Genomic DNA, 144,179 nt, shown 5'->3' with positions numbered 1-144,179 from the left:
ATTGTATTTTGAGACTGACTGGGAGAGTACTTGACTTGCAGGGGCAAATCTTAGCTTTGGCCCATCCTCAGCCACAAGAGTCCACTATTGAGGTCACAGACCTTACTGCGGAGGCTGGCAGGCTCAGAGGTGCATTGGAGGGTGGTTATGAGTTCTTGAAGAGAGAAATCAGAGGCTCTAGTGAGCATGCTTCTACACAGTTCACTGCACTGCTTCAGTCTGTTTCGAGAGCTCTGAATGTTCTTGATTCCATCAGGCTCTCTCTTGCAGTCCAGTCTTTGACCTCTGAACGTTCTCAGCCTCCAGGATCATCTCGCCCACCTACTCATGCCAGCACCTCTACTCGTGGCAGAGGCAGACGGGGTAGAGGACGAGTCTCTGGTCGTGATCCATCATCTCCCCACCCCATCTCTGATACATCTGATTCTGATCCATAGAGTCATGTGTTCTACTAGATCCTTGTTGTTAGTCATGTCTGTTGTTCTTTCTAGGATCTGTCATTTGGGCCATGTAATGATGTTAACTAGTTGACTTTTATATTATGAAATATGTATTGAAACAACTATGGTTTTAATCATCTTTTAATTATATATCTACTCTTTGTAATGGTATCAATCATCTCTCGATTATATATCTTCTCTTTGGTATCATTAATGTTGCTAATTCATATCTATGGTACTCAATGGCATATTTTGTTTTATGATTGCTGTATTCAGGGGGAGTAAACATTGATGATTAGCACAAAAAGTTTGAAGAAGCACTAAAGAGAGAATGTATTCAAAAAAAGAGGGAGAGTTATCAAATATTTGATGATGTCAAAAAGGAGGAGAAATTAAAGAAAAGTATCAAAAGCAAGATTATTAAATGACTTAAAAATATAATGAGTGAATTGCTAAGCAAAAGTATCAAAAGAGAGATAAATAAGAGAGATAAATACAAAACTTAATAATAAAATGAGTGAGTTGGGAGAAATTAACAAGATTGCTAACAAAATGAATGAATTGCTCTGATACCAATTGCTAAGCAAAGCAAATGAGCAACCTTTAAAATTACTTCTTAGACATGCTCTGATATGCTTTAAAATTTGACATGCTCTCATATACTTTATAATTAATTCTTAAACATACAATAATACAATTAGTTGTTAAACTTGCTCTGATACTAAAACTAAATAATCAAATGAGAATAAGCAAATTTTCAAGATGCAACTTGCTCTGATATCAAAATCACATAATCAAATGAGCAAATTTTCAAATCATTAAGCAATAGGCAAATTATTTATGCAAATGGGCACATGTATCACATGCCAAAAGAATCAATCTTCTTTTCAAGCAAATGCACTTATAAGTTGGTAGTAAATCTCCTATTTATCTTCAAACTGCCTAAAATGCATTTCATTCCTTTGAAATTCATGTTCATTGATTCATATAAATGCTTTTGTTCAAATATTTTGTCATCATCAAAAAGGAAGAGATTGTTGCTCCTTAGATTGATTTTGATGATTATAAAGCAGTTGAAGGGGTACCAATATTTTCTCACTTGAATAAGCATTATTGCTCTTCAGGGGCAAAATTGTATTTTTACCAAAACCCTGATTTGATAGTATCAAATGATAGAACAAAATATTTGTGATCCAATGGTGAAAATTTTATTATTTTTGGACTTGTATGTTGAAAGATATGCATGATTGAAATTCATGAGTCGACCTATGAGTCGACTCATAGCACATGAGATGACTGGCACGTTGAAAATCCTGACCGGCACTGTCTTGGCACTCCCTGTGAGTCGACTCAATGAGTCGACCCCCAAGGCATGAGTCGACTCATGAGTCGACCTCTGCGGGTCTTTTTGCCAGTTTTACAGAACCTCGGATCCTGCTCGATTTTGTGATGTTTTCCACAGAGGTCAACCCATGAGTCGACCCCCAGGCATGAGTTGACTCATGAGTCGACCCCTGTGATAGAATTTTTTGGCAAGGCTAGTTTTTAACCCATTTTAAATGCTTTTAATGCTCATTTAATGCAGTCTAACGGCTCTTTTTCAGTCTAGAATGATTTCCTCTATTTCCTAAAGCTATAAAAGGAACAAAAAGGTGGGAATCAAAGAGTGTATCCAAGTAGAGAGATTTTGAAAAAGAGATTTCAAGCCAACGTTTCAGCCCTAAGCAAGAGCTTATTCAAATCTTTCAAGAAGCCTTTACTCCAAGCTCACCAACTCCTCAAGTGCACTTTGAAGTCTCCATCCACCTTGAGAAAATTCAAAAAGGGTCTTCTTCTTTTAAGTAAAGTATATTTAAAGTTATATTTGCTCATTGAAGGAGTTTTTCTTTGTGCTTAATTGTGCTATAAATTGTTATACTCAGTTTGAGTGATTGGTTTTATTTTGGAAGGGTTCCAAAATAAGAAAAGGTTGATCCGAACCTTGAATCGGAGTATATAGGGTTGGCTTGTACCCGAAAAATAAGTGAACTAGCTTGGGATAGCTAGAGTTGGAGTTTTCGACATTTGTATTCAGGTTGAATACAAGATTAGTGGATTGAAATTCCCAAGTAAGAGCTTGGGGAGTGGATGTAGGTGCAAGGTTGGCACCGAACCACTATAAATCCTTTTGTTTGGTGTGTGTCTAATTGCTCTTCTTTATCTCTTCATTATTTTCTTGCATTCTTGCTCTTGCTATTAGCCTTGAATTAATTCTACTCACTCTATCTATTTAGCTTTATCAAATATTTCTCATAAGTCATTAGTTAAGCTTAAAATTTTTAGAAACCCAATTCACCCCCCCCCCTCTTGGGTTGCATAGCTGGGCAACAGGCTCCGAGTTTGATCTAATCAAATTCGGTTCTGTAGGTTTACTAGATTATGTCGGTTCATTTTCTATTGGTCAAACTTTCAAGTTCAACTTTATAGGCATCAGTTCCTTCTCTAAGGAACTCTTTCCAAAAGGAATGCCCTACTGCTGATCAGTATCTTATGTTCTTCAGCATGATAGAATTAATAACCCTTAAACACCTATTGGACCATGAACCAAGTTTATCTGTGTGCAAACCTTTGACATAGGTCGATCAACTCCAAACCCAAAGGTGAGAGAGTCTAGGTCTATGCCCGATCCATATCTCATATAGAATCTACATAACAGACTTACTCAGTATATTTTCAGAGTAAAATAAATAATCATACAAGAGCACAATCCTGAAATAGGCAGATTAGTGAACCCTATCGTGGATTGAATTATGTCAAACAAAGTTCAACTTCTCGTTTCAGATACACTATATTCTGAAAAAGAATCCACTGAGAGAGAATCCAATTCTCTCCTAGATATGTCATCTTTTTCATCGTTTGAATCATTTGAACATTTCAAATGATTTGGTCAGACGCACCCATGCCTAGATAGGTCATCTGTAATGAAATATTAATATCTTCCTCTGGCACTTAAGTTCACAGGTCTACATACATCACTATGTATGAGACTTAGAACTTTATCAGCTCCTTCACCTTTTCCATTAAAAGATGACTTTGTCATCTTTCCAAGAAGATAAGACTCACAGGCTATCAATGATTTATAATCATTGATGTCGAGGTTTTCCTCTCAAGCTAACCCGTTTATCCTGTTCTTGTCAAGATGACTAAGCCTATAATGCCAAAGATAGACATTCATGACATTATCTAACTTGGGTGCATACATTACACTTAACAGGCTGTGTAAATGTCATTTCCTTATTGTCCATGTATTATTGTAACATTATTCATAATAATACCATAATAATCTTCCTTTATGAATGATGATCATCTTTAACCAAAAGGCCAACAAAGATTATAAACAATGGACAATAGTAATAATTACTTTAAATGATAATATTTGAAAATAAGCTCTATAATTTCTAAAGTTAGGATTGGAATAAGACTTCCATCCCTAACATTCAAGAATTTTTTACCATTTTCAAATATTTCACTTACTTGTAGTCCTAGCAATAAATTGCATAAAACCATCGGTATCTAATATCTAGGTAGTGAAATTACATAGAGAAACTTTAAGGTGTTATCATATAACATTCTTGATGAGAAACCCTTGCTTCTTTCTCTTGTTCAACCTATTATGGTCAAGGAAAGCAAGACAATTCTTCTTCCTATGACCCTATGTTTTTGTCTGATTTGGATCAATTTTGGACTAATTATTTTGACTGGACTAAGAAGCCCCAATACGAATCCATTCATACTGCTAGACCAAATTTGACTTTCGATACTAATTAATGAAGTTGGGTCCCATAAGTCATCACTGTCTAACAGCGATTGGAGCAATTAAGGTTTAACCTTATTTTGAGAAAAGAGAACAATGACCTAATGTATATGAATTATTTTAAGCCTAGAGACTTAGACTTTAGTCTCAAGGTTCTCCCACTATTTTATTCAAATTGATAGCCTCTGCCTCCAATTCAAAAAATTACTTTAATTTCCTAGTAGGTACTAGAATCTACATAGATTACACACAAGCTCGACTTTGGTCGGCCAACCCATGTGCATCTACAGGTAGGTTCATTAACCAATTATTTCTCCAAACAACTTCTAGTAATTTAATTTTGCCCCAAAAATCTAATCAGTAGGCTTTGGCCTCCACTATAAGAATCCGGTTAGGTCCAACCATTAACATGACCATACTTGGTGCATCTAACCAACAAATGATTAAGCTCAATTTTGGTTGGCTAACCTAACCACCATTAGAGAGACACATCCAAGTCATCATATGATGAGTGATAATTCCATTAGTCAACAAGCACCAGGTCTTTGGATCTGCAATGATTATTGAGTTAATGGACTCATTATCAAACACCTTAATGAGAGGCTATGACTCAGTTATCTCCATAACTTTATCATTTTAAGGACCTAATAATTTTAGAGAATTTAAAATTATTAGTGATTTAAGGATAGAAAAGACATAGACCAATTCGCTCCCACTGACTTCATCAAGTCAAGTCCTCACTGACTTCTCAAGTCATTAACAAGGACTAAGATCAAATTTGGTCCATGGGCACCTAGATCAGTCTCACTGAATGAAATCAGACTCCCTGATTTTCTATGTGACATGGGTTAGTACGAATCAATGAGCAACCTAATCAAGACCTGATTAACCACATTGGCCAGGTAAGTATGATCGATGGGAGAGTCTGCCAATGCTTGCCTTAGACATCATAAAAATGTTGGGAAATGTATCCCAAAAAGCCAATCGTCAAGCTGTTGACGGTTGAGCAACCAAGTATTGTAATTGATTTGTTAATAAATAAAATATATTTGGCATTTTCATCATAAGCTTTCATCTTCTAGTGAACTCCATTGTTATGATGAAGTCCTTAGGACTATTTAGATTCGATAAAGAGAAGATTTATCGATTAGTCCTTAAAACTGTTCACGACCAAATGATAAGCTGTTAATAAGGACGACAACTTCTATCGAGCATAGGTCGCTGTAGGCCATATGGGTTGGTTGTCCTCTTAACCAAGGAGTGTGGAGACACTGGTATGGCATATAGGTGAGATGTAAGGGTACATCATCATTGAACGTGACCAACTCTAGAGTATTCTACTATCGAGAATGTCTCTGATGGGATATAGGTATAAGTGTCCCTTAGACTTGAGATCGCCTCAGTGACTTGCAAGCAACTCACTGTGCTTTGGTACTGGACTAACTGAATTTCTAATTTAGGGACGGAAGGCTTCTGGGCACAGTCAAGTACTTGCGAAGTCAGAGTGTGATCGAGATGAGATTGACCACTCCAAGAGTTGGAGAAGAATGAGTCACTGTATTTCAATTTAGCAAAACCTTGGCCAGGGTAATCCATCAGATGGATTTGATATTTTGAAATACAATGTGGACAACATGATCAGAGTTGATAGTTGAACTCTGGGGTGTCCTATGATCATTTTGGTCAAGGGGATGAATTATATGAAAACTATATCCGCATGAGTTCTAAGGATGTTGTTCTACACATTTGACCTATCCAGTCGTCGGGTACCATTACTAGATGGTCACTTCGATTGGTACAAAATTTATTCCTGTGCTATCAGCTTAGGTTCGGACCTATGAGGTCACACACATTAGAGTTCATGATCCGATCGGATGGTTGATCAACGATTAAGAATCGTTCTAGGGTTAAATGATCAATACGATTGACATTTAACCCAGTGCAAGTATTGCAGGAGGATCGATTAGCAATTCGATTGCTAATTGGCTTAATTTGATTAAGCCAATGGGCTGAGATTAAGTCTAATTAAATATAATTTAATTAAATTTATTTTGGGCTTGATTGGATCAAGTCCAATTGGTTTATTGGATAAGTCAAGTGCAAGAAAAAACTAGTCCTAGTTCAACTAGGACTTGGGTCAATCTAATTTCTAATTTGATTAGAAATTAGATCAGATTTAAATCTAATTTAATCTAATTAAATTATATTCTTAATTGAGTTAAAATCTATTTTAATTAGATTGATCTAATTTTGGTTTGATTTGGTTTGGAAAACCAAATTAAAACAAGTCATAAGATAGAATCCTAGTAAGACTAGGATTCCACCTTGCGCCACATAAGCCTTCCCACGCCCTCTCTCTTATTCAACGCCAATCTCACTTATTTGTGTGATAAAAGCCCTCTCCCAGGTCTCTCCCACGTTCACAAAAGGTTTCCTCTCTTCTTTCTTACATGGAAGGTGGTTTGGATCAAATCAAAAAGGAATAAGTTTGGATTTCGAATTCTATGAGATAGAGTTTTAGAAATCCAAAACTCTTTCAATTTTGCATCGAATTTATCCAAATTTTTTTTAGAATTTTCATGGATTTTAGGGTACATATTGTGCACTCTTTTCTGGTGATCCATACATGAAAATATGGAGGAGGTGCTCAAGAGTTGGGCGCCCCTTAACTTGCCATGTTTGGATAAGCCTTGACTAGGTATTTGACCTAGACAAGGACTCTATCATATCTCTCTGTATAAAATGAGTTTCTTCATAAAATTTTGGAAAAAGATAGAGATTTGAGAGACCTTTGTTCCATCCAAAAATTAGAGAGAAAGACTTTTAGGTCATGGAGATATAAAAGATGCAAGTTAGGGTGTCTAGAGAAAAAAACGTGAAGAAGAAGAGGGTCTTCTTCTAGGGTTTTTTGTTTTCATATCTTTCCTCCCTCCATCTTGAGTTTCCTGAGAGTGTTACAGATCTGAAACTCCTTCTTCTACTTTTCATCTTTAGAAGAGTCCAAATCAAGAAGAAGGAGGCACCTGATCAACCATCAAAGAAGGATCAGCGCAGTACTAGCATACTGTGCTGATTTCCTGAAGCAGGACTTCTGATCAAGATTCATGGGCTCGTGTGGACGACTCCTAGAGGCTGGACATGTGTGTGGCTTGCAACATCATCCTTAAGCTTGGATCAGTGAGGTTAGAGCATCTAACTTGCAAGGTAATAGATCTGATCTATTGTTTAATACATATATTAGATGTGGTATAGAAACATGTTGATATGATCAACATGTAGTTCATGCTATATTTATATATTTTAATTTTTGATTTAATGCTATGTAATAATCATGTAATAGGATCTTAGATCTAGAAATTCTCTGATTTTAGAAAATAAATTTTGATTTATTTTAGTCTTCCGCTGTATGATCTTGAAAAAGTTTCAAGATCTAACCTTGAAACCCTAGATCTGGTTCCTTCAATTGGTATCAGAGCCTAGGTTCTTTATTACATGATTATTTATACAGGTTTAGATTATTTCTTAGATTAGATCTAATTTATAATCTGATTATTAAATCTAAAATTAAAATTTTAGATCAATCACAAACTGTAAGGTTGTCCTGCTGTAAGGTTTATCCCTTACAGTGCAAAGGTTGTCCTAGTTTGTGTAGATCTATCTTTAATCATAAATTTGTTAGATATGATCTAGATTAAATTTATGATTTATTAGATTTAAAAGATATTTAAATCTAAAATAAAATCTCTTTGTTAATAATTTTTGTGCAAAGAAATTGTTTAAAGTTGAAACTGTTTCAATTACATGAACCTGTTTAGATTAGATCTAAAGTAGTTTCATGTTTATTTCACTTGTATCTTGATTATGAATCAAACATGCAATATGGTTGGTAGAATCATATTGTAAAATTATTTTACAAATATAAAAATTATTTTTTGAAAAGCCGAACCCAACCCTCAACCCAAAACTTAATTAAGAATTAAGAAGTTGTTTGATTAGGTTCTAGGATTGTGAATTGAAGAACCTAAGACACAAATCATAACACATTGGGTTAATGGGTTAGTGGGAATTAGGTCCATTAATTGGGTTAGACCTATGGTTAGATTAAAGATAGACTTAATTAGAGAATTGACTAAATCTAATCAATTATTGTCTTAGATTAGGTCAAAGATTCTCTAGATCAATTACAATAGTTGTAGTTGGTCAAGTCCATGTCTTTAACGAGAACCAAATGGACTTGATTCTTGGTAAGCGGTCTAGCACGAACTGTTAGGTTGATCTAATCGAAACTAATTAAACCAGTTGGTGTCTAAGGTAAACCAGACCGGTGGTTTTTAATTGGGAGCCCGCTTACCTGGCCATTTCTGATGGTGTCTAAGGCAAGCTTTGGCAGACCCTCCCACTGATCGAACTTACCTGGCCTCTTGGTGAAATTATATTTTGATCGGATCACTTGACTATTCGAGCTGACCCATGTCAGCTAGGTAAATCAGTGTGACTGATTTAGGTGCTCCTAGACCAGCCCTTTTAATGGTCTCCCTTAAGCTGACTTGGTGAAGCTAGTGGGAGAATCATGATAAGCTGGTTCATCTGACCTCATCTTCTAAATTATTTAAATCCTCTAAAATTATTAGGTCCTTAAAATGATAAAGTTATGGAGATAACTGAGTCATAGCCTCCCATTAAAGTATTTGATAATGAGTCCATTAACTCAATAATCATTGCAGACCCAAAGGCCTGGTGCTTGTTGACTAATGGAATTATCACTCATCATATGATGACTTGAAAGTGTCTCTCTAATGGTGGTTAGGTGAGCCAACCAAAGTTGGACTTAATCATTCGTTGGTTAGATACACCAAGTATGATCATGTTAATGGTTGGACCTAACCGGATCCTTACAGTGGAGGCCAAAGCCTACTGATTAGGTTTCTGGGGCAAAATTAAAATTACTAGAAATTATTTAGAGAAATAATTGGTTATGAACCTACCCTTAGATGTACATGGGTTGGCAAACCAAAGTTGGGCTTGTGTGCAGTCTAAGTGGATTCTAGTACCCACTAAGGAATTAGGGTAATTCCTCGAATTAGAGGTAGAGGCTACCAATTCGAATAAAATAGTGGGAGAAACCTTTTGATTAAAGTCCAAATCTTTAGGTTTAATGAATCAATTACTAATTTGGTTATAGTTCTCCTTTGTGCAAATATCGCCACATCCCTATCGCTCCGATCATTGTTGGACAATGATAAGTTGGTGGGACCCAACTTCGGTAGCTGGTACCGAAAGTTGAAGATAGTCCTGGAGCATGAACGGATCCTATATGTAATAATGGATCCTACACCAGAGGAGCCAGCTGCCAATGCATGTGGAACAGTCAGAGACACTTACCAGAAGTGGCTTAGTGATTGGACCATGATGCGCTGTATCATGCTGGCTGCCATGAGCGATGAGTTCAGTCGCAGATTCGAGATGGCTCAGCCAAAGGACATGCTTCAAGTGTTGGAGGATGCCTTTGGCACACCCGATGATGTGGAGAGGCATAAGACTAGTTGTGCCATCTTCAACGCCAAAATACGGGATGGTGCCTCTGTCACTAATCATGTATTGTACATGATCGAGCTGATGGAACGATTGAGCAAGCTCGGCTTTCCTTTGCATGAGCAGCTTGGGAAAGATGCAATACTGAACTCACTGCCCAAGTCTTATCTCCCATTCCTCACTCATTATAGAATGACAAAGCCTGAAGAGAACTACCATGGGTTACTGGGGTTACTTCAGAACTTTGAGAAGGATCACCAACTCTCAAGGAGTCAGTGAACTCAGTGGGAGGTTCATCTTCTGATTCTCGATCCTTTAAGAAAGGGAAGAAGAACAAGAAGAAGAAAGTGAAGAAGGTGCAAGTTCAGGCTGGGACATCAGTGCAGAGCCAGACCAAAAAGATCAAGCCTGATAAGAGTCTATTCTACTGGCAAGCATCCTAGATTAGATAGTGTGTCAGATATCTACTTATGGCATTAGAGGCTAGGTCATATAAACAAGAACAGAATAAACAGGTTGACTCAAGAGGAAATCCTCAAAGTCAGTGATTGTGAATCACTTCTAACCTGTGAGTCCTGTCTTCTTGGTAAAATGACCAAGTCACCTTTTACTGGAAAAGGTGAGAGAGCTACTGAGCTCTTGGGCCTAGTACATACTAATGTTTGCAGGCCCATGAGTACCAGTGCTAAAGGTGGATATTTCTACTTCATAACTTTCACGGATGACCTATCCCGATATGGATATATCTATCTGATGAAACATAAGTCAGATTCATTTGAAATGTTCAAACGATTCCGAAGTGAAGTAGAAAAATAAACTGAGAAGAGTATTAAAACTCTTCGATCTGATCAAGGAGGAGAATACCTTTCTAGTGAGTTTCTCACATATCTAGGAGAGAATGGGATTCTCTCCCAATGGACTCTTCCAGGAACACTATAGCATAATGGTGTGTCTGAAAGGAGGAATCGAACTCTGTTAGACATGGTCCGATCCATAATGGGTTTTACTAGCTTGCCGATATCCTTCTGGGGATATGCACTCGAATCGGCCTGTTATCTGTTAAATAGGATTCCAAGTTAGTCTTTAATTAAGACTCCATATGAGATATGAACGGGACATAAGCCAGCACTTTCACACCTTAGGGTTTGGGGGTGCCCGGTCTATGTCAAACAATTAGTCACAGACAAACTTGGATCTAGGTCTGACAAATGCTCATTCATAGGGTATCCCAAAGAGACAAAAGGATATTTTTTCTACCATGCTGATGAACAAAAGGTGTTCGTTAGCCTTAAGGCAATCTTTTTAGAAAAGGAGTTCCTTGGTGAAGGAACCGTTGCCTCTAAGGTTGAGCTTGATGAAGCTCAACAGGTAGAAGGACTGACACCAATAGCTGAACCTGAGTCAGATATGATTAGATCAGATCCGAAGCCCAATGTACCTGCATCATTAAGGCGATCCAGTAGAGTACCGCATCAGCCAGACAGATACTATGATTTCTTGGTCCGGGACGGTGATCCCATCGAACTTGATGAGAATAATGAGGATCCGATCACCTATATAGATGCAATGCAGAGATCTGATTTTGAGAAATGGCTTGAAGCCATGAAATTCGAAATAGAATCCATGAAGGTCAACAATGTATGGACATTGGTTGACCTACCTGAAGGGATTAAACCCATTGGGTGTAAATTGATCTTCAAAAGGAAGAGGGGCGCAGACGGAAAGGTGGAGACCTATAAAGCCCGTCTGGTTGCCAAGGGGTATCGTCAACGTTATGGTATTGACTATGACAAGACGTTTTCTCCTGTGGCAATGCTCAAATCCATTCGGATAATGCTTGCAATAGCTGCCCATCTGGATTATGAGATCTGGCAGATGGATGTAAAGACAGCTTTCCTGAATGGAGAGCTGACCGAAGAGGTGTATATGATACAACCTGAGGGGTTTACATTCACAGATGAGTCCAAGGTGTGCAAGCTTCAGAGATCCATTTATGGATTGAAGCTAGCTTCTCGGAGTTGGAACATGCGTTTTGATAAGGTGATCAAAACGTATGGCTTCATTAAGAATGGAGAAGAGCCCTGCATCTATAAATGGGCAAATGGTCCAGTTGTGGTATTCCTTATCTTGTACGTGGATAACATTCTCTTAATCGGGAATAACATCCCCGCACTACAGGGAATAAAAGTTTGGCTGTCATCACAGTTCTCCATGAAAGACTTGGGTGAAGCATCCTACATCCTAGGGATGAAGATCTATAAGGATAGATCTAAAAAGATGCTTGGATTATCCCAGTCCATGTACATAGACACTGTGCTAAAGAGGTTCAGCATGGAGAATTCAAAAAAGGGCTATCTACCGATAGGCCAAAGAATTTCTCTCTCTAAGAAGGATTGTCCGACAACTCCTGAAGAGAGAGAGCATATGAGTAGAGTCCCATATGCTTCAGCCGTGGGATCTATCATGTATGCTATGACATGTATAAGACCAGATGTGGCATACTCACAAGGAGTAGTGAGTAGATACCAATCTGATCCTGGAGAGAATCACTAGAAAGTGCTTAAAGCCATCCTTAAGTATTTGAGAAATACTAAGGACCAATGGTTGGTTTATGGTAAGTCAGATCTGAAACTTGTGGGGTTCACAGACTCCAGCTTCCAATCTGACCATGATGACAGCAAGAGCGTGTCGGGTTATATCTTTACTCTGAATGGTGGAGCCATCTGCTGGAAGAGTTCCAAGCAGCATACTGTGGCAGACTCTATTTGTGAAGCAGAGTACATCGCAGCATCGAATATCGCGAAGGAAGCTGTGTGGCTGAAGAAATTCATCAACGAGCTCGGAGTAGCACCCTCCCTCGATGGTCCAGTCCTGCTCTACTACGATAGCACTGGTGCCATAGCTCAGGTGAAAAAACCCAAAGCACATCAGCGGATGAAGCACATCTTGCATCGCTTCCACCTGGTCCGAGAGATCGTGGATCGAGATGACGTCGACCTTCAGAAGATCGACGGAAAGGAGAACCTGGCCGACCCCTTCACTAAAGCCCTGGCGATAAAGGAGTTCGACAACCACAAGTCGAAGATGGGTATTAGATACTGTGCCGAGTGGCTTTAGGACAAGTGGGAGTTGTTGGGAAATGTGTCCAAAAAGCCAATCGTCGAGCTGTTGATGGTTGAGCAACCAAGTATTGTAATTGATTTGTTAATAAATAAAATATATTTGGCATTTTCATCATAAGCTTTCATCTTCTAATGAACATGAACTCCGTTGTTATGATGAAGTCCTTAGGACTATTTAGATTCGATAAAGAGAGGATTTATCGATTAGTCCTTAAAACTGTTCACGACCAAATGATAAGCTGTTAATAAGGACGACAGCTTCTATCGAGCATAGGTCACTGTAGGCCATATGGGTTGGTTGTCCTCTTAACCAAGGAGTGTGGAGACACTAGTATGGCATACAGGTGAGATGTAAGGGTACATCATCATTGAACGTGACCAACTCCAGAGTATTCTACTGTCGAGAATGTCTCTGATGGGATATAGGTATAAGTGTCCCTTAGACTTGAGATCGCCTCAGTGACTTGCAAGCAACTCACTGTGCTTTGGTACTGGACTAACTGAATTTCTAATTCAGGGATGGAAGGCTTCTGGGCACAGTCAAGTACTTGCGAAGTCAGAGTGTGATCGAGATGGGATTGACCACTCCAAGAGTTGGAGAAGAATGAGTCGCTGTATTTTAATTTAGCAAAACCTTGGCCAGGGTAATCCATCAGATGGATTTGATATTTTGAAATACAATGTGGACAACCTGATCAGAGTTGACAGTTGAACTCTGGGGTGTCCTATGATCATTTTGGTCAAGGGGATGAATTATATGAAAACTATATCCGCTTGGGTTCTAAGGATGTTGTTCTACACATTCGACCTATCCGGTCGTCGGGTACCATTGCTAGATGGTCACTTCGATTGGTACAAGAATTTATTCCTGTGCTACCGGCATAGGTTCGGACCTATGAGGTCACACACATTAGAGTTCATGATTCGATTGGATGGTTGATCAACGATTAAGAATCGTTCTAGGGTTAAATGATCAATACGATTGACATTTAACCCAGTGCAAGTATTACAGGAGGATCGATTAGCAATTCGATTGCTAATTGGCTTAATTTGATTAAGTCAATGGGCTGAGATTAAGTCTAATTAAATATAATTTAATTAGATTTATTTTGGGTTTGATTGGATCAAGTCCAATTGGTTTATTGGATAAGCCAAGTGCAAGAAAAAACTAGTCCTAGTTCAACTAGGACTTGGGTCAATCTAATTTCTAATTTGATTAGAAATTAGATCAGATTTAAATCCAATTTAATCTGATTAAATTAGGATCTTAATTGGGTTAAGACCTATTTTAATTAGGTTGATCTAATTTTGGTTTGACTTGGTTTGGAAAACCAAATTAAAACAAGTCATAAGATAGAATCCTAGTAAGACTAGAATTCCACCTTGCACCACGTAAGCCTTCCCCACGCCCTCTCTCTTATTCAATGCCAATCTCCACTTATTTTGTGTGAAAAAACCCTCTCCCAGGTCTCTCCCACATTCACAAAAAGTTTCCTCTCTTCTTTCTTACATGGAAGGTGGTTTGGATCAAATCAAAAAGGAATAAGTTTGGATTTCGAATTCTATGAGATAGAGTTTTAGAAATCCAAAACTCTTTCAATTTTGCACCGAATTTATCCAAATTTTTTTTTAGAATTTTTATGGCTTTTAGGGTATACATTGTGCACCCTTTGTCGGTAATCCATACATGAAAATATGGAGGAGGTGCTCAAGAGTTGCGCGCCCCTTAACTTACCATGTTTGGATAAGCCTTGACTAGGTATTTGACCTAGACAAGGACTCTATCATATCTCTCTGTATAAAATGAGTTTCTTTGTAAAATTTTAAGAAAAGATAGAGATTTGAGAGACCTTTGTGCCATCCAAAAATTAGAGAGAAAGACCTTTAGGTCATGGAGATATAAAAGACGCAAGTTAGGGTGTCTAGAGAGAAAAACATGAAGAAGAAGAGGGTCTTCTTCTAGGGTTTTTTGTTTTCATATCTTTCCTCCTTCCATCTTGAGTTTTCTGAGAGTGTCTCAGATCTGAAACTCCTCCTTCTACTTTCCATCTTTGGAAGAGTCCAAATCAAGAAGAAGGAGGACCTGATCAACCATCAAAGAAGGATCAGCGCAGTACTGCATACTGTGCTGATTTCCTGAAGCAGGACTTCTGATCGAGATTCGTGGGCTCGTGTGGATAACTCCTAGAGGCCGGACGTGTGTGTGGCTTGCAACATCATCCTTAAGCCCGGATCAGTGAGGTTAGAGCATCTAACTTGCAAGGTAATAGATCTGATCTATTGTTTAATACATACATTAGATGTGGTATAGAAACATGTTGATATGATCAACATGTAGTTCATGCTATATTTATATATTTTAATTTCTAATTTAATGCTATGTAATAATCATGTAATAGGATCTTAGATCTAGGAATTCTCTAGTTTTAGAAAATAAATTTTGATTTATTTTAGTCTTCCGCTATATGATCTGGAAAAAGTTTCAAGATCTAACCCTGAAACCCTAGATCTGGTTCCTTCAAAAAAATGGCCAAGTAAGCATGCTGCCAATTAAAAACCACTGATCAAGTTTACCTTAGACACCAACTGGTTTATCAGTTTTGATTTGGTCTGTCTAAAGACTCATGCTCAGCCGCTGAGCCACGATCAGTGTCCATTTATTAGATATATGGACTTTGATCAACTACAACTATTGAAGTGATCTATAGAAATGACCTAATCCTAATTAACTTTTAATTAGGTTTGATCAATTTCTTAACTTAGTCCATATTTAATTTAACCCTAGGTCTAACCCAGTTAATGATCTGATCAAAGCTAACCCATTATCCTTTAACCCATGTTTTATGAAATTATCTTTGGATCTTGAAATCACAAACTTAGATCCTAAACAATCACTTAATTCTTTTAATTAAGTTCATGGCTGAGGGTAGGGGTTCGGCATTTTGAAAAATATTTTCAACTTTTGAAAGGTTTAATACAATCTAGTGTTGTTTCACTAAATAGGTCGACTCATTTCAAAAATGGGTCGGCTTATCTCACTAACAAACACTAACAATTAAAATCAGTCAGAAAGATAATTCAGCCAACTTTTCAGTCGAGCTGGCATGCTGGTCGAGCTGGCTTGCTGGTCGAGCCGGCCCGATTAGCAATTAGAACCTTCGCAAGATCCTATTCTAGGCTGATTTTAATCTATGTACATTACATAAAAATTTATGAAATGAAATAGACTTAATGTTATAGCCCAAAACCCTTTTCAGCCCACAAAAGCCCAAACAGAAAAAAAAAAAAAAAAAAAAAAATAGAGGAATTCTAAACCGAGAAGAAGACTCCCGATAGGAGTCTCCTTCTCCGGCGAAATCCGAGCAAAGATCGAACTCCTAAGACCCCTCGGAGTCCTAGAAATTCCTATAAGAAGACCCCCTCTCTTTAGAATCGATTCATCGGTCTTTTCTTCCCCTCTTTCTCTCCGATTTTCCCGAAGAAGAGCCGCGGGCGCAGTTGGTTCCTCGCCGTGTTTTCTCTCCGACGAAGTCCCAGGAGGTCGTGGTAAGTCCTTCACTTTTTCCTCCCTTCCTTCCTCTTTCCCCCGTGCGTTTGTGCGCGGTGGCCGGCGACGAGCGTCGCCGATTTTTGGTCGGGAACAGACTCTATTTTTTGGCTTATTTTCCTTGAAATCTCCGACGCCGGCGATCGGAAATTGATCGCCGGCCACCCTCCTCCGTGACCGGGGGAGTGATTCCCGTCGGCCGCCGGCCTCCGCCGCGGCGGTCGTGGCCCGAACGGTCGGTCAAGGCCGAGGGGACGCCGGTCCCCTGTTCCGGTGCAGGAAGAACCGAGAAGAAGAAGAAAAAGAAAAAGAAAAGAAAAGAAAAGAAGAAAAAGAAGAAAAAGGAAAGAAAAAAAGAAAAAAGAAGAAAAAAGAAGAAAAAGAAAAAGAAAAAAAAGAAAAGAGAAAAAAACAAAAAAGAAAAGAAAAGAAAAGAAAAGAAAATAATAATAATAATAATAAAATATATATATATGAACAAATAAGTAAGTAAATAAATAAATAAATAAATAAAAAAGAAAAAAATTGAAATTGATGAGAGAGAGAGTTTCTCTCTCTTCTCTCTCTTCTTTTAGTCTGAACCCTGATTTTCTCTCTCTGAAATTGGACTTTCTCTCTCTACTTTCTCTCTCTAGAATTTTCTCTCTCTAGTTTGTTTCTCTCTCTGGATGGATTTCTCTCTCTCTAAAGTTACCCTTCTAAGATTAGCGTAGGGGAAGGCTTCATCTGATGATTCTGATCGAGTTTAGAGACGAGTCTGATTTTAAGCGAGATTTTAAATTTTGGGATTTGTTAGATTTAATTTTGAATTAAAATTAATGTAAAAATATAATTTTGGATAATAGGCACGGAAGAATCTCCTAGAAGTTAGTCGATCCGTTCATTCAGTGCTCCGTGAAAGGTAAGTAATGAATCATCTTCTCGAGATATTCCATATTTATTCTGAAAATAAATAATTATTCTCTGAAATTATGCATGATTTATGAAATTATGTTTTGGAAGAAAAGTGCTTTTGAAATGTTATGGTATATCGATTTATGCACATGTTTAGTGAAAGATTATGATATATATTGTGGTACTAAGTGTTTTGATATAGATCGGATTTATGCTCTCAGCCTAACTATGTTTCAGTGGGCCCCGCCAATGGAGATTATACGTTGGTACTTTGTGGACCCTGCCAGTGGGGGTTGTGCGCTGGTATTTGTGGACCCTGCCAGTGGGGATTGTGCGCTGGTATTTCTGGACCCTGCCAGTGGGGGTTGTGCGCTGGTATTCTGTGGACCCCGCCAATAGGGGTTAAACATTGGTCATAGTCAAGGCTGTTGAGTTATGAGTGTTTTGAATCGAATCGGATTTATGATTATATTATATGTGAATATTTGAAAATATTTGATCAGCATGAAATATACTCTTATGTTTATTTGCAGCATTATTCTTGAAAATTAGATAATATCTGAAATATCTGGTAGAGATATTTGTTACTTACTGGGCTGTCTAGCTCATTACCTTTCTTTCTATTTTTCAAATTCAGATAATTAATTTCAAGCGTGGGAAGAAATATTGGGACAGAGCTTTTAGAAGCGAGATTAGCATTTTCAACTTCATTGAATTTAGATCTATTGTTTTATTGTTTTAGAAAAATTTTATTGGATGTAAGACATTTGATTTAATTACTTGAATTACAGTTGAATAATAATTATTTAAATTTATTCCGCTGCGATGCATTGATATCGTGATGAGATGCCTTGCATGCTTATGGAGAGAGTTCTTCATGAGTATGCGGCGGTTGCCGCGACCCTCGATTCAATAATCTCGGGTCGGGGGCGTGACAATTAATATGGTATCAGAGCATAAGTGGATAAATTATGACACAGAATTTGACACAGTATAAGTGTAGGCGGGTAAACATTAGGAATATTGGGACGTTAGAATATGAGCATCATAATAAACCCATCCTAACAAATAGATAAATGAATCTAATAAGGTTTTACTACTACAAGGTTACCATGCCTCCCCGTAGAATGACAAGAACTACTTAAGGAATTTGCAAGAGAGACATCACAACCACGGGATGGTAGCACTCCCCATCTGACCAGTGGCACCCCTCAGGAGGAGGGAGTCGTAGATCCTAATGGGAGTGCTTCGAGAGCACGTCAAGAACCAGATATGGCTCAGTTAATGCAGACCCTAATCATGATGGTACAAGCGCAACAACAAATGCAGCAGCAAATGTTTGAACAACAGCAGATACAACGAGATACACAACAACATCAGCATCCACCACCACAACATGGAGAGCAACCAGTACAACGGAACAACATTTCAGAATTTAAAAAGCTTGCTCCTCCAGCTTTCAAGGGGACTACTGAACCTTTGGAGGCTGACAACTGGATAATGGAGATGGAGAAGGCTTTCGCTGTCCAAGAGTGTCTTGATGAAGAAAAAATTGATATGCAGCTTATTTACTACAAGGAGAAGCATACAACTGGTGTCAGCGACTACAGCGCAAGCATGAACAAGACGGCGAAATACTTACCTGGGAAAGGTTTCGGATTGCATTCTATGATCAGTATTTTCCTCGGAGTATAAGGATCCAGAAAGAGCAAGAGTTTATTTATTTGAAGCAAAAGGGTATGAGTGTGACTGAATATGAAGCAAAATTTACAGAGTTAGCAAAATTTGCTCCGAGATTAGTGGATGGTGAGCAAGAACGTGTTCACAAGTTTGAGATGGGACTGAGAACTGAGATTCGAAAACAAGTGGTTCCATATGAATTGACAACTTATGCAGATGTGGTAAACAAAGCACTGATAATTGAAAGGGAAGTCAATGAAGAACGCATGGAAAAGAAAAGAAGGCAAAGAAAGAGAACACAATCAAATGATACCCAAGGGCAGAATAATAAAAATATCAAAAGATCAGCTAAGGGAGCAGTAGACAATAAGACTCAACAGGTTGATGGTGAGCCGTGCTCCAGATGTGGTAAAAATCATGAAGACAAGGATTGCTATTGGAATACCGGTGCTTGTTTCAAATGTGGACAGAAGGATCATAAAATTGCTAGCTGCCCGCTAAATGCTGAAAATCAAGCTGGCAAAAGAACTCATGAAGGACAACATAAGGGTGGTGGACAGATTTCTAAAACCCAGGGAAGAGTTTATGCGCTCACTCAACAGAATCCACAGGCTTCCAATACTATGGTGACAGGTATGAAAAATTTCGAGGACGAAATTTCTTTTTAGGGGTGAAGAATGTTATAGCCCAAAACCTTTTTCAGCCCACAAAAGCCCAAACAGAAAAAAAAAAAAAAAAAAAAAAATAGAGGAATTCTAAACCGGGAAGAAGACTCCCGATAGGAGTCTCCTTCTCCAGCGAAATCCGAGCAAAGATCGAACTCCTAAGACCCCTCGGAGTCCTAGGAATTCCTATAAGAAGACCCCCTCTCTTTAGAATCGATTCATCGGTCTTTTCTTCCCCTCTTTCTCTTCGATTTTCCCGAAGAAGAGCCGCGGGCGCAGTTGGTTCCTCGCCGTGTTTTCTCTCCGACGAGGTCCCAGGAGGTCGTGGTAAGTCCTTCACTTTTTCCTCCCTTCCTTCCTCTTTCCCCCGTGCGTTTGTGCGCGGTGGCCGGCGACGAGCGTCGCCGATTTTTGGTCGGAAACAGACTCTATTTTTTGGCTTATTTTCCTTGAAATCTCCGGCGCCGGCGATCGGAAATTGATCGCCGGCCACCCTCCTCCATGACCGGGGGAGTGATTCCTGTCGGCCGCCGGCCTCCGCCGCGGCGGCCGTGGCCCGAACGGTCGGTCAAGGCCGAGGGGACGCCGGTCCCCTGTTCCGGTGCGGGAAGAACCGAGAAGAAGAAGAAAAAGAAAAAGAAAAGAAAAGAAAAGAAAAGAAAAGAAGAAAAAGAAGAAAAAGGAAAGAAAAAGAAGAAAAAAGAAGAAAAAGAAAAAGAAAAAAAAGAAAAGAGAAAAAAAAAAGAAAAGAAAAGAAAAGAAAAGAAAATAATAATAATAATAATAAAATATATATATGTGAACAAATAAGTAAGTAAGTAAATAAATAAATAAATAAATAAATAAATAAAGAAAAAAAATTGAAATTGATGAGAGAGAGAGTTTCTCTCTCTTCTCTCTCTTCTTTTAGTCTGAACCCTGATTTTTTCTCTCTGGAATTGGACTTTCTCTCTCTACTTTCTCTCTCTAGAATTTTCTCTCTCTAGTTTGTTTCTCTCTCTGGATGGATTTCTCTCTCTCTAAAGTTACCCTTCTAAGATTAGCGTAGGGGAAGGCTTCATCTGATGATTCTGATCGAGTTTAGAGACGAGTCTGATTTTAAGCGAGATTTTAAATTTTGGGATTTGTTAGATTTAATTTTGAATTAAAATTAATATAAAAATATAATTTTGGATAATAGGCACGGAAGAATCTCCTAGAAGTTAGTCGATCCGTTCATTCAGTGCTCCGTGAAAGGTAAGTAATGAATCATCTTCTCGAGATATTCCATATTTATTCTGAAAATAAATAATTATTCTCTGAAATTATGCATGATTTATGAAATTATGTTTTGAAAGAAAAGTACTTTTGAAATGTTATGGTATATCGATTTATCACATGTTTAGTGAAAGATTATGATATATATTGTGGTACTAAGTGTTTTGATATAGATCGGATTTATGCTCTCAGCCTAACTATGTTTCAGTGGGCCCCGCCAATGGGGATTATACGTTGGTACTTTATGGACCCTGCCAGTGGGGGTTGTGCGCTGGTATTTGTGGACCCTGCTAGTGGGATTGTGCGCTGGTATTTCTGGACCCTGCCAGTGGGGGTTGTGCGCTGGTATTCTGTGGACCCCGCCAATGGGGGTTAAACGTTGGTCATAGTCAAGGCTGTTGAGTTACGAGTGTTTTGAATCGAATCGAATTTATGATTATATTATATGTGAATATTTGAAAATATTTGATCAGCATGAAATATACTCTTATGTTTATTTGCAGCATTATTCTTGAAAATTAGATAATATCTGAAATATCTGGTAGAGATATTTGTTACTTACTGGGCTGTCTAGCTCATTACCTTTCTTTCTATTTTTCAGATTCAGATAATTAATTTCAAGAGTGGGAAGAAATATTGGGACAGAGCTTTTAGAAGCGAGATTAGCATTTTCAACTTCATTGAATTTAGATCTATTGTTTTATTGTTTTAGAAAAATTTTATTGGATGTAAGACATTTGATTTAATTACTTGAATTACAGTTGAATAATAATTATTTGAATTTATTCCGCTGCGATGCATTGATATCGTGATGAGATGCCTTGCATGCTTATGGAGAGAGTTCTTCATGAGTATGCGGCGGTTGCCGCGACCCTCGATTCAATAATCTCGGATCGGGGGCGTGACACTTAATCTAAAATATTCATGATAAGATTTATTTAAACTCTTTTAAATTTTCTAGATCGTAACATACCAGGACAACCTTTGCACTGTAAGGGGTAAATCTTACAGTAAGACAATTTACAGTCCGTGCGATCATTATTTTATTTTTTAAATTTATTTTAATATAATTATAAACATGTTATAAAAGAACCAAGCTCTGATACCACTTTTGGAAAAGGTGCAGGATTTCATGCATAAATTTCAAAACTTTTTTTAAATATAACACAGTGGAACATATAAATTAAATAATTTAATCTATAAATGTATGTAATCAAATTATTAAATTCTATAATTAAGATCTATAACATGTCATATTGTATTTATAAATCAAAAAATAAAAAATTTTGGTATTGATCAAATCAATACCATAGATCTGAAACAGTTTCAGATTTAAAATCTAGATCATATCTAGATAAAAGAAGAGATCAGATCTCTTACCTTCATGCGGGTCGAAAACTCTATGGTTGATTTTTTTTGTTGCCTTTGGAGCCGCACACACGTCTGGCCTCTACAGGTGATCTACACGAGGCTGCAACAAAATCGAAGGTTCATCAAACGAAGATCCGCTCGAAGTGCTAGCTTTTTGCAGATCCCTCCAGATGGTTAATCTAAAAAATATTCTTTGGATCTCTTGGATATTTTAAGAGATGAAGAATATGAGGATAAATAAGAGAGAAGTCAAACTTTTTGATCTTTCTAAAATTAAAATTAATATTTAATAGAAAAAGATCCTAAGAGAAGACAGATCTTCTCCTTCAGTACATCAACAATTGATATCCTGAAAATATCTCTATGCTAGGACATGAGAAGATCTTCTTCTCTTGATATTTTTTAGTTTTCAGATCTTATGATATCTGATTTTTTTCATAGAAAAACTTCATGATTTATGAAAAAGAAGGGTTCTAAAAGAAACCATAAGAAAAGACCTTCTTTTCTTCTTCTTCTTCCATCAGAACATGATCATATCATGTCCAAAAAAAGATCACCATGCTCCAACTCTTTGGAGCATGAATTCACCATGCCATCTCTCTTTCTATTTTATATTTTTTATCATATAAAAAATATAAAATAAAGAGATATTAATATGAAGAAAAAAATAATAAGAGAAGATAATCTTCTCTCTTACCTTTCTCTCTGCAAGACATCAACCTTTGATCTCTAGATTGAAGAATTTCCTTCAAGAATTTTGGTACCTCAAATCATCCATGTAATCCTTCTTTCTCTCTCATATTTTTATTACATAAAAACACAAAAATAAAGAGAGAAAAAAATATGAAAGAAAATCAATAAGAGAAGACAATCTTCTCTCTTACCTTTCTTCTCTACAAGACATCAACTTTTAATCTCTTGTTAGAGGACTCTCCTCCATGGATTTTGGTGCCTAAAATCTCTCAGTCTTCCTCATTCTCCTCTAGTAATTTTCTCAATTTTTCATAAATTTTTGACTCCTATATCATGACATATGGGGCGGCCTCCTTTTATATGGCAGACTAGGTCATAAGACCTAGTCTAACAAGGAGTCCTTGGGTGTCCAACTCTTGGACGCCCCCTATCTCATTTATTTCATGGATAGCATGAAAATAACCATAAAAAGGGCAATAAAAAGGAGGATAAATATGGGGGAAGTTGGTACAAGAGAGGGAGGGAAGAGTCCTTGTGAAGAGGGACTCCTTCAAAAAAAGAGAAATAGGCTGAACCACTTTCCACAATGAACCAAATTAATTTTTATATTGAACCAGATCAAATCTGATTTAAATCTCTAAAATAAGTGGTATGAGATTACTTCTCTTAGATGTAGAAATCATAGAAAAATTATCTGAAATTAATTAGTGGGCGTGGGCTTTGATTTTCTTAGGTGGCGCAAGAGAAGATGGAATCCTAGTCTAACTAAGATTCTTATTTAGATTAGGTCAAATACTTTGAACCCAATTTAAATTAATTATAACCTAATTAATGGTGATCCTAGTCCAACTAAAAGTTCAATCAAATTAAATCATATTTAATTTAAATCCTAGCTTAATTAAGAATTAGGTGCATACAAGTCTTAGTCAAATAGGGACTTGTTCTCCCTTGCAACTGACTTATCCAATAAACCAATTAGACTTAATCTAATTAAATCTAAACTAATTTTAATTAAATCATATTCTATTAGACTTGATCTCAGCTTAATTATTCAATCAGATTGAGCCAATTAGCAATTCAATTGCTAATGATCCTCCTGTAATACTTGCATTAGGTCAAACATCAATCACATTGATTGTTTAACCTTAAAATGATTCTTAATCATTGATTAACCATCTGATTAGGTTACAACCTCTTATGTGTGTGACCCTATAGGTTCAAACCTAAGCTGATAGCATAGAAGTCAATTTCTGTACCGGTCGAAGTAACCATCTTGCAATGATTTCTGACGTCCAGATAGGTCGAATGTATGCAAAGCAATATTCTAAGAATCCTGACCCATGGTTACTGTATAATTCATCCTTTTGACCAATAATGCTCAAGACAACTTTGAGTATGCTGTCAATCACTCATACAAGTCATCTCTATTGTATCTCAAAATTTTGCAAATCTCGTGATTCCTCACGAGGATTACCCAGGCCTAAGTTTTGCTAAATTAAAACACAGCGAGACATTCTCTTCCTGAAGTTAATCAGGAGTTGTCAATCCCATCTTGATTCATACACTGACTTTACAAGTACTTGACTGTATCTAAAAATTTTTCAAACTTATATTAAAAATACAGGCAGTCCAGCACCAAAGCACAGTGAGTTGTTTGCAAGTTACCGTGGTGATCTCAGATCGGAGGGATACTTATACCCATTGATCTTAGCTAACTACTCTTGACAGTAGAGTGTTACATCATCATTGAACGTGACTAACTCTAGAGTATTCTGCTGTCGAGAATGACTCTGATGGGATATAGGTATAAGTATCTCTTAGACCTGAGATCACCTCAGTGACTTGCAAGCAACTCACTGTGCTTTGGTACTGGACTAACTAAATTTTTAATTCAGTGATGAAAGGCTTCTGGGCATAGTCAAGTACTTGCGAAGTCAAAGTATGATCGAGATGGGATTGACCACTCCAAGAGTTGGAGAAGAATGACTCACTGTATTTCAATTTAGCAAAACTTTGGCCAGGGTGATCCATCAGATGGATTTGATATTTTGAAATACAATATGGACAACCTGATCAGAGTTGACAGTTGAACTCTGAGGTGTCCTATGATCATTTTGGTCAAGGGGATGAATTATATGCAAACTATATCCGCATGGGTTCTAAGGATGTTGTTCTACACATTCGACCTATCCGATCGTCGGGTATCATTGCTAGATGGTCACTTCGATTGATACAGAAATTTATTTCTATGCTACCGATTTAGATTTGAACCTATGAGGTTACACACATTAGAGTTCATGATCTGATCGGATGGTTGATCAATGATTAAGAATTGTTCTAAGATTAAATGATCAATACAATTGACATTTAACCTAGTGCAGTATTACAGGAGGATCGATTAGTAATTCGATTGCTAATTGGCTTAATTTGATTAAGCCAATGGACTGAGATTAAGTCTAATTGAATATGATTTAATTAGATTTAGTTTGGGCTTAATTGGATCAAGTCCAATTGGTTTATTAGATAAGCCAAGTGCAAGGAAAAAACTAGTCCTAGTTTAATTAGGACTTGGGTCAACCTAATTTCTAATTTGATTAAAAAATTAAATCAGATTTAAATCTAATTTAATCTGATTAAATTATATTTTTAAGTAGGTTAAGATCTATTTTAATTGGGTTGATCTAATTTTGGTTTGATTTGATTTGAGAAATCAAATTAAAATAAGTCATAAAATAGAATCTTAGTAAGACTAAGATTCCACCTTGCGCCACATAAGCCCCCCCCACTCCCTCTCTCTTATTCCATGCCAATCCCCTCTTATTTTGTGTGACAAAAACCCTCTCCCAGGTCTTTCCTATGTCCAAAAGGTTTCTTCTCTTCTTTCATACATGAAAAGTGGTTGTGGATCAAATCAAAGTAGGAATAGGTTTGGATTTCAAATTCTATGAGATAGAGTTTTAGAAATCCAAAACTCTTTCTTTTTTACACCAAATTTATCCAGATTTTTTTTGGAATTTTCATGACTTTTAGGGCACACATTGTGCACCCTTTACTAGTAGTCCATGTATGAAAATAAGGAGAAAGCGCCCAAGAGTTGGGCGCCCCTTATCTTGCCATGTTTGGATAAGCCTTGATTAGGTATTTGATTTAGACAAGGACTCTATCATATCTCTCTCTATAAAATGAGTTTCTTCATGAAATTTTTAAAGAACATAGAGATTTGAGAGACCTTTGGGGCATCCAAAAATCAGAGAGAAAGACCTTTGGGTCGTGAAGATATAATAGACACAAGACAGAGTGTCTAGAAGAGAGTAAAGAGAAGAAGAAGAGGGTCTTCTTCTAGGGTTGTTAGTTTCATCTCTTCCCTTCCTCCATCTTGAGTTTTCTAAGAGCATCTCAGATCTAAAACTCCTCCTACTTCTCATCTTTAGAAGAGCCCAAATCAAGAAGAAGGAGGTACCTGATCAACCATCAAAGAAGGATCAACGCAGTACTAGCATACTGTGCTGATTACCTGAAGCAGGACTTCTGATCAAGATTCGTGGGCTCGTATGGATGACTCCTAGAGACCGGATGCATGTGCGATTTGCAACATCATCCTCAAGCCTGGATCAGCAAGGTTAGAACGTCTAACTTGCATGGTAATAGATCTGATCTATTGTTTAATACATACATTAGATGTAGTATAGAAACATGTTGATATGATCAACATGTAGTTCATGCTCTATATATTTTAATTTTTGATTTAATATTATGTAATAATCATGTAATAGGATCTTAGATCTAAAATTTTTTAATTTTAAAAAATAAATTTTGATTTATTTTAATCTTCCACTGCCTGATCTTGAAAAAGTTTCAAGATCTAACCTTGAAATCCTAGATCTGGTTCCTTCAAGAACAAGTACCTCTAAAGTCGAGCTTGATGAAGTTCGACAGGTAGAAGAACCGACAACAGTGACTGAATCTGAACTGAATTGATAAGATCAAATTTGGAGCCCGATATACAAACATCCTTAAGGCGATCCGATAGAGTACCTCATCAGTCGGACAGATATCTAGATTTTTTGATTCGGGATGGAGATCCTGTTGAGCTCGATGAGAACAATGAGGATCCAGTCACCTATATGGATGTAATGCAGAGGTCCAACTCTAAAAAATGGCTTGAAATCATGAAATCCAAAATAGAGTCCATGAAGATTAATAATGTGTGGATATTGGTTGATCCACCTGAAGGGGTAAAACTCATAGGGTGTAAGTGGGTCTTCAAAAGGAAAGGGGCGTAGACGGAAAGGTTTTCACCTATAAAACTCATCTGGTTGTCAAAAGGTATCATCAACATTATGGTATTGACTATGATGAGATATTCTATCCTATGATAATGCTCAAGTCCATTCGGATCATGCTTGCAATAGCGGCATACCTGAACTATGAAGTCTAGCAAATGGATGTGAAGATAACTTTTCTAAATGGAGAGCTAAATGAAGAGATGTATATGATGCAATCTGAAGGGTTCACATCTACAGATGAATCCAAAATGTGCAAGCTTCAAAGATCCATTTATGGATTGACGCAAGTATCTCGGAGTTGGAACATACATTTTGATAAGGTGATCAGAACGTATGGCTTCATTAAGAATGAAAAGAAACTTTGTATATATAAGTAGGCTAATGATTTAGTAATTATATTTCTTATTTGTATGTGAACGATATTCTTTTAATTGAGAATGATGTCCCTATATTACAGAGAATAAAAGTGTAACTATCGTCACAATTCTTCATGAAAGATTTGGGAGAAGCAGCCTACATCCTAGGAATGAAGATCTATAGGGATAGATCTAAGAGGCTGCTCAGACTCTCTCAATCAACGTACATAGATACCATGTTGAAACGATTTAGCATGGAGAATTTCAAAAAAAGGCTATCTTCCGATAGGCCATGGAATTTCTCCCTTGAAGAAAGATTGTCCAATAACCCCTCAAGAGAGAGAGCATATGAATAGAATTTTATATGCCTCGGCAGTAGGTTCTATAATGTACGCTATGACATGTACAAGATCGGATGTGGCATACTCACTAAGAGTAGTGAGTAGATACCAATTAGATCCAAATAAGAACCATTGAAAGGTTGCAAAAATTATCCTTAAGTATTTGAGAAATACTAAGGATCAGTGGCTCGTTTATTGAGAATCTGACTTGAAACTTATGGGATACACTGATTTCAATTTTCAGTCAGATCGTGATGATAGCAAAAGCATGTCGAGATACATCTTTATCCTAAATAGTAGAGCTGTCTATTGGAAAAATTTCAAGTAGCACACCGTAGCTGATTCTGTTTGCGAGGTGGAGTACATCGCGGCATCCGATACTGCAAAAGAAGCTGTATGGCTGAGAAAGTTCATCAACGAGCTTGAAGTGGCACCCTCCATCGATGGTCCAATTCTGCTTTATTGTGATAGTATTAGAGCCATAGCTTAGGCAAAAGAGCCGAAGGCACATCAGCGGACAAAGCATATTCTGCATCACTATCACTTTATCCGAGATATCATGGATCGAGGTGACGTCGATCTTCTGAAAGTCGGCAGAAAGAATAACCTGACCGACCCATTAACTAAAGCCCTTGCGGTAAAGGAGTTCGAAGATCACAAAATGAAGATGGGTATACGATACTGTACTGATAGGCTTTAGTGTAAGTGAAAGTTGTTGAAAAATGTCTCAAAGTCAATCGTCAGTCTGTTGATGATTATGCTATTTGATGTAATTATATATAAATTAATTAATAAAATATTTATTTGATAATTTTTATCATAAACTTCTACATCTTCTACATCGAACTTCTGTATTATGATAAAAATCCTTAGGACTATTTTAAATCGATAAAAGAAGATTTATCGTTTAGTTCTTAAATGAGTTCGTGATTAAATGATATGCTATTACTTAGATGATAGACATATCAAGTGTAGATCATTGTGTACCATATAGGTTGGTTATCCTCTTAATCAAGGAGCATGGAGATGTTGGTATAGCATGCAAGTGAAATTAAGAGTACATTTCACTGAACGTGACCAACTTCAGAGCCCTCTACCATCAAGAGTCACTCCGAAGGGATATGGGGATAAATATTTCTTCGATCTGAGATCACCATAGTGACTTGCAAACAACTCACTGTACTTTGGTACCGGACTACCTGAATTTTTAATTCAAGATCGAAAGATTTTTGGATATAGTCAAGTACTTATAAAATTGGTGTGTGAGTTGAGATGGAATTGACCACTCTAAGAGATTAGAGAGAATGCTTTGTGTTTCAATTTAGTAAGATCTTGGCCAGGGCAATCCTTGTGATGAGTCACAGGATTTATCAAGTTAAGACACATAATGGATATACTGTTAAGAGTTGACAGTTTAAACTCTAAATCATCCTAGCATCAAAGGTCAAAGAGATGAATTATATGGTAACTATATTCAAATAAGTTTTTAAGTGTTGCTTTGCATACATTCGACCTATCCGAATATCGGGTACCATTGCTAGATGGTTACTTCGATTGGTACAAGAATCAATTTCTGTGCTATCAGTTTAGGTTCGAACCTATGAGGTCACATATATTAGAAGTTTCTCTCTGATCATATGGCTAATCTGAAGAGTCCCAGTAGATGGAGACTCTGGTGAAGAGTTTCACTAAATGGAGACTCTGCTGAAGAGTCTCACTGGACAGGGACTCTAGAGAAGAGTCCCACTAGACTTAGACTCTATCATTAATGGAGGATTAATTAGTAATTAGATCACTAATTAGCTCAATTTGATTGAGAATTAAAGTCTAGACCAAGTTTGATTAAATTAGATTCAATCATGTCAGGTCTGATTAGGTTATGAGATGACCTAATCGGTAAGAAGAAATGATCCTAATTTGATCGGATTTATGGCTCAATTAATTTATTGATTTGATCAAATTTAATTGAGATTGTAAGAATTAATTAGATTAGATTCATCATATTTTATTTGGGTCTAATTAGATTGGGTTTGAAAGAAATCCAATTGGTTAAACCCTAGAGTCCCAAATGAGTGGGATTCTCTCCCTTGCGCCACCCAAATTATCTCACACCTTTTCTCACCGTACAAAATCAATTTGTATGTGAGAAAATAAAAAAATAATCTTTCTTTTGTCACCCATTAAGGATAGGATTTGGTTGGTTTTGATTTGAATTCAAATTGATTTGAATTTCGACTTAAAATCTTATCTATATCCTTTCACACGTCGGTAGTTTTTGAAGGTGCCCATTGTGTATGAGAAAAAAAAATCTTTTCAATTAATTTTTGTGCTCAATTTTTTTTGATAAGTCCCTCTTTAAGCTAGATAAGGGTGAGAAAAAGTTAGAGTTAAATTAAAATTCAAAATGATTTGAATTGCAACAAACTCCAGTCCTTATCCTGTCTTATCTGGTTTATGTAATAATCATAAAAAAGCCACATTTTTATGCACCAAACTAAGAGAGCTTTTCACCATGAGATACCAGAGAGAAAGAGGGTTGAAAATCTTTTTTTGAGATGTGAGGTTTGGGTGGGTTTCCTTCTTCTTTGGTGTGAACAAAAGAGGAGACCGATCTCCTCTCGGGTGAGCGACCTAGAACTATTCTAAGATTAATGGGTGAGGGAAAAACAAAAGAGAAGAGAGTCTTCATATATTTTTCTCTACCATCCAGCATCTTCTCTTATCTATCTTGGACATCAAAAAGATCCGAGATAATCGAAGAAAGAGATCAAATCAGATCTGCTATCAGAAGCCGACTATGCGAGCTAGCACTCCCGTAGAGGACTGATCGATCCGAGGACTTCATGTAGACCATCCGTAGAGGTCGGATGCTTGTGTGGCTGCGAACAATCGGAGAGGATTTTCATATCTATGTTCTCGATTGTGGAGTTCGACTATCCACGCTCAGGTATTGAGTTCGGAACCCTAGAAGTAGTAGATTAGATCTATTATTAAATACTATTTTTGGTTCACATGCTTGTCATTTTAGATTCAAATTTTTTTATGTATATAAATTCATGTCATCGATCCATTTGTAGGAGTTTTAAGATCAGATCTTATATATGTATTTATAGATTAAATAGTATAATCTAATGTTCTTTCGCTAAAAAAATTTTTGAAATGCATGCATAAAATCCCTACGCATCCCAACACATGATCATAATGGAACCGATAGTACTTACAATCACATGCTGTTGGTATCTTGAACTGAGGTGGGATTAATTCTTCTATAATTCTTCTAGAGAATGGAGGATAGATGTTGAATCTGAGGCCATATGCCGACCTCTATTGTCCTTCTGCAATTCAATAAGTCATCAGTCAAACTCTTGAAGCTTTCGATTCTTATCATCCAGTTGGTGGGAATCACTATGGTGTTGGGAATATCTCGAGGTCGAGTCCTTATCGAACGATTCAGATGGAAAATGGCATCACTTCTCTAGCCTTAAGCTTTGGTGGCAAGGGGGAGTTTGCTGAGCCTAGGAATCTGGATGGTGAGACTGTCAAGTAGGCTGGGATCATTGGTTGTACCAAGAAGCAACATGTGGACCTTCCTCCTTGAGCTATTGTGTTGCCTCTCCACCGTCTGCGAAAGACTCTAGATGGTGGTCGTAAAAGTTTGCACTTTATTGTAGTAGGGTAGCGAGCTACTACTGGTCCACTACTAGGGCAGGATGGGACAAACCTGGTTCAACTTGTGGAGTTGATCATTTGTTCATAAAAAATTTCAATCGAAACTAGCTGAAACATTCTGTGCTCTCATCCTCGCCATTCTTTCTTCAAGATTGATTTCTTTCCCCTACCTAGCATGCCAATCTGTTACCACTATATCCTGAAGATGTCATATCAGGAGCTTCGATAGGCGCTAGCTGCTCTCAATGGCCAATGGACCTACAAAGAAAGCCCTCTCGTCTGAGTGTATCCAGCAAGCAACCCTTAGATGCTTCAGTTAACCGGAGTTCAGGAAGTAGATGAAGGAGGATGGAGGATTGGAGTGGAGTATTAACTCTGGGGTCGAGCATTACTTAAGGATCCCCTTATTTTCTCTTTTATATAGGGATAGAGTCATGGACTGTTACGTTGGAATCTGGTAGGGCATTAATACCTATGAGGCCATGATTCGACCGGCCATTAGGATTCACCCACTAACCTATAATTAGGATTGTTAGTTATAGATGTCAACCATTAGTCGAGCCTGCAGATCAGATTTGTTAGCCGTTGGTATCAGTCATAGATCGTGCCCATGTTTTAAAGGTTGTTGGGAGATTTTCGAAATTATCCATGTGACCAAATAAGCCTATGACTTGAGGTCAAGGCAAAATCAAGATCCCACCCCGGATGCACTAGTGCTCATGTGAGCAATTGAATGTCATCTCTTATTGTCAGCTAGATCCCAACCTCAGGATCGATAACTGACCGAGTTGAAGATCAGGTGAAGGCCAATATCGTAGTGCTGCCTTATCATGGGTGCCTAGGTCTCACTCTAATATTCAAGGTGGTCCCACTCAGCCAGGTCATCAATGGGTGCTCGGCTGCGATTCGAGGAGGAGAGGTTGGGTTTGGTAGCAGGTAATTCCCGTGGCACCATGATATGAAGAGCATTAAAGCATCTATCTATGGTCATGTGGTAGAAAAATGAAGAATGAACATTTGGCATACCTATTTGAATATAGTGGTGGACTACACTCTATGGTCCCTCTCCTAGTTTCTATATCCCAATTTCTTCTTCCTGTCGTGCTTGAATACCTATTATTCCAGCATCAGTTATTATCTGAGCATTTGTTTGATCTGTCACCTTTCTTCTAGAAGACATTTCCTTTTTTAAAATAATTGTTTGCACCAAAAATAAATATGACGAACCTTCTTCAGTACCATGACAAAATACTCGAACTATATGAAGAATGCTTGGCTCAAATGGAACGGGAAATGAAGGCTTCAAAGAACAACCAGATCATTTTGAGTAACTTCAAGCCACATTTTCAACTATAACAAGTGGAACTTCCCCAGTTGATCAACTATTAGCAGGTGTGTTGCAAATTGAAGATCAATGGGAAGGCAAGGAAATAATCATCAAGATTGATGAAGTTGGAATTTCTCCCCAAGCCTCCTAACATGGTAATACTTCATCTTGCTAGTTCTCCTAAAGATTTGGTTCCTCTCTCATACTAGCATTCCTCTCAACACTTTGCCCTTACATAATTTTCAAGGTTGAACTATGGCCGTCAAAATGAGTCCCAATTATCAACAAATGACTGCACTGGAACAACCATAAGATTGTCACTAATTACACACTCTGAGAATCTACGAGGCACCAAATAACAACATACAGTTACAACAAAATCAACCTTACAGAAGGTAGTCTTTCATGGCTTGCTAAGCTAACAACTTAACTAATGTGAAACAACAAGCAAGTTCTGAGTCAATAATCATGATAGATGATTGCACACCATTTTCAATGCTACCGTATCTGAATATATTAGCCTCAATATAGAACAGAATTTCACTACAAACTTGACAAATAAATCTTTAGTAAAAGATTTAACCTTTTCAAATCAATGATGGAACCAGTATATTGAAGATATATTTAATTTAGTAAAAGATTCGACGATTTAAAAGCAAAGGTGGAATCTATATCTTGAAGATCCAAATACTGATCTAACCATAGAAAATGTCTGGAAAGCAAAAAATCTTTATTTTGGAGATCTTTCACCTAAGCATCAAATGGATGAAAAAATAATGGACAATCTGGCAGCACAATATTAAACGCAAGTATCTCTCTCTCTCTCTCTCTCTCTCTCTCTCTATATATATATATATATATATAATTTCACCCATTTTTAAAGGTGTAGATCAACCTCAATAGTATGGCTCTTCAATATGAATGACCGATCATTGCTTTTGGAATTGTTAGATCTTTTGTCCAGTGCTTAATGTGTAGTTTAACTTTTAGAATATTCCCCATATATCTACTTGCTCAAATAATTTAGTAAAGAAAAGTAAGAATTTATTATATCATTTAAAAGTGTACAACCATGATAGAACATGTAATAATACATGCAAAGGTGAATGACAATGCTTATGCTGCATTTGGCATCATCATCAATTTTCTTTCAAAAAAAATTTAAAAACAAGATTTCTATTTCATTTATTTCCCAACAACAGAAGCCTCTTTGATAGTTGCTATTGTTTTCATTTCTCACAACAAAATATAAAAAATATGTCGCAGGCAAAAGTAAAAACCATTTCAGTCCCTAATAAGGGACAATCCATCACTATATGTTTTCCCCCTTTCCCATCTCTTCACAACCACATTATCTATCAGTCCACTTTCTCACTTCCCTACCATTTCTTTCTTCTAAACTAATTCCATCCACCCACGCTTTCCCCAATCCTCCTTGGCACCAAAAGATCAAACTTGTGTCCTTTATTCATATCCTTTCTTCTTCCTCCCCTCTTCTCGGGCTTTGATTTAAGCATGTGCTCCACTCTCAGTCTCCAAAACCTATCAAAATCCCTTTTATCTATGGTCTTTCCTCATAGCATTTTTGCCTTATTTTGCAAATGTTCTTGTGAAGCAAAAACAGAGATGCCTTTCCGTGTAAGAGAAAGGAGATGGAACAACAGCAGCAGGCAATAAGGCAATAGCTACGGCCTAAAGTAGCTGTATACAACAAAAAAATATTTATTGTGAAGTGATAGCTTATCACTTTAACTAAAGCTGAAATCAGATAGGATATAGATCAGATACCAAGATACCCATATTCATATTTATTTTATCTGATAAATATAAATATAAATATAAATATTATTTCGATACAAAAATTGATATCAAATACGAATACGAATACAATTTAAATTTATCTAATAACTATAAATATAGGTTGGATATTCAAAATTTATGATTATGAAATCAAAGATATTACTAATTAGATTTTAAATCAAATTAATAGCATGTTTAAATGATTGGATATTGCTCCTACAAGATATTCAATACGAATCAAATAGTTATTTATCCACACACATATTCAATTTTCTTTGATAGATATGACTACAAATATAAATATTAATCCAATCCTCAAATTTCTTTACATATCCTGATTAATTCAGATAAAAAAAATAGATCCAAATGAATATTATCCATACTACTTTCATCCCTATCTACAATGGCCATCGACCACCGATGTTGGTGGCCATGACCCTAAATAGATAAGTTCCTTTGCCCATGCACCACCCAATCACTAGACCTCTTGCCACCGTCAGACTCAAACTAAGTTCCCAGGCTTTTTGAGGGTGAGATGAATCTCCTCTTCCAGAGCCTTGAGTTGATGGGCCAAATTAGGGCCCGCCACCTCTTCATGATCCCATATTTGCACCGAATTCTGCTCTAATATTTTTAATTGCAGCAGAAGAAACAATTCTCACTTCCAATTTGTACATAAATTATAAAAGTTATTTTTAAAATAAAAAATATAAATAAAAGAATGAAATAGGCTTTTTATAACAGATTTCATGCTTTCACCTTTCAAACTAGAAGAACAAAAAAATTGATATCCAACGAATCCTTAACAGTAGCAATCGACTGCCTCCAAAAGGCGAGGTCCAACTAAGGTCACAAAACAAAAAACAAATTCTGATCTGATAGTGACTGGAAACAAATATTTGTCGACAAGCTGCATTATTCTTCTACCATAGGATTTGGAAAATATATAACTGCAGTTGCAATCTCACCTTTGCAAATAATATAAAATAAATAACCTAGCCAGAATGTACAACAGCGCACAGACCTGATACAAGATTACATTTGATGAAATACATGATGTCCTATGTTACAAAACAAAGTCCACCATGCACCCTGTTTGACACTAACACAAGGCATATACTCCTTATACTCGCTAAAGCTTAATCCAAAATTGGAAACATATAGCTCAGAGGGCGAAGAAAGTAAAGACCGACTTTACAGTGCTGGAAAAGACACGAGAGCATTGATATCAGAAAACCCAGCACCAAAGGTGGAAATAATAAACAATCCACACCTTTCCTTGAAAAATATTTGATTATCATACGATGAGTCAATGTTGATAAGAATGGAGTCATAAAGTCCCTATTGGGAGACAAATGTCTTATTTCTTTCGTTGCTTGTCTCGTCTTACTTTCACAAATTTTCGGCCAGACTTGTCCCCACCACCACTACCCAAAGAAAAGCTTCCTCCCGGAGGAAGCTCTAGATTACCAGCTGCCTGAAATGGGGATGGATTTTGAGGGATAGAAGAATTCAGATGGCTACCAAATTGGAAAATGGGTGATCCACCTGACAAATTTGCTGGAGCACCAAAGACTGGTGCCGCAAGTGAACTGCTTGGTTGAGCAAATGCCGAAACCATAGAAACCTCTGCTTGGTTAGTGTCATCAGCCATGCTGTCCTCGACATTCATCTGATCAGTTCCAGTAGATCCTGAGCTAAAACCAGCAGCTGCAGTGGACATTCCAAATACAGGTTGCGCAGAAAAAAGTGGCGTTGGAGTAGAACCAGCTGAAGTGAATGAGAATGCTGAGCCTGATGATGAACCAAATGTAGATGAACTCCCTAAAGCAGATGTAGACAGTCCAAATGAAAATCCAGTAGATGGGGACACACTAGATCCAAAACCGGTACCGAAGACAGATGATGTGGATGGTAGGGAACTTGAACTGAACAAACTAGTGGTAGCTGCAGAAGAGCTGGTCCCAGGGCTGGAAGAGTTGGCACCAGCTGAAACAGAGAATCCAGAACTTGAACTAAAAGATTTAGTACCAGATGCATGCCCAAATGGTGAACTGCCAAAACCAGATGAGGAAGTAGCACTGAGTCCAAATGTCGGAGCTGACAGAGAAGGACCAAATGGACTCGCAGAGCTTTGAGAAATGTGTGAGACCCAACTTCCAGTTTGGGTTGACTGTATGCCAAAAGATGCAGTTGTAGCACCAAAACTAGCAGCAAAGTTCTGAGAATTGCTAGCTGCAACAGATGGACTCAAACTACCGGACTGCCCTGAAGAACTGAACCCAGAAATGCTGGTTGTATCTGAAAATGCTGATGATGGTCCAAGGACAGATTGGCTGGCACTCATACTTGGGGCAGGAGCAGTGGAACTGCTGCCCATGCTTGAACTTGCACATAATGTTGCCGCAACAGATAAGTCACTGCCGGTGTTAGAAAATGCAGATGGTACTGTCAGAGCAGACGAATTGCTGCTGCCTGTGCTTGAAAATGAGAATGTGCCCTGAGCAGAACTATTTAAGCTGAATGGTGATGCCTTGGTAGGCTTTGCCCCCATATCCATGTTATCTGATTTATACTGGGAAGAAACTGATATCAGAAACCCTTTTGAGGTACTGGACCCAAACTGAAGTACGGGAACCATGGAAAATATAGGTGCTGCAGGTGATACGGATAAACCATTGCAACCAGTTGCACTGGAAGGGCTGGTAGAGAAAATCGAGCTTGCAGTACCAGCAGAAAATGTCACAGCTGGAGAAGTGGAAAATGAGAAGTTAGAGGATGAGCGCAGTGAGCCATTGCTTAAGCTTGGAGCAGTCGAAGCACCAAAAGCAAAGACACGAGGTGTTGTTGATGTTGATATGACTGAGGAAACTTCTGTTCCAACTGATTTGATCAAATCTCCAGCCTGCTGCATTTCACCACATAGATTCAACTTTGAGTTGTTATCTACAATTGATGAACTGTCATTGCTGCAGCATGAACCAAAAACAAAAGAAAAAGGTTATTCTACTCAAGAAATGCATCTAAAACTTGACACTACAAGGAAAAAATCAGACTAATGTCTCAATGTCAGAAAGATGCTAAAATTTCATTACATATTTGTTATTTATTAATGCTAATAAAATCAAAGATACAATGTGCTAACAAGGAGATGCTGCTAGCTGTGTTTAGCTTTCTACAGGTAACACTGAAAACATACATTTCAAGTTTTTATAAGCAATGAAAAGCAATACAATGGCTCTAAATGTACAATAACTGAGACCAACATGGATGAAAAGCAGAGCAATCATAGTCATGAAGCATTTTGCAAACTAATTGGGTTGGGGTACGAAAGTCTATTCATTGATTATCCCTATTAAAGGAAATATCTGGCATTATTTTGTCCTTCCTATATCCCTTCCAACAACTCCCATCCTAGCCCTAGTTTCCCTCTGTTTTCTACGCCTTTCACTACATGATAGAGAACCTGTTCTAATTGGATCTCTTCATATCATTGTCGCACATGTTGCTACCATCTCAAGAAGTTTTTTATCACTTTGTCCGGAACCATTGCCCCTTTGCAGACTAGTTTCCCATCCTTTCTTCTTTTTCCATGCACCCTAAAATTCTCATTTCCAATATAATCACTTAACATTTTGAGGCCCGACGCTCTAAATTATACAATATTTCATGCTCTATTGCTATCTTATAAATTAGCCCTTAAATCTCCACAACAGACAGCAATCAGATAACACCTGACAAATACCCTCCCACTTATTCACTCAGCTCTAATACTATTAGCTATGCCAGCATCACTCTCTCAGTTCTGTTGTAAGATCAAAACTGACAAAGTGGGGAAACACCTTGAGCAGAGAGTATCACCTTTCCACTAAACAAAATAAAATGGTTACGTACAACTTTATGACTATGCTAGCATCAAGCACATGCAATGCATGTGATTAATGCAAGTAACATTTGATGGACATTGTGATACAACCATCATGACTAAAGTAAATTTCTAAACAAATGAATATGAATGGACATAATAAAAAAATATTCTGTATAAAAATTAAGGTCTTAACTTTTGGGATAAGACTAAAGCTTACCTAGCATCAAGTATGAAATAATGCATGTGATTTTTTCAAGGGAAGTGGCAATTGATGGTTATTTATGTTCCCACCCACCGCTAGAGCAGTTTGCTAAATAAATTATGAAGGAATATGCTTAATAGTACAAAATACATTCTATAAAAAAAATTAAGGTTTAGATTTTTGGGGGAGATATATCAAAGATGGAAATAGCTTCTTTGGCGACATTAAGTTTATATGCATTTTTATTCTGAAGGAAATTCCATGGCAGTCTAATTTTTCTTCTCAAAATAACAATAAAGGAAGAAAAGGGAGCTTCTATGCACGAAATATTTGATTTGTTGGGTCCTAAGCAAGACTCAATTTTCACATGTCAATAACTCTAAATAGTAAAGAGTAAAGGCACCTCATGTTTAATTATAATTAAAAGTCCCATTCTATTTTTATATCTAAATTAATAAAAAAAGAAAAGAAAGCTTCCAAGCAACATTCATCATACCGATGCATACCACCCATGCCAAGCATACCAAACCATGACAGTAGTAAACCCATACTTGGTATGGGAGGCATACCAAGTGCTGGTGTACTAAATCAACTCATATCAATACTATACCAACCAAGATTTGCCATACCATACCGGTTCAATACTGGTAAGCGGTATAGAGGGTGTACCAATACTCAGTATGCTGAACCGGCTCCCTACCAATATAGTAACAAGGTGGCACCAATATAAGGCCCACTAAAGAGATAGCACGCTAGACACCAACATGTTATTGATCTAGGTACCAAATCCGGTATAGCAAACCTTGCTTTCAGGGATACTTGCCACTAATCGGATAGATGCACCCGTATGGCCCACGTAATTGATGACGAATTTTAACATCTATTCCATCATGATTGGGATTCCCAAAGTCTATCAACAGTATATAAACATAACATAAAATTTTTCACTACTACTATGATGGGAGAAATATATTGTGTGGTCTGGTTACAAAAGGTCAATCAGCCACAAAAAAACAGAACATCAAACATGGTCGGCTTCTCACACTAAAATGTCTAATTGGGCATAAAATGGGGTGGACCATAGAAGAAGATAGCATAGCTTTTAGATAACATCTCCTCATCTAATTCTAATTTCATGTATGTGACAATCTTGGCCAATTAGTCCATTTTGTTCTTAGAAGTCCATACGGTTACAAGTTTATATAAGTTAACCTCTCTTTTTAATGGGCTATAATAATAAAGTTATTTTTTTATAACTTCCAAAAATTATCTTGAATCAAAATATCATAAATACATATAACCCAAACTGCAAGATGAAACTTTTGGCATTCTTGTAACAACTAATCATGAGTTACAAAAACAGAAGAATTACAACTGACATTAAATGCTGATGCATTCTCTCCTGGAAAAACTTGTCTATATAACTAAAACTTCAAGCAGGTGTAATTAAGAAATGATCAATGTCCTACAAAGAATAATTGTATGACTAAGTCTATTCGTTAAAGGAAGCTTCTTCACATAAGTTAAAGAAACAAGGAAATACAATGACAATTAAACAGCTGTAAATTTTTAAAAGTAAAAGAAAACCCAGTTCATTCAGTTTTTGACCCTGACCTCACACCAATTTTCAGGCCATCAGTCTCACTGAAACCTGTCGTACTCACAGTTGATGAAAATGTAAAGGTCGGTTCATCCTTGGAGCCAAAACTAAAAGGAGCAGCTGTTTGTTCCTTCTGAGAAGCTGGTCTGTCAACCAGAGGGCTTGGCATGGCAGGTTTTGGAGGTGGCTGAGAATGAATGCTGGGAGCAGGTGCGACAGGAAATGTAAAGCCAGTGCTTTTCTCAGAAATCACAGGTCCAACAGAACCCTTCATATCAGCTTCTCCAGCAGATATGGAACTCGGAAAAGGTGTGTACTTGGATGAAGCTATCAGAAATCTCTTTGCTGTTACTGGCTCAGAAGTAACATCTTCATGCTTTAATATCTTCAGCTCAACGTTATCCACTATAGTGCTTACTGGACCAGAAGTGTCCTTGTTGTTATTATCATCATCCAGATCCAGTGAATCCTTCAAAAAATGATGAATATCAGTCCATGTAATAAGATAAGTAAAACAACATAAAATCAGGATGATAATGTTCATATATCCAACTTAAATTTTACTATCATATCACAAGAATGCAAATAGAGTTTCAGACCTCCGGTGCAATCATTTTAAAAGCTGGATTCTTTTGTGAGGGAAAAGCAGCAGAATCTGAGATCCCAACATGTGCAGAACTGTTACCAGGCATGAAATCTGCGACACGTACAAGAGCATCATCCGCGCTATTGCTTTCAGATGCCGATTTAACTCCTGAAACAGAAGATTTTATTGGGCCATTTTCTTCTACCTTGACTGGATTTTGAGGAGGTGTATTTCTGATATCTAGCAGAAGGGAATCATCGACAGCATCCAAATTATCATTGCCTTCCTTATCTAGAGGCTTAGATGAATTTATATCCTTCATGTTTTCAAAAACCTGTCCACGTAAAGAAATATGCATTAACTTTGAAGGTGATTCATCTCTAGAAAAAGTGTTTGGTTCAGATGACCTTTCTTTTGGTGAAGGCACTAATTTATCAAGCTGTTGCAATATTTTCTTGGCAGTCTCTCTTGACTGCAGTGGACTGGAAACAATATTTTCATAAGATTTTCTATTATTTCCCTTTTCTGAACTCTGTAAGTCTATGCTATCATGCTTCTGGTCATCCAGCCCAACAGTCTCTTGCATTGACGCAGAACCTTGGATAAAACCTTTGTCAAGTGGGGTCGAGGGACTAGGAGGAAGATTTCCAGGAAATTTCAAGCGTATATCTTTTGTAGGAGATATCATATTGGACTTCTGGCGAATTCTACGTATAGGACCAACAGATCCAAAATCACCATCTAAAGCTGAACTACCTTGGTTCAAGACCTGCTCAGAAATATCAATAGCACATTTGGTGATCAGATCATGAAAATCTGATAGATCTAAAGAAACAATATCATGCTTTGCTCATATGCCTTGTCCCAGAATTAATAATATGCCATTATCTTCAATCTTAAATAAGACAGTAACACATAATTACATCAATGTAACCAATAATAAATTGTAGGAAGGGAGGTTGAATACACTAACAAGGTTTTGAAAGCAGGGTGAGGAGCAAAACTTAGAAAACATGAATAGAAGTAACAAGGTCGGAGGTAAAATATGTAACTACGTAACCTGAATCAAAAATAAATAGACATGAAGTTTTCATAAACTGACCCATCTTGATAAGTCTAGTACATAGTTATCATGGTCCTTCATTCACAAAAGAAAACATAAGAAAGCATTATCTTGAAACACTTCAATATATAAACTCAAGTATGCAATAATCCCAAACAACTTGAGGTGGGCCACAAGAATCCTTTTCCTCAATTCCACTCGATTTAGGGTCATACTTTCTAAAAGATGTTGATAAGTCTTTCCTTACTACATCCTATGCAATTTTTGGTCAGCCTCTACTTTTCCTTCTACATATGTCAAGTCAATCCATACTAGTGCATCTCTTGGCTTACATTGTACATATCCAAACCATCCAAGTCATCCTTCTCTCAATTGGTCTCTAATTGGTGCTACCTCCCATCTTTTTATAAATGACTTTATTTCTTATTCTATTTTTTCTTGTATTACCCCACATCGATCTTAACATTCTCATTTCAGCCACACTCATCTTGTGCATATGTTATTTTCTAATTGCCCAACATTCTGCATCACAAAGCATAGCTACTTGAATGGCTATCCTATAAAATTTTCTATTCAATTTGGCAAGTATCAATCACATAATATCCCAGTTGCACTTCTCCATTTTATCTAACCTACTTTAATTCTATGGATAACATCCTCTTCAATATCCTTTTTCTTAGGAACAATCAATTCAAAATACGGAAAATAATCACTCTTAGAAGCTTTATGATCCTTAATTTCCACACAACCTTCATCACTATTTCTAATTTTTCCGAAAATGCATTCCATGTATTCTGTCTTGGTCCTACTCAACCTAAAATCCTTGGATTCTAATGCACTTTCAATAACTCCAAATAATGATTAACCCCAACTTTAGTTTCATCTACTCAAACTATATCATCTGCAAATAGTATGCGGATATACACTTTGACAAAAGATTGGGAACTCACTAACATGAAAATCATTATGGTTATGGATATTGGTTCACAAGTAAGTCAAGCATAAATGCCTCATATGAGATCATTTCAAACTTTCAAAGATGAGGCTACTTTATTTTCACATCAAATTATCAAAGGCATTCCCAAATATCAAATTCACTCTAGCAGCAAAAGTCATCTGTATCTGTTCTATCAACGATTCACAATTTAGAATCTATTATTGACCATTCCTATCCACTTATTTTTATCTAGGAATGTTGTTCAACATGTGCATTAACCAGCTAGGCTAAAATAGCCCCTCAAACAATAAATGTTAATCTACAAATATAACATTATCAAACTAATTCTGGATACTGTCACTCCATGAATGAGAGGATGTTAACTAGTAAACCAGGTCCAATAGTGGTCAGCTAGAAAAGTCCAAGAGGCTGCTCTACTAAAGATGCTATCTCAGTGCCTCAGTGCCCCTTACTCAAGGCAGGCGACTTCCATGGGGCACCTAAAAAGCATACCTTATGCACACCTGGCTGAGACATTGAAGAACAAAAACACATGCTTTTATGATGAAGCATGTATTTTGTTCATGCATGTGACAGTGTGTGGTCCCAAGTATATTGTGCATGTTGCATGCCACTATGACTCTTTGATGTGAACATGCACGTCTGCACTGTGATTTGTCTTCATAATTTTCGGTGAACATATTGAGCACCATGAAGTCATTACAGATATATATGTAATGTATGCAGATATAGATGTGAAGTATGTTCACACATATCTATGAATGTATTATGCAGGTACATAAGCAGACTTGCATGCACACAGATATTTGTGTGAATTGCGCCTTTCTAAGCCACAAATCTTGCTTTGCTCCTTGCACCTGGGCTCCAAGAGATCTTGGAGCCTTGATTCACCTTAAGCCTTACTAACTAGTAATTTGGACAATTAGATACACCACTATTAGCACCTTATCATTTGCCAGGCAATGCAATTGCAGTAATTTATGCTGGGCCTCCCTGGATTACTCCAAATCATGGTTAAGTACTCCAATTTATGTGTAAAATTTGACATAAATGGGACCAACCAGTTTGATATTCCGGCCTAGGGAGGGCCAAAGTCCATTTTTCTCAGGGCTATTTATCCCAGTTGAGCCCTAAGCTTAAATTTATCAAGTGCCTAGCTAGCATTATATGGCAAAAATAGCATGTGGGTATACACCTTGACAAAAGAAAAGGTACTACAGCACTAGAAAGAATGGGCTACCTGCCTGCCACCAGAATGCATGGTGCTTGCTAGAGTCTGGTGAGATGATGACGGGCCATGAGAGACATTGTTGGAAGGTCCTGCACCCTGAAATGACAGAACAGAAGTTTGAAGTAGGAGAGAAAAATTACACATACAATGAAGTGATGAAAATCTATGAGTTCCATATCAGTTATATAAAAATGAGAGGGAACAATCAGTTTCCATCACATCAAATAATACCTTCACGTTTGTTGTAGGATGGGCCTTAAAATATGGAGAACGGGACATTCTGTATATGGCTGATCTGCCTCTTGGTGCCATGTAACCATTTTCAGGGAGATCAGGGGTTTCAGAAAATCGAACAACAGATTTTGGTACGACGGATGGGTCAAATGGTTTTGATATACACGGTGCATTTCTTGGCATTGTCTTATCTCCACGAAAAACTTGGCTCCGCAAACTTAGAGCAGAAAAGGGCACTTTTGAAGATCTAGACCCCATATATGCTTTGGCAAGTTCTGCTGGTGAAGCAGCTTCAACCTCAGGAATCTGCAAAACATCATTAGATAAATACATGTAGGGGGAAAAAACAGCAGAAGAACAGGAACTACATCACAAGACAACTAGCTGAAATTTAACATCATTTTGAGGGGAAGAAAATGGTTTCGTGAACAAGCTTATCCATTGGAAGAATTATCCAAAGAGGGTTAAAAAAATGAAAATTGTGAACATTACGATTTACCACCATATATAAACTCTGGCTTTCAAAGAACGGATCACAGTTTTTTAGAAAGCATTCAGCAGATGAAAGCTAAAAAAGAAGAAAAACAGAGGTGTTATTAACCATGCTCTTTACTAAATTCATAACACATAACCATCCTTTTAGAACTGTTTGAAGTTTATCAAAAGGATAAAGCTGTTGGTTCTCCAGGCCAAGCAAATACAAGACAAAGCTTGATGAAATTTTTATGATATGAGACATAATACTGCTTTTTCAAGATATGTCATATTTTTAGGCAAGTGTTTGCTACACAATAGAATCCTCATAGCAATGGAGGATTATTAAGAGGATGAGCCTTGGTGCAACGGTGAGGTTGCTCCATTGTGACCTGAAGGTCATGGGTTCAAAACAAAAAAATAGCCTCTCTGCATGTGGAGATAAGGTTGTATATATATGACCCTCCCCAGACCCCACAATGGCCAAGCATCGTGCACTAGATCACCCTTTAATGTAGGGATAGTAAATCATAGTTAAAAGAACTTGAAAAGCAATTGAGACATACAAGTTTTCTTACCATTAAACTTTTGGAAGGAGTTGAGAAATCCTGAAATGATTTGGAACATCCTACTCCATTATCTTGTGCTGAAACAACTGTCTCTTCCTTTTCTTCCTTATTGGTTGTAGGTTTTGACCTGTCTGGCTCAAAAGTTCTTGAGCGCAGTAATTGTGTCAAATAATCAAACTCAACCCTGTTTAACATAGAATGCTTTTAGAGATAGAATCCTATGGTAATAGAAAAAATAGTCTGCAAAATATCCATAATGAATATCAGATGACTAGAAAAATTATTTAAAAGTAAGAATTGCCAAATAAGCAAGAAAGAAACAGAAGTTCTAAGATGTTCTCAACAAGTTCTGGTGACCCATGATAAGATTTATAGGTTGTAACCAAGGATTGAAAATTCAGTTCTGATATTGGTTTTACTTGGGCTTATGGAGTATCAGTTTTGGAAATTTTACTAGTTCTGCTCCAACATTTGGAGCTTTTCAAAAAAGATAAAAAACTTCAGAAAAAAATCAAAGAAAAATAAAAGAAGCCAGAGAAAGTTATTGAAAAACACTTGACATTTTGTGTAGTTTCAGCAGCTTTCGTCCGAAGTTAATAATGTAGGTTCATCGAGTATACTTATTTTTTGTACCATAAACAACGTATATTATTTTACTTATTGAGAATTCATTTGTTAGAAAATTTATTATATTTAACAAATGCACAGCTTCTTAATGCCTGATGTATTCAAATTTTTTTTTTACGTCATTTTTTTTAGCAAATGGAGTGGTGCTTTTTTTTCCTAATTTTTTGGTAGAATCTGCAATTCTTTCTCATATTTTTAATATAATGGTTACCTAACTAAATGAATGTAAATATAGACTATCATATCCTATATAGAAAAGATGTCATTGCTAGAATGAAAGTTTATTGTATTTAGCTGTTCACACTAGTCTCTGTTAAGTGCTATAATAGAGACTTGTCTGGATAGTTCGACCCACCTGGATTATATTTATCAATCATGAGTAAAAATCCTCCTCTTTCAACTCAAGTAAAATGACCCAAAACTAAAACGACATACCTTACCTGAAGAAATGACCCCAGTATGATAATAAATACAAAAATATGCTGAAAAACAGCATATATGCCTAGTTTTGATAAGTTTCAGCCAAAACCAAAAACACCAAACAGATCTCTGTTTTTCACCCTTTTTTATATGTATAAATGTGCAAGCATGAGCAAAGAAACAAATGGCATGAAAAAAAACATGAGTATGTTGGAAGATGGATAACCCTATCTACCTGACAAAATCTTAAATTGGTTTTAGAAAATAAAAGGAATTCCTGAACAAGGTGTAGGCAATGAAGAGGAAGGCTCTTGATCCACCAATTCCAAGATTTTTGTGGTATAATACAATTGAAACATGACTCCCGCAGTATCATGAAAATCTTGGACTTGCAGAATCTACAACCTCTCCCATTGCCTTGTTTCTTCCTTTCTTTCCTTCCTTTCTCAGCTTGAATGGGAGGTTTCGTGTTTATATTTGTCAACCACAATCACATAGACAAGGAAGCCAGGCATCAATACATCAGTAGATAACCACTAGCTAAACAAAGCAACACTTGAATCAGTTCTTGAATATCACAAGGTATGTACTTTCCTCGTGAATGTTTTCTGCTTCAGTAGTTCTTCAAGTTCTGAAATACCACTGGTATCAGGATTATTCGTTTGCTCAGCCCCATTTCTTTCATTTTCTAGCAATTTGGATGATGGATACAGCAGCTGGTAATTCCAAGCAGCAAAAAATATTAACAATAATTAATTTCTAGTCAAAAGATAATACCATCATGGATTTTGTGTTCCAAAGAAATAATGGATAATGGAAAGCAGAGACATGATGACATTAAATGCGAAATTGCAACAGCAAGAAAAAGTATCATAAGCAAGTAGCAATCATGCACAGGAAAGGCCTTAACATAATTTGAACAATAAACAAGATAACCAATATATGGATAATGGAACAAAAGAGGGCAAGTTCAGAGAGACACACACCCCTAATGGATATCAACTTCTTGGTAGCCTGAAGCATAAAACTAAAGAATCTACATAAAATATAGTAAATACTTAATTTAATGAAATCAAACTACTTGATGTTTTTGTTTACATCATGTCTTATGGATAGTGGTTGTCACATGTATGTTAAACTATAAATCATACAAGCAATGCTATTTGGATACTTAGGACTCATTTGGTTTACGAAAAGAACTTTACTTTCCAAAGTTACTTCCTAAGAAGTTACTTCTTAGAAAATTCTTTTCTGAAAATAAGAATTTGGTATGTTTGGTTGACCATGGAAAAGTGACTTATTGAAGAGTGGCTTATGTTTGGTTGACCATCTATTTTTCAAGAAATACTGTGTAGCAAGGTTTGCCATCTCGGTACCGACAGCCGTTTCGGCCAACTAACGGTATGGTTCGATATGATTCCGTACCATACCGAACAGCAACGAACCGACAAAGGCACCGGACCCAAATCAAGAGAAGAAAAAGAGAGAGAGAAAGAGAGAGAGGAAGAAAAAAAGGGAGGAAGGGAAAGGAGGGGGCAGGGCCGTCGGACGGCCTTCGGCTGACCGCCGGACGGCGCAGTCCACACGCGCGGCGCCGCAGGCGTGAAACAGGGACGTCAGGGGGCGGAGCCGTCGAACGGCCTCTAGTTGGCCGTCATGGCCGTCAAATGGCACAGTCCACGCGCGGCGCCGCTGGAGTGAAACAGGACGTCGCCCCTATTTCATTATTTTTTTAAAAAAATCAAAACTTAAGTGAAGCCGACAAATGATTTGCCGGCTCATTGATTTTAATTTTTTTTAAAAAACTTTTTAAACAATGAAGCCGGCAAATGGTTTGCCGGCTACACTGTTGATCTTCATTTTTAAAATGATTTACCGACTTCACTGTTGATCTTCGTTTTTTAAAAAAGGTGGTCGTCTGAACAGGAGCGACAGCCCCTGTTCTGCAACCGCGCCGCTTTCACCACCCCCCTCCCCCGGCCTCGATGAAGCCCGCATCTACGACCACGATGCCGCCCGCTCCCATCTCCGATAATCTTCTCCCTTCTTTTTCTTTTTCGCTCATTTCAAAGCCCTATCGGGTGAACCAACGAGCTGCGGATGCTTTCATGGCCCTCCGGTGGCCGCAGCGGGCCATCGCTGGCCTCCAGCGGCTCCCACCTCCCTCCCTCTCCTCTTTCTTTCTCACTTTCCCTCTCTTTCACTCCATCGGTATACCATTTGAATCGGCCAAACCGTGCCGATTCCCTGCCAGTCCAACTCGGTACGGTGTACCGACCGGTTCGACATAGTACAGCATTCCATGCTGTGTAGAATATTTATTATATCCTTAATAGACATAAAACCATACATTTTTCTTCTAAACTATATATATAAATAATATTATTATATTTATATTAATATAAAAATAATATTAGATCATAATAATTTATTGTATTAATATAATATTAATATATATTATATTATGTTAATACAATATTAATATTTTAATATAATAAATTTATTAATATTTTAATAAATATAATATTATATTAATATTAATATTAATATATTAATATAAATACTATATTAATATTCATAAAAATATTATATTAATATAAATATTAAAATATAATAAATAATATTATATTATATTATCACTATTCAGTATTTTATCTAACCATCCATAATATTTTATAAAATCTTAGCCATAAATCTTAAAAGGATATTTTGGGCAAAAAAAAAATACCCTACCACTTTCCATCCCATTGTAAGTACCAAAACCTACCTCCTCCATAGATTTTCACTTTCCATGAAATATAAGAAGCGACTTCTTATAGGAAGAGCTTTTTTCATTCTCTCTCCTCTTAAAATCCAACCAAACAAGAGCCCCCCTCTCCACTTTCCAAGAATTGCCTCTTCCCCCCACCACTTCCCGCGAACCAAACAAGTCCTTAGTAGAGGTACTACACATTTATGCATTGCCAAGTGTTACAAATGGAAGCCTCCAAATATCTAAACATAGGAAAGTGGGATATGTATGGTCACTATTTTGATGCTTATCCAAAGAAGAAAAATTGAGAGAGCAGTCTAGACAAGTTAATAGACAACCATGAGTTTGCAACATTTGAGAATGTTATCTTAGGGAAAGATACTTAAAACCAATCCTTATAAAGAACCAAAACCTCCCAAAGCTATAAATCATCAACCAAAACCTAGTGCACCTATATAAAAGACAGTGATGTAGAGGGGAGGTTCAATCAGGATGTTTCCATTTTAGGAGAGATGAAAATGTGTGGAATGGGAGAAGAGCATTCTAGACAAGCTTTTAAATCTCATAGGATAAGGCTATCCCGATGTTTCCATGGAAGGGGACGTGCCACCGTCCCACCTCGTCCCGACTCTTGGGATAGAAGATGTCCCAAGACGTCCCCATCGAGACGCTGGGATGCTAGTGAGACAACCATGTCCCAACATATGGAATGGTACCCCATCCTAATGTCCTGGGGGACATCCCGCTGGGACCTAAATTCTTGATTCTACGACATCTCCACAAACAATTAGTTTTCCCTTGCCCAAATAAAATCATGTGGGGTGAAACTACAAAAGATTACATTAGAAAGAGCATTAATGAAGCCTAGGAGTTGCAACAAAAGAGGATATAATAATCAGAGACTGCTGAAAATAGTACAGGCATGTGCAATTTAAACATGGTAAAGGAAATAGGTACACAAAATAAAGATGATTTGCACTGACAACAGATGAAGACCTTGATAGGAATAATTTATATGACGTAATACATTAACAACAATGATAAAGATCACTGATTTTAATATAGTTATTATAAAAAAGGGCATAATTAACCACACTCTGGAAATGCATCTTGACTTCAACTATGTTGATCTGTTAAACAATATAAACATTGTTCCGACAAAAAAAGGAACAATATGAGTAACCCTTTCATTTTTTTAACAGGAAGCTGAGGTATGGAAATTCTGAAAGGCATCTTGACATTCACTCCGTACTTCCCAAAATTTGCATCAAGAAACTCAAAAAACTTCAAGCAGCATCATGTCACAGCAAAATAATATACAAAAAACATCATGACATGTATTAGCTGTATTTCATTATGTTAACAGAAAAAATACAACAGTTAAACTAAACATATTACATAGTCAGACCACAAGCAGACTTAGAAGGTTTCTCGCAATTGGTTGCCAAGTAAGCTCTTCACGTTTTTCAGGATAGTTCCAAAGGCATTCAAGAGACTATTGCTTATCAGTGAGAAAGAAACATAATCAAGAAACATAGAGCAATAAACCAAAAGTTGAAAAATACATAGGTTATTAAACAACTATAACAACAAAGAAAAATTGGAAAGTTTAAACAAACAAGGCTGCAGTTATACAACCTCAAAGTTGGACCTAATGAAGAACTCTGAGAAGAACACCAACGTCCAGTATCAACTTGTAAACAATAAGCACATTAACTTAGCTTGCATTGCAACAGTATAAACTAATCCAATGTCACTGTATTATCAAAAGCTCTTCTTTGGATACCTTTACTCCTAGAAACACTAGCATCATTTTAACGCCATGCTCTTATTCCTATAGTATTTTGGACATGCCATAAGTGGAGTTTCATGCATAGATATCCTCGATAATAGATTAGCAATCAATAGTCTCCTTTTAGCCCAATTTACCATGCTGTATGAAACTTGAAAAATGTTAAATCCTTCATTCATCTGAGCATATAAGGAGATTTAGCTTCCTAGAACATAATTACTGTTTGCTCCATATACTAATTATGTATGCTAGAAGTACCAAATAATAACTCCACTTGTGAAATTTAGAATACCAAATTAAATATCATATTAATTTAGAGTCATCAAACCCAGTTGTTATGTTTATTTTCAGAAGACACCAAATGCATTTGACATACACACTATCTCAATTTCTATGAAGATCATCATATATCACACATGATAAATGGAGTTTATATATAAATTCTTCTTATATTTAGAAATGCAACCCCCAAAAAACACTCGCCCTCTACCCAACTAACCTTTCCGATTCTTCTGCAGTTTCACATATGCCGCTTACAATAATATCAAGATTGGGAAACAAATGTTATTCTGAAATATAAAAGGAAGTGCAATTTAACCGAAATGCTCTCAAACCAGCAAAGAATTATAAAGAGAACTTAGATTGATTTTGTGTCATTAAACTTATCAACAATGGAGTTAAATAATATTAATTGCAATTTAAGAATTATTTGCATTGGACAGTTTTACCAATGCTTGCAATCTCGATAATAGGGGCCATATCTGTCAGGTACCAGCATGGTATGGTACCAGAGCAGACCATACTTACACTCGGTACATAGAAGCATACTGGTTCAGTACCAGCTTACTTTCCTTGCCATGTTTTTACTTTTTTATTTTCAAGGTTATTTCAGGGTTTATTGATCTTTAAATTATGATTTTAAGAATATTTTTATTTTATTTTATTTTACATTGATATGAGAAGATCGTATGATTGCTTAATGAATGCAATTGTAATAATTAAACATGGATTCATAATAATTAAACAGCCAACACATATTGTTGAGTTTGAAAACACATATGTCGAATTGATTTGAATTACGAAGTACAGACCATTTAGTCCCATGTGGTGTGTCTATGCCACTCATACATATCAGATCTTGTTATAGTTAAAATTTTAGAAGACTTTTATAGTTTAATTTCACCTGATACATGTGATAATTGATAAAATTATGTAAAATTTATGCATGTTGTCCTAGAAAATATATCCTAATTACCAAAACAAAGTGCCAAATTTTTCATGATGTTTAGTCGAATTAATAATTATTGAACTTATTAAATATTAAAAAATAGATATCTTATACATTATTGAAAAAATGACTGAATTACTTCAGAAAATACTTCCACATTATCTATATAGAACACTAATACATATTATCATGATTTTTTAATCTAAAAAAATTATATGACAAACAACAATCATGATATCTTTCTTCAATGCATAGATCACCCTTAGAGCCATAGCATAGCATAAAATCATGCCAAAAATATAAACTTTGGCACGATTTCATTTTTGACCCTATTTTAGGCATAAAAATGAAAAAAAAAAAAAAAAGAACGATGAAAAGGAGGGAGGGAATTATACCTAACTTGGCTTGAATTTGAACTCAAAACAAACAAAACTCTTTCTTTCCTTGATTTTTTCTCACAAAACCCATCCTCCCTTCATGATTTTTTAAGAAAAGAGAGAAGAATGGCATCCCACGGCCTTCTCTCTTTTTGATCATGAGATGACTTAAAACAACTTGAACCGCTTCATAGCAAGCAGAACTGGGCTGTTCCACTTAGTTCACTGCGGATTGGGCTCATTTGCACCAAGTCCCAAACTGATAGCCCAATTAACCAGGTTCCACACTGGTTCAATTCAGTAGGCACAAAGGAGGTGATTCAGTTCAGTTTGGCAGGCCTAATTTTACCTAATACATTAAAATAGTGAAACTTATGCAATTTACTAAGGAATGCAAAGTTATATAGATTCAGATGAGAAAAACTAACACTTTGTCAAAACTTCCCTCTTGTTAAGAAAACTATTCACTAGTAGCACAATATGTTAGAGAGAGGAAAATTTCTTTTGGAACGATGACTCGTTAAACAAGCCAATCAAATGTTAGATGTATGTCCTAGAAGCTAATATGGCTGACACATTGTAATAAATCTAAAACACAATTTTGTTCTTAAAACATTGATTTGATCAATAAAAGAACAAATTTAATTTTCATTCAAGAATGATGTATCCTTCAATCGTCCATGAAATTAATACTTTGATACATATTCTTAAAGTATTGAGAATTAGAGGCACGTACAAAATTTCTAAATGCACTCGGTCATAGTATCATGAGGACGGTGATCGAACCGGATAGACCGACGCACAGATCACTTCCTTTGAGATAGATAAGTCTCTGATCTACAGTGTAGAAACACTGAGCGACAAGTGTGGATAGTTGTTAGAGAATAACTAGTACTGAGTATAATCATATGAGAGATACTTGAATTTCTACTCAATCGTCAGTAATCATCTCGATGCTGTAGTTGTGTGAATGATCCTTTGACCTGCGATGGCACGATTGCTCACAGTGAGACTACTAAAATTTGACTAACACAAACATGATCTCGATGAGACTTTGTAGTGAATGTTGACGATAATTGATCCACTATAGGAGTAAGATGTGCATCTAGATTGAATCTATCGACCTTGATAGAGAGTCTGTGGCCACAGCAGTGTAATTGATGAAAAAGAATTTTCATGAAGATCACAATTGGACTTCAGCTAACCGAACCTATCATATAACTGATGATGAGGTTTAACAATTTATCCACGACCTACCATCTAATCGGGACACGATAGAGGGACTGAATCACATGTAAACTACACCTTGAGATTCTATTTCGATTCTACTGGGTTGTCCTACATTCTGTTAGGTGTCACTAGTGGATTGTGAGAGCTCACTAAGCTTACTCAGGATCGACAATTCTTGATGAGTTAGAGTGGAAGCGTTTCAACCTATTGAAAAAAATTTCAATAATACTATGATAGAAATCATGGTATATCTCACTACTAGATAGAATTGAACCTATGGGAATCACACAACAAAATGATTAAACCTGAAATAAATAATTGAACTTATGAAGTCTCAATTGGATTTAGAAAAATCCTATTGAATTCAGGATAATCTTGCTAGCACATGGTAGAACCCAATTTTCTCTTTATACTTGAATTTTTTATTTGATAAGATCAATTAAAGTTAATTACCTGCTAATAACCTAAATAGATTAAATTCATTGAGATCCAATTGTTGAATACCTAGGGTTTTGGATCATATGCATTAAGGATTCAAATCCTTAATCAAATTTCTTGATTGTTTACATTCGGGCACCACATGATTTGATCAAATTGGGAATGCCCACATGATAGAGGACGTGTTGTGGCATGTGAAAAAGTGAGTAAAAAAGCTCCAATAATTGGTGCCTCATGGATCTCCTAAACGAGATCAAATATCTAAGACTACAAGTATTTCTAATGCAAATAAGACTTGTATTAAGGGGCTATTTGATTTTGAATACGATTCAAACCTTTTGTCTATTTAAAGGAGCCTCTTCTAAAGCTCTAAACATAAGATTTCTAGCAGCCTCACGCCTCCCAAAAAGTCCCCACGTCTCTCCCTTTCTTCTCCCTTCTAGTTCCAATGCCCAAGAGGTTGGGCGTCCTCCATCTCCACGTCCAAAAGGAGTTTGGACGTCCTCCTTCCTTACTGATTTTTCGGACCTTGGTTGCTTCATAATCAAGGAAAGAAGAGCAAGAAAAGAATAGAAAAAAAAATCAAAAAATTGATCATGATTTAGACTTCGTTCAGATTCGTAGGGTGATTGACCTTGGAGAAGAAAGATCAATACCAAAAAGAGCTGTTCCAGACTGATCCTAAGTGGATACCAATAGAGGTCGGATACTTACGCGGCTAAGAAAAAACCTATTCTCTTTCAGATCCAGATTCGAAGAAAAAAATTGTAAAACAGATATGTGATTCGATTACATATTTAATTTCAACATAAAATTCAGCATGTGTTCAATTTCAGCATATGAAGTAGATCCTTATGTTCTATGTTTTATGAATGCATGATTTAGATTAAAATATATTTTAATCTTCTATTCCACTGCATTGTTTAGAAAAGAAAAATTTTGAAATACACATACATGCCTCTACACGAAATTCCAACAGTGATATCAGAGCCACGGATTTCATATGCATGAAATTGACATACATATTTTTGAAAAGAATTTCAAAATCTGATTTTTCTTGATATATGAGATGTATAGATGATTGCTTTGAATCTAAATTTATTTTATATTTAATTTTCAGTTCATATATTCGATATGCGAAGGCATGCATAAATCTGAAATTTATTCTAAATATGATTCTAGTTCATGTACATGTGATATATAGATGCATGCATAAATCTGAAAATTATTTTGATCTGATTTATGATTCATATATGAGATGTATGATTGCATATTTAGGTCTGAAAATTAGTTTCAATATGATTCATAATTTATATATGAGATATATGATATCATGTTATGATCTGAATTTTTGTTTAGATCTGAATTTACATACATATATAAGATATATACTTGAATGTTAGATCTGAAAATTAATTTCATGATTTAAAACTTACATTTCATATAAAGAATTTAGATCTGAATCTTAGTTTTAGAATTTAAAATTTATGTTTGTGCATGAGGATTTTGATCATCAGTAAATCAAAAATTAGGTCACGTAATTAGATTGCATCTAGGATTTTTGATTTGAACATAATAGATCTAATTCGATTAAGTAATTGATCAAACTGAGTCAAATATTGAGTAAGATTAGATCAATTAAGTTTAAGATCATACAATTGTTGTTGATTAAATCGATTAAATCCCATATGTAGAATTGATTAATCTAAAGACCTAATTCGGCTCGATGTCTTGAGCCTGATTCGCTTAAGCTAACCTATTTGGACCGATGAACCTATTGATGTCTAAGATAAGTATTTAAGAGGTGGTTATTTAATTAGTTTCGTTCGCTTATCTGATCAATTTATTGGTCTCTAAGGAAAGCAATGGGAGGACCCCCACCGATCTCCACTTACCTGATCAATTTGGAAGATTTGAGTCTTGAATAAGATTGCTTGACGGTTTGATTTAGCCCATACCAATTAGATCGATCATATAATGGCTGATTAGACGAGACTTAAATCTAAACCTTTCTATAAATATTAAGTCCATAGGTCTTCTACCGTTGTAGATGTACGGACGTGGTACTGGTGTTGATTGTTCTCGACTGATCACAGTGATTCAATTGCACCAGGAACACGCAACCACTCTATTAGCAAAGAGTTGCTCCAGAATAAAGGATGGGATTAGGCCAAATAACTATTAGGTGCAGGACTCAATGATGGCCTTGCACCTGTTTGTGAACAGTGGATTGGACTTAACTAAGGAGTGTGATCAATAACTATTAGATGAGCCTACATAACTTTGAGACCAAATCACTGCAACATGCTTGAGAAGCATCTGGGCAAAAAATTATCCATGCATCGGTGTGCAAGTTACCAATAACTGTTAGGTGAGATACATAACATCGATAGGACTGCAACATCCACTAGAAACTCAGTTGTCGCATTAGGATTTTCGCTTCCCACCCAGAGAGTAGAGGGATTCAAAAAAATAATGGAGGTCATTATTTGCTTCTTAAAGTCCCTAGAGAAAATATAAATTTAAAGTACAAAAGTCTAACTTAAATATCTACTCTCGCAGTTAAATCATATCAACTTCAAATCCTCTAACCCGCATCTTTGAATCCAACTATTTAACCGGAACCAATTTTAAAAACTGACTTAAAAATCTCAGGATTGTCCTGATTTCTGAAAAATTAGACCATGTACTTGACCAAAAATCCTTTAGTATTACCAAACCATCCTACTACTGAGCAAAAAACAGCATATGAAAAGTAGACAAATGAAAACAATCGAATTAAGTGCTATGTGATGGCTTTCATGTCAAACGAGTTGCAGAGCCAGCATGAGCATATACCCCTACCAGGACTATGATCACTCACCTACAAGAATTGTATGGTGAGCAGAGCCACACAGCATACTTCAAAGTGTCCAAGAGACTTCAATCTGAAGATATGCGAAGGACAATCAATCTATGAGCACTGTATGATAGTGATCAAAGACATTGAGGAGCTTGAGAAGCTCGGACTTGATATGCAAAAGAAATTGTAGATATATTTGATCCTTCAATCCCTTACGAGTTCATATAGTCAATTTATTATAAATTTTCATATGAACAAATTGAATTGCACTATATCTGAACTGATCAACATGATGGTCACTGCTGAGAAAACCTTGAAGAGTTCAAAAAGCACTGTTCTCGCTGTGGAGCAGACTTCTTCATCCAAGAGAAAGTCTGGCTGGAAGAAGAATAAATCCGCGAAGAAGTAGAAGAAAGAGAGCAAGCCAAAGAAGGACGTTCTGAAGAAGGCCGAAACAAAAGAAAAATATTTCCACTGTGATGCTGAAGACCATTAGAGGAATTGTCCATTCTATCTGGAGAGCCTGAAGACCAAAAAGGATGACAAACCTTCAAAAGATATACTCATAATTGAATCTAATCTTATAATTTCTTCTACTTCTAGTTGGATATTGGACTCTGGTTTGAGTGCTCATATATGTACTTCAATACAGGATCTGATAGAAAATAGAAAGTTGAAGAAAGGTGATATAATCTTTCGGATCGACAATGAAGTAAAAATTACTACAGAAGCCGTTGGTACTTATCCTCTTCGATTACTATCAGGATTTAGATTAGATTTGAAAGACTTATTTTGTTCTTGTAGCTGGTCGAAATTTGATTTTCGTGTCTGTGTTAGCACAGGATGGTCTTAATTTTAATTTCAATAAATATTTTTATTTTATTTATTTGCGAAATAAATTGATTGCACGTGATCTTTTAATTAAGAGTCTTTATCACTTGCATATTAATGCGAATGTGAATTTAAACGAGCAAATGGTGAGTGCCGTAGATCAAAAGAGATCTAAAGACAAAATTAATCAAAAATACTTGTGGCATCATAGACTAAGCCATATTGAAGAGAATAGGATAAACAAACTGAAAAAAATGAGATCTTTAGCTCTTTTAATTTAGAGTCGTATCCAGCTTGTGAATCTTGCCTTCGAGAAAAAATAGTCAAGTTACCCTTTGTAGGACATAGAAATAGAGCCACCGAGTTACTTGCTTTGATACACATCGATATGTGTGGGCCATTTAATGTGCAGACCAGAAGTGGTTATAGCTACTTCATCACTTTTACCGATGATTTATCACGGTACAGATATGTGTATCTGATGAAATACAAATCTAAAGCCTTTGAAAAGTTTGAGAAATTTAAAAATGAAATAAAAAAATAAATAGGTAAACCCATTAAGATTTTTCGATCTGATCGAGGAGGTGAATACCTTAATTGTAAATTTCTGAGATATTTTAAAGACAACGGTATAGTCTCTCAATGGACTCCTGTAATACTTCAGCTCAACAGGATATCCGAAAGGAGGAATAAGATCCTATTAGATATGATCAAATCCATGATGAGCTTCACTGATTTATCCTTATATCTTTGGAGATATGCCTTATTAACTGCAATTCATTTATTGAATAAGATTCCATTACAATCTGTTTCTACCACATCATATGAAATATGGCACGATAAGAAGCTGAGTCTAGATTATTTTAAGACTTGAGGATGTCTGACCTATGTAAAATGACCTATGTAAAAAGACAGATGGCTCTGATAAATTAGAGAATAGATCTGTAATAGCTCGTTTTATTGGGTATCTAAAAGAATCAATGGAATACTACTACTTTTCACAAAATCACAATGTGATTGTGAGTCAAAACGTCATATTTCTAGAAAAATAATTTATTCAGGATGGTAGCAGTGGGAGATTAGTTGAGCTTGAAGAGGTCTCTGAACAGCAAAGAGCTATGGATCCTCAGGAACCCATTATTCATGAGCCAGTAGATGTTCTTCCACCACCTCGTAGATCTAGCAGGATCTTTCGTCCTCTTAAAAGGTACATGGGTATGCTTATGAAAGAAAATAAAAAAATATTCCTTATGGGAGATAAGGATCATGGTGATGATCCTAATACTTTCGACGAAGCGATGCCTGACATCGATTTCGAAAAATGATCAGATGCAATGAAGTCATAAAATGACTCAATACACTTGAACCAAGTATAAACCTCAATGAATCCATCCGAGGGTATAGTATCCATTGTGTAAATAGATCTACAAAAAAAAATAGGTGCAGATGATAAGATAAAGGCCTATAAAGCTAGAATCGTGGCAAAAGATCATAGTCAGCGTGAAGGCATTGACTATCAAAAAATCTTCTCGTCCGTAGCCATGTTGAAATCCATCCACACACTGCTTGCTGTTGCAGCTTATTATAATTATGAAATCTGACAGATGGATGTGAAAATTGTCTTTCTGAATAGATATTTTGAAGAAAATATCTATATGGAGCAGCCTTTCGATTTTACATCTGGTGATGGTGATCACCGAATCTGCAAGCTGCAAAGATCCATATATGGATTAAAACAAGCTTCTCGAAGTTAGAATCTTCATTTTGATGATGCGATCAAATCATTTGGTTTCATCAAGAACGAAGAAGAATCTTGTGCATACAAGAGGATCAGTGAGAGTGCAATAAATTTTCTCATATTGTACGTGGATGATATTCTCCTCATTGGGATTAATATTCTCATGCTGACATCGGTCAAAAAATGATTGTTTAAGAAATTCTCCATGAAAGATCTAGAAAAAACATCCTATATTCTTGGAATAAAGGTCTATAGGGATAAATCTAAAAGGATGCTAGGCCTGTCACAAAAGCTGTACATAGAGAAAGTACTGAAGAGATTCAACATAAAAAACTTTAAAAGAAGACTCTTACCTCTTAGATATGGTATTCATCTTTATAAGACGATATATCCCACCACATCTGAGGAAGTTCAACGCATGAGTAGAATTCCTTATGTCTCAGCCATAGGGAGCCTCATGTATGCCATAATATATACACAACCTGATATTGCCCTTATTGTGAGTGTCACGAGCAGGTATCAATTGAATCCAGATGAGGAGTACTAGATAGCTATGAAGAACATCCTTAAGTACTTGAAAAGAACTAAAGATTTGTTCCTGATCTTTGGAGGAGGTTCTGAATAGCGAGACGAAGGGTAGACTGATTCTGACCATATCTGATCCTGATGATAAAAAATCTACGTCAGGATATGTGTTCATATGTAATGCTGGCACAGTCAACTGAAAGAGTTCCAAACAACCCATCAAAACGGATTCGACCACCAAAGCTAAACATGTCGCTACTTCGAATGCTGCAAAAGAAGATTTCTGATTCAAAAAGTTCGTCGCAAAGCTTGAAGTTATGATATCGGATGTCATATCACTTTATTGTGACAACAATGGAGCCATAGTATTGCTAAGGAGCAAGATCTCATCAGAAATCAAAACACATCGAACGACGGTTTTATATCAGATGCGACTATCTTGAAAAGAAATATATCGAGATGCGAAGAGTAGACTCCACGGACACCGTGGCAGATCTGCTGATAAAGCAATTGAGCCAACCAAAGATGAAAATCCATCTTGAAAAAATGGGACTTAGATTAGTGATCAATTAGCTTTGGTCCAAGTGAAAGATTGTTAGATGTATGTTCTAGAAGCCAATATAGCTGACACATTGCAATAAATCTAAGACAATTTTGTATTTAAAATATTAATTTGATCAGTAAAAGGATAAGTTTAATTTTCATTCAAGAGTGATGTGTCCTTGAATCGTTCATAAAATTAATATTTTGATACATTTTCTTAAAATATTGAGAATTAGAAGCATGTATAAAATTCCTAAATACTTTCACTCATAGTATCATCATGAGAACGATGATCGATCCGGATGGACCGACGCACAGATCGTTCCATCGGGATAGATGAGTCTCTAATCTACACTGTAGAGACACTGAGCGACGAGTGCGGATAGTTGTTAAAGAACAACAAGTACTGAATGTGACAATACAAGAGATCACTTGAATTTCTACTCAATCGTTAATGATTGTCTCGATGCTGTAGTTGTGTGAATCGTCCTTTGATCTGCGATGGTACAATTATTCATAGTGAGATTGCTGAAGTTTGACTGACACATAAATATGATCTCTATAAGACCATGTAGTGGATGTTGGCGACAGTTGATCTACTGTAGTAGGATGCGCATCTATATAGGATCTATCGATCTTAATAGAGAATAGTCCTATGAAATTTGAGAGGATTAGTCCGAGAGGCTGGCACAGCAGTGTAATTGATGGAAAAGAATTTTCATAAAGATCACAATTGGACTTGAGCTAATCAAATCGATCATATAACTAATGATGAGATTTGATAATTTATCCATGATCTACCATCTAATCGAAACTCACGATAGAGGGACTGAATCACATGTGAACTACATCTTGAGGCTCTATTTCGGTTCTACTAGATTGTCACTACATACTGCTAGATATCACTGATGGATTGTGAGAGTTCACTATATTGCTCAAGATCGACAATCATTGATGAGTTAGAGTGAAATTGTTCTGATCCATTGAAAAATTTCAATGATACTATGATAAAGATTATGGTATATCTCACTACCAAATAGAATTGAACCTATGAGATCACATAATAAAAGAATTAGACTTGAAATAAGCAATTGGACTTATGAAATCTCAAATGGATTTAGAAAAATCCTATTAGATTCAGGATAACCTTGCTAGCACATGGTTGAATCCAATTTTCTCTTTGCACTTGAATTTCTTATTTAATAAAATTAATTCAAGTAAATTATCTATTAACAATCTAAATGAATTAGATTCATTGAACTCCAATTATTGGATGCCTAGAGTTTTGAATCATATGTATTAAAGATTCAAACCCTTAATCAAATTCCTTGATTGTTTACATTAGGATGCCACTTGATTTGATCAAGTTGGGTGTGCTTACATGATAGAGGGCGTGTGGGACCAGCATGGGATGTCCCCTATGAAGGAACCAGATCTAGGATTTCAGGGTTAGATCTTGAAACTTTTTCAAGATCATACAGCGAAAGACTAAAATAAATCAAAATTTATTTTCTAAAACTAGAGAATCCCTAGATCTAAGATCCTATTACATGATTATTACATAGCATTAAATCAGAAATTAAAATATATAAATATAGCATGAACTACATGTTGATCATATCAACATGTTTCTATACCACATCTAATGTATGTATTAAACAATAGATCAGATCTATTACCTTGCAAGTTAGACGCACTAACCTCGCTGATCCGGGCTTAAGGATGATGTTGCAAGCCGCACACGCGTCCGGCCTCTAGGAGTCATCCACACGAGCCCACGAATCTCGATCAGAAATCTTGCTTCAGGAAATCAGCACAGTATGCTAGTACTACGCTGATCCTTCTTTGATGGTTGATCAGGTGCCTCCTTCTTGATTTGAACTCTTCCAAAGATGGAAAGTAAAAGGAGGAGTTTCAGATCTGAGACGCTCTCAGGAAACTCAAGATGGAGGGAGGAAAGATATGAAGACAAAAAACTTAGAAGAAGACCCTCTTCTTCTTCACGTTTTTCTCTCTAGACACCCTAACTTGCGTCTTTTATATCTCCACGACCCAAAGGTCTTTCTCTCTGATTTTTGGATGGCACAAAGGTCTCTCAAATCTCTGTCTTCTCCTAAAATTTCACGAAGAAACTCGTTTTATACAGAGAGATCTGATAGAGTCCTTGTCTAGGTCAAATACCTAGTCAAGGCTTATCCAAACATAGCAAGTTAAGGGACGCCCAACTCTTGAGCACCTCCTCCATATTTTCGTGCATGGATCACCAGCAAAGGGTGCACAATGTGGACCCTAAAAGCCATGAAAATTTCAAAAAAAATTTGGATAAATTCGGTGCAAAATTGAAAGAGTTTTGGATTTCTAAAACTCTATCTCATAGAATTTGAAATCCAAACTTATTTTTTTTTGATTTGATCCAAACCACCTTCCATGTAAGAAAAAAGAGAGGAAACCTTTTGTGAACGTGGGAGAGACCTGGGAGAGGACTTTTGTCGCACAAAATAAGTGGAGATTGGCTTTGAATAAGAGAGAGGGCGTGGGGAAGGCTTATGTGGCGCTAGGTGGAATCCTAGTCTTACTAGGATTCTATCTTATGTCTTGTTTTAATTTGGTTTCCCAAACCAAATCAAACCAAAATTAGATCAACCTAATTAAAATAGGTCTTAACCCAATTAAGAATCTAATTTAATCAGATTAAATTAGATTTAAATCTGATTTAATTTTCTAATCAAATTAGAAATTAGATTGACCCAAGTCCTAGTTGAACTAGGACTAGTTTTTCCTTGCACTTGGCTTATCCAATAAACCAATTGGACTTGATCTAATCAAGTCCAAACTAAATCTAATTAAATCATATTTAATTAGACTTAATCTCAGCCCATTGACTTAATCAAATTAAGCCAATTAGCAATCGAATTGCTAATCGATCCTCCTGCAACACTTGCACTGGGTTAAATGCCAATCGTATTGATCATTTAACCCTAGAATGATTCTTAATCGTTGATCAACCATCCGATCGGATCATGAACTCTAATGTGTATGACCTCATAAGTCCGAACCTAAGCCAGTAGCACAGGAACAAATTCCTGTACCAATCGAAGTGACCATCTAGCAATGGTACCCGACGACCGGATAGGTCGAATGTATAGAACAACATCCTTAGAACCCATGCGGATATAGTTTTCATATAATTCATCCCCTTGACCAAAATGATCATAGGACACCCCAGAGTTCAACTGTCAACTCTGATCAGGTTGTCCACATTGTATTTCAAAATATCAAATCCATCTGATGGATTACCCTGGCCAAGGTTTTGCTAAATTAAAATACAGCGACTCATTCTTCTCCAACTCTTGGAGTGGTCAATCCCATCTCGATCACACTCTGACTTCGCAAGTACTTGACTGTGCCCAGAAGCCTTCCGTCCCTGAATTAGAAATTCAGTTAGTCCAGTACCAAAGCACAGTGAGTTGCTTGCAAGTCACTGAGGCGATCTCAAGTCTAAGGGACACTTATACCTATATCCCATCAGAGACATTCTCGACAGCAGAATACTCTGGAGTTGGTCACGTTCAATGACGATGTACCCTTACATCTCACCTGTATGCCATATCAGTGTCTCCACACTCCTTGGTTAAGAGGACAACCAACCCATATGGCCTACAGCGACCTATGCTCGATAGAAGCTGTCGTCCTTATTAACAGCTTATCATTTGGTCGTGAACAGTTTTAAGGACTAATCGATAAATCCTCTCTTTATCGAACTTAAATAGTCCTAAGGACTTCATCATAACAACGGAGTTCATTAGAAGATGAAAGCTTATGATGAAGATGCCAAATATATTTTATTTATTAACAAATCAATTACAATACTTGGTTGCTCAACCGTCAACAGCTTGACGATTGATTTTTTGGGACACATTTCCCAACACCCTAAGCCCCTTGTGGCGTGTAAAAAAGTAGATGAAAAGGCTCCAATAGTTGGCACCTCATGGATCTCCTAAAGGAGATCAAATATCTAAGGCTACAAAGATTCCTAATGCAAGTAGAATTTATATTAAGAGACTACTTGATTTTGAATAGGATTCAAACCTTTTGCCTATTTAAAAGGACTTTCTCTAAGACTCTAAACATAAGATTTCCAGTAGCCCCATGCCTCCCAAAAAGTCCCCACACCTCTCCCTCTCCTCCCTTTTCGTTCCAACGCCCAAGAGGTTGGGCATCCTCCATCTCCACGTCCAAAAAGAGTTTGGGCGTCCCCCTTGTTTGCTGATTTTTCAAACGTTGGTTGCTTCATAATCAAAGAAAGAAGAGCAAGAAAAAAAAAGAAGAAAAAGATCAAGAAATGGATCAAAGAGTTGATCACGATCCAGGCTTCGTTCAAATTCACACAGTGATTGTTCTTGAAAAAAAAAATCAACACCAAAGAGAACTGTTCCAAACTGATTCTGAGTGGATACCTGTAGAGGCCAGATACTTACGCGACTAAGGAAAAACCTACTCTCTTCCATATCCAGATTCAAAAAAAAAAATTACGAAATAGATATGTAATTCAATCACATATTTAATTTCAACATAAAATTTAACATATATTCAATTTCGGCATATGAAGTAGATCCTTGTGTTTTATGTTTTATGCATGCATAATTTAGATTAAAAAGTATTTTAATCTTCTATTTCACTATATTATTTAGAAAAAAAAAATTTGAAACACACATGTATGCCCCTATACGAAATTCCAATATCAAAATCATTCAAAGGATGCAAGTCGTATGAAGATCCCACACTTGAAGTGACTAAAAGAAATCCTAATCTATAGCGCAAATCTGATCCATGCATATGGCACAAGAGTGATCCAAAAGCTCCATAAGAACAACTTTCTTAACACCTTGTAGTTCTTTAAATTCACAATCAAGAACATGCAACTACGATCACAAAAATGAACCATAGCCAAATAATTACTTAGAACAACTAGAGTGACCATTTACTGTGCATGAACGTGAGAATTATTTACATATAAGAAGTGCTCCAATTATATTATTCCAATTTCCAAAAGGCCTGGTACTAAAAATATCAAAACAAGCATGGAAGGGAAGCCATAAGGCTGCTATTGAAATGTTCAAAAAGAGATCGAGACTGATTAGAGAAGCCGTATATAGTTATATGTGCTCACATAATTATACGACACAATGTCAAAATGCATAATCAAGAAAACTAAAAAAAAAAAATCTTGATTTTCCTCCCAATCACACTTAAATTTCAGAATATTAGAATGCCTTTGCATATCCCTTCGAGGACTCGGAGGAGCTTTTTTCTTCTATATCTTGTGGTTATATTGCATCCTACGGAAACAAATTGTTAGCAAACCATCATTATGGGGTTTTTGTTGGGGTGGGGGGTTTCGTGCATGATCTCATATTTTGTGATACAATATATAATAACCTCAACCGCCTAAGGATTGCTCAATATAGATCAAAAGGAGAAAACATGAGTGGAAGTACCTACCCTTAAGATGTCCACATTGATGGCATGAGAAATGAGAAGCTCAAGTTTTGAAACCAGTAAGACAAAAATACATTTCGGCCCATATCCAACTAATGGACACATCCATACAGCAAATTGGATCATTTAACATGAGGCACAGTTCAGAGTTCAGATGACATGCAAACAGGATAATTTGGCGCCAAAATAAGAGGAAGAATTCAGTCAAATTAAGAGAATATTGGGATACAACCAATCAAATACTTACTCAGTTTTATGAATAAATCCTATTTATGGTAATCCAGGGGGTGGCTTTCATGAAATTGTTGTGGTTTGTCAGCCAGATTTTGAGTGTTTTTCAGAACAAGGATCTAATGTGCCTTTTTGTGGAGTCCCAAAAGGACTCCAGCAGGAAAGATCGACCAGCCAGACAGATAAAAAAGGGGACATTTGGACAGCGTAAAACAACAAGAGTATTTGGAGTTGAACTTGATGAAAGAGAAAAGAGAGAGAGAGAAATAAAAACAACCAGGATCCTACCATCATCTTCCCTATCTTTTGATAAATAAAAACAACCAGGATCCTACCACCCTCTTCCCAATCTTTCTCTCCATTCTTCTGTTTTCCTATCAAAATTTCTCAAATGCTACTACTCATTTTCTACTTCGAGTATTTTGTCCTTTCCTTCTTTAAATTTTGCTATATGTTAGTTTAATCAATGCATAACATCTCAATTTAATTTGATCCTCAGTCCTAAGAATTTTTTTTAGCCCTTTATGAACTCTTGCAAACCTTCTAACCTGGTCTCAAGCCTTTATTTTTATAAGGCATTCTAGTCAGCAGATAAGCAATATAATATTTTACAATTACCAGCACAGTGCATCCCGAGATCTCATTTCAAGTCGACACAAGAGCCCTTCTTCTCAATCGAAAACATTAAAAAATCCTTCTCCTATGTTAGAGACCTTATGAAAAAGGCGTATCATTAGTTAGTGGGCTGGGCTTGTATTGTACTAGTCATACTACACTGTACTGCAGGGTTTGTATTGTACTAGTACTACAGTATACTACAAAACTTGTATTGTACTAGTCGTACTACACTGTACTATAGGACTTGGATGGCACTAGTCATAGAATACTGTACCACACCTAGTTCTCTAGTATAAATACACACACGGGGAGCCTAACCAAATCAAGTTAGTGCATCCCACATACAGCCGCTCTCTCTCTCTCTCTCTTTTTCTCCTTCTCTATTGTTCATTACATGGTATCAGAGCCTAGGATTCTGAACTAACCCACAATCCCTAATTCCCTTTTTTTTTTTTTTTTGAAATTTCCAATCAATCCCTAAATTAAAAAAAACTACCTCTGCTGATCGACTTTTAAGATCCCCTTTCCTCCTCCTGTAGTGCGTGACTAGGTGGTGAAATCTTGTGCGACCAAGTGACTCACGAATGCTTGACAACGCAATCCAAGTGAGTTGCGACCTGATCTGAAGCTCGCAGCCTAGGAGAGCTGGAGCCTGTGACAGGATCGAGCCCAAAGCTGCAATCACATTGGAAGAGTTGAGCCCAAGTGCCGCTGGTGTTAGAGGAAGGTGCCGCTGGTACTAGAAAGTGCGAAATTGGATGAAGGATAGTCTGGGAGAGATGCTGCTATCTGGGTATTCTTTGCTGGCTATTGTCTTCGTTGTGAAGCTGCCATCAAAAGGGGGAGTTTGCTGTTTCTATTGGCTATAAACAGGAGGTAAATCATTTGGAACTTAGTTTATGATACAGAGGTTGCTGATTCGACTTTCGTTTTCTCTTGCTCATTCGATTTTTATTTTGATTTTATTCCTCCTGGTTCAATCTTTCTATTCTGAATATCATTTGTTGTCTGTGGTATAACAAACCAAAGAGCAGAGAAAATTCAAACTGAAAAATCAAAGGCGAATTCAGGAGTGTCAGAGAAATCAACTACAGTTGCTCCTGAAGTTATCTCGACATCTGTCAAAATTATAGATGAATAGTTCGATGGAAAGCATTATGTTGAATGGTGTAAAGCCATCAAGATGTTTCTTATGGATGCAGAGAAGGAAGATCACCGGACAGCGGATCCAAACTAAGGAGTCTGTTGTGCGAGACAAGTGGCTGTGGGAGGACAACCAGCTTTATGGTATGATTGAGAAAACTCTAGATAAATCAGTAAAATATGTTCTTTCTCATTGTGAAACTGTCAAAGATCTATGGGAATATATGAAATTTATTTATTCTGAAAAAGAAAACTTGTCTTACATCTGTAAGGTGTCTCAGGAATTTCATCATTCAAAGCAGAAGGATAACTCTACAAGAATATTTTACTGAATTCAAACAAGTGTACGAGGAGATGAATGCCCTGCATCCTATATCTGCTGATGTGAGACAGATGCTACTCAACGTGAACAACTGGTAGTTGTCAGTTTCTTGTCTGGGTTGAGACCTGAGTATAGTGCTGCAAAAGATCACATGCTCACCAGCTCAGAACCAATCACACTTCAGGATGTGTATGTTCATCTTCGACGTGCTCATCTAGAAATTTCCAAGAGGTCATCATCCAATGAAGCTTCTGCCTTGGTAAGCTATGGTGGAAGTTGTGGCGGCTCTGGAGACGGTAAAGGAGGTTGGATGGGTACTAGAGGTGGTAGAGGAGGCCAAGATAATGGTGGGGGCTGTGGTAATGGTGGTCCACGTACTTGTTATTATTGTGGCAAAGGACATATCAAACAGATCTGCTGGAAATTAAATAGTAAGCCCATGCAGTCTCAGGGTAAGGGTCAAAAATTTGCTAATGAAGCACACAAGATGGGATATTGCCTACTCCTACTTCAGTAGACTCAGGGGTCAAAACAGTCACTATGACAGCTAATGAGTTTGCCTAGATACCCAATTCCAAGCTTCTCAGGGCTTCGGGTCCTCTTCTGCTGCTACCTTTGTTTAGTCAGATAAACCTACTGTTTGTCTCACCTCTTCCTCACGCATCGAGGTCATTGATTCAAGTGTTACAGATCATATGACAAGAAACATGGGTATTCTCTCTTCTGACACGAATTCGGTGTCCAAGTAGGAAAAGGAATAGCAACTGAAACTTGGAGGAAAAGCAAGCAATTCGGCTAGGCATTTTGGTCCAATTTTCCTAGTGCTATTTTGTTTAGGTTTAATTACTATTAGGTATTTTATTTTAAGTCTTAATTATTTTAGTTTAAGATTCCTAGTTCTAGTTGGATTATGTCTTAAGTTGAGGCCTCTTATGCTCTTGTTTATTCATTCAGATTTATAATACAAATTTTTCTTTGCAAAGTTCTACTTTGTGTTCCTCTTCCTTTAGATGGATTCCTAAAGCTTAGAGTTGATTTCTATATCCTTAGAGTAGCTTCCCAAGGTGGTGATTTGGCTAATTGATCCATAGTAGGGCTTTCAACCTCGCCACAATTGGATCCCTATCCCTAGGTTTGTTGGTTCATAGTGGGGTTTCTAACCTTGCCAAAATTGAATATAACCTACCCATAGATATTACGGTTCAAATTTGATATCAAAGCTCAAGGTTGCAAACATGCCTCCATGAAGAAATCCTCAGCGTGCTGCCCGCAACCCCCACCCTGCTGAATTGCAACAACAGATTCAATAGTTATAGCAGCAAATTATGCAAGTGCTGCAAATAGTGCAAGGAAATAATCAACGTCCCAAAGTGCAACAACATGATGAACAGAGAGAACGACAACGGGTGTCTAATGACGAGCAAGAAGGAAGCAATGATGAGGAAGAGCACAATCCTTTTTATGATGATTCCTCTAGCAGCGACCGTGAACCCTCTGGACGTAGGCCAGGAGCCAGAAATCGAGATAGAGATCTGAACTTCAAGATCGAGATCACTGAATTTGAAGGAAAGCTCCAACCCGATGACTTCATTGATTGGTTGAACATGGTTGAGTTTTCGAACTCAAAGATGTCCCAGACGAGAAACGAGTAAAACTAATGGCAATAAAATTGAAGAAATACGCCTCAAGAACATCAAGAGGCAGTGGGAAAGAGAGGGCAAAAAAATCTGAACATGAGACAAGATGCGTCATGAGCTTAAACGTAAATTCCTTCCTGACCATTATTGTCAAGATATTTTTATTAAATTTCATAACTTGCGACCAAAATCACTAACCGTGGAAGAATATACCATGGCATTTGAGGAATTTTTCATGAAGTGTGATGTTCACGAGCCTGAGGAGCAGATGATTGCATGCTACTTGGATGGATTAAACTGGGATATTTCGGATACTGTGCAGTTGCAGCCCTATTACAACCTAAGTGATGTTATTCAGCTCGCGATTAAGGTGGAAAAACAACAAGCCAGGAAGCGTACAATGAAGCAAAAAAAACCCGCCACCAATCGCTGGAATCAGGGGTCAAAGGCTGCTGTCCCAAAAGCAAACCCTGTCTTTCCGAAAGCAAGTTCTTCTAAGGCTACCAATAACAAAGATGCGAAGGAAACCAATGCTACCCGAACCGATGACAGCTCCAGAAAGTACTTTAAATGTCAAGGATTTGGACACATTACAGCTGACTGCCCTAACAGAAGAATTATTATACTGGTTAAAGAAGAATCAAATGAAGAAGGCAATGATGATGAGGCCAAATATGACAACAACAATGAGGAAGAAGTTCCTGCCGATGATGGTGAATCTCTTATGATCCGACGTGCTCTTAATGCAGCCATGATGACTGAAGATGAAAGCTGGCCTCGTCACAATATTTTCCACACAAGGTGCACAACCAAGGGCAAGGTATGTAAGGTGATCATCGACGGGGGAAGCTATGAAAACATTATTGCTAATTACATGGTGGAGAAACTGAAACTTCCCACAAAAGCACATCCTCAACCCTATAGATTACAATGGCTGTGAAAAGAGAATGAAGTGAAGGTAACTAAGCAGTGTCTTGTGCAATTCTCTATTGGACATAAATACCGAGATGAGGTTTGGTGTGATGTGATCCCCATGGACGCTTGCCATTTACTCCCACGACGCCCTTGGCAGTATGACCACAGAGCTATGCACAATGGGTATTGAAACACTTATTCTTTTATTAAGGACGGTGTGAACATTAAGTTGACTCCTTTGGAACCCGACGAAAGATCTAAGAGACAGGAGGATCGCAGTGCATTGATCGCTAATTTTGGACTTGGGAAGGCCTATCGAGAGTCAAACATAGCATGCCTTCTTTTAATCTGTCAAGAGAATGAAGTTGCTAGTCTACCCGAAGAGGTTAGACCATTACTTGCTGAATATTCTGATGTGGATCCGGAAAAAATACCCCATGGTTTGCCTCCGATAAGAGACATTCAGCATGCCATCGATTTTTTTCCCAGGGCTATTATTCCAAACAAGCCATCCTGTGGCATGAGTCCTAAGGAACATAAAGAGCTTGAACGCCAAGTTAATGAATTTTTGGAAAAAGGCTTGATCAGAGAGAGTGTTAGCCCTTATGCGGTTCCTGCTTTATTAGTTCCTAAGAAAGATGGGACATGGAGCATGTGCATTGATAGCCGAGCAATTAATAAGATCACCATCAAGAATCAATTTTCTATTTCGCGGCTTGATGACTTACTAGATCAATTACATAGTGCAAAGGTCTTTTCGAAGATCAATTTGAGAAGCAGATACCATCAAATCAGAATACGACCGAATGATGAATGGAAGACCACCTTCAAAACCCGAGATGGTCCCTATGAGTGGTTGGTCATTCCGTTTGACCTCTCCAATGCCCCGAGCACTTTTATGCGCCTCATAAATCAAGTATTTCGTTTCTTTATTGGTAAATTTGTGGTGGTTTATTTTGATGACATTTTGATGTACGGTCAAAGTCGAGAAGAGCACTTGAACCACCTTCGACAGATTTTTGAGGTATTATGGGAGCAGAAACTTTTTGCTAATTTGAAGAAGTGCGATTTCCTTTCCAACCGAGTAGTGTTCCTGGGTTATGTCATCTCTAGTCAAAGAATTGAGGTGGATCAAAGCAAGATAAATGCTATTGTCAATTGGCCAATTCCTAAATCTATCCACGACATTCGAAGCTTTCATAGATTGGCCTCATTTTATCGGCGCTTCATCAAGAACTTCAGTACCATTGCTGCCCCCTCACGGAGTGTCTTAAACGAGATCATTTTGAATGGGACACTAAGGCACAAAAATGCTTTGAAGAATTAAAGAGAAGAATCACCAACTCACTGGTACTCGCACTCCCGAATTTTGATTTAGTCTTTGAGGTGGATTGCGATGCTCTGGAGTAGGCATTGGTGCTATCCTTAGCCAAGAAGGAAGACCAATAGCATTTTTCAACGAGAAGTTAAATGATGCAAAGCTGAAATATTCGACTTATGACAAGGAGTTCTATGCGGTCATAAGAGCTTTGGAACATTGAAGCCATTACTTGCAGTCTAAGGAGTTTATTTTGTATTCAGACCATGAGGCCTTGAAGCATTTAAGCTCTCAGCAAAAGCTTAATCAACGCCATGCTGCATAGGTTGAGTTTCTTCAAGCCTATTCATTCCTCCTTAAGCACAAGTCCGAAGTTCAAAATAAGATAGCTGATGCCTTAAGCCGACACCAAGCCCTACTTTCTACCTTACATCTGAAAGTTATTGGGTTTGAAGTCATAAAAAAGTTGTATGAACAAGATCCTGATTTTGGCAAGATCTAGAATCTGACTTCCAGCACTCCTTTTCAGCAGTTTTAGCAAAAGGACGGGTTTCTCTTCAAGGGAAATCAGCTATGTATTCCTCAATGCTCATTACGGGACACTATTATTTGGGAAGCTCATGATGGAGGATTAGCTGGCCATTTTGGACGAGATAAGGTCTTGTCTCTAGTACAAGAAAATTTCTATTGGCCACACTTACTGCGAGATGTTGTCCGTCATATTCAGCTTTGCCGAACATGTCACATAGCTAAAATGTGAGGGCAAAATACTGGTCTATATACATCCCTTCCCATTCTCAAATTTTCTTGGGAAGATATGAGCATGGATTTTGTGGTTGGACTTCCACACACACAAAGGCACAAAGACTCTGTGATGGTAGTTGTGAATCGATTTTCTAAAATGACTCATTTTATTCCATGCAACAAGACCTATGATGCTACACAAGTTGCTGACCTATATTTTAGAGAGATTGTGTGCTTACATGGAGTTCCTAAGACAATTATGTCTGATCGAGACTTAAAGTTTGAGTCATTTTTGGAGGACTTTGTGACAAAAGATGGGTACTCAAGTTCAGTTCAGCTCTATTGCTCATCCTCAAATCGAGGCAATCAATAGAAGCTTGGGAAATCTGTTAAGGAGTTTTATTGGCAAAAATATTCGCCAATAGGATCTGCTACTAGCACAGGTGGAGTTTGCCTACAATCGATCAACAAGTCAAACTACAAAGAAAACTCCTTTTGAGATAGTTTATGGTAGAAATCCAATTACACCTCTTGAGCTTGTACCTAAGGCAACTAAGCAACAATGTAGTGCTGATGCGGATGAGAGAGCTAAGGAGATTAAGAAGCTTCATGAGCAGGTCAGAAAGCAGATTGAGAAGCAAAATGCCAAATATCAGCAGCCAGCAAATAAGTTTCGAAAGCCTGCAGCATTCAAGGAAGGTGATTTAGTTTGGATTCATGTGCGCAAAGAAAGATTTTCCCGAGGAGCTAATGCAAAGCTTAGTCCAAGAGCTGATGGTCCTTTCAAGATGAGCAAGCACATTGATGAAATGCTTATAAGATTGAACTTCCAGGAGACTATGGAGTTTCTGCCACCTTCAATGTTGCTGATTTATTTCCATATTATGAAGAACAAGACAAAGAAGAAGAAGGGCAAGACTCGAGGACAAGTCTTGTCCAACTCGGGGAGCTCGACCCGGATTCCATGTCCAAGTAGGAAAAGAAATAGCGACAAAAACTTGGAGGAAAAGCAAGCAATTCAGCTAGGAATTCTGATCATATTTTCCTAGTCTTATTTTGTTTAGGTTTAATTATTATTAGATATTTTATTTTAAGTCTTAATTATTTTAGTTTAGGATTTCTAGTTCTAGTTGGATTATGTCTTAAGTTGAAGCCTATAAATAGACCTCTTATGCTCTTGTTTATTCATTCAGATTTATAATACAATTTTTTCTTTGCAAAGTTCTACTTTGTGTTCTTCTTCCTTTAGGTGGATTCCTAAAGCTTAAAGTTGATTTCTGTATCCTTGAAGTAGCCTCCCCAGGTGGTGATTCGGCTAATTGACCCATAATGGGATTTTCAACCTCGCCACAATTGGATCCCTATCCCTAGGTTTGTTAGTTCGTAGTGGGGTTTCTAATCTCGTCAAAATTGAACCTAACCTACCCATAGATATTATGGTGCCATCTTCATTTCAGCCTTCCTCTACTTTACCTAGTGTTACACTTGCTAATGGTTCTTCCGCTCCAGTTATTAGGAGTAGTACTACTTGCCCTATACCTTCTCTTTGCTTCAGTTCTATTTATGCTTACCTTAATTTCCTTTCAACTTGTTATCTATTAGTAAGATTACTCATGCTCTCAACTGTAGTGTTCACTTCTTCACTAAATATTATCTATTTCAGGATCTTGGGACGAAGAGGATTATTGGTAGATGTCGTGAGTCCAATGGGCTGTACGTTCTTAAGAACATGTCTGATTTTGTGCCACAATCAGTTGCATGCTTGAGTGCTATTTTTCCTTTTCATCTCCACTATCATTTGGCTCACCCTTCCTTGAATGCTCTGAAGAAGTTATGTCCTAGTTTAAGTTGCGTCTCAACTTTTGAGTGTGAGTCTTGTCAGTTTGCTAAACACCAGAGAGTCCCTCATTTTCTTAGAGCTAATAAACTGACTGCATCCCCTTTTGAAATTGTTCACTCTAATGTCTAGGGACTTTGTCCAATCGAGTCCAAGTCTGGTTTTAGATACTTTGTTACTTTTGTCGATGATTTTTCAAGAGTTACTTGGCTTTATTTAATGAAAAATCGATCTGACTTGTTTTCTTTATTCTATGCCTTTGTGCTGAAATCAAAACTCGGTTCAATGTTACTGTGTGCACTCTACGTAGTGATAATGCCAAAGAGTATTTCTCGAATGCTTTTACCTCATATATGATAGAACATGGTATTATACATCAGTCATCTTGTGTTGCTACACCCCAACAAAATGAGGTTGCTGAAAGGAAAAACAGACACTTATTGGAAGTAGCTCGAGCATTTCTATTTCATATGAAAGTTGCTAAACAATTTTGGGCTGATGCTGTTTCCACAGCCTATTATCCACCTTCTTCTGTTCTCTCTGGTTAAGTCCCTTATTCTATCTTATTTTCTTCTCATCCTTTATTTTCTTTGCATCCTAGAATTTTGATTGTACTTGTTTTGTCTAGGATGTTCGCCCACAAGTTTCCAAGTTAGATTCATGATCACTCAAGTGTATCTTTTTGGGGTACTCTTATCATCAGAAAGGGTATCATTATTATTCTCCTGATTTGGGTCGATATCTTGCTTCTACAGATGTTATCTTCTTTGAATCTAGTCCTTTTTTTCTATTTCATCTCTCTCTTCTAATACTGATGATGAGTTTTTTGTGTATAAAATTCAATCTTCTCCCACTTCTCTTCTTCATCGTTAACTCTTGCAGACACTGAACCTATCCGGTCCCATCCACCTATGATTGCTCCTCTTCCTCACCACTACACTCGTCGGCAAATGACTATGGCACCTATTGAGGCTTCTGACCCTCTGTCACCACCTGACTCCTCTTTGCCTCCAGATCCTGAAGATCCTTCACCAGATCCAGAACCTGAAGGTCCTCCCTTAGACCCTACTCTTCACCTTTCCATAGCTCTTCATAAAAGTAAGCTTAGTTGTACCTACCCATTTCTTCATTTGTCTCTTACAATCACTCGTCTCTGTCAGTTTAGTCTTTTGTGGCTTCTCTTGATTCCCTGACGGCTCCTACTAGTATCACTGAGGCACTATCCCATGCTGGATGGCATACAGTCATGGTTGAGGAGATACTGCACTTCAGCAAAATCAGACTTGGGATCTAGTTTCTTTATCCAGTGGTAAAAAGGCTATTGGATGTAAGTGGGTTTATACTGTGAAAGTTAATCTTGATGATTCTACTGCTCGTTTGAAGGCTTGTCTAGTTGCCAAAGGCTATGCTAAGTGTATGGGGTAGATTATTCTGACATTTTTTCTCTTATTACTAAACTTGCTTCTGTTAGACTATTTATTTCACTTGCAGCTACTCATCAATGGCCACTGTATCAGTTAGATGTCAAGAATGTATTCTTATATGGGGACTTACAAGAGGAAGTTTATATGGAGCAACTGTCAGGCTTTGTTGCTTAAGGATAGAGTGGGAAAGTATGCAAACTCAAAAAGTTATTGTATGGGCTAAAACAATCCCACAAGTATGGTTTGGCCACTTTAGTCAAGCAGTTTTGCAGTTTGGATTACAGCGGAGTAATTTGATCATTCGATCTTTTATCGGCAGTCAAGTGGCGGTTGTATTATGCTTATTGTGATGGATGATATTGTAATTACAGGAAGTGATGGTACTGGCATCAGTGATCTCAAGTCTTTCCTCCAAACATAATTTCAAACAAGAGATCTAAATACTCTAAAGTATTTCTTGGGAATTAAGGTTGCCCGAAGCAAGAAGGGTATCTTCATTTCACAAAGAAAGTATATCCTAGATTTACTTAAGGAGAGCAGTATGTTGGGAGCTAAACCCTATGAAACTCCCAGATACCTAATGTGAAGCTCATGGCAGATGATAGGGAAGTTCTCCAAGACCCAGAGAGATATAGAAAGTTGGTCGATAAGCTTAATTATCTCAGAGTGACTCGTCTTGACATTATCTTTTCTGTGAGCATGGTCAGCTAGTTTATGTCTTCTCCTCGAACCACTCACTGGAGGCAATTCTGCATATATTAAAATATCTAAATGGAGCACCAGGGCATGGTATCTTGAATAGAAATTGTTGGGTAAACAATACCCACGGCCGAAGTTCTCAGCGGGATTAACCCTTGCGGGCTCCGCCCACGATTCAACCGCAAGGAGGACTCCGCCCGGACTCCTACGGGAGCCGGACTCTGCCCACGACTTCAACCGCAAGGACTCCGCCCGGACTCCTACGGAAGCCGCACTCCGTCGCCAACTTCAACTGCCGGTAAGCTCCGTCCGGGCTCCTACGGGAGCCGGACTTCGCACCTGACTTTAATTGCAGGAGGACTCCGCCCGGACTCCTACGGGAGCCGGGCTCCGCCCACGACTTCAATCGCAAGGAGGACTCCGCCCGGACTCCTACGGGAGCCGGGCTCCGTCGCCAACTTCAACTGCCGGTAAGCTCCGTCTGGACTCCTACGGGAGCCGGACTTCACACCTGACTTTAATTGCAGGAGGACTCCGCCCGGACTCCTACGGGAGCCGGGCTCCGCACACGACTTCAACCGCAAAGAGGACTCCGCCCGGACTCCTACGGGAGCCGGGCTCCGTCGCCAACTTCAACTGCCGGTAAGCTCCGTCCGGACTCCTACGGGAGCCGAACTTCACACCTGACTTTAATTGCAGGAGGACTCCACCCGGACTCCTACGGGAGCCGGGCTCCGCCCACGACTTCAACCGCAAGGACTCCGCCCGAACTCCTACAGGAGCCGGGCTCCGTCGCCAACTTCAACTGTCAGTAAGCTCCGTCCGGACTCCTACGGGAGCCGGACTTCGCACCTGACTTTAATTGCAGGAGGACTCCGCCCGGACTCCTACGGGAGCCGGACTCCGCCAACGACTTCAACCGTAAGGAGGACTCCGCCCGGACTCCTACGGGAGCAGGGCTCCGTCGCCAACTTCAACCGTCGGTAAGCTCCGTCCGGACTCCTACGGGAGCCGGACTTCGCACCTGACTTTAATTGCAGGAGGATTCCGCCCGGACTCCTACGGGAGCCGGGCTCCGCCCACGACTTCAACCGCAAGGAGGACTCCGCCCGGACTCCTATGGGAGCCGGGCTCCGTCGCCAACTTCAACTGCCGGTAAGCTCCGTCCGGACTCCTACGGGAGCCGGACTTCACACCTGACTTTAACTGCAGGAGGACTCCATCCGGACTCCTACGGGAGCCGGGCTCCGCCCACGACTTCAACCGCAAGGAGGACTCCGCCCGGACTCCTACGAGAGCCGGGCTCCGTCGCCAACTTCAACTGCCGGTAAGCTCCGTCCGGACTCCTACGGGAGCCGGACTTCACACCTGACTTTAATTGCAGGAGGACTCCGCCCGGACTCCTACGGGAGCCGGGCTCCGCCCACGACTTCAACCGCAAGGAGGACTCCGCCCGGACTCCTACGGGAGCCGGGCTCCGTCGCCAACTTCAACTGTCGGTAAGCTCCGTCCGGACTCCTACGGGAGCCGGACTTCGCACCTAACTTTAATTGCAGGAGAACTCCGCCCGGACTCCTACGGGAGCTGGGCTCCGCCCACGACTTCAACCGCAAGGACTCCGCCCGGACTCCTACGGGAGCCGAGCTCCGTCGCCAACTTCAACTGTCGGTAAGTTCCGTCCGGACTCCTACGGGAGCCGGACTTCGCACCTGACTTTAATTGCAGGAGGACTCCGCCCGGACTCCTACGGGAGCCGGGCTCCGCCCACGACTTCAACCGCAAGGACTCCGCCCGGACTCCTACGGGAGCCACGCTCCGTCGCCAACTTCAACTGCCGGTAAGCTCCGTCCGGGCTCCTACGGGAGCCGAACTTCACACCTGACTTTAATTGCAGGAGGACTCCGCCCGGACTCCTACGGGAGCCGGGCTCCGCCCGCGACTTTAACCGCAAGGAGGACTCCGCCCGAACTCCTACGGGAGCCGGGCTCCGTCGCCAACTTCAACCGTCGGTAAGCTCCGTCCGGACTCCTACGGGAGCCGGACTTCGCACCTGATTTTAATTGCAGGAGGACTCCGCTCGAACTCCTACGGGAGCCGGGCTCCGCCCACGACTTCAACCACAAGGAGGACTCCGCCCGGACTCCTACGGGAGCTGGGCTCCGTCGCCAACTTCAACTGTCGGTAAGCTCCATCCGGACTCCTACATGAGCCGGACTTCGCACCTGACTTTAATTGCAGGACTCCGCCCGGACTCCTACGGGAGCCGGGCTCCGCCCACGACTTCAATCGCAAGAAGGACTCCGTCCGAACTCCTACGGGAGCCGGGCTCCGCCCACGACTTCAACCGCAAGGAGGACTCCGCCCGGACTCCTACAGGAGCCGGGCTCCGCCCACGACTTCAATCGTAAGGACTCCGCCCGGACTCCTACGGGAGCCAGACTCTGTCACCAGCTCCGACCGTTGCCGAACTTCAGCCGACGGATCTGCACTCCCAGGCGCGACACAGCAACCACCACGATCCTGCTCCACCTGCGACGGATCCCGCGCGGCTCCACTATTCCCTGGCAGACCGCTATGATGCCCACGATCCTACTCCATCTTCTGTAACGGATACTGCGCGATTCTTCCATTCTCTGGCAAGTCGCGACAACGGACGCCGCTCCACTCCCTGCAGCAGACTCCACGTGGCGCGCTACAGTGAGGGCCACGGGTCCACTCCACTACTCGCAACAAATTCCTCCTGACTGTGGCGGCCCACTACCAGACGGTTATGAACGTCGCTATCAGTCTGTTGAGCCCTCCCCCTATAAAAAGGGGGACCCCAGATACGTTATTCTATAAGCTCTCATTATTACCTAAAAACTCTGCTAAAATTTTCGTTCGAACACTCCATTCTTGTTGAGGCAGAGAACTGACTTGAGCATCGGAGGGTCTTGCCAGAGCAACCCCACCTCCAGTTTAGACTTCTTTTGCAGGTCCCGGCGGCGACCGCGACTCCCTCGACTCCAGTTTCTCCGGCGCAAGCGGATTTTTGCACCAACAGGATTGGCGCTAGAGGAAGGGCCCTGTGTCTTCGCAGTATCCTTGTTCTTAAAGGAGCGCTCAACGGGACCGCCCCCGGGCATCTCTTCCAGCGTCCCCTCCCCCCTCCTTTCTCCACTTGGTCCTTGCTTGATGCCTCCCCGCAAGGCATCCACGCGACGGTCCACGGCCTCCGCGGCCAGATCTCAGGCTTCGGCCTCCCCTCCTGTTTCTCAACCTCCTCCGACGACGACGACGACGATCGGCGCGGAGCAGTTTGACCTGCTGGCGCAGCAGGTCAGAGGCCTCACAGAAGCTGTGCAGGCTATGCAGCAGCAGCAGCCGCAGGCATCAGTACGCCTGGAAAGGGTGTCCCCGGAACACCAGAATCCGACGGCAGGACGGGCCACCTGGGCCAGCCGCCCCATCCTTCCTGGGAAAACGAACCCGAGGGTGGAGAGCCCTCAATCGGACCACGACTCCACCCTTGGAAGATCCCTGCCCCCATTCTGCCATAGGACCCTCGAGACTCGAAGTCGGGAGGATTTCCTGGACCGGAGACTCCAAGAGATGAACCGGCGGATCGAATGCCTCCGCCATGCTCCCCCGCTTATGGTGAGGATATTTGTACTGACCCTCCCTTCTCTCAAATGATCATGCAGGAACCGATCCCGCCAAACTTCAAGCTCCCCCAGTTCGAAAGCTACGATGGGACTTCGGACCCGGTTGATCATCTGGAAGCCTTCCGGACGATGATGCTGCTTCACGGCGCTCCCGACGCCATTCTATGTCGGGCCTTCCCATCCACCTTGAAGGGAGCGGCGAGAAACTGGTACTCGGCTCTGAAACCGGGTACCATCTTTTCCTTCGATCAAATGAGCCACCAATTTGTGGCCCATTTTGTCAGCAGCCGGCGCCCCCGGAAGGGTTCGGAGTCCCTCATCAATATCAAGCAGAGGGAAGGGGAGTCCATTCGGGCCTACATCAACCGTTTCAACGTCGCGGCGCTGGAGGTCCGGAACTTGGACCAATCAGTCGCAATGGCCGCCCTGAAGGGTGGCCTTCAGAAGAATGACCTTTTGTTCTCTCTGGAGAAGAAGTACCCCAGGGATTTTGCTGATCTGTTGGCTCGGGCTGAAGGATACGCCCGAGCGGAAGAAGCCTTCAAAATGAAGGATGAAGAGACAGCGAGAAAGCGGCAGGCGGGAGACTCGAGTAAACCCGCAATCGAAAAAAGGTCGAGAGAAGCCCGGTCGCGTTCTCGATCCCCTCCTGGGCACAAGCGTGCCCATACTCCACCCCGGGTGCGCAGGCAGAGAAGTCCGGATCGCGGGGTTCGGCGAGGTTCTCCACCGGAAAGGTTCCGCAACTACGCCCCCCTCAATGCCTCGAAGACCCAGGTACTGATGGAGGTCAGGGAGCAGCTCCCTAGGCCGGAGAGGATGCGCACGCACCCCGGGAAGCGCAATCCCAACAAGTTCTGTCTCTACCACCGCGACCACGGCCACGACACGGAGGAATGCATCCAGCTCCGAGACGAGATCGAAGAGCTCATCCGGCGAGGTCGACTCGACAGGTTCATCCGACGCCGGCCTGAGGGTAGAGGAGATCGGCCAAGGGCCCTGCCGCAACCTGAACTGCCAAGAAGGGAGGAGCAGCCCGGAGATCGGCCTCCCATCGGAACCATCGACTCCATCGCTGGAGGGCCTCAAGGAGGAGCAGACCTCCCGCAACCGTGGGACTCGAGAAATCTGTAAATGTATCGCTTGCGATTTCACCTTGAATCTAAATTCCTTTCTACCTGACATGCTCTTCCCATTTGGCATGGATTTGTCACGACTGGGTATAACCCCTTCAAACGCCTAAAACAAAGTTATGTTAGGAACGGGGGAGAACCTCATCCTAACATACCTGAAATGAAAGTCCGATTATCTCGAGATCGGATTGGGGGAGAGGCCTTACAGCGCCCCAATATGCCCCCACAGCCATGTCAGGAACAGAGGAGAATCTCATCCTGACATGAGCAAAGTCGAAGGCCCGTTCCTTTAGACCGGATGGAGGGAGAGGCCTTACAATGCCCTAACGTGCCCCCACAGCCATGTCAGGAACAGGAGGAGAACCTCGTCCTGACATGAGCAAAGTCGAAGGCCCGGTTCCTTTAGACCGGATGGGGGAGAGGCCTTACAACGCCCTAACGTGCCCCCACAGCCATGTCAGGAACAGGAGGAGAACCTCGTCCTGACATGAGCAAAGTCAAAGGCCCGGTTCTTTTAGACCGGATGGGGGGAGAGGCCCTACAGCGCCCTAACGTGCCCCCACAGCCATGAGCAAAGTCGAAGGTCCGGTTCTTTTAGACCGGATTGGGGGGAGAGACCCTGGCGATGGCCCTTACGTGCCCCCGCGGGAACGGGAGGAGAACCTCATCCTGATGGTGAGAAACCCGGCCGCCCGATAAGATCGGGTGAAGGGACAAGGCCCCTCAGCGGCACCCCCACACTCCTGTGCAACCCCGCAAAAGCGAGGGGAGGACCCTCACTCTGGAAAGAGGAGAGAAATTAAAGACGAAGAGCGACGAGCGACGACGGAAACAGATGAAGGACGAACCACACCAAAGACCTAAAGAACCTCGTCTCAACAAAGACGGGGAGTTCCTACCAAACACCCCCGGCCTCTGAGAAGACCCTCGACACAAGTCAAGAAGACAGCGACGTCCCCGAAGTAATGCGGAGTTCGGACCGCCAAGCTCGAGCTTACGGCCACGAACGACGAGGAAGGCAAGCCAACGTATCGACAACTGGGCGCCTCCCAACGACGTCAACATCAGACAAGTCGAACGACAAGAAAAGTTCGACGGACGACAATTTAATACAACGCGCGGACGAGGTAACACAAAATCCCCTTTTCATTCCATTTCCGAAATACACACTACAAAGCCCGGAAGGCCGAGGAAAGAAAAGCAAAACGACAAAAGCGGGACGAAACAACAAAAGAGAAAGTATATATATGAAAAGACAGAAGGACGAAAAGAGCCCTAGGGAAGCTCTGCTCCCTCCGACCTAGAATTATCTGCTCCACCCTTCATCCAGGACTGCCTTAGATTCTCAATTTCTTCTTCTAGCTCTCTCCTTCTCTGCAGCGCATCCTGGAGCGCCCGACGAAGTCGCTGGCTCTCGGTCTCCGCCTCTCGACGCCTCTTTCTCAGGATCTCAGATTCCGCCTCCGCGTCCGTAACGGCCCGCTACTCGTATGCCAGTTGGATCTTCAGTTGTTGCAGCTCAGCTGTCTTTTCCCCGAGGGCGACAGAAATCCCTTCAACGGTTCCCCGTAGGGACTGGAGCTCGTCAGAATCCCGGGCGGAAGCTGAGCCCTGTCAGCCAGCTACCTCTGAAGACGGGCGACTTCGTCGGTCGCCGCCCTGAGTCTCCCTTTATATTCCTCTACCTGCCTGCGCCAGCTGGCCCGATGCACATCGTAGCTCACCTCGGCGTCCTGAAGCTGCTGCTGAAGGTCGCAGACCTTCTTCGACCACCCCTGGTCGCCGTCGGCCCGAGCCAAGAGCCGGGACGAACTTCCTCCCAGCTGGCCGATCTTCTCCATCGCAGCTGACAGTTCCACCTTAAGGGCGCTGATCTTGGCGGCTTGAGCCCAAATTCGGTCGCTGGCGCTCTTCTTGCATTCCGCGAGCTCCTTCGCGAAATCCGCCTTCCTCCGGCTATACTCCATGATCCCCTTCACGTGAAGATTCCGAAAGCGGGTGGCCTCCGCGGTGGCTTCAGAATGACCTCTCAATCTGCGAAGCTCGCCTTCCATCTTCTTTGACTTCTTTGTCAAGTGAAGGACTTCCTTCTTCAGCCGCTGGATCGTCGACTTTAGCGGGATCCCCAGGGGCAGGGGAAGTGCTACTGCAGGACACTGCCATCGGAAGGCAAAAGCGTCAAAACACGACTCATCGCAGGAAGAAAAGCAGAGAGAAGAAGGGGAGGGAGGAGAAGCCATCCACGACAAGAAATTCAACTTTATTGATTGGATGATTCTTGAAGACAAAAAAGAGAAAAAAATTGCGATGAAATAAAAATACAAAGTCGGAGGTCTCAGACCTCAGGGGCGGGAGTTGGAGAACTCGGCGTCCCCGGCAAGGGGGCTGCGATAGCAATGGTAGCAGGCGAGGGACCGGCCTCGTCTTCGGACTCCTCACCTAGGAAGCCGAGGTCGAGCTCCGAAAATTTTCTGGCCACCTTCTCTTGGCAGAGCCATTATGGCGCCGTACCTGGGCCAGTGTACCGGCGGGAATTTCGAAGGGTCCCCTCCTATCGCCCCGATTCGAAAAGACTCCAGCACGCGTACATTTAATGCCAAAATATCTGGGGGCGGTCGTGCGCAGGATTCGAGGGGACAACTTCGGCTATGCCAATCTCTCTGTACTTCCTTCGCTCGAAATTCGAATCGGAAGTAGGGGGACTGGTGTTGGGTATAAAATACCCACGGCCGAAGTTCTCAGCGGGATAAACCCTTGCGGGCTCTGCCCACGACTTCAACCGCAAGGAGGACTCCGCCCGGACTCCTACGGGAGCCGGGCTCCGCCCACGACTTCAACCGCAAGGAGGACTCCGCCCGGACTCCTATGAGAGCCGCGCTCCGTCGCCAACTTCAACTGCAGGTAAGCTCCGTCCGGGCTCCTACGGGAGCCGGACTTCGCACCAGACTTTAATTGCAGGAGGACTCCTCCCGGACTCCTACGGGAGCCGGGCTCCGCCCACGACTTCAACCGCAAGGAGGACTCCGCCCGGACTCCTACGAGAGCCGGACTCCGTCGCCAACTTCAACTGCCGATAAGCTCCGTCCGGACTCCTACGGGAGCCGGACTTCACACCTGAATTTAATTGCAGGGACTCCGCCCGGACTCCTACGGGAGCCGGGCTCCGCCCACGACTTCAACCGCAAGGAGGACTCCGTCCGGACTCCTACGGGAGCCGGGCTCTGTCGCCAACTTCAACTGCCGGTAAGCTCCGTCCGGACTCCTACGGGAGCCGGACTTCACACCTGACTTTAATTGCAGGAGGACTCCGCCCGGACTCCTACGGGAGCCGGGCTCCGTCGCCAACTTCAACTGCCGGTAAGCTCCGTCCGGACTCCTACGGGAGCCGGACTTCACACCTGACTTTAATTGCAGGAAGACTCCGTCCGGACTCCTACGGGAGCCGGGCTCCGCCCACGACTTCAATCGCGAGGACTCCGCCCGGACTCCTACGGGAGCCGGGCTCCGTCGCCAACTTCAACTGTCGGTAAGCTCCGTCCGGACTCCTACGGGAGCCAGACTTCGCACCTGACTTTAATTGTAGGAGGATTCCGCCCGGACTCCTACGAGAGCCGGGCTCCGCCCACAACTTCAACCGCAAGGAGGACTCCGCCCGGACTCCTATGGGAGCCGGGCTCCGTCGCCAACTTCAACCGTCGGTAAGCTCCGTCCGGACTCCTACAGGAGCCGGACTTCGCACCTGACTTTAATTGCAGGAGGACTCCGCCCGGACTCCTACGGGAGCCGGGCTCCGCCCATGACTTCAACCGCAAGGAGGACTCCGCCCGGACTCCTATGGGAGCAGCGCTCCATCGCCAACTTCAACTGCCGGTAAGCTCCGTCCGGGCTCCTACGGGAGCCGAACTTCACACCTGACTTTAATTGCAGGAGGACTCCGCCCGGACTCCTACGGGAGCCGGGCTCTGCCTGCGACTTCAACCGCAAGGAGGACTCCGCCCGGACTCCTACGGGAGCCGGACTCCGTCGCCAACTTCAACCGTCGGTAAGCTCCGTCCGGACTCCTACGGGAGTCGGACTTCGCACCTGACTTTAATTGCAGGAGGACTCCGCCCGGACTCCTACGGGAGCCGGGCTCCGCCCACGACTTCAACCGCAAGGAGGACTCCGCCCGGACTCCTACAGGAGCTAGGCTCCGTCGCCAACTTCAACTATCGGTAAGCTCCGTCCGGACTCCTACGGGAGCCGGACTTCGCACCTGACTTTAATTGCAGGAGGACTCCGCCCGGACTCCTACGGGAGCCGGGCTCCGCCCACGACTTCAATCGCAAGAAGGACTCCGCCCGGACTCCTACGGGAGCCGAGCTCCGCCCACGACTTCAACCGCAAAGAGGACTCCGCCCGGACTCCTACGGGAGCCGGGCTCCGCCCACGACTTCAATCGCAAGGACTCCGCCCGGACTCCTACGGGAGCCAGACTCCGTCACCAGCTCCGACCGTTGCCGAACTTCAGCCGACGGATCTGCACTCCCAGGCGCGACACAGCAAACCACCACGATCCTGCTCCACCTCCTGCGACGGATCCCGCGCGGCTCCACTATTCCCTGACAGACCGCTATGATGCCCACGATCCTGCTCCACCTTCTGTAACGGATACTGCGCGATTCTTCCATCCTCTGGCAAGTCGCGACAACGGACGCCGCTCCACTCCCTGCGGCAGACTCCACGTGGCGCGCTACAGTGAGGGTCACGGGTCCACTCCACTACTCTTCGCAACAAATTCCTCCTGACTGTGGGCGGTCCACTACCAGACGGTTATGAACGTCGCTATCAGTCTGTTGAACCCTCCCCCTATAAAAAGGGGGACCCCAGATACGTTATTCTATAAGCTCTCGTTATTACCTAAAAACTCTGCTAAAATTTCCGTTCGAGCACTCCATTCTTGTTGAGGCAGAGAACTGACTTGAGCGTCGAAGGGTCTTGCCGGAGCAACCCCACCTCCGGTTTAGACTTCTTTTGCAGGTCCCGACGGCGACCGCGACTCCCTCGACTCCAGTTTCTCCGGCGCAAACGGATTTTTGCACCAACAGGAATCATGGCTACTATGAAATAGAGAACTTCTCCAATGCTGATTGGGCAGGTTATACCATAGACCGAAGATCCACTTCGGGTGATCATGTTTTTGCTGGTGATAATCTAATTTCCTGAAGAAGTAAGAAGCAAACTATGGTAGCTCGATCTAGTGCAGAGTTAGAGTATCGAGCTATGACACAACTCACATGTGAGTTGATATGGGTTCATCATTTGCTTGACGAGCTTGGTTGCAAAAGTACTGTGCTTATGAGACTGTGGTGTGACAATCAGGCAGCAATACACATTGCTTCTAACCTTGTGTTTCATGAAAGGACAAAGCATATGGAAGCTGATTGTCACTTTGTACGCGAGATGATCAAGCAAAGCCTTATCTCTACCAAACATGTGAGAACTGGAGAACAACTACCAGATATTTTTACTAAGGCTCTAAACCGAAATAGGATTGACAACATTTTATAACAAGTTGGGCATGATTAACATCTATGCTCCAGCTTGAAGGGGAGTGTTAGAGACCTTATGAAAAACATGTATCATTAGTTAGTGGGCTGGGCTTGTATGGTACTAGTCATACTACACTGTACTATAGGGCTTGTATTGTACTAGTACTATAGTATAGTACAGGGCTTGTATTGTACTAGTCGTACTACACCTAGTTCTCTAGCATAAATACATACATTGGGAGCCTAACCAAATCAAGTCAGTGCACCCACATACAGCCTCTCTCTCTCCCTCTCTCTCTCTCTATCTTTCTCTATTGTTCTTTACATCCCAGGACCTTGCATATCCTATAAACCTTGAAAAATATTTTTAAACACCTTCACAACAGTTGTCAGATTACACATTTTCTAGATCTGGACATCAAGCCTATAACATGAATTATAGGTTCACCAACACTCTAGCCACCCTTTCTCCCTGTATGCTAAATGATATTTACATATGAAAAGCATTGAACGTGAGAAATCCTTATTGTGGACAATAAATTGAATTTTATTAGATAATTTACTGCAACCCTTAAATGTGAGTGGAATGAAAATTTTCTAGTTAACTAGCAAATTTTTTTGGTAAGCCTCTTACAATATAACTTCTGAATTGAAAAGCTGTGTCTATCAGCCTTGCTGTCTATCTATTCAGAAATATTTGGTTAATTGCAGAACTCCACAAATAATATCATTTTAAGTTAAGATAAAGATATCTTTGACCCTGCAACAAGAATCAGAACTTCAAACAAAACTCTAGAAGGGGAAATAATGTACGATTTCTGCCATTAAGCGATGCCGATCAAATGTGGAGAAAGTAGCACAATCCATGATGAGCACAATCTTTCATTGGCTAGAGTTCCAATAACACTTGTTTACGCAAGAGGCAACAATTGACTTTCTATTCTGCAATGTGCAATATCAGTATTACATAACCAACCCAGTTTAGACCATGAAAAGGGGGCATCAAAATCAAAAAATAAACAGATATCATTATGTGAACAAAATTATAAAATTATACCCTCTATAATCCAATATTAAGATGGAAGTTTTCTGCACTTCTTTACGACAACAGATACAAAACCACTCTCCCATAGATACAGTTTAAAATTGGGGTCATGAAGAGATTCTGTTTGGACATGAAGGACAACCAGAGAAAGAGTGAGATTGACAAAGACTTCCATTCCTCATTCACAGATGTAGCATGGACAACTTAACGTTGGAAATTATCTATGTCAAAGTTGCAAATATGTGAACATGCTCCTTGTTACCATAAGCTTGTGAGAGTATTTGCGTTTAACTGCATTGCTACACAGGTCCACGGGCAGCTTAGCCCATGCATGCTAATATGAAAGTACTGTCACTTCTAGATTCTGATAACACAGCAATAAAACTTTCTTTGCAACAAATCAATTTATCCGTGTCATTTGCTTAGCATTCAAATATAAAATGTATTATCTAACATATCAAAACTTAGAATCTTTGTACAAATCTTACATTTCAAAGAAATCATATTGTCAACATAAAACAGACCGATCAATTCTTCACAAGAATGTGAATGAGTATATAAATACTTATGTCTCACCAAGTCCAATAATAAAACTTTGAAATACCACCCAAGCAAGAACAGCACAAACACGATGTCATAAAAACAGTATATAAGGTGGTGATCACTTAAAGATCTCCATAAAAGAAGCTAATTTTTAATACACCAATACATCTCCATGGAAAATGCAGCACAACACTGCTTAGATCAAAGGGTAATAAAAAAATGCATCATTTGCAAAGTCAGAAAATAGAAAAACCAATTGAACAAAGATCTACATCAAGCCTAAAATCTAGAAAAATAATACTTAATGCATTTAATGTACTGCTACTTACAGTGCAAGCTACTTCAGGAGCTTCTTGACTCGACTGATGGTTTCCTTCTGTACAAATAGGTCAACATATGGTTATTTGCAACACAACTTTAATTTCAAGCTGGAAATTTGGAAAAACATTGATTCATTCTATGGATTGCAGTAGAAAATAGACAAACCAGTGCATAAAAAATAAGAGATTCATCCAGATAAAAAGCATACTATGGTTTATGAGTAACTTAGTGAATCAACCAGTAAGTAACCAACATTTCTAGCCTTGAAAAAAGGAGGAATACAGCAACATTGGCATCAAGAAAAGTACAAATCACTTCAAATATCTTTCTTGTATCTGCATAAGCCCATAAGGGTCCAGCAATAAATAAGTAAAAAGTTTATACAACATGCCCTAGTGGTGATGGTTGACATCAAGCCAACAATTTCCAAGGTCAGCCATTACTATAACTGCCCATTAGACACCTGAACCAAAGTCTGCAGTGTTACTACATGTAAGCAGTGACCAACCTGATATCTATTAAATTAAATACAACAGCAGTCTTTGATGACAAATTCATGCCATATAGGAATACATATTTACAACAAAATATCATTTTCAGTTATCATACACCAGTTATGGAACTACATTATGTAAACAGCAAACAACCCTATTACCTCCATTCCAAAAGATCAAATTGAGCAAAAAGATAAATATGAAACCATGAGACATCTTATTTAAAACAGCCCTACTTAGGGGTGACTTTGGGTCACTCCAATTTTGAGGTGTAAAACTTACACAACTAGCTCCCCGTATGTCAGAAATCTAGTCATATAACATAAGCAATCGGGATTCAGCTAACAAGGAGGACAAGCATCATGCACTGATGGGTGTACGAGTATTCTCATCCAGCCAAGTTGCAGCATTCAACCTGCTGCCTGGTCATAAACCACTTTCAAGAAGAAGCACAAGGATATCTACTGCATGTTATTTTCAACTGTTTGGAGATAGAGCAGCTTAAGGCAGGTTATGACAGTTCATCACATGTTTTTCTCAAGAGTGAAACACAAACGTGGTGAAAAATAAATACTGCTGAACACCTGATATTAATCACAACAGACCTCAGGAGAAAAACATCAAGGATCTGTAGGCATTGGAAATGCCTTACAGAACTACTACAGAATGGATAAATTTGATTGAACTGATAATCCCCTTCTTTTTCTGTTCTAGAACAGAGCAAACATGACCAGAACTGCCGAACAATCAGCAATTATGATCATATATAAGGGACAAATAACAAGAATCTGTTGAACCAAACAAACTTGATACAAAAGTTACTCAGACAACTTAAAACCTCACCATGCAAACAGATCATTTAAATATCAGGTGCAGTTCCTGTTGACCAAATTAGCTAGAAAGCTGAAAAATTTCACACCCTGCAAGAACTGCAACATACCTTGATTATGACCAGAGGAATTGTTGAAGTGATGTAATACTTCACTGACTAAGAAAATAGTTTGATAATATCCATCCAAAATAGCCTCTAGCCCCTTGCATATCATACTCACACAATGGAGTAAGCACATTATACAATTATATAGAGTTAACCATCTTAACCAACTTCCCCTGACCTCCCTATCAGACTTGCAGGAATTAGCATGACTCTTTCATGGTTTATGAACAAGTATTAGCTATGTAAACTAGCTATAAAGATAAAAGTGGGTGTACACACGCAGATAAGTTACACAAAAGAAAAAGTATATACTGTAAGAACCCCTTTTTTGTGTGTGCACACGCGTGCGCGTGTGTGGTGCTGGTGGTGGTGGTGGTGGGGTGGGGAGGATGGGGGTGGGAAGGGCTGTGCCTGGTTCAGCATGAATCAGCCATCAGGCTACTCACACATGCCTTGCATGTATGGCAGGGAACCCTAGGGCCACCGGATTGGAGTGGAGCCCTAGTGCTTCTCTATAAAAGAAGACCCCCTCTCCTCTTTTGTGCGTCCCACCATCAAGAAGCCCTTCGGTAGTCATCGATTTCGAGTTTTTGTAGAGATTTCCTTAGGATTTCCATATGGATCTTCACCCAGTTCCTATCAATACCTCATCGGAGTTGAGGTAATGATCTTAACTCTTCTTCTCCTTCCTTTTTCTGGTTCGATGATGAGTTTTCACAAGGATTTCCTTAGGATTTCCACATGGATCTTCGCCAAGTTCCTATCAATACCTCACTGAAGTCGAAGTAATGACCTTTAACTCTTCTTCTTCCTCCTTTTTCCGATGTATACTGTGAGAACCCCAACCCCCCCACCCCCCTTTTTTGCGGAGAAGTGGGGGGCCTTGGTTCAGCTTGGACCGGCCATTGGGCTGCTCACATACGCCTTGTGCATATGGTAAGGAGGAAGCCTCCCGATAGGAGTCTTCATCTTCCCCATTTTCGATTGAAACAGGAACCCTAGGACCATCGGATTCAAGTAGAGCCCTAGAGCTCCTCTATAAAAGAACCCCTCTCCTCTTCTGTGCATTGCACTATCGAGAAGCCCTTTGGTAGTTGTTGATTTCAAGTTTTTGCAGAGATTTCCTTAGGATTTCCATATGGATGTGGGCCAAGTTCCTGTCAATCCTTGCTGGAGTCAAGGTAATGACCTCTAACTCTTCTTCTCCTTCCTTTCTCCAGTTCTTAGGCTGTTGCCATTAGTTCGATTCAAGTAGGCAAGTCACCAGAATTTTGCTGAATAGAGGCTTCCCTGTTTCAGCTTGAATTCCCTGTTTTTCTATATGTTTCTTCCACCTCCACAAACATCACTTGCTGCCAAGACAACCATTGTCCCTGATTTCTTTGAGGCTGCTCGATAAGACATTGGCCACTGGTCAGCGAGCGGGCCATGATTTGAAGTTGTCTTCTCTGTGTTGCTTTTCTCCTTTTCTTTTCTATTGACCAACCGCCATCACCAGTGATCACTGCAGCCTCACGCCACTTCAGATCATCACGCAGATAAGTTACACAAAAGAAAAAGTATATACTGTAAGAACCCTTTTTTTGTGTGTGCACACGCGTGCGCATGTGTGGTGCTGGTGGTGGTGGTGGTGGTGGTGGGGCGGGGGAGGAGGGGGGTGGGAAGGGTTGTGCCTGGTTGAGCATGGATCAGCCATCAGGCCACTCACACATGCCTTGCATGTATGGCAGGGAACCCTAGGGCCACCGGATTGGAGTGGAGCCCTAGTGCTCCTCTATAAAAGAACACCCCCTCTCCTCTTTTGTGCATCCCACCATCAAGAAGCCCTTCAGTAGTCATCGATTTTGAGTTTTTGTAGAGATTTCTTTAGGATTTCCGTATGGATCTTCGCCCAATTCCTATCAATACCTCATCGGAGTTGAGGTAATGATCTTAACTCTTCTTCTCCTTCCTTTTTCTGATTCGATGATGAGTTTTCGCAAGGATTTCCTTAGGATTTCCACATGATCTTCACCAAGTTCCTATCAATACCTCACTGAAGTCGAAGCAATAACCTTTAACTCTTCTTCTTCTTCCTTTTTCTGGTGTATACTGTGAGAACCCCAACCCCCCACCCCCCTTTTTTGCGGAGAAGTGGGGGCCTTGGTTCAGCTTGGACCGGCCATTGGGCTGCTCACATACGCCTTGTGCATATGGCAAGGAGGAAGCCTCCCAATAGGAGTCTTCATCTTCCCCATTTTCGATTGAAACAGGGAACCCTAGGGCCACCAGATTCAAGTAGAGCCTAGAGCTCCTCTATAAAAGAACCCCTCTCCTCTTTTGTGCATTGCACTATCGAGAAGCCCTTTGGTAGTTGTTGATTTCAAGTTTTTGCAAAGATTTCCTTAGGATTTCCATATGGATGTTGGCCAAGTTCCTGTCAATCCTTGCTGGAGTCAAGATAATGACCTTTAACTCTTCTTCTCCTTCCTTTCTCCAGTTCCTAGGCTGTTGCCATTAGTTCGGTTCAAGTAGGCAAGTCACCAGAATTTTGCTGAATAGAGGCTTCCCTGTTTCAGCTTGAATTCCCTGTTTTTCTATATGTTTCTTCCACCTCCACAAACATCACTTGCTGCCAAGACAACCATTGTCCCTGATTTTTTTTAGGCTGCTCAATAAGACATTGGCCGCTGGTCAGCGAGCGGGCCATGATTTGAAGTTGTCTTCTCTATGTTGCTTTTATCCTTTTCTTTTCTATTGACCAACCGCCATTACCAGTGACCACTGCAGCCTCATGCCACTTCAGATCATCACCCTCTAACCTCCCTACCACACTTAGCCTATGGTAGCTCTCTCTTCCCTTTGACTTGAGTGAAGCCCTAATGGTTTCCCTCCTTGCTCCCTCTCTCTCTCTCATCACTTCCTCTCTCTCTCTCTCTCTCTCTCTCTTTCTATGTGCTTTAATGGACCCCTGGAGGGTCTAGACACCTTAGTGAATCTCGAGTAAACCCTAGAAGGGATCCTAGACCAATATTATTACAACCATCAACCGTGTCCTTCCGTAATTTTCCACCATCGACCATGGTCGTCTATGATTTTTCTGATGATTGTTCTTGGCTTTGTAATAGAGAAAATGTTTGGATAAGACGACACTGAATAGGGTATTCCACCCTAGTTCGTAGATTGAGGTGTGGATTCATAAATATTGCATCTGAGATTATCACTAGTTGAGGTAAAAATCTCTCAACACAATCATCTACATGCTTATGAAAAATTTAGCATAGATGTATCCTATATGATTGTGGGTGTTTTACATACATCGGTATGTGTATTATGTGTGGAATGATTTGATGTTCATGTTCCATGAACTATGATGTTACCTATTCTAGCTTTGTATGAAACTTATTAATTCGTGCTTAAATAGAAATCATGTAGAGTAAGGAAAATCATGACTCTAAAATAATTGTATGATGGGGCATGGGCAACATCTAAATTGGTCGACCATGCAAAAAAAATTGTGCATGTGTTGTGTCGGCCTTGGGCTAAAGTGCAACATTATACTCGATCTACCACAAACTAGAGCATGGTTGTAACTAGTCCAATGCCAAAAAGTTAATTTCAAATAATGAACTGCACTTAATCATATTGATGGCATAATTATATTGAATTTCATATAATTATAAGAGTGGAAAAACAGGGGACATATGAACAAGTCGGCCATGTGTGAAATATGATGTGTTAGCCATAGGCTGAGATATGATATTATGGCCCCCAGCCATGGGCAAAAGCATAGCATGTGTTTGCCTACCATAAGCTGGAGCATGGTTATGACTAGCCCAATGCTAAAATCAAACCAAGATAATAAATTATATTTGATTATAAGCAAATTAATTTTTTGCATAACTATAAAATCAGAAAAGCGAAGCATTTAAACTAGCTAGCACATGTGAAATGTGGTATATATGGTGTTGGCAGTGAGCTGATATGTGATATTGTAATTGTCGGCCATAGATTGGAAACATCGTGTGTTTTGGCTTGCCATAGGCTAAAGCATGGGTGGGATTAGTCACTACCGGAATAATAATGTTGGTAGGATCTGATTTGTATTAACCAATTAATGATAAGCAATCTCACTGAATTACTATTGAATGAAATTGTTGATGGGGTGATATATGATATATCATATAACAGAATTGTAGTGCTATATGATATGCATCTCAAGACTACTACTACTATGGTGATATATATGCAATTGAGTTGCTATACCATTAAAATTTGATGTGCATGTTGACATACCTTATATGTGTGATATATAAATATTTTATACACTAGATCCATTAAGCATTTATTCAATTACCAGATTGTTGATGCATTACAATTTTCCTACAGTTATATATTTGCTAAAAGTTGTTTTCATATTCATGTTGGTGTGCATGTGAAGAGGATTCTTACTAGGCTGTAAAATTTATATCTCTTGTTGCATTTTTCTCAGAGTTGTAGGAAGCCTAGTTTCAAATGGGTTTGGGCTTAGAGTTCAAGTAACATAGTCATTAGTTAGTTGATTTTCTGATATCAGATAAATAATATTTTGTAATTGAATAAAGTTTGCTATTTGGTAAATTTAGTTGGATCATTATGGCTAAATTTTATAATTTAATTTGACTTTTTTGATGTTATTAGAATTGTGTTCATCATATAGACCTTCAATAATTTATAGGGCGTCACTTTAAGGTTCATGCAACCATGTCACATGGTCGACTCAGGTGATGGATTCTAGACATGACATATACAAATAGTGGAAAATGTGAAGATTTATACATGGTGCTTCTTTTTCTTAAACATAATCTTTTTTGCAATTATAATTGCTACACTTATTCAGCTGAAAGGAGAGTAAGCAGAAAATGCAACATGGAAGTTAGAGAGGGTACAAAACCAAATGACCTCTCCCATAAGCGAGATACCACATGATACTTTGCTTGTGTGCCAAAAAAGAGTATCCTTCTACTCCTCCTAGAAATAAAGTTATCCCCAAGAAGATGTTGGAGCTAGAGGTAAAATATCAACCAATTTGGGACACATTCAGGTGAGAGAAAACAAGCAAAGCTAAAACAAAGGAGAGAACAAAATGAAAAGGCAAACTAAGCTGGCACATGAATTATCATATGATGTAACAACATAAATTATTGACAAACACACTCAACACAAGTAATCATGCATCAAGAAATACAAGGGATGATCATACAAGTAACACCTCTCAACAAGTAAAATCAAGCAAACTCAGAAACCAGTTTGCACATATAAATGAAGCTTCATACGAGCCTAATAGTAATAGAAAAACATGTGGATCAAATAGAGGTGTAATTAGATGAAAACAAGGAAGCTCAGCAAGAAAATAAGACCTTAAGGCCACAAAAACTAAAGCATTTAAGATGCATGGTCATCAACTATATATGGATGTTGTTTTAAATGAGTAGCAATAGAAGAATCAACTAATCAAGGCACTTATTATTGCCATACAGCAAAGCGATCATACATCATATGATTACGACGAAAACCAAATTAATAGAATCATAACAGCTTTCTATGAACCTCACTTGATGCCAATAAACTGTGTTCTGTAATTGCTAAAAAAAGTAATACTTGTGAACTAATTTTGGCCTCATTAAACTACAATGACATCTCACAGAGATATATCTAACTATCACAATTTTCACACTCATGGCAACATAAAGATAGCCAGCTAGAGGTCATGATGTAAGACTAGGTCTCAACTACACCATACAAATGGAACCATTGCTTACAGCAACAAACCAAAAATTCATCGCCAAACTACGATGGCATTAGGTTGTGTGGTGTCTCACAAGGATAACAATGACAAAGAATAAACTACCGGTGGTGTTGGGGAAGAGGCATAAGATCCAGCAGATTGTTAGCTAAAAAAGACATGATGTGGAGGGGCAAGTTGTAGCATACTTTAAAGTTTAAACAGAGTAACTAAATGAATTTAACAAACAAGTGCATACCAAAAGTTGGCAAAAAGTTTATTGAAGACACAAATGGACAATCAACAGGAGTAGTAGGAATGACATGAAAACGGTCAACATAGAACTAAAACTAGAACAAGAGTTCAAATGCAAATCCAATGTGAAGACGAAGCATAAGCAATGGACCTCAAACCAATGGAACTAGTCTCTGGTTTCAATAGGTTTCAATAGAGGCAAGGTGGTGATTCCCTCCCAAGAAGAAAACAAGACTTGCTTAGCCCCTTACAGTAGATAAAAAAAGGTGTTAAACAATCCCAATGCACCCAACCTCATTTGCCAAAAGCATGTCAAACAAATACAAAAATACAAGCAATAATAAGCTAAGTTAAAAATGATGATTTGGTGGATAAATTTTCAGATGCAGAAATTGAAAGGTTAATAGATATTGTCTTGGACATAGATAATCTACAGCTGCAGCATCTGTGCATCACAAGTAGAGTTCAAGGAAAGAGATAGTAAAAATTGATTAACATCATGAATCCCAAATATCAAAAGCTTTCATGGTTGGTAATATAAATACCAACCTGGAAGAAAAAAAAAAAAGATATGTTTAGGCTTGTAAATTTCAAGAGTTTGAAGATAGAAATAGGATAAGCGACATATAGCTGAGGCTTGAGATTGCAGGACTAACAATAGAAGATGCATAATCATCGAGGAGGGATCAAGTTTTAGTACTAAGAGATAGCAAATTAGCCAGTATTCATGTTACTCAAAGATTTAAACTTTGAAAAGTAAACTGAATGGATGGAATAATAAAGGGGATGACTTGAGTTACACCATAAGCAGCAATAAATTCCAAAATATGGGCAAGCTCTAACCAATCAATTGAATTGATTAACCTTATTGAATTGATCAACCTTCTGACGAGAAAACAATTTTGTTAATTTGGTAGTTAAAAAAAATAAAAAATCTAAAAATCTAAAAATATGCAGCAAGAAGTTACTTTAGATACCCAAGATGGCCGGTAAGAGACCTAAACAACAACGTCTTCACAAAATCTCCTCATTTCTTATTAAAATCGTGAAATTGATGTCCCCTTCAGGTTATCAGTCCTCCAAACCCAGGTCAAAAGCCCTTAAAATATACAAACAAGGCCCCTTTCTAAATACATACTATCTCAAACTCGTTTTATTGATTACAGGGTTCTGCTTCTTGCCAAGATTCACTTAATCTAATTCACAAAGCAGGAGTTAACACCGAAACCCTAGGCATTCCAAAACCCTAATCCAAGAACATGCAAAAAATAACAAAAGGAACAAAATACAAAGAGACAGAAGTGGGGAAACTCAACCTGGAGCTTCCGGCAGCGCAAGACGCTTGCCGAACACAGAGGAGAAGATCCTGGAGGTGCTGCTGGCGATGAACCGCGAGGCGGGATCGACGAGCTTCGAGAGCCACCCGTTGCGTCCCGCCTCCGCCGTCCGGCCCCTAAGCCCGCGAGCCACCGCCGGCGGGCGGTCATACGGCGTCGTCGCGGCCCTCCTATGCGGCCGCCGCCGGAACTTCCCTCCGATCCCTCCCCCGTAGCCCGCCGTCGCCATCGAAGGAACAGAAAGAGAGTGAGAGAGAAAGAGAGGAGATAGATGAAAAGAAGAAAGAGCGGAAAGTATAAACCCCAATCTTTGGGTTATTACGGTAGAGAGAGAGGAGGGGGAGGAGGGAAGGGGAGGGAGGTGGAGAGAAAGCGGTCGGGTCACCGCCTACGTTAACGCCGTATACCTTAGGTACGCCACGCGTATCCCTACGGACCTCTATTCATCACCCAACGTTAACCACCAATATGAACTCTGTAATGCAAGCTCCCGTGGCATTATGCTGGGTTCGGTTGGCTCCATAAGAGGAAGAAAGATAGGAAAAGATGAGACCGCTTTTTTTTAATTAAAAATATAAAAAAATATTAAAATATTAAAAAATAAATTTTAATATTGATAAAATTATTTTTTATTAATTTTTTGATAAAATATAATATTTTTATTAATATTATATATATTATTAATTATATATTATTAAATTTTATTAGTTATTGTTTTAATTTTAATATATTATTTCTATAATTATAATAAAATAATTTGATTATCTTTTATTTTTTATTTATATTTATTATTTTTAATTAACTAATTGTATAATATTAATTCACTATTTAAATTAAATAATAAATTAGTTAATTATTTATATAATTAATTTATGAAATCATCTATTAAATTAAATATTTATATAATTTTTAATATAATTATAGATAATAAAAATTATAAATTTATAGATTATTTATTTTTTTAATATAAATAAATATTACAAATTGATAATAATAATATTTTTATTAAAAAATAATTTTATAAAATATTACAATAATACCATTCATTTTTTTCTCCCATTTCTTCTATATCAAATAGAAAAAAAAATTATTTCCACTCATCTTTATATGTTTCACCAAATACGAGGGATGGATAAAAAATTTATCTATTTTTTTATTTTTTTTATTTTTTATTTTTATTTATTTTTTTAATCTATTTTTTACATCAAATAAAAAGTTAATCCTTATGTCGGGTGGACATCAGTATGATATTTTATTTGATATTATCTTTCATTGGATATACAATCTGGTCATGGAACGTGAAGTTACCTCCATCCTCCGGAAGTAGAAACCTCCGAGGAATCGACGCAACGGACAGCGATCGCGATCAGTAAGTGCTGGAGAGGTAGGCAGCTTGCGGTGAGAGGCGCCTGTTCTCACCAGAGAGTGAGAAGAACCCGCGGACCATGCGTTGTGCCTGGCGGTGGGCGGGTTTAATTTGGGAGTTCAATACTGTATGAATTACTTTCTAAAGAGAGCCAGATTTATGGCATTGAAATGTGTCTCCGAACGTGGATGGTTACCGAGGCCGATTGGAACGTCCATGACCCAAGGACAGGGGCCTCGGACGGATGGTATTACTGGTTGGATTGGCGATAGGAATCTTTCCATGTTTTTTTTTATAATTGGTTTAGAAGATTTGAACGTCCAAAGCACCAAAAGGTAAGTTTTGAATATCCCAGGCACCCAAAACACCATGAATTACATGAACATACATTCCAAAAATGGAAGTTTTGTGATCCTGGCCAATGAACATCAGAAAATGGTGATAGATCATGGAGCAAACACTAGGTTCCTCTACTTACTAGTGATGGCAATCATATCGAGTCAGGTCATAGACGATTGAATTACATGTAGATTGGATTAGAAAATTTTAAATCTGAACATAATCTATTTATTAAAATAATCAAAATTTATAATCTAAATATATCATATTTAATAAATAAATAACTCGATCTGATCTGTTTAATTTATCTAATTAATAGATAATATTAATCCAACCCAACCTAATCTATTTGACTTATTTAATAAACAAATAACATGTTAGTCCAACTCAATCCGACTCAACCTAATAAATAGATAATTTGATCCGACCTATTTAACTTATTTAATAAATAGATAACGTTAATCCAACCCAATCTCACCTATTTAACTTGTTTAAGAAACAAATAACATGTTAGCCCGACCCGACCCGACCTATGTAACATGTTTAATTAAAAGGTAACCTATTAGCTCAACCCAAGCCGACCCAACCTATTTAATACATCAAATAGTTAAAAAAAAAAAAAAGGCTAAGTATCAAAAATATTTCAAAAATCTTGCCTAGATAGCATTTACATTCAAGAACTATTAATATTCCATCTTTACAAGAAGCTATGTGCATAAAACTGTAGTGAAATTTGGGTGCAGGGGTAAAACGGTAATTTTAAATTTTTTGAAAATTATAATTTTACAGTAAAAATTATTAATTAATCTAATTAATTAACATGTATTAACCCTACACAAGGATCTAATTATGATATATATAGCATGCATTTAAATTTGAAATTTCGAATTCTACAGTAAACCTTTTACTGTTATGTGTTCAGAACACATTACCTTTATGCGGGTAGTTGATCACCGCAATCTGATCATCGTTGGGAAGATCCGATCGTCGCAATGCAGCCACACAGTATGTCTGACCTCCACGGATCGTTCACACGAAGCTCCCGGTCTGATCGGCTCCTCACGAATGCTAGTTCGTCGCAGAACCCTTTCGACGGTCGATGCTGATCAAACTCCTTCGATCGATGTCTGCTGACTTTTTGGATGCTCTGAATCATCAGCAAAGGTGCTTGAGAGGTTGATGAAGCTCTTCCTGAAGTTTGGTGGGCTCACGACACTCGTAGCTCACCTTCTCACTTCCCGAACCCCAGGCAGAAACCCTAGGGTACTCACTGAAAACCCTGCGCCCACTTTTGTTTCTTTTCTTTTCTTTTCTCTCGAATGTTTTTGAACTTCCAACTTGCGCACAAGGCTTCATCACGCCCACTATTCTCTCTCAGAAAAATTCTACGCCCGCCCCACCTTCTCTTCTCTTTTAAAACAGTGCAAGACGCGTCTTATCCACGTGAGAGGATAAAGATAGGTGGTTGCTCACTTGAATTCAAATGCAAACCAACCCATCCTTATCCACTCTGGGCGAGAGAAGAGAGGAGGTGTGGGTTTTTTATGTGTGGAGAATTTACATGAGAAACTCTTTCTCGTATAGATTAAATGCGCACAAGATAAGGTGGGTGGCACATGGATTAGTTGCCCATTCAAATTCAAACATCCTTTGAATTTGAATGGCCAACAAATCAATCTTTATCCAGATAAATGGCGCACAAGGGAGGGCGTGGGAAGGCTTCTGCGTGAGAGAAAATTCACGAGAAGTTGTTTCTCATCAATTCAAATGGGCGCAGATAAGTGAGGTGGCGTAGGGAGATGAGGTCAAAGTGGTTTCAACCTAATTGAGCCAACTTAATCAAAATATGTTAAGCATAATTAGACTAAGTTAAACCCAACTTAATTAGCTTAATTAGGCTCAATAAAATCTTAATCAAATCAAAAATTGACTAAATCCAACCCCTGATCAGATCAGGGACCAAACCACCTTGGCGATTAGGTCAACACTTAACCTAATCGGGTCAAACCCAACTGAATCCAATTTAATTGGACTTGATCCAAAAATAATTACTCAATCAAATTGAGTTAATTAATGATCAAATCACTAATTAAACCTCTCATAAATACTGAGTCCAAATTCGATGGGCAATTAGGCATCAGAGTCCATCGATATGAAACTCTGATCAAAAAGTCCCAAACCAGTGGGACTCTTGACCTCGGTACCCAAAATGTGTGGAACTCGTGATTAGAGAATCCTGATTTTCGATCACAGAGTTTCAGACATATACGACTCAAAGTCTACGAGCATTAGGACTCTTCACTAGCCAACAGATCAGATAGGAACCTCTAATGTGTGTGACCCCACAGTTCGAACCTAAGCCGGTAGCACAGGAACCAATTCCTGTACTAATCGAAGTGACCATCTAGCAATGGTACCCGACGTCCGAATAGATCGAATAGTCACAATCGCAACACTCAGAACCTACGTGAATATGGTTATTGTATAATTCATCCTTTTGACCCCTGTGTTTAGGATGACTCAGGGTTAAACTGTCAACCCTGATTAGATCATCCGAATCGTGCTCAACTCAATCAGTCCTGTGACTCCTCACTAGGACTACCCTGGCCAAGATTTTGCTAAATTGAAACACGACAGTACACAGCTCCTGAACTGGAGTGGTCAATCCCATCTTGACACACGCACTGACAAGTCAAGTACTTGACTACACCCAGCAGCCTTCCGTCACTGAATTAGAAATTCAGGTAGTCCAGTGCCTAAATGCAGTGAGTTGCTTGTAAGTCACCGTGACGGTCTCAGGTCAGAGGGATATTTATACTCATATCCCATTGGAGCAAATCTTGACAACAGAAAAAGCTCCAGAGTCAGTCATGTTCAGTGCAGATGTACCCTTACATCTCACCTGTATGCCATACCAATGTCTCCACACTCCTTGGTTAAGAGGACAACCAACCCATATGGCACACAACGATCTATGCTTGATAAACATTATTGTCCTTAGTAACAACGTATCATTTGATCACGAAAAGGTTTAAGGACTAAACGACAAATCCTCTTTTGTCGAGTTTAAATAGTCCTAAGGACTTCACCACAACACAGGATTTCATTAGAAGATGAAACAATTTGTGATGAAAAATATCAAAATAACTTTTATTTATTTATAATTCATATACTAATACAAGAAAGAGCACAACCGTCAACAGGCTGACGATTGGCTTTGGGACACTATTCTCAACAATCTCCCACTTAGCCTAAAGCCAATCGGTGTAGTATCTAATACCCATCTTCGACTTGAAGTCGTCGAACTCCTTCACCGCAATGGCTTTAGTGAATGGATCGATCAGGTTTTTCTTTCCGTCGATCTTTTAAAGGTCGATGTCACATCTATCCATGATTTTTTGGATAAGATGGTAGTGGTGCAGAATATGTTTCGTCCGCTGGTATGCCTTCAGTTCTTTCGTCTGAGCAATGGCTCAAGAGCTGTCACAGTAGAGCAGAACTGGACCAACAAGGGAGGGTGCTACTCCAGCTCGGTGAGAAATTTTCTCAGTCACACCGTTTCTTTGGCAGCATCTGATGCAGCGACATACTCTGCCTCGCAAACTGAATCAGCCACAGTGTGCTGCTTGGAACTCTTCCAGCAGACAGCCAAATCTTTATTCCTTGTAATGCAGGGACATCATTCTCGATTAAGAGAATATCATCCACATATAATAAAAGAAATACCACTACTGGACCATTAGCCCACTTATAAATGCAGGACTCTTCTCTATTCTTAACGAAGCCATACGTCTTGATTGTCCTATCAAAATGTATGTTCCAACTTCGGGATGCCTGCTTAAGTCCATAAATGGACCTCTGTAGCCTGCACACCTTAGACTCATCTGTGGATGTAAACCCTTCAGGTTATATCATATGCACCTCTTCGTCCAACTCTCCATTTAGGAAAGTTGTCTTCACATCTATCTGTCAAATTTCATAGTCCAAATGGGCAGCTATCGCAAGCATAATCCGAATGAATTTGAGCATTGCCATAGGAGAAAAATCTCATCATAGTCTATACCATAATGTTGACGATATCCCTTAGCAATCAGACAGGCTTTATAGGTCTCCATCTTTCCATCTGCGCCCCTCTTCCTCTTGAAGACCCACTTACACCCTATGTATTTTACTCCTTCGAGTGGGTCAACCAATGTCCACACATCGTTGACCTTCATGGACTCCATTTCGAATTTCATGGCCTCTAGCCATTTCTCAGAGTCAGGTCTCTGCATTGCATCCATGTAGGTGATCGGATCCTCATCGTTTTCATCAAGTTCGATAGGATCACCGTTCCGGACCAAGAAACTATAGTATCTGTCCGGTTGATGTGGTACTCTACCAGATCGCCTTAAGGGTGCAGAAACAATGGGCTCCAGATCTGATCTAACCAAATCTAGTTCAGGTTCAGCAACTTGTGTCGATTTTTCTACCTGTCGAACTTCCTCAAGTTCGACCTTAGAGGCAACAGTCCCTTCACCAAGGAACTCCTTTTCGAAAAAGATTGCCTTAAGGCTGACAAACACCTTTTGCTCATCACCTAGGTAGAAATAATATCCTTTGGTCTTTTTTGGATACCCTATGAAACAACACTTGTCAGACCTAGATCCAAGCTTGTCCGTAATTAAATATTTAATATAAGCCGGACACCCCCAAATCCTAAGGTGCGAGAGTACAAGCTTACGTCCTATCCATATCTCATATGGCATTTTGGCTACAGACTTACTCGGAACCCTATTTAGAAGGTAACAAGTTGATTCGAGCGCATATCTCCAGAGGGAGATCAGCAGACCAGCAAACTCCATCATGGATCGAACCATGTCTAACAAGGTCCGATTCCTCTTTTCAGACACACCATTATGCTATGGTGTTCCAGGAGGAGTCCACTGAGAGAGAATCCCATTCTCTCCAAGATATATCAGAAACTCATGGAAAAGATATTCACCTCCTCGATCAGATCGAAGAATTTTAATACACTTTCCAGTTTATTTTTCTATCTTATTTCGGAATAGTTTGAACATTTCAAATGACTCCGACTTATGCTTCATTAAGTAGACATACCCATACCTCGATAGGTCGTCTGTGAAGGTTATGAAGTAGAAATATCCACCTCTTGCACTTGAGCTCATGGGTCCACATACATCAGAATGTATCAGACCCAAGAGTTCACTGGCTCGCTCACCTTTTTCAGTAAAAGGTGACTTGGTCATCTTCTCAAGAAGACAGGATTCACAGGTTGAAAGTGATTCACAATCACCAACTTCAAAAATTCTTCTTGAGCCAACCTGTTTATCCTGTTCTTATTGATATGACCTAGCCTACAGTGCCAAAAGTAGACTTCTGACATATTATCCATGCTAGGACATTTACCGGAGGTTTGAACCACATTAACAAGCTGTGATAGTAAGTAAATTTCATTATTTAGTTGTCCAACAAACATTGTAACACCATTCAAAATGATATTGCAAATATTTCTTTTATTAAAAATTCATAACTGTTCATGGCTAAAAGGCCTACAGAAATAATATTTAATAAAAAACTTGGACAATAGTGACATTCACTCAGAATTACATTTCGAGAGTTGATTACAAGGTTCAGGATTCCTAAAGCTAGAACTAGAACTTTGCTTCCATCTCCAACATTCAGGAATCTCTCGCTTTCATCAAATCTCCTACTGACCTGTAGACCCTGCATCAAATTACAGATATGATAAGGACTTCCGGTATCCAATACCCAGGCGGTAGTATCACGAATGAAAAAGTTGCAAGGTGTTATCATATAATTACCTTGCTTCTTCTTCGGCCTGTTCGGGTCCAGGGAGGTAATGCATAGAGGACAGTTTCTCTTCCAGTGCCCCTGCTTCTTGCAAAAGAAGCACTCCGTCTGGCTCTGGTCAAGCTTGCACTTCTTGGTGTGATCCTGTGCAGATGTCCCAGCATGCAACTGCACCTTCTTGTTCTTCTTCTTCTTGTTCTTCTTCCCTTTCTTAAAGGGTCGACGAGCAGAAGAAGATCCTCCCACAACATTCACCGACTCCTTATGGAGCTGGTGATCCTTCTCAAAGTTCTGCAGCAACCCCAACAAGCCGTGGTAGTTTACTGCAGGCTTTGTCATCCGAAAATGAGTAAGGAAGGGGAGGAAGGACTTGGGTAAAGAATTAAGGATCACATCCTTACTGAGCACTCGTGCAAGGAAAAGCCTAGTTTACTTAGGCGCTCAATCATTTCGATCATGTACAGTACATGATCAGTGACTGAGGCTCCATCTCTCATCCGAGCATTGAAAATGGCACAACTAGTTTTGTGCCTTTCAACGTCGTCAGGCGTGCCAAAGGAGTCATTCAACATTTGAAGCATCTCCTGTGGCTGGGCATTCTTGAACCTACGGCTGAACTCATCATTCATTGCCGCCAGCATTATGCATCGAACGGTGGTGCGGTCGTTGAGCCACTTCTGGTTAGTGTCTCGGACCGTCCCTCTAGCGTTCGGAGCTGGCTCCTCAGGTGCCAGATCCGTTACTACATAAAGGATCCGCTCATGCTCAAGGACGATTTTCAATTTTCGATACCAGCTATCGAAATTAGGTCTCATGAGCTTGTCATTATCTAATAATAATCGGAGTGACAGGATAGTGGCCATAGCTGCATTAAGGAAAACCAGACCTTTATTAGTATATAAATTATTAATACTAAAGATTTGAATTTAGTCTAAAGTTTCTGTCAGTATTTTTACGAACTGGTAGCCTCAACCTCCAATTCGAGGAATTACTTTAATTCCTTAGTGGGTACTAGAATCCACACAGACTACACATGAGCCCAACTTTGGTTGGTCAACCCATGTGCATCTATGGATAGGTTCATAACCAGTTGTTTCTCTAAATAACTTTTAGTAATTAATTTTGCCCCAGAACCTAATCAGTAGGCTTTGGCCTCCACTGAAAAAATCTGGTTAGATTTGGTGAATCGGACCAATAAATGATCAGGCCCAACTTTGGCCGGCCAACCTGACCACCATCAGAAAGACTCAACCAAATTATCATATTATGAATGATAATTCATTAGTCAATAAGCACCAGACCTTTGGGCCTCCAATGATTATTAAACTAATAGACTCATTATCACTCACTTAATGAGAGGCTATGACTTAGTTATCACTATAACTTAATCATTTTAGGGACTTAATAATTTTTGAGGATTTTTATTAAAGGATAGAAGAGAAGAAATTAACTAGCTAATTTCAATCCTCCCACTGACTTCATCAAGTCAGATTAAAAATGATTTAATTAAAGCCGACATTAGGAGCACCTAAATCAGTCACACTGATTTACCTAATGACATGGATGAGCCATAATCACCAAGTGATCTAATCAAAACCTAACTCACTAGGTTGGCCAGGTAAGTGAGATCAGTGGTAGGGATATGCCATTAACTCGTCAGAGATCAGAATCAATGCGAGTAGCTCCCACTTAAAAACCACTGGTCAGACTGCCGAACTTACCTTAGACACCAATCGGTTCATTAATTTTAATTTGATCAACTTAGTAAATAGGGTTCCACCGCCTAGCCATGAATTAAGTCCATCTTGATCTAGTTAAAGACATGGACCCATTCAACTACAACTATTGGAGTTGAGTCTAGAGTGTCCTTGATCTAATCTAATTCAACTTTTGATTAGATTTGACCAATTACTCTAGTTTAGTCCATTTCTTTAAGCTAACCTTAGGTCTAACCCAATTATGGACCTAATCCATTTAACCCATTGACCCACAAGTTTATGCAATTGTCTTAGGTCTTAATTCACAATTCTAGACCAACTAGATAATACTTAATTCTTTTAATTAAGTATTTGGACTGATGGGTCAGGATTTGGCATTTCGAAAATAATTTTTAAATTTGAAAAGTTTTATTTTCTGTTCACCAAATGTGTTGACTCATTTCACAAACGGATCAGCACATTTCATAAACAGCAATCCTATTGCTAATTACATAACAAAAAATAACTCAATCAAAATAAATCATGAATATTCCTTTAGATCTAATCTAACACATTCATGATAAATTTTACAATTGAACCTTTACAATTAAGTCCTTTCGCTGCTTCATCTGCATGGGATATAATCGCATCGGCACCCCTACCGTCATAGGAGAACCCCATCGAATGGGAGGAGAGGGCCTTTAAACCCTACTTTTCTCTATGACCGGATGACCATGGCAACCAACCCAATTAGACTACTTGCTACTTGGATCAAGTATATTTAAATATACCAATTTTAAAATTTAAATTTCAAATTTTAAAATTTAAATTTCAAAATTTAAATTTCAAATTTCAAATTTTAAATTTTAAATTTTGAATTTCAAATTTCAAATTTCAAATAAATTTCAAATTTTAAATTTTTGAATTTCAAATTTTGAATTTTAAATTTAAAATTTCAAACAAATTTCAAATTTTAAATTTTAAATTTTGAAATTTGAATTTTAAATTTTTGAATTTTAAATTTTGAATTTCAAATTTAAATTTCAAATTTAAACTTTTAGATTACTACTTAATCTACGCATGTAAATGTATATCATATTTTAGAACCTGGCTCTGATACCATTTGTAGTGAAATTTGGGTGCAGGGGTAAAACGATAATTTTAAAACTTTTTTAAAATTATAATTTTACATAAAAATTATTAATTAATCTAATTAATTAACATGTATTAACCTTACACAAGGATCTAAATATGATATATATAGCATGCATTTAAATTTGAAATTTCAAATTCTACAGTAAACCTTTTACTGTTATGTATTCAGAACACATTACCTTTTGTGTGGGTAGTTGATCACCGCAGTTTGATCATCATTGAAAAGGTTCGATCATCGCAATACAGTCACACAGTATGTCTGGCCTCCACAGATCATCCACACGAAGCTCCCGATCTGATCGGCTCCTCACGAATGCTAGTTCGTCGTAGAACCCTTTCGACGGCCGATGCTGATCGAACTCCTTCGATTGATGTCTGTCGACTCTTTAAATACTCTGAATCATCAATAAAAGTGCTTGAGAGGTTGATGAAGCTCTCTCTGAAGTTTGGTGAGCTCACGATACTTGTAGCTCACCTTCTCACTTCCCGAACCCCAGGCAAAAATCCTAGGGTACTCACTGAAAACCCTGCGCCCACTTTTGTTTCTTTTCTTTTCCTTTCTCTCGAAAGTTTTTGAACTTTCAACTCATGCACAAGGCTTCCTCACGCCCACTATTCTCTCTCAAAAAAATTCTACGCCCACCCCACCTTCTCTTCTCTTTTAAAACAGTGCAAGACGCATCTTATCCGCGTGAGAGGATAAAGATAGGTGGTTGCTCATTTGAATTCAAATCAAATTTGAATTCAAATGCAAACCAACCCATCCTTATCCACTCTGGGCGAGAGAAGAGAGGAGGCATGGGTTCTTTGTGCATGGAGAATTTACACGAGAAACTCTTTCTCGTGTAGATTAAATGGCGCACAAGATAAGGTGGGTGGCGCATGGATTAGTTGCCCATTCAAATTCAAACATCCTTTGAATTTGAATGGCCAACAAACCAATCTTTATCCAGATAAATGGCACACAAGGGAGGGCATGGGAAGGCTTCTACATGAGAGAAAATTCACGAGAAGTTGTTTCTCGTGAATTCAAATGGGTGCAGATAAGTGAGGTGGCGCAGGGAGATGAGGTCAAAGTGGTTTCAACTTAATTGAGCCAACTTAATCAAAATAGGTTAGGCACAATTAGACTAAGTTAAATCCAACTTAATTAAACTTAATTAGGCTCAATAAAATTCTAATCAAATCAAGAATTGACTAAGTCCAACTCCTGATCAGATCAGGGACCAAACAACCTTGGCGATTAGGTCAACACTTAACCTAATCGGGTCAAATCCAACTGAATCCAATTCAATTGGACTTGATCCAAAAATAATTACTCAATCAAATTGAGTTAATTAGTGATCAAATCACTAATTAAATCTCTCATAAATACTGAGTCCAAATTCGATGGACAATCGGGCATCAGAGTCCATCGATATAAAACCCTGATCAAAAAGTCCCAAATCAGTGGGACTCTTGACCCCGGTACCCAAAATATGTGAACTCATGATTAGAGAATCCTGATTCTCGATTATAGAGGTCCAGATATGTAGGACTCAAAGTTCACGAGCATTAGGACTCTTCACCAGCCAACAGATCAGATAGGAACCTCTAATGTGTGTGACGCTGCAGGTTCGAACCTAAACCGATAGCACAGGAACCAATTCCTGTACTAATTGAAGTGACCATCTAGCAATGGTATCCGACATTCGGATAGGTCGAATAGTCGCAATCACAACACTCAAAACCTACGTGAATATGGTTATTGTATAATTCATCCTTTTGACCCCTATGTTTAGGATGACTCAGGGTTAAACTGTCAACCCTGATTAGATCATCCGAATCGTGCTCAACTCAATCAGTCCTGTGACTCTTCACTAGGACTACCCTGACCAAAATTTTGCTAAATTAAAACACGACTGTACACAGCTCCTGAACTGAAGTGGTCAATCCCATCTTGACACACGCACCGACAAGTCAAGTACTTGACTACACCCAGCAGCCTTCCATCACTGAATTAGAAATTCAGATAGTCCAGTACCTAAGTACAGTGAGTTGCTTGCAAGTCATTATGACGGTCTCAGGTCGGAGGGACATTTATACCCATATCCCATCGGAGCAAATCTTGACAGCATAAAAAGCTCCGGAGTCGGTCATGTTCAGTGCAGATGTATCCTTACATCTCACCTGTATGCCATACCAGTATCTCCACAATCCTTGGTTAAGAGGACAACCAACCCATATGGCACACAACAATCTATGCTTGATAAACATTGTTGTCCTTGGTAACAACGTATCATTTGATCGCGAACAAGTTTAAGGACTAAACGACAAATCCTCCTTTGTCGAGTCTAAATAGTTCTAAGGACTTCACCACAACACAAGAGTTCATTAGAAGATGAAATAATTTGTGATAAAAAATATCAAAATAATTTTTATTTGTTTATAATTCATATACTAATACAAGAAAGAGCACAACCATCAACAGGCTGATGATTGGCTTTGGGACACTATTCCCAACAAAAATATTACAAGAATCTTGTTTGGAGATGCAATCAAGTCAAATCAAGTCTAGTAGCTGAAAGCTTGAACTTGACTTGACTTAAAATACTCAGGCTCGAAACTCGATATGAGATCAATTAAATCTTAATATCTCAAGCTTGAGCTCAACTCGATGAAAAATAGACAAAACTCAAGATTCATTCAACTCAACTCGAATATCAGTCGAACCATATTTGAGCTCAAAATCAAGTCTTAACCTACTAATAATATATATTATATATATATATACATATATATATATATATATATATATATATATATATATATATATATATATATTCGAGTATGCTTGTGAGTTTTTAAGCAGACTATTCTACTATTTGAGCTCAACTCAAAAAACTATTCGAGCTACTCAAATTTGACTCATGCTCGATAATAATCAAGTTAAGTTGAGCTTGGACTTAAATCAAGCTTGAGTAACTTGCAAATAGTTCAACTCCTTTATGTAGGACCTGGTGTAGTGCTTCTAAGGATCAATTGGTCAAGAAAAAGGCTAAGGTTTATGATCCATGAGGTGTTCATGGGGGTTCTAGGGTGAAGGTTGTCAGCTTTCACGATCTCAAGGTCCAGTGTTTAGGGCTTTGAGGGTCTTGAGGCTCAGGTGATTTGGGCCTTGAGGGGCTAACCCATCATTGGGTTAGGTTTGAGTCCAAAATGAGTGAGTGCATATAAGTCAAGAGTGTAATTAGACTTGGGTGAGTGCAATCATGTTGGGTTAGCCTAGGGGAGTTTTGAGTTTGGGTCATGTTGACCATGCATATATATATACTTATGTAATTGGTATATGATAGAATAGAATCAATTGAAACCCATTCTCCTTGACATTCTCTCTCCCTCTCTAACCCTTCTCAAATCCTAAGCTCTCTCCTACTCAAAATCCTAGCCACCACCTTCAAGAAAGTTGAAGAAGGGCCCCTAGAAATCTACAGCACTAGAAATCTGAATGCCTCTCTTCTTATCACTAGTTTTTCATGCTTAAGCTCCAAAAGTTAGGGTATTAAAATAGTAGATTTCAAGGTTGATAAAGTATTGACTGATTTGATTTAGATCGTTCAATCAAATCCCAAGCAGATTAGGAGTAGGAGGCGTTAGAAGAGGCTGCCACACAAAAATCTGCAAAAGCCTGCAAATTTTCAGCATCCAAGGTATTACAACGTCCCAAGACCTCTATTTTTGTGATTTGTGGCTGTTCTCTAGATTTCCACGCATGTGAGAAGATCCTCAACATTTGGTATCAGAGCAAGATTGGGCATGGAAGTGAAGGAGGAATTTTTTGGAGCACGAGGTATAGTAAAGGCAGCCATCAAGACAAGTCCTAGTCGCACTAGGATTCCTTGTTCATCTCTTCTTGGAATTTTTTCTTACTAATTTCAGGATTTCAAATCCTTGGTGAGGGCTTCTACACATATTAGGAGTCGAGAAGAAGATCCCCTAGACATCTAGTTGTGTAGGGAGGAAAGAGGAAGGAAGCTATCCAAGAATCAAAAAAATCTACACAACCCCTGGTGAGATTTATTTTTAAATCTATTTTGTGGTTGGTTTGCTATGGCATTTGGTAGCTTTCAAGTAGATTTTGAGGTGGCAAGGGAAACTTCACCTTTTGATAGCAAAAGATGAAGGATTTATTGGTACAACAAAGGATCTATAAAGTCTTGGTAAATAAGAGGTCAGAAAAGATTAGTGTTGAAGATTAGGAAGAGCTAGAGAAGATAGCATATAGCACAATCAGGATGTGCTTAGTGGATTAAGTTTTACCTGAGATGTACACAGAGACCATGGCAAAAGGGCTTTGGGAGAAGTTGAGAAGACTTATATGGGAAAGAACATGATGAACAAAGTATGGTTGAAGAAACAGTCGTACAACCTACGAATGTCTGAAGGAGAAGATCTTATTAGTCATATCCAAAAGTTCAATCAAGTTTGCTCAGATGTGATGAGCTTTGATGTGAAGATTGATGAGGAGGATCGGATGTTGTTATTGTTGTGTTCACTTCCCGTGTCATATGATGGTTTTATAACAACCTTGGTGTATGGGAAGGAAACCCTAAACTTTGAAGAGGTTGTTGTTCTTTGGTCAAATGAGCAAAGGGAGAAGACCAGCAAGGGGAGTTCTAACTCAGAGGTGCTTGCTGTGAATGAGAGTCAAGGAAGACCTAGAAAAAATATTAAGACAAGTCCAAGGGCAGATCTAAGTCTCGGGACAAGCAGAAAGTATGGAAGTGCTACAAGTATCATCAAGCTGGTCACCTAAAGAGGAATTGTCCACTTCTGAAAATAAGAAAGAGAAGGGCTTTTTCAAGGGTGGTTCGACCAGCATGGGTGGTGCAAATTCATCTGAAGATAGTAGGGATGATTTAGTGATAGTTTCAGATAGGACCATGGAATATGACAGTCATTGGACATTGGATTTAGCTTATTCTCACAACTATACCTCACATCGGAAGTGGTTTGCATCCTATAAGGTTGCTGGTGTTGGTACGATAAGAGTGAGAATGTATGATAGGGTCATAAAGACACTGACTAATATCAAACATGAAAAATGACATCAAACATCATTACATAGTAAAGATGACTCCTCAGTAAAATGGAGTGGTCGAAAGGATGAATCGGACATTGATAGAAAAGGCCAGAAGTTTGAGACTGCATGCATCACTTCTCAAAACTTTTTGGGGTGATGAGATAACTTTTTCTTATTTTCTTATTAACAGATCCTCTAATCGCAAACTTAATGGAGGAATTCTAGAGTAGATTTGGAGTGGCAAGAAAGTGGAGTTTGGCCATCTGAAAATCTTTGGTTGCCCAACCTATGCACTGATGGAGCCAATTGAAAGAAGCAAACTGGACCCTAAATCATAGAAGATAATTTTCATTGGGATTTCACATGGAGTCAAAGGTTACTTGCTATGGGATCCTCATTTTCAAAAGTATATCATCAGTAGGAACATAATCTTTGATGAGAAAAGCATTCTGAAGAGGCTAAAAGGTATAGATGGAGTTGAAAAAGCTAACCTGGACAGCGGTGGACAGCATTCGTAACAAGGTGATGTGCCTTCAACTTCCACTACTAAACATCTTCCTTTTGAGGTGGAGTTTGGTAGGCATGTTTCCACACATGTGGAGGACAAGTGAGGAGGGCTATCTATCCAAGAGGAGGTGCAGTTAGAGCCACGACATCAGACTTGCAGGATAGTGAAAGGGGAGTGGTACTGCGCAAGTTAAAGCGCACCATTCACAAACCTGTGTAGTATGGCATTGATGAGACTATCTCCTAGGCTCTCATCACTACCAATGGAGATTCAAAGACTTTTTAGGAGGCCATGGAGAGTTCAAAATGGGAGTCATGGTGCAGGTCATGATGGAAGAGATCAGGTCATGATGGAAGAGAATAGAACATGGCGGCTAGTGGATCTACCCAAAGATGCTCGAGCTATTGGTTCAAAATGGGTGTTCGCATGAAAGAAGGGACCTTTAGAGCAAGGAGGAGTCAGATATAAAGCAACGTTCATCATAAAGGGGTACTCATAGAGAGAGAGAGTGGACTACATAGAAGTATTCTCTCTGTTGGTATGTCATGCTTCAATCCGGATATTGTTGTCGCTTGTAGCTCATCATGATATAGAATTGGAGTATTGAAGCAAAATTTAAGTGCAGGGGTAAAATGATAATTTTAAATTTTTTTCAAAATTATGATTTTACAGTAAAAAATATTAATTAATCTAATTAATTAACATATATTTACCCTACACTAGATTCTAAATATGATATACAGCATGCATGCATTTAAATTTAAAATTCGAATTTGAACAGTAAACACTTTACTGTAATGTGTTCAGAACACAATATCTTTGTGCGGATAGTAGATCGCCACAATCTGATCACCGTCGGGAGAGTCTGATCATCGTGATGCAACCACACAGTACATCTGGCCTCTGTGGATCATCCACACGAGGCTCCCAGTCTAATCGGCTCCTCACGGGTGCTAGCTCGTTGTAGAGCCCTTTCGACGGTCGATACTGATCGAACTCCTTCGATCGATGTCTGTTGATTCTTCAGATATTCTGGATCATCAACAGACATGCTTGAGAGGATGTTGAAGATCTTCCTAAAATTTGGTGAGCTCACGACACTCGTAGCTCATCTTCTCACTTCCCGAACCCCAGGCTGAAACCCTAGGGTACACTAAGAAAAACTCTGTGCCTTTTTTCTTTCTTTCTTTTTCTCTCAGAAGGTTTTGGACCTTTACCTCATGTAGAAAGGTTCCTCACACCCCAAACTTTTTCTCCAAAAAATTCTACGCACGCCCCACCTTTCTCCTCTTTTTAAAATAATGTCGAACATGTCTTATCCGCGTGAGAGGATAAAGATAAGTGGTTATACATTTGAATTCAAATCAAGTTTGAATTCAAATGCAAACCAACTCATCCCTATCCACTTATGGCATGAGAAGAGAAGGGCATGGACTTTTTGTGCATGGAAATATTTCACGAGAAACCTTTTCTCGTGTAAGTTATGTGGCGCACAAGATGGATAAGCATGAAGGCACAAGAGATAAGTTATCCATTCAAATTCAAACACGCTTTGAATTTGAATGGTTAACTAATCAGCTTTATCCATCCATATGGCACACAAATGTGTGCATGGGGAGGGCTTTGGGTGAGAAAAAAATTTATGAGAAATTTCTTCTCGTGAATTCAAATGGGCACAGTGGATGTGAGGTAGCGCAGGGAGTTTAGGTCAAGGTGGTTTCATTATTTAAACCAACCTAATTGAACCAAATAAGTTAGGCCCAATTAGACTAATTTAAATCTAACTTAATTAGGTTTAATTAGGCTCAATAAAATCTTAATCAAATCAAAAATTAACTAAGCCCAACCCCTGATCAAATCAGGGACCAAACCATCTCGACGATTAGGTCAACTCTTAACCTAATCGGGTCAAACCCAACTGAATCCAATTCAATTGGACTTGATCCAAAAATAATTACTCAATCAAATTGAGTTAATTAGTGATCAAATCACTAATTAAACCTCTCATAAATATTGAATCCAAATTCGATGGGCAATCAGGTATCAAAGTTCATCAATATGAAACCTTGATCGAAGAGTCCCAAACCAGTGGGACTCTTGACCCCGGTACCCAAAATGTGCGGGACTTGTGATCAGAGAATCCTGATTCTCGATCATAGAGTCCCAGACACGTAGGACTCATAGTCCACGAATATTAGGACTCTTCATCAGTCATCAGATCACATAGGAACCTCTAATGTGTGTGACCCCGCAGGTTCGAGCCTAAGCCGGTAGCACAGGAACCAATTCCTGTACTAATCGAAGTGACCATCTAGCAATGGTATCCGACAATCGGATAGGTCGAATAGTCGCAATCGCAACATTCAGAACTTACGTGAATATAGTTACTGTATAATTCATTCCTTTTGATCCCTATGTTTAGAATGACTCAGGGTTAAACTGTCAACCCTGATTAGATCATCCGTGTCGTGCTCAACTCAATCAGTCCTGTGACTCCTCACTAGGACTACCTTGGCCAAGATTTTGCTAAATTGAAATATGACTGTACACAGCTCCTGAACTGGAGTGGTCAATCTCATCTTGACACACGCACCGACAAGTCAAGTACTTGACTACACCCAGCAGCCTTCCGTCACTGAATTAGAAATTCAGGTAGTCCAGTGCCTAAGTGCAGTGAGTTGCTTGCAAGTCATCATGGCGGTCTCAGGTCGGAGAGACATTTATACCCATATCCCATTGGAGCAAATCTTGACAGCAGAAATAGCTCCGGAGTCGGTCACGTTCAGTGCAGATGTACCCTTACATCTCACCTGTATGCGATACCAATATCTCCACACTCCTTGGTTAAGAGGACAACCAACCTATATGGCACACAACGATCTATGCTTGATAAACATTGTTGTCCTTGGTAACAATGTATCATTTGGTCGCGAACAGGTTTAAGGACTAAACGACAAATCCTCCTTTGTCGAGTCTAAATAGTCCTAAGGACTTCACCACAACACAGGAGTTCATTAGAAGATGATAATTTGTGATGAAAAATACCAAAATAATTTTTATTTATTTATAATTTATGTACTAATATAACAAAGAGCACAACCGTCAACAGACTGACAATTGGCTTTGGGACACTATTCCCAACAATTTCCCACTTGGCCTAAAGTCAATCGGTGCAGTATCTAATACCCATCTTCGACTTGAAGTCGTCGAACTCCTTCACTGCAATGGCTTTAGTGAATGGATCGGCCAGGTTCTCCTTTCTGTCGATCTTCTTAAGATCGACGTCACCTCGATCCATGATTCTTCGGATGAGATGATAGCAGCGCAGAATATGCTTCGTCCGCTGGTGTGCCTTCGGTTCCTTCACCTGAGCAATGGCTCCACAGCTGTCACAGTAGAGCAGAACTGGACCAACAAGGGAGGGTGCTACTCCGAGCTTGGTGATGAATTTTCTCAGCCATACCGCTTCTTTGGCAGCATCTGATGCAGCGACATACTCTGCCTCACAAACTGAATCAGCCACTGTGTGCTGCTTAGAACTCTTCCAGCAGACAGCCCCACCATTAAGGATAAAAATAAATCCGGACACACTCTTGCTGTCATCGTGATCAGACTGAAAACTAGAGTCTGTAAACCTATAAGTCTCAAGTCCGATTCACCATAAACAAGCCACTGGTCCTTAGTATTTCTTAAATACTTCAGGATGGTTTTAACAACCTTTCAGTGATTCTCTCCTAGATCAGATTGGTATCTACTCACTACCCCTAGTGAGTATGCTACATCTGGTCGTGTACATGTCATGGCGTATATGATAGATCCCACTGCTGAAGCATATGAAATTCTATCGATACGCTCTCTCTCTTGAGGTGTTGTCGGACAATCCCTCTTCGAGAGAGAAATTCCATGGCCTATCGGTAGATAGCCTTTCTTAAATTCTCTATGCTGAATCTTTTCTGCATAGTATCAATGTACGTGGACTGGGATAAGCCAAGCAACCTTTTAGATCTATCCCTATAGATCCTCATCCCTAGGATGTAGGAAGCTTCTTTCAGATCCTTCATGGAGAATTGTGACGACAGCCAAATCTTTATTCCCTGTAATACAGGGATATCATTCCTGATTAAGAGAATGTCATCCACATACAATACAAGAAATACTACTACTGGACCATTAGCCCACTTATAAATGCAGGGCTCTTCTCCGTTCTTAACGAAGCCATACGTCTTGATCGTCCTATCAAAATGTATGTTCCAACTCCGGGATGCCTGCTTAAGTCCATAAATGGACCTTTGTAGCCTGCACACCTTAGACTCATCTGTGGATGTGAATCCTTCAGGTTGTATCATATACACCTCTTCGTCCAGCTCTCCATTTAGGAAAGCTATCTTCACATCCATCAGCCAGATTTTATAGTCCAGATGGGCAGCTATCGCAAGCATAATCCGAATGGATTTGAGCATTGCCACAGAAGAAAATATCTCATCATAGTCTATACCATAACGTTGACGATATCTCTTGGCAACCAGACGGGCTTTATAGGTTTCCACCTTTCCGTCTGTGCCCCTCTTCCTCTTGAAGACCCACTTACACCCTATGGGTTTTACTCCTTCGGGTGGGTCAACCAATGTCCACACATCGTTGACCTTCATGGACTTCATTTCGAATTTCATGGCCTCTAGCCATTTCTCAGAGTCAGGTCTCTGCATTGCATCCATGTAGGTGATCAGATCCTCATCGTTTTCATCAAATTCGATAGGATCTCTATTTCAGACCAAGAAACTATAGTATTTGTCCGGTTGATGTGGTACTCTACCAGATCACCTTATGGGTGCAGGAACAATGGGCTCCGGATCTGATCTAATCAAATCCGGTTCAGATTCAGCTACTTGTGTCGGTTTTTTCACCTACCGTACTTGCTCAAGTTCGACTGTAGAGGCAATAGTCCCTTCATCAAGGAACTTCTTTTCTAAAAAGATTGCCTTAAGGCTGACAAACACCTTTTGCTCATCAGCTAGGTAGAAATAATACCCTTTGGTCTCTTTTGGGTACCCTATAAAATTATACTTGTCAGACTTAGGTCCAAGCTTGTCCGTAATTAAACGTTTAACATAAGTCAGACACCCCCAAATCCTACGGTGCGAGAGTACTGGCTTACGTCCTATCCATAACTCATATGGCGTTTTGATTACGGACTTACTCAGAACCCTATTTAGAAGGTAACAAGCCGATTCGAGCGCATATCCTCAGAGGAAGATTGGCAGACCAGCAAACCCCATCATGGATCGGACCATATCTAACAAGGTCCGATTCTTCCTTTCAGACACACCATTATGCTGTGATGTTCCAGGAGGAGTCCACTGAGAGAGAATTTTATTCTCCCCTAAATATGTCAAAAATTTATTGAAAAGGTATTCACCTCCTCGATCAGATCGAAGAGTTTTAATACACTTCCCAGTTTATTTTTCTACCTTATTTCAGAATAGTTTGAATATTTCAAATGACTCCGACTTATGCTTCATTAAATAGATAAACCCATACCTCGATAGGTCGTCTGTGAAGGTTATGAAGTAGAAATATCCATCTTTTGCACTTGAGCTCATGGGTCTACATACATCAGAATGTATCAGACCCAAGAGTTCACTGGCTCTCTCACCTTTTCTAGTAAAAAATGACTTGGTCATCTTCTTAAGAAGACAGGACTCAAGGTTGGAAGTGATTCACAATCACCAACTTCAAGAATTCTTTCTTGAGCCAACCTGTTTATCCTATTCTTATTGATATGACCTAGCCTACAGTGCCAAAGATAGACATCTGACACATTATCTATTCTATGGTATTTACCGAAGGTTTGAACCACATTAACAGACTGTGACAGTAAGTAAATTCCATTATTTATTTATCCAATAAACATTGTAACACCATTCAAAATGATATTGTAAATATTTTTTTTTATTAAAAATTCATAACCGTACATGGCCAAAAGGCCTACAGAAATAATATTTAATAAAAAGCTTGGACAATAGTGACATTCACTCAGAATTACATTACGAGAATTGATTACAAGGTTTATGATTCCTAAAACTAGAACTGGAACTTTGCTTCCATCTCCAACGTTCAGGAACCTCTCACCGTTATCAAATCTCCTACTGACCTGCAGACCTGTATTAAATTGCAAATATGATAAGGGCTTCCGATATCCAATACCCAAGCAGTAGTATCACAAATAAAAAAGTTGCAAGGTGTTATCATATAATTACCTTACTTCTTCTTCAGCCTGTTTGGGTCCAGGGAGGCAAGTATAGAGGACAGTTCCTCTTCCAGTGCCCCTGCTTCTTGCAAAAGAAGCACTCCACCTGGCTCTGGTCGGGCTTGCGCTTCTTGGTCTGTCCTTGTGCAGACGTCCCAGCATGCAGCTGCACCTTCTTATTCTTCTTCTTCTTGTTCTTCTTCCCATTCTTAAAGGGTCGACGATCAAAAGAGGACCCTCCCACAACATTCACCGACTCCTTATGGAGCTGATGGTCCTTCTCAAAGTTCTGCAGCAACCCCAACAAGCCGTGGTAGTTCACTGGAGGCTTTGTCATTCGAAAATGAGTAAGGAAGGGGAGGAAGGATTTGGGCAATGAATTAAGGATCACATCCTTACCGAGCTGCTCGTGCAAGGGAAAGCCCAATTTATTAAGACGCTCAATCATTTCGATCATGTACAGTACATGATCGGTGACTGAGGCTCCATCCCTCATTCGAGTATTAAAAATGACACAACTAGTTTTGTGCCTTTCAACGTCGTCAGGCGTGCCAAAGGAGTCATTCAACATTTGAAGCATCTCCTGTGGCTGGGCGTTCTCAAACCTACGGCTGAACTCATCATTCATTGTCGCTAGCATTATGCACCGAACGGTGGTGCGGTCATTGAGCCACTTCTGGTAAGTGTCTCGAACCGTGCCTCTAGCATTCGGGGCTGGCTCCTCTGGTGTCGGATCCGTTACTACATAAAGGATCCGCTCATGCTCAAGGATGATTTTAAATTTTTGATACGAGCTATCGAAATTAGGTCCCATGAGCTTGTCATTATCTAATAATGACCGAAGCGACAGGATAGTGGCCATAGCTGCATAAAAGAAAATCAGACCTCTATTAGTATATAAATTATTAATACTAAAGACTTGGACTTTAGTCTAAAATTTCTCTCAATATTTTTATGAACTGGTAGCCTCAACCTCCAATTCAAGAAATTACTTTAATTCCTTAGTGGGTACTAGAATCCTCACAGACTACACACGAGTCCAACTTTAGTTGGTCAACCCATGTGTATCTATGGTAGGTTCATAACCAGTTGTTTCTCTAAACAACTTCTAGTAATTAATTTTTTCCTAGAACCTAATCAGTAGGCTTTGGCCTCCACTGAAAAGATCTGGTTAGGTCCAACCATTAACATGACTTGATTTGGTGAATCGGATCAATAAATGATCAGGTCCGACTTTGACCGGCCAACCTGACCACCATCAGAAAGACTCAAACCAAATTATCATACTATGAATGATAATTTCATTAGTCAATAAGCACCAGGCCTTTGGGCCTCCAATGATTATTAAACTAATGGATTCATTATCACTCACTTAATGGGAGGCTATGACTTAGTTATCACTATAACTTAATCATTTTAGGGATCTTATAATTTTGAGGATTTTATTAAAGGATAGAAGAGAAAAAATTAACCAGCCAATTTCAATCCTCCCACTGACTTCACCAAGTTAGATTAAAAGATTTAATTAAAGTCGGTATTAGGAGCACTTAAATCAGTCACACTGATTTATCTAATGACATGGATGAGCCCTAATCACCAAGTGATCTAATCAAAATCTAACTCACCAGGTTGGCCAGGTAAGTGAGATCAGTGGTGGGGATAAGTCATTAACTCATTAGAGATCGAATCAATGCGAGTAGCTCCCACTTAAGAACCACTGGTCAAACTGCCGAACTTATCTTAGACACCAACCGGTTCATTAGTTTTAATTTGATCAACTTAGTAAATAGGGTTCCACCGCGTAGCCATGAATTAAGTCCATCTTGGTCTAGTTAAAGACATGGACCCATTCAACTACAACTATTGGAGTTGAGTCTAGAGTGTCCTTGACCTAATCTAATTCAACTTTTGATTAGATTTGACCAATTACTCTAATTTAGTCCATTTCTTTAAGCTAACCTTAGGTCTAACCCAATTATGGACCTAATCTATCTAACCCATTGACCCACAAGTTTATGCAATTGTCTTAGGTCTTAATTCACAATTCTAGACCAACTAGACAACACTTAATTCTTTTAATTAAGTATTTGGACTGATGGGTAGGATTTGATATTTTGAAAATAATTTTCAAATTTGAAAGGTTTTATTTTTTGTTCACCAAATATGTTGATTCATTTCACAAATAAATCATTACATTTCATAAATAGCAATCCTATTGCTAATTACATAACAGAAAATAACTCAATTAAAATAAATCATGAATATTCTTTTAGATCTAATCTAATACATTCATGATAAATTTTACAATTGAACCTTTACAATTAAGTCCTTTCACTACTTCATCTGTATGGGATATAATTGCAGCGGTACCCTAACCGCCATAGGAGACCCCATTAAATGGGAGGAGAGGGCCTTTAAATCCTACTTTTCTCCTATGATCAGATGGCCATGGCAACCAATCCAATTCGATTACTTGCTACTTGGATCAAGTATATCTAAATATACCAATTTCAAAATTTAAATTTAAATTTTAAATTTTAAATTTTAAATTTTAAATTTTGAATTTCAAATAAATTTCAAATTTTGAATTTCAAATTTTGAATTTTAAATTTTGAATTTCAAATTTGAAATTTCAATCAAATTTCAAATTTAAATTTCAAATTTTGAATTTCAAATTTTTGAATTTTGAATTTCGAATTTCAAATTTCAAAATTCAAAATTCAAATTTTGAATTTCAAATTTTTGGATTTTGAATTTCAAATAATTTTAAAAATTTGAAATTTAAATTTTGAATTTCAAATTTAAATTTAAACTTTTAGATTATAACTTAATCTACGCATGCAAATTCATATATCATATCTTAGAACCCGCTCTGGTACCATTTGAAGCAAAATTTAAGTAGAGAGATAAAATGATAATTTTAAAACTTTTTCAAAATTATGATTTTACAGTGAAAAATATTAATTAATTTAATTAATTAATATGTATTTACCCTACATTAGGATCTAAATATAATATACAGCATGCATGCATTTAAATTTGAAATTCAAATTTGAACAGTAAACACTTTACTGTAACGTATTCAGAATGCAATACCTTTGTGCGGATAGTAGATCACCGTAATCTGATCACCATCGAGAGAGTCTGATCATCATGATATAGCTACATAGTATGTCTAGCCTCTGTGGATTGTCCACACGAGGCTCCCGATCTGATCGGCTCCTCACGGGTGCTAGCTCGTTGTAGAGCTTTTCGACGGTCGATACTGATCGAACTCCTTCGATCGATGTTTGTCGATTCTTTGGATGTTCTGAATTATCAGTAGACCTACTTGAGAGGATGTTGAAGATCTCTCTAAAATTTGGTGAGCTCACGACACTCATAGCTCACCTTCTCACTTTCCGAACCCCAGGCTGAAACCCTAGGGTACACTAAGAAAAACTCTGCGCCCTTTTTTTTTTCTTTTCTTTCTTTTTCTCTCGGAAGGTTTTGGATCTTCACCTCATGCAGAAAGGTTCCTTATGCCCACTTTCTCTTCAAAAAATTCTACGCACGCCCCACCTTTCTCCTCTTTTTAAAACAACGTCGAACGTGTCTTATCCGCGTGAGAGGATAAAGATAAGTGGTTGCATATTTGAATTCAAATCGAGTTTGAATTCAAATGCAAACCAACTCATCCCTATCCACTTATGACATGAGAAGAGAAGAGTGTGGACTTTTTGTGCATAGAAATGTTTCATGAGAAACCTTTTCTCGTGTAAGTTATGTGGCGCACAAGATGGATAAGCATGAAGGCATAAGAGATAAGTTATCCATTCAAATTCAAATATGCTTTAAATTTGAATGGTTAACTAATCAGCTTTATCCATCCATATGGCACACAAATGTGTGCGTGGGGAGGGCTTTGCGTGAGAAAAAAATTCATGAGAAATTCCTTCTTGTGAATCCAAATGGGTGCAGTGGATGTGAGGTGGCGCAGGGAGTTTGGGTCAAGGTGGTTTCATTATTTAAACCAACCTAATTGAACCAAATAAGTTAGGCCTAATTAGACTAATTTAAATCCAACTAAATTAAGCTTAATTAAACTCAATAAAATCTTAATCAAATCAGGAATTGACTAAGTCCAACCCCTGATCAAATCAGGGACCAAACCATCTCGACGATTAGGTCAACTCTTAACCTAATCGGGTCAAACCCAACTGAATCCAATTCAATTGGACTTGATCCAAAAATAATTATCCAATTAAATTGAGTTAATTAGTGATCAAATCACTAATTAAATCTCTCATAAATATTGAGTCCAAATTCGATGGGCAATCGGGTATCAAAGTTCATCAATATGAAACCTTGATCGAAGAGTCCCAAATCAGTTGGACTCTTGACCCCGGTACCCAAAATATGTGGGACTTGTGATCAGAGAATCCTGATTCTCGATCACAGAGTCCCAGACATGTAGGACTCATAGTTCACAAATTTTAAGACTCTTTATCGGCTATCAGATCAGATAGAAACCTCTAATGTATGTGACCCCGCAGGTTCGAACCTAAACCGGTAGCACAGGAATCAATTTCTGTACTAATCGAAGTGACCATCTAGCAATGGTACACAACGATCGGATAGATCAAATAGTCACAATCGCAACACTCAGAACCTACGTAAATATGGTTACTGTATAATTCATCTCTTTTGACCCCTGTATTTAGGACGACTCAGGGTTAAACTGTCAACCCTGATTAGATCATCCGAGTCGTGCTCAACTCAATCAGTCCTGTGACTCCTCACTAGGACTATCCTAGTCAAGATTTTGCTAAATTGAGATACGACTGTACGTAGCTCCTGAACTGGAGTGGTCAATCCCATCTTGACACACGCACCGATGAGTCAAGTACTTGACTACACCCAGCAGCCTTCCATCACTGAATTAGAAATTCAGATAGTCCAGTGCCTAAGTGCAGTGAGTTACTTGTAAGTCACCGTGGTGGTCTCAGGTCGGAGCGATATTTATACCCATATCCCATCGGAGCAAATCTTGACAGCAGAAATAGCTCCGGAGTCGATCACATTCAGTGCAGATGTACCCTTACATCTCACTTGTATGCCATACCAGTGTCTCCACACTCCTTGTTTAAGAGGACAACCAACCTATATGGCACACAATGACCTATGCTCGATAAATATTGTTGTCCTTGGTAACAATGTATCATTTGATCGCGAACAGGTTTAAGGACTCAACGACAAATCCTCCTTTGTCGAGTCTAAATAGTCCTAAGAACTTTATCACAACACATGAGTTCATTAGAAGATGATAATTTATGATGAAAAATGCCAAAATAATTTTTATTTATTTATAATTTATGTACTAATACAACAAAGAGCACAATCGTCAACAGGCTGACGATTGACTTTGGGACACTATTTCCAATGAGTATATGGATATGAAGATGGTATTTTTACATAGAAACCTAGAGTAGAGTATCTACATGAAGTAACCAGCTGATTTCATAGAGATTGGATTGGAGGAAAAGGTCTGTCTACTCAAGAGATCTCTCTACGGCTTGAAGCAGTCTTCCCACCAGTGGTACCAAAAGGTTTGATTTTCTTATTTTAAGCCTTGGTTTTGCTAGATATGAACATGATAGCTGCATGTATGTGAAGGATGTGGATGAGAATGATGCATTGTACTTGCTTTTATATGTGGACGATATACTTATTGCAAGTAGGAGTGCTGATGCTGTGAGTGAGCTGAAATCAGTACTGTCAACTGAGTTTGAAATAAAAGATTTGAGTCCAGCCTGTAAGATTCTCGGTATAAAAATTTACCAAGATAGAAGCAAGGATATTCTCCACTTGTCACAAGGAGGATACATTTAGAAGGTGTTGGAGAGATTTGGGATGGATAAAGCCAAATCGATTGAAACACCTTTAGCAAGCTACGTCTCTTTCGAAGTGATAGTGCCCCTAGACAAAGGAAGAGAAAGAGCATATGAAGAGAGTTCCATATGCTAGTGTCGTGCGTAGTGTGATGTATGCTATGTTGTATTGTAGGCCCAACATAGCACATGCACTGAGCGAGGTGAGCAGGTACATGGATAACCCTGAAAAAAGGTGTTGGCAGGCATTGAAGTGGATCTTATGGTATTTTCAAGGAACTAGAAGGCTTGGTCTGATTTTTGGGCAGCAAGATGGATTTAGGAGGAACTCCAATGTCTCAAGTAAATTTTCAGGTCCATTGGAAGGGTTTGTTGATGCTAGTTTTGTATGTGATCTGGATACAAGGAGGTCTACTATAGGGCATATTTTCAGCATGTATCGTGGACCTGTTTCTTGAAGATCAATCCTTCAATCTATCACAATCTTATCCACCATAGAGGCTGAGTATATAGGGATATAGAGGCTGCTAAGGAGACTCTTTGGCTGAAGAGACTTATATTAATGATGGGGGTGGAGAAAAGCACAATGGTGCTTCATAGTGACAGTCAAAGTGTTCTTCACTTGATTCAGAATCCAATCTATCATGCACGAACGAAGCATATAGATGTGAGATACCACAAGATCAGAGAATTGGTGGAAAAGGGTGAGTTATTGCTGGTGAAGGTTTATACAAAGGAGAACCAAGCTGGTGCTCTGATGAAGGCTCTTCTGTGGGACAGTTTTCTCTCATGTGTGGCACTGACGGGTCTGAAGGACTTTGTTGATTTTACTGTGGCTTTGAAGCACCAAGATGGAGATTGTAGGATTTGGCGTGGTGCTTGCAAACATCAGTTGATCAAGGAAAAGGCCTAGGTTTATGATCCATGAGGTGTTCATGGGGGTTCTAGGGTCGTTTCAGCTCTAGAGTGAAGGCTGTCAGCTTTCACAGTCCAGAGGTCCAGTATTTAGGGCTTTGGGGGTCTTGAGGTTCAGGTGATTTAGATCTTGAGGGGCTAACCCATCATTGGGCTAGGATTGAGTTCGAGGTGAGTGAGTGCGCATAAGTCAAGGGTGTAATTATTGGATTTTAGGTATTTTGTATGTAGATTTCAAAATAATTTTAAATACAAGCAGCGGAAGACAAGATTAAATCAGATTTAATCCTATGCATGCATAGATTTGAATAAAATACCTATGAATTTAGTTCATATGATGATAAATAAGATATAAAGCATCTAATTTTAGAGATTAAAATTTATTTATAATCAAATCACATACTTGGATCATAAAACTCCTTCTCAAATGTAAATTTGTGAATGCCTATAAGTTTTGATGTAGCCGTATAGATGTCTGACCTTTACGGATATCCACACAAGATCTGATCTAATCGAAGACTTTTGATCTTCCTAGAGTACTAGCTCTCTTATAAAGAATGCTTCCTTGATGGTTGGATTAGATCTCCTTCAATCTTCAAGACAATCTCAAGATGGAAGAAGATAAGGTGTAGGAGGAAGAAAACACAAGAGAGGAAGAACTCTTCTTTCTTCCATTGCTCTCTAAGACCTCACACCCAAGAAGACTCCTCACATCCAAAAGCCTCATGCCCAAGCCCCTATTTTCTACATAAGATCTGATCTCAATTCTCTTTTCTAACATCCCATGATCCCTTCCTTAAATAGGCATCTAATTAGTTGGTTTAGACTAGGTTTGAAAGGCCATAACCTAACCAAATTAAGATTTCTATTTTGATCCAAATCCAATTTGATTTTTTCCAACTTAAACCAGATCTTAAAGAGGGAAAGAAGGGACGCGTGAGGGGCTTTGCATGGAGGTTTTGGATGTGCAAAAACAAGGGAAGCACGATCTCTTTTAGGCATTCTCCTTTTGGTGCATGAAAGAGAATCCCAGTCCAGCTGGGATTCCTTTTAGAGACTATTTTAAATCTGATTTAAATGAGTTTTAATCCCAACTAATTCTTGGTCCAAATCCTAACTAACTTAAGAATTGGTTATAACCAATTAACTAATTAGTTCCTAGTCCAATTAGGCCCTAATCTAATTAGAAAATGAATTGAATCAAATCCTTATCAAACTAGGAATTGATTTATTTGACAATTGGATTATCTCATAATCTAATAGAACTTGATCCAATCAAAATCAAATCAAATTAAATCTAATTCAATTAGATTTAATTCTAACCCCATTGCTCAATCAGATCGAGCCCTATTGTAATCTAATTGTAAATTAAATCTTCCAAAAATTCACGAACCCTTAGCGAATTGAACATTGTAACTATTACATTGAATTAATCATCAATCAAATTGATAATTAAATCATATTATGATTTATAATTATAATTCAATCATCTGATCTGTCAAATTTTTTTTTTTTATGTGTGATCTCATAAGTTCTTATTCTGTCTGGTAGTGAAATATAATATGATCTATTGGAAAATGTAGATGATTTCATGCATGTATTTCAAAACTTTTTTGAATAAATTATAAGAAAAAATAAATAGATTAGTCAAATTAATCTAACATACATATGATTTAATCATCAAATCAACTTCTCTAGGATCTATGACATGATATGTTGCATATAAAATCTGAAAAATACTGAAGATAAAATTAATATGCATGCATGTGAGCAGTAGATCACATCTACTTCTAATCTGAGTTTAGAACTCGAAACCTAAGCATAGATCGATGATCACCACTACTGAGAGATATGGTAGAGAGAATCTTTGCTGGTTGCTCGCAGCCACACATGCATTCAACCTTTATAGAAAATTCATTTGAAGCTCTGATCTGATCGGTCTTCTTGGGAGTGCCAGCTCACGCGAAGATCTTCTTCTTGATTGATCTAAATCTTTTCTTCAAATCTCTGAAATCTTTTCAGAGATTGAAGATAGACTTCAGAAGGAGATTAAGAGATAAAAGAAAGATGGAGAAAAAAATAATTTTTTTTAATTTTTTCTCTCTTTCCAAACCCAAAGGTATAAAATCCTAGAAAACAGAGTTTGTACACACCCCAAGAAGAAGGACTCTCCTCTTCTTTTTCATGCCATGAACCCATGCCCAACTCCTTTTAATGTGAAGGCCTCTCTCTCAGGTCTCTTACATGCACAAGAATGAAATAAAAAATATGGGACATCCCTTTTCATATTTTTTCATGGTGAATCAGTTCTTCAACTAATTTTTCATAAAAAATCTCCTTAAAATGTCATACATATAAGGAGAAAAAAAAAAGTTGGCAGCAAGGTCTTAGAGATAATGTCAAATATTATCTATATGGTATCCTATTTCAAATCAGATTTGAACATACCATTTAAAATCTGATCCTACCCAAATTTGGACGTGAGATAGAGAAGGGAAAGGACTCTATGGTATAAAAAAATTTCATACAAAAACTATTTATACGTGAGGATACATGGCATCAAAGTAGGAGGCACATGGGAGAAGAGTCTTATTCCAATAAGGACTCTTTATTTATTTTTTTGAATCCAAACCAAATCACATCTGATTTAGCCCAAATAAAATATATAAAATTTAATCTAATTAGGTTCATAAATTTTTAATTAAATTTTATGCAAATTAAAAATTGATTGAATAGTTCTGATCAAATCAAGGATGATTCTTCCTTAGCGATTAGGTCATCTAATAACCTAATTGGATCAAATCTAATTGAATCTAATTCAATTAGATTTTATTTAATCCTCTTAGCTCAATCAAATTGAATAAATCAATAATCTAATTGCTAATTAATCCTCTATTAATTTACTAACTCTTGATGAATTAATTTATTATAACTTTTGCATAAGATTAATCATCAATCGAATTAACGTTTAAGCTTTTGAATGATTCTCAATGGTTGATCAGTCACATGATCAGTCAGAAACTTCTTTTGATTGTGACTCCATAGGTTCGAACCTATACCGATAGCATAGGAACAACTTCCAAAATCAATCGATGTAACCATCTAGTAGTGATGACTCGATGTCCGGATAGGTCGAATGAAGGCGAAGCAACATTCAAGAACCTAGTGGCATATGGTTATTGTATAATTTATCTCTTAGACCCTACTGCTCATGGATGATCTAAGATTTAACCGTCAATCCTAGATAAGTTATCTATATTATATTTTAACCTTTCAAATTCATTTCATGAATTATCCGAGCTCAGGTTTTTCTAAATTGAAATACATTGATACCTTAACTCCTACTAATTCGGAGGAATCAATCCCATCTTGACTCACGCACCAACTTAACAAGTATTTGACTGTATTCAAAAATTTTTCGTCACTGAATTATAAACTCAGATAGTCCGACATCAAAGTACAGTGAGTTGCTTGTAAGTCACTGTGGTGATCTCAGATCGAAGGGACACTTATATCTATACCCTTCGCGAGCTACTCTTGACAACAGAGTCTCTACAGTTGGTCACGTTCAGTGATGATGTACTCCTACATCTCACCTACGTGCCATACCAGTGTCTTCACAATATTTGGTTACGAAGATAATCAATGCATATGGCATACAACGACCTACACTTGATATCGTTATCGTCTTAGTAATAGCATATCGTTTGGTCGTGAATCAATTTAAGGATTACGTAATAAATTCTCCTTTATCGATCAAAGTAATCCTAAGGACTTCATCACTGAAGTGAATTCAGTGCAGGGGTAAAACGATAATTTTAAAACTTTTTCAAAATTATAATTTTACAATAAAAATTATTAATTAATCTAATTAATTAACATGTATTAACCCTACACAAGGATCTAAATATGATATATATAGCATGTATTTAAATTTAAAATTTCAAATTTAACAGTAAACCTTTTACTGTTATGTGTTCAGAACACATTATCTTTGTGCAGGTAGCTAATCATCGCAGTTTGATCACTGTTGAAAATGTTCGATCATCACAATGTGCCACATAGTATGTCTGACCTTCACGGATCATCCACACGAAGCTCCTGATCTGATCGGCTCCTCATGAATGCTAGTTTATCGCAGAACCTTTTCGACGGCTGATGCTGATCGAACTCCTTTGATCGATGTCTGTCGACTCTTTGGATGCTCTGAATCATCAGCAAAGGTGCTTAAGAGGTTAATAAAGCTCTTCTTGAAGTTTGGTGGGCTCACGACACTCGTAGCTCACCTTCTCACTTTCCGAACCTCAGGCAGAAACCCTAGGGTACTCACTGAAAACCCTGCACCCACTTTTGTTTCTTTTCTTTTCTTTTCTCTCAGAAGTTTTTGAACTTCCAACTCATGCACAAGGCTTCCTCACACCCACTATTTTCTCTCAGAAAAATTCTACGCACGCCGCACCTTCTCTTCTCTTTTAAAACAGTGCAAGACACGTCTTATCCGCATGAGAGGATAAATATAGGTGGTTGCTCATTTGAATTCAAATCGAATTTGAATTCAAATGCAAACCAACCCATCCTTATCCACTCTGGGCAAGAGAAGAGAGAAGGCATGGGTTCTTTGTGCATGGAGAATTTACACGAGAAACTCTTTCTCGTGTAGATTAAATGGCGCACAAGATAAGGTGGGTGGCGCATAGATTAGTTGCCCATTCAAATTCAAACATCCTTTGAATTTGAATGGCCAACAAACCAATCTTTATCCAGATAATTGGTGCACAAGGGAGGACGTGGGAAGGCTTCTGCATGGGAGAAAATTCATGAGAAGTTATTTCTCATAAATTCAAATGGGTGCAGATAAGTGAGGTGGCGCAGGGAGATGAGGTCAAAGTAGTTCCAACCTAATTGAGCCAACCTAATCAAAATAGGTTAGGCACAATCAGACTAAGTTAAACCTAACTTAATTAGGCTTAATTAGACTCAATAAAATCCTAATCAAATCAAAAATTGACTAAGCCCAATTCCTAATCAGATCAGGGACCAAATCATCTTGGCGATTAGGTCAACACTTGACCTAATTGGGTCAAATCCAACTGAATCTAATTCAATTAGACTTGATCCAAAAATAATTACTCAATTAAATTGAGTTAATTAGTGATCAAATTACTAATTAAACCTCTCATAAATATTGAGTCCAAATTCGATGGCAATCGGGCATCAGAGTCCATCGATATGAAACCCTAATCAAAAAGTCCCAAACCGGTGGGACTCTTGACCCCGGTACCCAAAATGTGTGAAACTTATGATTAAAGAATTCTGATTCTCGATTATAGAGTTTCAGACATGTAAGATTCAAAGTCTATGAGCATTAGGACTCTTCACCAGCCATCAGATCAGATAGGAACCTCTAATGTGTGTGACCCTGCAGGTTCGAACCTAAGCCGGTAGCACAGGAACCAATTCCTGTACTAATCGAAGTGACCATCTAGCAATGGTAGCTGACATTCGGATAGATCGAATAGTGGCAATCACAACACTCAAAACCTACGTGAATATGGTTATTGTATAATTCGTCCTTTTGACCCCTGTGTTTTGGACGACTCAGGGTTAAATTATCAACCCTGATTAGATCATCCGAATCGTGCTCAACTCAAACAGTCCTGTGACTCCTTACTAGGACTACCTTGGTCAAGATTTTGCTAAATTGAAATACGACTGTATACAGCTCCTGAACTGGAATGGTCAATCCCATTTTGACACACGTACCAACAAGTCAAGTACTTGACTACACCCAGCAGCCTTCCGTCACTGAATTAGAAATTCAGGTAGTCCCGTGCCTAAGTGCAGTGAGTTGCTTGCAAGTCACCGTGACGATCTTAGATCGGAGGGACAGTTATATCCATATCCCATCGGAGCAAATCTTGACAGTAGAAAAAGCTCTAGAGTCGGTCACGTTCAGTGCAGGTGTACCCTTACATCTCACCTGTATGCCATACCAGTGTCTCCACACTCCTTGGTTAATAGGACAACCAACCCATATGGCACACAACGACCTATATTTGATAAACGTTGTTGTCCTTGGTAATAATGTATCATTTGATCGCGAACAGGTTTAAGGACTAAACATCAAATCTTCTTTGTCGAGTCTAAATAGTCCTAAGGACTTCACCACAACACAGGAGTTCATTAGAAGATGAAATAATTTATGATGAAAAATATCAAAATAATTTTTATTTATTTATAATTCATATACTAATACAAGAAAGAGCACAATCATCAATAGGCTGACGATTGACTTTGGGACACTATTCCCAACAATCTCCCACTTGGCCTAAAGCCAATCGGTGCAGTATCTAATACCCATCTTCGACTTGAAGTCGTCGAACTCCTTCACCGCAATTGCTTTAGTGAATAGGTCAGCTAGGTTCTTCTTCCCATTGATCTTCTGAAGGTCGATGTCACCTCGATCCATGATTTTCTGGATGAGATGGTAGTGGCGCAGAGTATGCTTCGTCCGCTGGTGTGCCTTCGGTTCCTTCGCCTGAGCAATGGCTCCGGAGCTGTCACTGTAAAGCAGAACTGGACCAACATGGGAGGGTGCTACTCTGAGCTCGGTGATGAATTTTCTCAGCCACACCGCTTCTTTGGCAGCATCTAATGCAGCGTCATACTCTGCCTCGCAAACTGAATCAGCTATTGTGTGTTGCTTCGAACTCTTCCAGCAGACAACCCCACCATTAAGGGTAAAAACAAATCCCGACACACTCTTGCTGTCATCGTGATTAGACTGGAAACTAGAGTCTGTAAACCCTATAAGTCTCAAGTCCGATTCACCATAAACAAGCTACTGATCCTTAGTATTTCTTAAATATTTCAGGATGGTTTTAACAACCTTCCAGTGATTCTCTCCTGGATCAGATTGGTATCTACTCACTATCCCTAGTGAGTATGCCACATTTGGTCGTGTACATCTCATGGCGTACATGATAGATCCCACTGCCGAAGCATATAAAATTCTACCCATACGCTCTTCTCTCTTGAGGTGTTGTCGGACAATCCCTCTTCGAGAGAAAAATTCAATGGCCTATCGGTAGATAGCCTTTCTTGAAATTCTTCATGCTGAACCTCTTCAGCATAGTATCAATGTACGTGGACAGGGATAAGCCAAGCAACCTTTTAGATCTATCCCTATAGATCCTCATCCCTAGGATGTAGGAAGCTTCTCCTAGATCTTTCATGGAGAACTGTGACGACAGTCAAATCTTTATTCCCTGTAATGCAGAGACATCATTTTCAATTAAGAGAATATCATCCACATACAATACAAGAAATACCACTACTGGACCATTAGCCCACTTATAAATGCAGGGCTCTTCTCCGTTCTTAATGAAGCCATACGTCTTGATCGTCCTATCAAAACGTATGTTCCAACTTCGGGATGCCTGCTTAAGTCCATAAATGGACCTCTGTAGCCTGCACACCTTAGACTCATCTGTGGATGTGAACCCTTCAGGTTGTATCATATACACCTCTTCATCTAGCTCTCCGTTTAGGAAAGCTGTCTTTACATCCATCTGCCAGATTTCATAGTCCAGATGGGCAGCTATCGCAAGCATAATCCGAATAGATTTGAGCATTGCCACAGGATAAAACATCTCATCATAGTCTATACCATAACGTTGACGATATCCCTTGACAACCAGATAGACTTTATAGGTCTCCACCTTTCCATCTGCGCCCCTCTTTCTCTTGAAGACCCACTTACACCCTATGGATTTTACTCCTTCGGATAGGTCAACCAATGTCCACACATCGTTGACCTTCATGGACTCCATTTCGGATTTCATGACCTCTAGCCATTTCTCAGAGTCAGGTCTCTGCATTGCATCCATGTAGGTGATCGGATCCTCATCATTTTCATCAAATTTGACAGGATCGCCGTCCCGGACCAAGGAACCATAGTATCTGTCCGGTTGACGTGGTACTCTACCAGACCGCCTTAAAGGTGCAGGAACAATGGGCTCCGAATTTGATCTAACCAAATTCAGTTCAGGTTCAGCTACTTGTGTCGGTTTTTCCATCTGTCAAACTTCCTCAAGTTCGACCTTAGAGGCAACAGTCCCTTCACCAAGGAACTCCTTTTCCAAAAAGATTGCCTTAAGGCTGACAAACACCTTTTGCTCATCAGCTAGGTAGAAATAATACCCTTTGGTCTCTTTTGGGTATCCTATGAAATAACACTTGTCAGACCTAGGTCCAAGCTTGTCCGTAATTAAATATTTAATATAAGTCGGACACCCCCAAACCCTAAGGTGCGAGAGTACTGGCTTACGTCCTATCCATATCTCATAAGGTATTTTGGTTACAGACTTACTCGAAATCCTATTTAGAAGGTAACAAGTCGATTCGAGTGCATATCCCCAGAGGAAGATCGACAGACCAGCAAACCCCATCATGGATCGAACCATGTCCAACAAGGTCCAATTCCTCCTTTCAGACACACCATTATGTTGTGGTGTTCCAGGAGGAGTCCACTGAGAGAGAATCCCATTCTCTCCAAGATATGTCAGAAACTCATTGGAAAGGTATTCACGTCCTCGATCAGATTGAAGAGTTTTAATACACTTCGCAGTTTATTTTTCTACCTCATTTCGGAATAGTTTGAATATTTCAAACGACTCCGACTTGTGCTTCATTAAGTAGACATATCCATACCTTGATAGGTCATCTGTGAAGGTTATGAAGTAGAAATATCTACCTCTTGTACTTGAGCTCATGGGTCCACATACATCAGAATGTACCAGACCCAAGAGTTCACTGGCTTGCTCATCTTTTCCAGTAAAAGGTGATTTGATCATCTTTTCCAGAAGACAGGACTCACAGGTTGGAAGTGATTCACAATCACCAACTTCAAGAATTCCTTCTTGAGCCAACCTGTTTATCCTGTTCTTATTGATATGACCTAGCCTACAGTGCCAAAGGTAGACTTCTGACATATTATTCATTCTAGGGCATTTACCGGAGGATTGAACCACATTAACAGGCTGTGATAGTAAGTAAATTCTATTATTTAGTTATCCAACAAATATTGTAATACTATTCAAAATGATATTGCAAACATTTTTTTTTATTAAAAATTCATAACTATACATGGCTAAAAGGCCTACAGAAATAATATTTAATAAAAAATTTGGACAATAGTGACATTCACTCATAATTACATTATGAGAATTGATTACAAGGTTCATGATTCCTAAAGCTAGAACTAGAACTTTGCTTCCATCTTCAACATTCAGGAACCTCTCGCCTTCATCAAATCTCTTACTGACCTGCAGACCCTGCATCGAATTACAGATATGATAAGAGCTTTCAGTATCCAATACCCAGGCAGTAGTATCACCAATGGAAAATTAGCAAGGTGTTATCATATAATTACCTTGCTTCTTCTTCGGCCTGTTCGGGTTCATGGAGGTAATGTATAGAGGACAGTTCCTCTTCCAGTGCCCCTGCTTCTTGCAAAAGAAGCACTCCGCCTGGCTCTGATCGTGCTTGCACTTCTTGGTCTGACCCTGTGCAGACGTCTCAGCATGTGGCTGCACCTTCTTATTCTTCTTCTTCTTGTTCTTCTTTCCTTTCTTAAAGGGTCGACGTCCAGAGGAAGACCCTCCCACAATATTCACCGACTCCTTATGGAGCTGGTGGTCCTTCTCAAAGTTTTGCAGCAACCCCAACAAGTCGTGGTTGTTCACTGCAGGCTTTGTCATCCGAAAATGAGTAAGGAAGGAGAGGAAGGACTTGGGCAAAGAATTAAGGATCGCATCCTTACCGAGCTGCTCATGCAAGGGAAAACCCAATTTATTTAGGCGCTCAATCATTTTGATCATGTACAGTACATGATCAGTGACTGAAGCCCCATCCCTCATCCGAGCATTAAAAATGGCACAACTAGTTTTGTGCCTTTCAACGTCGTCATGCATGCCAAAGGAGTCATTCAACATTTGAAGCATCTCTTGCAGCTGGGCATTCTCGAACCTACGGTTGAACTCATCATTCATTGCCGCCAGCATTATGCATCGAATGGTGATGCGGTCGTTGAGCCATTTTGATAAGTGTCTCGGACCGTTGCTCTAGCATTCGGGGCTGGCTCCTCAGGTGTCGGATCCATTACTACATAAAGGATCCGCTCATACTCAAGGACAATTTTCAATTTGCGATACCAGCTATCGAAATTAGGTCCCATGAACTTGTCATTATCTAATAATGATCGAAGTGACAGGGTAGTGGCCATAGCTGCATAAAGAAAAACCAGACCTTTATTAGTACATAAATTATTAATACTAAAGACTTGAACTTTCGTCTAAAGTTTCTCCCAGTATTTTTATGAACTGGTAGCTTCAACCTCCAATTCGAAAAATTACTTTAATTTCTTAGTGGGTACTAGAATCCATACAGACCACACACGAGCCCAACTTTGGTTGGTCAACCTATGTGCATCTATGGGTAGGTTCATAACCAGTTGTTTCTCTAAACAACTTCTAGTAATGGATTTTGCCCCAGAACCTAATCAGTAGGCTTTGACTTCCACTGAAAAGATCTGGTTAGGTCCAACCATTAACATGACTTGATTTAGTGAATCGGACCAATAAATGATCAGGCCCGACTTTGGCTGGCCAACCTGACCACCATCAGAAATACTCAACCAAATGATCATATTATGAATGATAATTTCATTAGTCAATAAGCACCAGGTCTTTGGGCCTCCAGTGATTATTAAACTAATGGACTCATTATCACTCACTTAATGGGAGGCTATGACTTAGTTATCAGTATAACTTAATCATTTTTTGGGACCTAATAATTTTTAAAGATTTTATTAAAGGATAGAAGAGAAAAAATTAACCAGCCAATTTCAATCCTCCCACTGACTTCATCAAGTCAGATTAAAAAGAATTTAATTAAAGCGGCATTAGGAGCACCTAAATCAGTCACACTGATTTACCTAATGACATAGGTGAGTCCTAATCACCAAGTGATCTAATCAAAACCTAACTCACCAGGTTGGCCAAGTAAGTGAGATCAGTGGTGAGGATATGCCATTAACTCGTCTGAGATCGAATCAATGCGAGTAGCTCCCACTTAAAAACCACTGGTCAGACTGCCGAACTTACCTTAGACACCAACCGGTTCATTAGTTTTAATTTGATCAACTTAGTAAATAGGGTTCCACCACGTAGCCATGAATTAAGTCCATCTTGGTCTAGTTAAAGACATGGACCCATTCAACTACAACTATTGGAGTTGAGTCTAGAGTGTCCTTGACCTAATCTAATTCAACTTTTGATTAGATTTGATCAATTACTCTAATTTAGTCTATTTCTTTAAGCTAACCTTAGGTCTCACCCAATTATGAACCTAATCCATCTAACCCATTGACCCACAAGTTTATACAATTGTCTTAGGTCTTAATTCACAATTCTAGACCAACTAGACAACACTTAATTCTTTTAATTAAGTATTTGGGCTGATGGGTCAGGGTTTGGTATTTCAAAAATAATTTTTAAATTTGAAAGGTTTTATTTTCTGTTCACCAAATGTGTTGACTCATTTCACAAATGGATCAGTACATTTCACAAAAGCAATCCTATTGCTAATTACTTAGCAGAAAATAACTCAATCAAAATAAATCATAAATATTCCTTTAGATCTAATCTAACATATTCATGATAAATTTTATAATTGAATATTTACAAATTAAGTCCTTTCGCTGCTTCGTCTGCATGGGATATAATCGCATCGGCACCCCTACCGTCATAGGAGAACCCCATCGAATGAGAGGAGAGAGCCTTTAAACCCTACTTTTCTCCTATGATCGGACGACCATGACAACCAACCCAATTAGACTACTTGCTACTCGAATCAAGTATATCTAAATATATCAAGTTTAAAATTTAAATTTTAAATTTTAAATTTTAAATTTTGAATTTCAAATTTCAAATAAATTTCAAATTTCAAATTTTTGAATTTCAAATTTTGAATTTTAAATTTTGAATTTTAAATTTAAAATTTTAAATAAATTTTAAATTTTAAATTTTGAATTTCAAATTTTAAAATTTTAAATTTTGAATTTCAAATTTTAAAATTTAAATTTTAAATTTTAAATTTTAAATTTCAAATTTAAACTTTTAGATTACTACTTAATCTACGTATGTAAATGTATATCATATTTTAGAACCTACTCTGATACCATTTGAAGTGAATTCAGTACAGGGGTAAAACGATAATTTTAAAATTTTTTTAAAATTATAATTTTATAGTAAAAATTATTAATTAATCTAATTAATTAATATATATTAATCTTACATAAGGATCTAAATATGATATATATAGCATGTATTTAAATTTGAAATTTCGAATTCTACAGTAAACCTTTTACCATTATGTGTTCAGAACACATTATCTTTGTGCGGATAGTTGATCGCTGCAGTCTGATCATCGTTGGAAAGGTTCGATCATCGCAATATAGCCACACAGTATGTCTGGCCTCTGCAAATTATCCACACGAAGCTTCAGTCTGATCGGCTCCTCACGAATGCTAGTTCATCGCAGAACCCTTTCGACGGTCGATGCTGATCGAACTCCTTCGATCGATGTCTATCGATTCTTTGAACGATCTGAATTATCAGCAAAGGTGCTTGAGAGATTGATGAAGCTCTCCCTAAAGTTTGGTGGGCTCACAACACTCGTTGCTCACCTTCTCACTTTCTGAACCCCAGGCAGAAATCCTAGGGTACTCACTGAAAACCTTGCGCCCACTTTTGTTTCTTTTCTTTTTTTTCTCTCAGAACTTTTTGAACTTCCAACTCATGCACAAGGCTTCCTCACACCCACTATTTTCTCTTAAAAAAATTCTATGCATGCCCCACCTTCTCTTCTCTTTTAAAACAGTGCAAGATGCATCTTATCCGCGTGAGAGGATAAAGATAGGTGGTTGCTCACTTGAATTCAAATCGAATTTGAATTCAAATGCAAACCAACCCATCCTTATCCACTCTGGGCGAGAGAAGAGAGGAGGTGTGGGTTCTTTGTGCATGGAGAATTTACATGAGAAACTCTTTCTCGTGTAGATTAAATGGCACACAAGATAAGGTGGGTGGTGCATGGATTAGTTGCCCATTCAAATTCAAACATCCTTTGAATTTGAATGGCCAACAAACCAATCTTTATCCAGATAATTGGCACACAAGGGAGGGCATGGGAAGGCTTCTGCGTGGGAGAAAATTCATAAGAAGTTATTTCTCGTGAATTCAAATGGGCGCAGATAAGTGAGGTGGCGCAGGGAGATGAGGTCAAAGTGGTTTCAACCTAATTGAGCCAACCTAATCAAAATAGGTTAGGCACAATTAGACTAAGTTAAATCTAACTTAATTAGGCTTAATTAGGCTCAATAAAATTTTAATCAAATTAAAAATTGACTAATCCCAACCTCTGATCAGATCAGGGATCAAACCACCTTCGCGATTAGGTCAACACTTAACCTAATCGGGTCAAACCCAACTGAATCCAATTCCATTAGACTTGATCCAAAAATAATTACTTAATCAAATTGAGTTAATTAGTGATCAAATCATTAATTAAATTTCTCATAAATACTGAGTCTAAATCCGATGGGCAATCAGACATCAGAGTCCATCGATATGAAACCCTGATCAAAAAGTCCCAAACTAGTGGGACTCTTGACCCCGGTACCCAAAATATGTGGAACTTGTGATTAGAGAATCCTGATTCTCGATTACAGAGTTCCAGACATATAGGATTCAAAGTCCATGAGCATTAGGACTCTTCACCGGCCATCAGATCATATAGGAACCTCTAATGTGTGTGACCCCACAGGTTCGAACCTAAGTCGGTAGCACAGGAACCAATTTTTGTACTAATCGAAGTGACAAGCTAGCAATGGTACCCGACATCTGGATAGGTCGAATAGTCACAATCGCAACACTCAAAACCTACGTGAATATGGTTATTGTATAATTCATCCTTTTGACTTCTATGTTTCGAACGACTCAGGATTAAACTGTTAACCCGGATTAGATCATCCGAATCGTGCTCAACTCAAACAGTCCTGTGACTCCTCACTAGGACTATCCTGGCTAAGGTTTTGCTAAATTGAAACATGACTATACACAGCTCCTGAACTGGAGTGGTCAATCCCATCTTGACACGCGCACTGACAAGTCAAGTACTTGACTACACCCAGCAGCCTTCTGTCTCTGAATTAGAAATTCAGGTAGTCCAGTGCCTAAGTGCAGTGAGTTGCTTGCAAGTCACCGTGGCGGTCTCAGATCGGAGGGACAGTTATACCCATATCCCATCAGAATAAATCTTGACAGCAGAAAAAGCTCCAGAGTCGGTCACGTTCTGTGCAGATGTATCCTTACATCTCACTTGTGTGCCATACCAGTGTTTTCACACTCCTTGGTTAAGAGGACAACCAACCCATATGATACACAATGACCTATACTTGATAAACGTTGTTATCCTTGGTAACAACGTATCATTTGATCGCGAACAGGTTTAAGGACTAAACGACAAATCCTCCTTTGTCGAGTCTAAATAGTCCTAAGGACTTCACCACAACACACGAGTTCATTAGAAGATAAAATAATTTAGGATGAAAAATATCAAAATAATTTTTATTTATTTATAATTCATATACTAATACAAGAAAGAGCACAATCGTCAACAGGCTGACGATTAGCTTTGGGACACTATTCCCAACAATCACAACATAGGAGTTCATTAAAAAATGAAATCTTATAATGAAAAAGGTCAAATAACTTTTATTATTTATTAATTCATATACAATTATAATTAGCACAATCGTCAAACGATTGATTTTAGGATACATTTTCCAACAACTCCCACTTAGACTTAAGCCAATCAGTATAGTATCATATACCCATCTTCGATTTATCATCTCAGAACTCCTAGATACCGAGGCTTTAGTAAATGGGTTGGTCATGTTATCCTTTCCATCGATCTTCTAAAGTTCGATGTTATTTTAACAGATTTTTTGAATAAGATGATAGCGATGCAAAATGCTTAGTAAGCTGATGGGACTTCGGCTCCAAGACATGAGCTATGGCTCGATGCTGTAACATATAGCAGAACCATCATTGGAGAATGTCACTCCTAGCTTGTCAGTGAATCTGTACAATCATATAGCTTCTTTACAAGCATCGAATGCTGCAATGCATTCTACCTCGCAAATTAAATTGGCTATATTTTTCTGCTTGAAACTTTTTCAGCAGATTGCTCCATTATTTAGGGTAAGGATGTATTCCGACATGTTCTTACTATTATTATATCCAACTAAAAACTGGAGTCATATTCTAAAAATTTTAAGTTAGATTCTCCATAATTGAGTCACCGGTCCTTAGTATTTCTCAAATATTTAAAGATGACTTTTCAGTGATTCTCACCCGAATCTTGCAGATATCCACTCACTACCCTAGTGAGTATACTATATCCGATCTCATACATGATATACATGATAAAATAAATATTAGTCATAAATACTCTATATATGTTGGACTGAAAAAATTCAAGCAGCCTCTTAGATCTATCTCTATAGATCTTCACCCTTAGGATGAGAAGTGCCTTTTCTCAAGTCTTTTATGGAGAACTATGATAATAGCAAAACCTTTATTCCCTGTAATGTAAGGAATATCATTTTCGATTAAGAGAATTTTATTCACATATAAAATAAGAAATACACTCACATAACTATTAACCCATTTGTATTTGTAGGATTCTTCTTCGTTCTTAATGAAGCCATGCATTTTGATCACTTATCAAAATGCAAGTTCTAATTCTGAAATATTTAGCATTACCTTAGGAGAAAATATCTCATTATGGTCAATACCATAATGTTAACGATATCCTTAGACAATCAGATGAGCTTTGTAGGTCTCCACCTTCTCGTCTGCACTCTCTGATCCTATTGAAGATCCACTTATATCCTATGAGTTTTATCCCTTTGAGTGGATCAATGAGTGTCCATACACCATTGACCTTCATGAACTCTATTTCGGACTTTATGGCTCCAAATCATTAATCGAAGTCGAACCTCTGTATAGCATCATGTAGGTGATCAGATCCTTGTTGTTCTCATCGAGTTCAACAGCGATCATGTTCCAAAACTAGAAATCGAAGTATCTATCTGACGGATGTGATACCATACCGGATCTCTTTAATGGTGGCTTTTACAATAGGTTCCGAGTTTGATTTAATCAAATTCGGTTCTATGGATTCACTAGATTATGTCGGTTCTTCTACTTGTCGAACTTCATAAGTTCAACATTAAAGATATCAGTACTTTCATCTATTGGAGCATGATCTCGGCTCCTCCCACAGACCTTGGGTGCAGCGGAACCAGCAACGAATAGATCTGGAGTCGTCTGGACACGATTCAAGGCCCTTGACGAAATCATCCTGGTTGCTGTCTTCTTCGTCAGCCTTTCGTTCCAGGTGAAGAACGCCTCTGAAACTACCTCTAAAAAATCCAAGATCTGGTACCCAACTAGATCAGACCTGGACCAAGGTTCTTCAATTCATAGATCTCAAATTGAGGTATTCTAGATGAGGAAGAAGATAGATAGAGACAGACCTCACAGATCTGTCCTGCTGCAGCCTTTCTTGTAGATCTGTTGATGGAGATCTCACCTGTGCCTCAAACGACCTCAGATCAACTCCAGATCTGAGAGAGACTTGTACCAACCTCTTCTCAAGAGATTCCAGGTCCTGGACCTGGTGTTTGGGTGCCTGCAAGAGAGGGGAGAGAAGAAATGGCTGGCGGCTGCAAGGGGGAAGGGGCTAGCGCCTCCCTTCCTTTCTTTCCTTTTATGGACTGGCGGCAAGAAACCCTAGGGTTTCTTG

General features: G+C 39.1%; 2 protein-coding genes across 4 annotated transcripts; one reads left to right on the top strand and one right to left on the bottom strand.

Moving 5' to 3' along the window:
• Positions 1–35,671: 35,671 nt before the first annotated feature.
• Positions 35,672–98,701, bottom strand: LOC105034972 (uncharacterized). 2 transcript variants are annotated; one of them, XM_073251782.1, is made up of 10 exons: positions 98,251–98,312; positions 89,514–89,560; positions 88,410–88,538; positions 47,202–47,321; positions 45,568–45,744; positions 44,513–44,821; positions 44,291–44,377; positions 41,043–41,798; positions 40,458–40,912; positions 35,672–37,742 (listed from the first exon to the last, which is right to left on the bottom strand). In XM_073251782.1, exons 3-10 carry the CDS (start codon positions 88,461–88,463, stop codon positions 36,134–36,136), a joined length of 3,567 nt encoding a protein of 1,188 aa, XP_073107883.1. In that variant the 5' UTR covers positions 88,464–88,538; positions 89,514–89,560; positions 98,251–98,312; the 3' UTR covers positions 35,672–36,133. The 2 variants fall into 2 exon arrangements, with proteins under 2 accessions (XP_073107883.1, XP_073107882.1); XM_073251781.1 differs by lacking the exon at positions 88,410–88,538 and having other exon boundaries at positions 98,251–98,701.
• On the top strand, positions 67,366–71,894 carry LOC140855621 (uncharacterized). 2 transcript variants are annotated; one of them, XM_073251784.1, is made up of 3 exons: positions 67,366–68,125; positions 68,284–68,536; positions 68,674–71,894. In XM_073251784.1, exon 3 carries the CDS (start codon positions 70,458–70,460, stop codon positions 71,289–71,291), a length of 834 nt encoding a protein of 277 aa, XP_073107885.1. In that variant the 5' UTR covers positions 67,366–68,125; positions 68,284–68,536; positions 68,674–70,457; the 3' UTR covers positions 71,292–71,894. The 2 variants fall into 2 exon arrangements, with proteins under 2 accessions (XP_073107885.1, XP_073107884.1); XM_073251783.1 differs by having other exon boundaries at positions 68,279–68,536.
• Positions 98,702–144,179: the final 45,478 nt, after the last annotated feature.

This window comes from Elaeis guineensis, chromosome 2 (genome assembly GCF_000442705.2).
Source record: "Elaeis guineensis isolate ETL-2024a chromosome 2, EG11, whole genome shotgun sequence".
Classification (NCBI taxonomy): domain Eukaryota; kingdom Viridiplantae; phylum Streptophyta; class Magnoliopsida; order Arecales; family Arecaceae; genus Elaeis; species Elaeis guineensis.
Note: the sequence above shows the minus strand (reverse complement) of the source record. Positions and strands in the feature narration are given on the sequence as shown.

Bases quoted from the DNA above. Each gene is read 5' to 3' on its own strand.
- LOC140855621 (XM_073251784.1), top strand. From the start codon at position 70,458: ATGCGTCATGAGCTTAAACGTAAATTCCTTCCTGACCATTATTGTCAA.
- LOC105034972 (XM_073251781.1), bottom strand. From the start codon at position 98,500: ATGGCGACGGCGGGCTACGGGGGAGGGATCGGAGGGAAGTTCCGGCGG. The intron at 45,745-47,201 runs AGGAAAGTACAT...TCTATGTTAAAC, and splicing joins TGAAGCAGAAAACATTCACG to AGGGTTGAGTTTGATTATTT. The intron at 37,743-40,457 runs GTCAGGGTCAAA...TTCATGCTGCAG, and splicing joins GGCCTGAAAATTGGTGTGAG to CAATGACAGTTCATCAATTG.